We start from the raw sequence: 130598 nt of genomic DNA on the forward strand, positions 1-130598 counted from the left end.
AATAAATAAAATCTAAAAAAAAAAATACCTATACACACATATTCCTGGAAGTTTTATTCATAATAGCTCCAAACTGGAATCAGCCCAAATCTCCACCAATGGACAAATGAATGAACACACACTGGTACATCCACACGATGGAATAGTACTCAGCAATAAACAGGAAGAAACTATTGGCGAACACAACAACATGAATGAATCAGAGAAGCATCACACTGAGTTGAAAGAAGCCAGTCTCAGGGGCGCCTGGGTGGCTCAGTGGGTTAAGCATCTGCCTTTGGCTCAGGTCATGATCCCAGAGTCCTGGGATCAAGCCCAATATCGGGATCCCTGCTCTGTGGGGAGCCTGCTTCTCCCTCTCCCACTCCCCTGCTTGTGTGCTCTCTCTCTTTCTCTCTCTGTCAAATAAATAAATAAAATCTTTTTTAAAAACCTTCTAAAAAATGTGATGAGTTTAGTGTAGGCAGCTGGTTAGACATGAGCTAAAGGCAAGGACAGTGATCAATAAGCTACTCTTAGAAGTCCAAGGGCACAACATGTTGACCTTGTGACTTCCAAGACTCAGGGCTAAAGGACCAAGAGCCACAGGTGCAGAGCATACGCTTTCCTCTCCCACCACCGCCCCAGGGTGACCCCCAGACTCATTATAATGCATTTGCACTGTGGTTATAGCTCCCCTCCATCGGGAAAGCCTGCCACGACGTTCCATACAAACCTTGCAGGGTCAAAAACTCCCCCTCCCCACCTGTGGGAGGGGTCCCCCAAGTGACTGGCTGTAGCCTCCATTAGAGACTCACATAAAAGGGAAGGACCGCTGTAGCCTCAGGCCAATTACCACCCCTCTGGGCCTGGCACTCTTGCTCTCCCACCTTGAGAGTGCACTGTCCTTAATAAAGCTGTTTTCAGCTTTCACTAGGGCACTGATCTCTAATCCTTTATTAGGCCTGAGCTAAGGGCCGAGACACAGGCTTTTTGCGCTGACACTAGGTCTTCAAATAGGCACTAGAGATATATTATCACTCTATCACCTGGACCATCTCTTAGAGTTGTAAAAACACCAGCAGCCAGGGAACTAAAAGGATCACGGGACTACCATTAAAAAAAAAAAATGTTGAATTTGGATTACTATGGCCTGGTAATGGGAGCTAATTAAATTCCATTATGTGACAGCATAGTTCCTGAGATAGAGTAAGTATTGGATAAATTTGTGGAACAAATAAATGAGTGATTGAAGAAATGAACAAAAAGACTCACATATTTCAATATGAAACCTTCCTGCTTCAAGCATCATCAAGACTTTTGACGCAGAATGGAAGGATATTTGAGTATCACCTGAAGTTAAATACCATGTGCCAAGGGATAAAAATGTAAAAGCCATGGAAGCCACATTCCATGGCGCATTTACTTATTTCTTTTAGATTTATTTATTCATTGGAGAGAGAGCATGAGCAGGAGGGGCACGGGGAGAAGGAGAGAGAATCCCAAGCCAACCCCAATGCTGAGCACGAAGCCCGAAGTGGGGCTTGATCTCACTACCCTGAGACCATGACCTGAGCCAAAACCAAGAGTCAGACACCCAATTAACAGCGCCACCCGCGGGGGCCCTATTTTTTTTTTAAAGTTTATTTATTTAAGTCATCTCTACACCCAACACGGGGCTTGAACCCACAACCCCAAGATCAAGAGTCACATGGTCTACGGACTGAACCAGCCAGGTGCCCCTCTGGTGTTTCTATTTCACTGCAAATGTTAGCGATAGATGCTGACGTCATTCACCCTTGACACACTTGCCCAAACGGCTGCTGAAGACATGGTGGAAATCAAGGCTGGGGAGAAAGCAAGAGGCTCTGTCAGATGCCAGTTCACTCGAGAATTACAGACGTGGCTCTCAACGTAAAAGGGCAAATTGCCGATTGTGACAAAGCTGAATATTACTCACTGCAAACTGAGGAATCCACTGATCTTGGGAAGTGAGCTGATCTTCGGCTATTTATCACACCTGACCTAAAAAGTTTCATGAAGACATTGTGTTAGTCTGTGCCAAATTGGACAACCGAGAAAGAGATCCCGCCCCTCTCTTCCGTTTTCCCTTCCTGTGACTAATGCTTGCAGAGAACCACGTGTCAAGCAGCATTCCAGGCACAGGGGAAGAAAAGCAGGAGATAGAGATAAATGCTCTACAGAGAATTGAAACAGGGCAATGTGGCAGAGTGAACAGGGCCTCTGTAGGCGGAAACATTTCAGCAGCGCTCCAAGTGACAAGAAGGGACCAGTTCTGCAAACATCTGGGGAAAGAACTGTCCAAGCGCCGAGCAGCAGCTAGCACCGTGGTTCTCAAGAGGAACGGCCTTGCCTTCCAGGGGGCATTCTGAAAATCGGGGGAGGGGATGCCACAATGATTGGGGTACTCTGCTGGCATTTAGTGGGCAGACGCCAGAGATGGTGCACATCTGCAATGCTTAAGAATGTCCTGCGTCCTTTGTGACTTTCATAGACCCAATCAGACCCGTGTGTAGGTGGAAAGCTGTTAATAATTATCAGAGCTGAGAATTTAACTCTGCCTAACTCTTAAGACATTTTTTGCACAGTGCTTCTGTACAAAGAATTTTCCAAAGGGGTGCAAGTATCATGTAAAGAGAAAGTAGGTCCGATTTTGTTTCATTCCGAACCTCACCGAGAACTGTTCAACATTTCCAAAACCCACCCTCCCCATGACAAAGCAAATGTTTCAGAAAACACTGTACCTAATGGGAATGCTTCAGAGGAAATTGATGATGGACAAGACGGTTTTTTGTTGTTTTCTTTTTTTTAACTATTATTGATAAAGAAATTTTTTTTAACCTGGAGAAAGAAAAGAAGGGGGAAGCCAACAGTACTGTGGGGAAGGAAAAATTACCTCTGCCCTCTGGCATTCTTCTAGCTGGACTAAGAATCAAATTGACATGAGACAAATTGACGGGAGAAAATCAAATTTAATTTCGTGTGCACAGGGAATCCACACACCCATGAGATTCCAAAGACAGTCAGGCAACATGAGATCATCCTGAACTAAGGGGACGAGGAATGGGGCCTGAGACTTCAAAGGGAGGGGACGCAACTCAGGAAGAACGAAAAAGAGCAAAGGTTTGGTAAACAAATGTTTACCCTCCAGAAACGATGGGACAGAGAGGATTTTGAGCAAACAGGCCTTGCTGAATTCCTTCCTGTCCACCCCACCAAGTTCATAGTATAATGTAGGTGTCCAGGGTGATCGCTCCCTTCCAGGGGCAGGCCCCTAATCTAAATTCTTTTAAGCAGTTTTGGGGGAAAGGTCAAAGTTTCTTCTAGAATCCTCTGGGCCTTGATTGTTTTTAGCTCAGCATAATCTTCTGGCCAAAGGGACATGTCTTGGGGGCGGTATAACACAAAGGGACACCATCAAAAGGCAATCTCCCTTGGACCTCTGTTCCTAGGTCTCCCAGTCTCCTTTTCTAGAGATAACCTGATTAACAGCTTTTCGGAGAGCTCTCCCCAGGCATTATCTCATTTTTGTTTGAAAGAAAGGCAGAAAGAAAGGAAGAAAGAAAGAAAGAAAGAGAAAGAAAGAAAGAAAAGGAAGGAAAGAGGGGAAGGGAAGGAGAGAAGCTTCAATAATAAAAGCAGGGAAGGTTCAATAATGAAAATTCAGCAGAGTAAATTTAAAGATCAAATTGCTTTATCCAACGATTCCCAAACTGGCCAGCATCCCATCTGGCAAATAGTAAGGAGCTCCACTGAGCTGCCGAAAAGAAAACGGTTTTCGGGGCGCCTGGGTGGCTCAGTGGGTTAAGCCTCTGCCTTCGGCTCAGGTCATGATCCCAGGGTCTTGGGATCGAGCCCCACTTCAGGCTCTCTGCTCAGCGGGGAGCCTGCTTCCTCCTCTCTCTCTCTCTCTCTGCCTGCTGTGATCTCTGTCTGTCCGATAAATAAATAAATAATTTTTTTAAAAAAAGAAAAAGAAAAGTTTTCAAGGCAGAGGTGAGTAGGGTGGTATTATTAGCAAAGAACGCATTGTTTTAGGCAAGGCAGCCCTCCTAAGGGGAATGGAAGGGTCCATGGACGGCGGATTACTCCCTAATGCAGCTGACCAGAAAAATTCCAGGCTGTCTGGTTAAAGATCACATTTCTGGAAGAATCGGGGAAGCTGCAGTGAGATTAGGTCCCAGGTTCTGGTGGGGTTTAGCATAAGTGACTCCATTTTTAAGAGAAGGAAGGAACGAAGGGAAAGAGGGAAAGCACGAGGGAGTGAGGGGAAAAAGAAGATGACCCGCCACGTCCTAACCACTGATCACTCCATAGCACGTGCAGAGGCACCTAACTCTCTCGAACACACTTCTGTACCATCTGTCTTGGTGTCGACAGCTATTTACTCCTTTTGTAATTTGCAAAATTCCGTAAGGCTTAAGAATAAAAGACAAATTATGGGCGCCTGGGTGGCTCTGTGGGTTAAAGCCTCTGCCTTACTAGCTCAGGTCATGATCCCAGGGTCCTGGGATCAAGCCCCACGTCGGGCTCTCTGCTCTGCGGGGAGCCTGCTTCCTCCTCTCTCTCTCTCTCTACCTGCCTCTCTGCCTACTTGTGATTTCTCTCTCTCTGTCAAATAAAATATTAAAAAAAAGAATAAAAGACAAATTTAAAAAGCAGGAATCCACCAACATTGGTATAATTATAGCAAGATAAACTAAAACCTGAGGAACATCAGCAAGTCGAAGTAAGCCAATGCATTGTTTAAAAAAAATAAAGGAAATGAAAAGAAAAGCAAGCGCAAATTGGAGTGCCCCCCAACCCCAGGACCGCCAGCCAAAATTTAATGAGTTTCCACCTCTCCCAGGAATGTGACTTTTTTAACAATCTGGTAAGTCCTTATCAGCACTAGTAATGTAATCTGCATGATAAACACCCCACCATTCCCTTCCAGCCAAAAGCAGCTGTCCTAGCCTAAATCCTTTCTTTTCTTTTGCTAATAACTTTTTGCCACACACCACCCTCCTGCCCAGAACAACCTTCTCCTTCCACAGAATTCCTCCGATGAGCCTCTCTACTTGCCACAAGGAGTGCAGCCCTATTCCAGAATCGCCTAAAAGAGAAGTGCCTGATTGGCGCAGTCGGTTAAGCATCGTTGCCTTCAGCTCCGGTCACGATCCCTGATCCCCCCTTTGGGCTCTTGGCTCAGCGGGGAGCCTGTTTCTCCCTCTGCCCCTTCCCCTGCTGGTGCCCTCTCTCTCAAATAAGTCAATGTTTTTTTTAAAGAATCACTTAAGAGGGGCACCTGAGTGGCTCAGTGGGTTAAGCCTCTGCCTTCGGCTCAGGTCATGCTCCCAGGGTCCTGAAATCGAGCCCCGCATCGGGCTCTCTGCTCAGCGGGGAGCCTGTTTCCTCCTCCCTCTCTCTCTCTCTCTCTCTCTCTCCCACTGCTGGGAGCTGCTTATGCTGTCATGCATGTTCTCCCCCCGACCCCCCCAAAAAAAAGAAAAGAAAGAAAGCCAATTAGATCTTCAAGATTATTTGGTTGATTTTTTTTTAACAGTACAGTGGAGAAAAGATATCACTTAGAAGAGAAAGTGAAGAATGACAGTTGAATTTAAAACTATTAGCATCTCCTAAGGCGGGACCAGGGTGACAGGAGGCCTCATGCCTTCAGTCAGCCAGCCACCTTTCTCCTTCTGTTAAATTACTACTCAGCTTGTTTGTTTTATTAACTGCCTCCTTTTAAAATTTTTATTTTAAATAATCTCTACACCCAACATGGGGCTCGAACTTACAACCTCCCACCTCCCCGGATCGGGAGTTAGTGCTCTACCAACCAGGAAGTTACCCTCCACATATTTTTTTAATAAATTAATGTATTTTTTTAAAGATTTTATTTGTTTATTTGACAGAGAGAGAAAGACAGCAAGAGAGAAAGAACACGAGCAGGGGGAGTGGGAGAGGGAGAAGCAGGCTTCCTGCTGAGCAGGGAGCCCAATGTGGGGGCTTGATCCCAGGACCCCAAGGTCATGACCTGAGCCGAAGGCAGAGGCTTAACCATCTGAGCCACCCAGGCGCCCCTGCATCCTTTTCTTTTCTTTTTTTTTTTTTTTAAGATTTTATTTTATTTTATTTTATTTTTTTAGAGATTTTATTTACCTATTTGACAGAGAGAAATCACAAGTACATAGAGAAGCAGGCAGAGAGAGAGAGAGGGAAGCAGGCCCCCCGCCGAGCAGAGAGACCGATGCGGGACTCGATCCCAGGACCCAGAGATCATGACCTGAGCCGAAGGCAGCAGCTCAACCCACTGAGCCACCCTGCATCCTTTTCTTAAAGTAATCACACATTTATTTTTTTAAGATATTATTTATTTATTTGAGAGAGAGAGCCCGAGTGGGGGGCAGAGGGAGAGGGAGAAGCAGACTCCCCACTGAGCAGGGAGCCTGACATGGAACCTGATGCCAAGACTCTGGGATCACGACCTGAGCAGAAGGCAGACAGTTAACTGACTGAGCCACCCACGAGCCCCTCATACATTTATTTTTAACAGAGTACCCCAGTTTCACATCGTGTGCCTTTTTCAAAGTTGTGGGTCCTTAACCTGCTGTGTTTCTTCACCGACTTTCACCAAGTGTGCAAAAGAAGCAGTTAAACTTAGCCTGAGTCCCCAAGGCATCGTCTAAATACGGGACATGCTCAGGAAGTGATTTATGTTTAAGATCAATATACATGATATTCTCTATGGTTAGCAAATAAATGAGGCTCTCACTGAGAATAGGAACACACCTCATTCCGTTAGCGCCCTGCTACGAAAAGACAGAAGGCAAGAACTATACACTTCCCTGTTACGCATTTTAACTGTTGAACCTATAGGGAAACAAATATATACATTTTCACGTTAAATCACCAGCTCCTGATTTCTCCCGGCCCACAGCTGTGAAAAGTAAAAATGGTTCTTGCCTCTGGTTCACTGGAACAATCTTATTCATGCGGGACAGAAAAGAATAGCATTGCTAAGGAAAAGCATGTCCATACCCGGTCCCCAGGATGGGGGCAGTGAACTCTCTCACACAGGCTGCCTTGCAACAAAAGGAAAACAAGGGACTTGAGCCAATCTCCATACAATGGAATGGCTGCATCAACTCTTCCATTCTCAGGGCAAAAGGAGCTTTAGGACCAAGTGCTACCTGAAGGTCCTGTTATTGTTGGCCCCAGGTTCCAGTTCAAGGCCTCTTCAAGTCCACAGTCACAAGCCTCCTTTCTCCAACCTCTCTCAGCTGGGAAGTCCGCTGACAGCAGGACAGAAGTCACCAAGTATGAAAAGTCAGCATTCGGGCGCCTGGGTGGCTCAGTGGGTTAAAGCCTCTGCCTTCGGCTCAGGTCATGATCCCAGAGTCCTGGGATCGAGTCCCACATCAGGCTCTCTGCTCAGCAGGGAGCCTGCTTCCCCCCCTCTCTCTGCCTGGCTCTCTGCCTACTTGTGATCTCTGTCTGTCAAATAAATAAATAAAATCTTAAAAAAAAATAAAAGAAATTAAAAAAAAAAAAAAGAAAAGAAAAGTCAGCATTCTCCAATGTTTGAAAGCAGAGCAAGGCATCCGGAGTCAGAACCAGCCCTGTGAATCTGGGCCCTGGGACGCCTTCTAGAGAAGGTTCCTCTATCGTTCTGTGTGTTAGTCAGTTGGAGGAAATAACCAGATAAGCCTCAAAACAACCATGCGCCTGGGGGGTCTCGCCCTCACAGACTGCTCACGGTCCCTTTCCCTTGCACTGTTACTATCAAGGTGGTTTTTCAAAAACAGAGACAGGGAGACACTTGGAATTCTGTTTCACTTAACAAAATTCTTCTTGGACTCTGGCCAAATCACTCTCAGCCCTTCTTTGCCTCCATTGTCCCCTTAAGCTGAGAGGAGGGCCACTGAGAAGGTCCCTGCTTGAGTTACATTCTGCAGTCACAGGGCATGTGTAGCGCAGCCGCTGGTTGGTGTAAAATCAACCTAGATTTGAATCTCGACTGCCCCTTGCAGCTGTGACCTAGGGTCAGCCAAGCTCTCTTGTCTTGCCTTCCTCTTCTGCAAAACAGTATCTAATCAGAGCTACGGACAGAGTGCTGGAGGGGCCACGGGCCGGTTTGCCCCTCCCTTAACTGCACAGAAGAATCTACACTGGGGGTCTTTTCCAGAATAAGGGTTATGACCAGAGATCAATTTTATCTGAGTGACACATCTGTCTGGCAGGGCGCACATCTCAGCGCCAGACATCTGCTCTGCTTTTCATTGTTCCGGGAAGTGCATTCCTCTGTGAAGTCCCAAACCCCTCCCCACCTGTCCTTTAGTTCGGGATGACCCGGATACCTTGTTCTGCCTGCCTGTCTTTGAAATGTCCACTGTATGTGTGGATTCCCCGTGTGTATAAAATTCCATTTGATTTTCTCCTGTTCATCTGCCTCCTGTCAATCTGATTCTTCATCAGTCTAGAAGGCCCTGCAAGGGGGCCGGAAATTCTTGCTGGGGCTGATCTGTGTCACTGTTCATTTAATCCTCCCAACAACCCCTAGAAGAAGAAACTATAGATGAAGCAACTGAGGCACAGAGAGGGGTTGGAGTGACCTCCCCCAAGGTCACACAGCTGGTGAGCTGCCAAGATGCCAAGGCACGTTCCAGGGTCCAGACCACCTCCAGAGCCTCTCCAACCGAGGGCAGTAGCTGAGGTCATGCCCATTAAGGGCTCTCTTGAAGATTCAGTGAGCTCACGCACGGGAAGCCCAATGCTGGACAAGTGTGATAGGTGCCGCGGCGTGAGAGGTTTCTTTTCCCCTCCTGCCCTGCGCACTTGGCACGGCTGGGCCGCTTCGTGGGGCAGAACATAAGAGATCCGAGGGAGGAGAGCCCAGGCCAGGGGTGGAATGTGGAAGGAGAGAGGGTGGTAAACAAGAGAGGGGAGGCGGCGGGGGGGGCGGGGAGCGCGGAAGACGCGGGAAGCCAGAAGCAGAGCCTGCGGGGCTTGGAATTCTCCAGGGCACAGAGAACGCCGCCCGCCGCAGAGCCCAGGGGAAGGGCGCGGCCTCGGCCCCGGGGCGGCCTCCCCAGCCCCAGCCCCAACCCCGAGGCCCGCGCGCCGGCGAGCAGCCGGCTTCCCGATCCGGCCGCGGCCCGCCCCACGCCGGGCGGGGCCCCGAGCCGCGCGCCGCGCCGGGCCCGGCCGTCCGCCGGGAGCCCGCCGGGAGCCGCAGTCCCGAGCCACGCGGTCCCCCGGGGTCGGGGTGGGGAGGGGGGGTGCCGGGCCCTGGCGGCCGGGCCGCGATGGCGACGTGGCGGCGGGACGGCCGGCTGACGGGCGGCCAGCGGCTGCTGTGCGCGGGCGTGGCGGGGGCGCTCAGCCTCAGCCTCACCGCGCCGCTCGAGCTCGCCACGGTGCTGGCCCAGGTCGGCGCCGCGCGGGGCCAGGCCCGGGGGCCGTGGGCCGCGGGGCTCCGGGTGTGGCGCGCCGAGGGGCCCCGGGCCCTGTGGAAGGGGAACGCGGTGGCGTGCCTGCGCCTCTTCCCCTGCAGCGCCGTGCAGCTCGCCGCCTACCGCAAGTAAGAGCCGGGCGCGGCGCGGCGGGGCGGGCCCGGGAGGGGAGGGGGCGCCGCGGGGAGGGGGCGACACCGCCCTGCTTCCCGGGCTCGGCCTCGGGGTGGGGGGCGCCTCGCGGCGAGCCGCGGCCTCCTTCCGGATCGCGCGGGAGCCCCTCGGGGCAGTCGGGCCAGGACGCGGCACCTGCGCAGGCCCTGGGGTGCACTGCGGGGCCTCCCCGGGCCGCCAGGTGCCGTTTTGCGGAGCGCAGTCCCCGGCGCAGAGAGGCTCCCGGAGTTGGACCGGCGAGGAGGGGGAATGGGGCAAAAACAGATTGGGGGAGGGAAGGAATGAAGACCTGCCAGGAGGGACGGCTTCCTGCCCATTCCCACCCTCCACTAACTTGGAAATGTTGCCTCGGCTGGCTCAGGAGAGAGACCGTTCGGAAGGTTTGTGTGTGCAATTGTGCCTTCGAGAGGAAAGTGCTTGCCGGGAGGGGGCGGGGGGGGGCAACCCATGGCCACGAAAGGCCACAGATTTCAGCTCCCCTCCCACCAATGAAGCTTGGCCTTTAGGGCCCAACAGAGGTCCCCCAACTTACTGCCTCACCCCACCCTCTGCCCACTGGCCTCATTCTTTGCCCATTTTTCACCTTCTCCCAACAACAGCTGCTTCTTCCGAAACTATCTAAACATGCAAATGCAGATGAGTCTTCAAAGGTCCCTCAGAGCTCAGAGATATTTGCATTTTCACTAAAACAAGCCTAGAAGAATAAAATGGTACTGATGGAGCTTCAGGAAGAGAGGATGTTTCTGACTTGAGGGGAGGGTCCGCGTGTGCCTCCTTCCGTGGGCACAGTGCCAACTCTGAGGACTGGCCTTGGCTTTGAATTAGACAGACAGCTCACGGTCTTCACCACCTAGTTGAACCCTTGGAGGCTCAGTCAGGATTCTCACCATTGGTGCTGGAAGGCTCACCAGGCAGCTGACAAGCTGGATGGAATTTTCCTTCTCACTTGAGTCCTCTTGGCCAGCCCACATTTCACCTAGGCTGGGGAGGCGTTCCCTTCTCTGCCCCTGAGGAGGAAAGGTAGGGAGATCCTGAGGCATTTGTCTCCAGACTCTTCTTTCCTCCTCAGCAACAGCTGGCTTGATGTCTGTAAACAGTTCTCTCCACAAGATGGTATGGAAATCTGCCTTTGGAATGTAGGCCGAGGATTAGGAGACCCAACTTTACAGGCTGGTTTCAGTATTGTGGCTGGTCGGGTAATCCCCCGCCTGAGAGGAAGATCTTTTCCTCTGTCCGAGATTCTTCTTCTAGTCGGACGAAGAATTCAATGGACGTTGAGACAGGCTCCTGGGAGAAAATCAAACTTCATTTCCTCTGCGTGGGCAATACACACACACACACACACACACACACACACACACACACACACACACGAGTTTCCCAAGACAGGCAAAAGGAGGTATAGGTGTCCTTCTGAGCGAAGGAGGAGGAGGTAGGGGTCTGGGACTTCAAAGGGAAGGAATGCAAATCACAGCAGGATGAAAGAGAGCAAATGTTTGGTAAGGGTTGGCTGGGACACTGGGAAACAGGGAACAGAGAGGAATTTGAACCTTCTTTGCTAAACTCCTCCCTACCACCCCTAATTCTTGTCTTATTGATGGCCATCATTGTGTTCCTGGAGCAGGTCCTCTAAAGGCTTTTCAAGCTGTTGCGGGGGAGGTCAGAGTTTCTGCCGGAGTCTTGGGCCTTGATTGTTTTCTGCTCAAGATAATCTCCACCACACTATTGTTGCCCACCATGGGGAGGCCTGCCCTTGGCCCCGACACCGCCTAGTATATATACATCATTCGGTTTTGTTAACAGCCTAATTGAGATACCCTTGACCTATGAAAAATATATATATATATTTAAGGGGTAAAACTTGATGTTTTGATGTGCATACACATGGTGAAATGATCACAGCAATCAAGCTGATCAGCATAGCCATGACCGCTTAGTTACCCTTGGCTAGGTGTGTGCACATCATTGGATTTTGGTAAGGCCCATCGGGTGGGAAGTATCGTGCCCATTTTCCAGATACAGAATTGGGCTCAGACTGGCCCCACCATTCCTCCCTATAGGGCTGAGAGCCCCATAAGCCGACCTTCTGCCTCCAAATCCATAACTACTACACCCTGCTGCGTTTCTTTCTATGTTCATTTGGAACTAATACAGCCAGGCCTCCTTAAGTACCTGCTGGGACAAAAGGGGCATGTTCCCGGGGCCCCAGTGCCTGAGTGCTACAGAAATCCACGTTTCTGGGATGCCTGGCTGGCTCAATCAGTACAGCATACAGCTCTTTTTTTTTTTTAAGATTTTATTTATTTATTTGACAGAGAGAGATCACAAGTAGGCAGAGAGGCAGGCGGGGGGTGGGGGAAGCAGGCTCCCTGCTGAGCAGAGAGCCTGATGCGGGGATCGATCCCAGGACCCTGAGATCATGACCTGAGCCGAAGGCAGCGGCTTAACCCACTGAGCCACCCAGGTGCCCCGCAGCTCTTGATCTTGCGGTTGTGAGTTCTAGCCCCACATTAGGTATAGAGATTACTTAAAAATGAAATCTTTATTTTTTTAAAAAAAGATTTGATTCATTTATTTGAGAGAGGGAGAGAGAGAACACAAGTGGGGTGAGAGGCAGAGGGAGAAGCAGACTCCCCGCTGAGCAGGGAGCCCAATGCCATGCTCAATCCTGGGGCTCCGGGATCATGACCAGAGCTGAAAGGCAGACGCCCAACCAACTTGAGCCACCAAGGTGCCCCAGAAATGAAATCTTTTAAAGAAAACAGATTCACGCTTCTGATGAGTAGGAGAAGATGTGAGGACCTCACAGAGGAGAAAAACCACCTGGATTTGGTCTGGGGAGAATGCATAGGAGTTTGCTGGGCACAGATGGAGAGAAAGATAGAAAGATTATGAGCTAAGGCACAGAGGTGGGCAGGCATGCGGCAGGACTAGAACACAGGGTGTGTCTACAGCAGCACTGGGAAGTCCAGCCAGAAAAGCAGGTTGGAATGCGATCTCAGAGGGCCGGGTTAAGGACTTTGGACGTGGTTCAGTGTGGCCAATGTTAGCTGTGGGAGATTTTTGAGGAGGTGGTGGTGGTGGGGAGGTGATGATTAGAGCAACTCAACAGGAATTACCGTCACTTGGTGGCAGGGTACAATGACTAGAGAGAAGGAAGACCAGGGGTGGCTGGGCCAGTTAGGAACCTGTTGCAGTGGTCCATGTGGCAGCTGCGGGCACCTGACACAGACTGGTGGCTGGTGACTGGGAGAGGAAGAGAGAGTTCCCAGGTCTAAGTTTGCTAATAATGTTTCCTGTGAGATTGTTTTCCTCCTGGAAACTAAAAGGGAGTATTTCAGTGAATGGCAAGGCATAGAAAGCAAAGTGGTTGGCTAATCATGGTGCTAGCCTTCCTACACAGAGAAGATACCGTTAGTCCATCCTTATACTAACTCATCTCTACTCTTTCTTGGCTATGAGTTTGCAGAAACAGGTGGCTGAGGGTAATGGTATACAGCCTAGGATCGGGGGTTTGAATGAAGCGTAAACATGGAGAATGTTCAGGAAATGGAGGGATTAACTGACTTGTCCCCAAAGAGAATTAATGGCAGAGCTGGAACTGGAAACAGGTCTTCTAGCTTTTTAGTCCAGGGCTCTGCCGACCATTGTGATGCTGATACTTCTGCTCCCTTGGATTTATGATCAAAAGTCCACTGGGTAGAGTCTATTAGGAGCTGGGCCCTGGCAATAAATAGTGCGGAACACAGCGGCTGGCTGTCAGATCCATCGACCAGTGGATCTTCCTCCAGCTTTACTGGACAACTGCTTGTCGAGCTGTATAAACGTTGGTTGGTGTCCCTGCAGCTCTGGAATAGTTCGGAACCAGCCCCCCTTTCTTACTGTATAACCAGTCCAGGAGCTCATGTTCAGCATGGTGGCAGTTCTAACTCCAGATACCTGGGGTGGGGGTGGGGCGGGGTGTGTGTGATAGCCTGTGGCTGAAAGAAGGGGTTACTGCTGTTCACCAGCTGAGCCAGTCTTTCTGGGAAAAGCTTCTGTGCATGGCGGGTGGGGGGGGTGGCGGGGAAGAGCAGAAAGGGGAACGCTTCTGCCCCAGCCAATCAGACAAGAGCTGAAAGGGCGGGGGCGGGGCAGGATGACATCACTGATGGCCTATTAGGGTCACCTGCCTTGACTCTGCAGTTCCCAGGGGAAGGGTTGATGGTCCTTGTCTCTACCGGATGATAAGAGTCTGAGAAGAAAGGACTTGCTTTGGTTCTTTGGAATTTTGTCTATTTGATAGTAAGACCTGACTTTATAAACCAACCTGCTGTGAGACAGGGTTCCTATTCCTCGTCCATCAGGTTGTTCCGAGAACCCAGGGCTTAGTTCCTCTCCCATTGCCCCTCTCCACCAACTGCTTTCGCAGGACTGTAGAGCTCCGTTAGGACCTTTGCTGAGTGCGAGCACAGTTGTCTGGTGCATAGTGCATAGTAGAAGTTCGATAAATGAGTCTGGAAGTGGCCAAGTGGGATAGGGAAGAGGATGAGGCGATGAGAAGGAACGGTGTTTCTTTGGCATTTCAGGCTCCCACCGTCATCTGGATTGTTGCAACTGGCTGCAGACCATCCGGCCGGTCAAGCATGTCCATTTCCTCTGTCTCCCCTCCCCCTCCTCAGGCTCCCCTCCAACTCGACTGGCCCTGGGGGAGAGAAAAGGCAGGAACAAGGAAGTGAGCAGGCAGTGAGACAGGCCAATGACCCATTGGCGAAGGCCAGCTTGAGTGACCTGCATCTTTCAGAAGTAGCTGCTTAACTCATGACTGGTTTTTTTTTTTTTTTATGACTGTTTCAATTAGTGCAGTTAACAGTAGTCAGCAATAGTTTGACAAAATGAAGACTTTCCTAGAACTTGAAAGAGATGCTTTTATCTTTTTTTTTTTTTTAAGATTTTAGTTATTGGAGAGAGGGAGCGTGAACGGGCAGGGGCAGTGGCAGAGGGAGAGGGAGAAGCAGACTCCCTGCTGAGTGGGGAACCTGACACGGGGCTTGATCCAAGGACCCTGGGATCATGACCTGAGCTGAAGGCAGACGCTTAACTGAGCCGCCCAGGTACCCCCTGAAAGGGATGCTTGTGATCATTGAGTGTTTACTCAGGAGCAAAGGGTTGGTCCTAGGACTCCTCAAATGATTTTAGCTGAATACCCACGTGTCTTACTTATCACACAGAGGGCCCCGGCTTGCTGCCAGGCTGAAGGAACAGGACATGCGCCTCTTTATGGGAGACTTGAGAACCAGAGAACCGGGGATGGTCTGAAAAGATACAGCGGGCCTGGGTGGCTCAGTCTTTAAGTTTCTGTCTTTGGCTCAGATCATGAGCCCAGGGTCCTGGGATGGAGCTCCACATCCGGCTCCCTGCTCGGCGGGGAGTCTGCTTCTCCCTCTCCCTCTACCCTTCCTCCCCAACTTGTGTGTTCTCTCCCTCTCTCTCAAATAAATAAAATCTTGAAAAAGATATAATACTTTTTTTTAGCCTAGCCCTGTTCATTTTCCTTTTACTCAAACCCCCACTATTCCTCTCCCTCTCCCCGGTCCCATTCTCTAGTAGAAAATACTATTTTTCCTGGTTTCCAAGCCCTTCTTGGTTTTGTCCTCATCAGCAAGGAGTAAAATTCCTTTGCCTCCTGGGCAGGGAATGTGTACCATGTAAAAGTGCCCTTCGAACAATTTCTGCCGAGATTGGTCCTGACTGCTTCCAGAAAGAGGGACCGCAACAGTCTTCCTGGCTTGCGTTTGGAAAAGTCCACCCAAAGCCATTTTTGGCCACATTATAATGCTGTAAAGAAGCACAAGGAAGAGTGCCCATGTACCCACCATCCTGAAGTGACAGCATGAAAGACAGCATAAAAAATACTTCAAGTATCTTTTTTTTAAAAAAACAATTTTTTACAAGATTTTATTTATTTGACAGATAAGGATCATTAAGTAGGCAGAGAGGCAGGCAGAGAGAGAAGAGGAAGCAGGCTCCCTGCTAAGCAGAGAGCCCCATGCGGGGCTCGATCCCATGACCCTGGGATCATGACCCGAGCCAAAGGCAAAGGCTTTAACCCATTGAGCCACACAGGCGCCCCTCAAGTATCTTTTTTTTAATACAAAGAAATAAAAGGTTCCAGAGAAAGAAGTCCTGTTCATTCCGATTCCCTTACCCCCTCCACCTTCCCAGGGGCCTATTTAATACTTCTCTATTTTTTTTAAGATTTTATTTATTTATTTGAGAAAACACAAGAGCAGAGTGAGAGGCAGAAGGAGAAGCAGACTCCCCACTGAGCAGGGAACCCGCCGAGGGGCTCGATCCCAGGACCCTGGGACCATGATCTGAGTCAAAGGTAGACACTTCACCAACTGAGCCACCCAGGCGTCCCTGTTGACACTTTTTAAAATATGTAGCTATATCCATCCATGAATAATACAAGATATGCTTTTATGGGTGTGTTTCTTCATTTAAATAGATGGTTGTCATACACTGTAGGTCACCCTGCAGTGACTTTATGCTCAACTTTATGCTTTTAGGATTATCCGTATGAATACCTAGCCTCAAGCTCATTGCAGCTATAGTTGTACGATTGCTCTAATTTACCCATTCCCCTATGAGTGGACTTTTAGGTTGTTCGACGTTTCACACGAACACACTATGTTGTATTGTCTGCACGTGTGCGTGGGCAAGAGCTTCTCTAGGATGTGTACCTAGAAATGGAATGTCTGGGGTGAAAGGAGGTATTCTTTCAGTTGTGCTAGATAGTACAAAGGGGCTGGACCAATTGACATTTCTGCCAGCGGAGATGGGCACACTCCCATCTCCACGTGTCCTGCCCATCACTTGATGCCATCAGACTTTTTCATCTTTGCCAGTCTGCTGGGTGAGAAGTGGGATCTTGTTTGTACTGGTCATTTCCCAGGGAACTAGCAGGGGTGCCGCATCTTCCCTTATCCATATATTTTTTAAAGATTTTATTTATTTATTTGACAGTCAGAAATTACAAGTAGACAGAGAGGCAGTCAGAGAGAGGAGGAAGCAGGCTCCCTGCTGAGCAGAGAGCCCAATGTGGGGCTCTATCCCAAGACCCTGAGATCAGGACCTGAGCTGAAGGCAGAGGCTTTAACCCACTGAGCCACCCAGGTGCCCCAACCAGTCCATATTTTTAAAGATGTTATTTATTTATTTGAGAGAGAGAAAGAGCACAAGCAGGGGGAGGGGCAGAGCAAGGAGGAGAGGGAGAAGCAGAGTCCCTGCTGAGCAGGGACTCCTACGCAGGCTCAGTGGGACCCTGGGATCATGACCGGAACCGAAATCCAATGCTTAACTGACTGAGCCACCCAGGCATCCAAACCAAGATATTTTTTTTTAAACTCAATTATTGGGGCGGGGTTGGGGGGGTGCTGGGTGGCGCTCAGTTGGTTGAGCGTCTGCCTTCAGCTCAGGTCATGTTCCTAGAGTCCTGGGATCGAGCCCCACATTGGGCTCCCTACTCCATGGGGAGTCTCCTCCCTCTGACCTCTCCTGTCTCGTGCTCTCTCTCTCTCTCTCTCTCTCTCTCTATCAAATAAATAAATAAAATCTTAAAAGATAAAAATAAATAAACTCAATTTCTGGGAGGGAAGGGAGGGACATGACCCCCGGCTGGCTCAGTCGGTAGAGCATGAGACTCTTGGTCTCGGGTCGTGAGTTCAAGCCCCACGTTGGACATAGAGGTTTTAAAACAAACAAACAAAAAGAAACCTTAGTTACTGAGGATGCTCAAAGTCATCATTTCATGCAGTTTCATTTCTTTTAAATTCAATAGAACCAAAGGAGCACATTCTAGTTCAGTATTTACCAAGTACTCCTATTCATTTATACCCCACCGGCAAGCCAGGATTGACAGTTACACAGATAAAGGGGAAAATGCTCAAAATGAAGTGGGAAGAACTTAAGGTAGACATAAAGAACAAAGTCATCTCCTTATAGCTCACAAAATTCTATTAAGATAGTAGAATTGAATGTGCTATTCGTGAATCCTAATACATTGATATAGTAACTTTCACTTTGTAAAACATTTCCAAATGCTGGGAGATATTGTAAGAAGTGGTATAGAACACTCAGGCACAATCCAGAGCTGATTCTCTTGGGTTTTTCCTCCTTTTTTCTCCTAGGTTTGTCATACTCTTCACGGATGACCTGGGCCATATTTCCCAGTGGAGCTCCATCATGGCTGGGAGTCTTGCAGGCATGGTTTCCACCATTGTGACGTACCCTACAGACCTCATCAAAACCCGGCTGATTGTGCAGAACTTGCTGGAACCATCTTACAGAGGGATCCTCCATGCTTTTTCTACTGTTTATCAACAGGAAGGGTTCTTAGCCCTGTATCGAGGGGTTTCCCTTACTGTTCTAGGTAAGATGGAACTTTTCACCTTGTCCAAGGAAAGGTTGTGTTCTTTGGTATAGATGAATATTGTATACCTTTGTTTGTAACCAGTTAAATGCAGTTTTTCAAGGGCAAGGTCCTATGGATTCAATCCATGTGGAGCCAATTATCTTCATTCTATTCCTTAGCCACACACCCTCTACCCCGCTCCTAACTTTGGCCAGTCACATCCCAGGGAGGGGAGGAAGGGAGAGTGAAGGTGGCTCAGCCCAAACTGATAGGAAGATAATCCCACACACCCCATCTGACTGCGGGAAAGAGACTCAGCCTGCATACAGACATATGTGAGCACAACCAGGTAGCAAGCATACCTTCCGTGGTCTCTGGAACCTTTGCCAAGACCACATGTGCACGAGTCGCCGGAGTCCCCCAATTGCCAAACCCGGCAGACTCTCACCTGATATCGGACCTTTGTTGCAGCATCTAATGCGACTGACCACCCCTTCTCCTGGAAGCCTGACTTCCAGCTAGCTCCCCACGTGTCACTGTCATCTCGGGGCTCCTTGCTTGGCTTTCTTTTCACCCTCCATCCCCACCCCAGGTGGCCTCAGCTAAGCTCGTGGCTTAACCAAGCATCAGGATACTCTAAGGACTCCCGGCCTCTGTAACAACAGTGACTACCATTTACTGGTGCTCTCTTTGTGCCCCACACTGTGCTGAACGCCTGGCGTACAGTTTCTCACTGAAGCCTCAGCTTACAGACAAGGAAGTAGATGCTCAGGGATTGAGGACTGAGAGACTTGCCCGAGATCCCATAGGTAGGAAGCGGAAGAACCTAGCGATGTAACCCCAGAGCCCTCTGTCTTAACCACTGACTGCTACCAATTCCCAGTGGCAGGACGAGTACCTGCTATTGGACACCTTCACCTGCTGCTCCCGGGGCACATCCAGCTCGAGACTAAACCCGGCGTCCTCGTTAGGCTCACACCTGCTCCTCCTGGGTTCCCTAAAGAACGCGACCACCTGCCTTTCACCCAGTGGGCCAAGCCGGAAGAAACCTAGAACTGCTTCAGCTCCTCTTCTCTCTCCGCTGTGGCTTCCGGCTTCCGGCACCAAGTACTGTCAGTTTGACCTCTGCACTCTTCATCTGTCGCCCTCCTCCTTCCCCACCTCCCTCTGCCCTCGTCCTCATGCTTCCCACAGACACTTACAAGAGGTTTCTACAGGGTCCCAGTCCCAGGCACTGCTGCCAGGGCCTGATGACCTTCTGAAACCAAAGGCGGTCATTTCACCACCCTCATTCCTCCGTCCTCTGTTCCAGCCCTCCCTGACTCCTGAGATACAGGGAAAGGCCCAGATTCCTTATGACACACCATTTGATCCTTCACACCTGGCCCCGGTCGGCCCGGCCCCACTCACCTCCTACCGACCCTCCACCAGCACTCGTGCCCCAGCCATCCAGAAACACTTGCAATTTCCTGGAAACACCACTCCCTTTGCACCTGCTGTTCCCTCTGCCTGGACTGCCTGTCCGCTCTCCCAATGTCTGGTGAACTCCTGCTCAATCCTCAAGACCCAGTGGGCAATTTTTCTCTTCTGTGAAGTCCTTCCTGATGCTCTAGGTAAAATTAATCCCTCTGGTCCTTGTGTGCTTAAAGCACTTTGTACCACCACCGCACCCTGGCCAGTTAGCACACACATCAGCTGTCTGTCTCCTCCAGGAATCAGCCTATGCCTCTGTATTCCCAGCACCCAGCATAGGGCCGAGCACATCACATAAACTCCACAAATGTTTTCTGAATGAAGGAAAACAGGGGGGTGGGTACTTCATTTGCAAAGTGTTTATTAAATAGATAACTGCCTTTTCCTCAAGATAAAGTTAGCTGATGCTAGCCTCTCTTTTAAATCTTATTTCGACAGACAAATGAAGCTCCTCTGTAAACTTAAGATAGCTCCCAAAGTTTCTGGAAGTTTCTTGAAAACTGCACTACCTACTTGACATCTTTTCCTGGACCCTGATATGGCCACATCATACCCCAAAGCAAGGTCAAGTGCCCTCGCTCACCAGGACAGTCTCGCTTTCTAGTTTGCACAGGCTGTCTCCTCCTCAGCCAGAGGCCAGTTCCTCCTAGCCTTGGAAACCTGGTGAAGTGCCACCCCTGTTTCCTCTATGAGAGTGAGAGTGATCTCCCCCTGCCCAAGATTTTATTTTTTTTTTTTAATTTCTGACACTACACTCAGAAAAGTTACAAGAATCAAAAACACCCGTACACCCACCATCCGGATGCTCCAATCAACACATGGCTTTATCATGAACATGTTCATCCCTCTGGCCATTCATTGGTCCATCTTACATATTTCTGGATGACTTCCACGTAATTTGCCGACCTCAGTGCCCTCCACCCCTCCACCGGTCAACCTGTGTCTCCCAAACTAGAGTTCCATACTTGTTTGCAGTTCTTTGTAAAGTAAAATTTGCATACAGCAAAGTGTGCCAACCTTGAATGAACTGTTTGATGCATTTTGACAGATAACACACCCCCTATTGAAAGGGAGCACATTATTGTCACCGAAGAAAAGTTGCTTCGGGCAGTTCTGGCTGGAGTGCTTTTAATGAGCCGGAGCCAGTCCTGTTTACTTGCCTGGGATTCCCCACAGGCATTTGTGCTCTCAAGCCAGCGGCACTGGAGACAGCAGCAGCCTCTTCCTGGCCTTCTTTTTGCAGGTGCTCTGCCCTTCTCTGCTGGCTCCCTTCTGGTTTACATGAACCTGGAGAAACTCTGGAATGGACCCCGAGATCGGTTCTCACCCCTCCAGAACTTCGTCAATGTCTGCCTGGCCGCTGCCGTAACCCAGACGCTCTCCTTTCCTTTCGACACAGTGAAGAGAAAGATGCAGGTAGGGAGTTATTTGGGGGAACAGGGGACATCAGGTAGGAGGGATGCCTTGCTGTGCTTGGGGGCGGTAGCAGCTGCAAAGTACAGTGACCCTGGATGATGCCAGGTTTCCAGGGAGCTCGTGAAAGCTCACACAAATACGATGCAAACCACCCCCAACACACACACACACACACACACACACACACACTCCATTGGCATTTCTGCTTCTAAACCTGAGGCTGCTGGCTCGAGCCCAGGCGGCCTCCCTGTTCCCATACTCTGCTTTTTTTAGGTCTTTGATGAAGCCTCCAGATGAAGCTCACTTTTCTTTCCTCTCTTCCTTAAAGCTGCCTCAGTGAAAGAGACTCTAACTCTCTAACTTGTCTCTCTGCGGGCTCGGTTACCCCCGGCTTCTCCTTGCAGCTTTCTTGGCTAGATTTGGGCCTCCCCTTCCTCAGCACTGAACAGTCTGAAAGGGCTGATCCCAACCTATAAAGAAAAACTGCTTTCAGAACAATGAACACATCACAATGACCCCCCCCCAACTCTTCTGCCCTCTCCCCATCCATCTCACTTCATCTCTCCAGGTTGTATTTGGTCCAAACAAACGATGGTCACATTATTGTAATTATAATGTAGATGTAAGTTTAGCGCCTGCTTAGTGCACATCTATTCACAAAAACCATTATTCCCAATTTTTTAAGATTTTATTTACTTGAGAGAGAGAGAGAGATACCATGAGACAGCATGATGGGTGGGAAGGGGCAGAGGGAGAGGGAGAAGCAGGCTCCCCACTGAGCAGAGTCCCATGTGGGGCTCCATCCCAGGACCCTGGGATCATGACCTGAGCACCACAAAGGCAGGAGCTTAATGCACTGAGCAACCCAGGTGCCCCCATTATTCCTAATGTTAAAAGTAATGTGCTTACCCTTAAAATGGTCAGTTTTATGTTACGAATGTTTTACCACAATCACTTCGGGGCCTTTTGGCTAATATCAAGTGCAGTATGAATGTTTTACCACAATAAAAAGAAGTAATGCACATAGATTATAGATTATGGGACACACAGAAAGGTATAAAAAAGAAAATAATTGGGGCGTCTGGGTGGCTCAGTGAGTTAAGCCTCGGCCTTTGGCTTAGGTCATGATCTCAGGGTCCTGGGATCGAGCCCCGCATCGGGCTCTCTGCTCAGCGGGGAGCCTGCCTCCTACTCTCTGCCTGCCTCTCTGCCTACTTGTGATCTCTGTCTGTCAAGTAAATAAATTAAAAATCTTTTAAAAAATTACTTATAAACCCAACACCTATGCACAATGATTAATAGTTTCTCTGCATGCTTGTATGTGTGAACAGGTACACATGTATGTGCATGAATATGTGAGATACATGTCTATGGAAGGGTTTGTTGTTTTCAAATTGTGTTCCCACCGTATATAAATTAGTATCCTATTTATTTCCATTATTGCCCCAGGCTATCAAGTATTGAGAATACCTTTTTAGATTTTCACGTAATAGTCCACAGTATGGATGTCCCATGGGTATTTTTTTTAAAAAAAACAATGATTTCTTCTCACAAAGTGCTGCTGCCTTGAATTTTAACACGGGGGTGTTGGCAGGGCCGTGCCCCATTTGAAGTCTGTAGGGGAGGTTGCTTCATTGTTTCTGCCAGCTTCTAGCTGCCCTAAGCATTCCTCGGTTTGTGGCTGCGTAACATCCATCTCTGCCTCCACTGTGCCGTAAATAACAATTTTTCAGTTTTTAAATATTTAGGCTATTTCTAATTCATCAGTATGATAACATAGCAGTGAAAACCCTTGTATATTTTTTTTCACATCTGTGATGGCACCCTTCAGCTCTATTCCTACAAATGGACTTAGAGGTCACAAGATAAAAAGAGTTCTGGGACACCTGGATGACTCAGTCACTTAAGCATCTTTTTTTTTTTTTTAAGATTTTATTTATTTATTTGAGAGAGAGTGTGTGTGAGAGAGCACAAGAGCGGGGAAGGTCACAGGGAGAAGCAGCCCATTGCGGGGCTCAATCTGGGACTGCAGGATCATGACCTGAGCCAAAGGCAGCCCCTTAACCGACTGAGCCATCCAGGCTCCCCGAAGCATCTGACTCTTGATCCCAGCTCAGGTCTTCATCTCAGGGTATGAGTTCGCCCTGCATGGAGCCCACTTAAAATAAATTTTAAAAAAGATAAATATAATTCTGAGGCTCTCAATGAACTGTGCACCCCAGAAAGGCTGTAAGTTTACACTTGCACCATCTGTGAGGGAGTGATTCATCTCCTCAGCAATCATCAGCAATTGATTAATATCACTTTTCAATTTTTTTTAACCACAACATTCTACTATAAACTGGAGTAAGATACCCTAGAAGTGAGTATTTGGGAGTAAACTTGATCATCTCTTCCCTGGTATGGAAACCTTCTTGAAATAGATACTCATAGCTTCAACAACAAGCTTTAAAATAAATGCAAAGTCATGATGGTTATAAAAAAAATCCTGGGGCATCTGGGTGGCTCAGTCATTAAGCATCTGCCTTCAGCTCAGGTCATAATCCCAGGGTCCTGGGATCGAGCCCCGAATTGGGCTCCCTGCTTGGCAGGGAGCCTGCTTCTCCCTCTCCCACTCCCCCTACTTCTGTTCCCTCTCTCACTGTGTCCCTCTCTGTCAAATAAATAAATAAAATCTTTTTTAAAAAATCCCAAAGAGCTAATTACATGGTTTTCATAAAATATGATCAGCATCCAGTTATGAATAACATCATAAATATCATCCAAAGGGTGATATGAAGTGAATTCTTAGGGTGGTGGCCAAGTGTAATTTTACAGGCATTAATAAATATAATAATACCTTGTCCACCCTACTTTAAAAAAAAAAAAAAGTAACTCAGGTGCCTGGGTGGCTCAGTCGGTTAAGTGGCTGCCTTCAGCTCAGGTCATGATCCCAGGGTCCTGGGATCAAGTCCCAAATCAGGCTCCCTGCTCAACGGAGAGCCTGCTTTTCCCTCTCCCTCTGCCTGCCGCTCTGCCTACTTGTGATCTCTCTCTGTCAAATAAATAAATAAGATCTTTTAAAAAATAAAAAATAAAAGGAACTCATTAGATAGAACCACAGGCTGCATTTTCAATGAGAACATGCAGTGCTTCCTCTGGCCATTAGATGTCGCTGCAGTAAATGGAGCGCTCCGGGTATTAGCCCTGCCGCCAGTGATCTCTGTCCAGCTAACAAGCTCCTAATCCCTTCTCCAAATACACCTTCAGTTGGAGGACGAGTAGCCTGGAAACAACAAAATAACCCAAATTCTGCTGTGGGGTTTTTTCCCTGCAAAGCCACGATGCAGCTTCTCCTAGAGAGCTTCAGTAGCAGTCTCCCCATAACGCAAGGTTTAACAGCAGAATTTATAACGAGGGAACTGTGTAGGGCAGCCAAGCTGCTCCGAACTGAGCACACTTTATGGTAATATTTGCATTCCCCTGGCTTTCCTCCTTGCACTGCCCTTCAGGAAGCAAACCAGCGTCGGATGTCTGTTAGATAACCAGCTGGACAGGGAATTTTTCCCAGCTCTCGCACCAACTGGCCACTTTGTCTGAATGTCTCATTCTCCTAATATGCTTTTGTCCAGACACACACACACACACACACACACACACACACACACACACAATCAATCTGCCCGTTTAGTGCTGCATCAGGTTGGAACTCTCTTGAACATTAACGACAATAATCAGAAGTCTTCCTGAACCAGCTGAGCCCTTCCTTCACCATGCTTCCACTCATTTTATTCCTTTCTCTTTTTCTTGCACTGGCTCCTGACTGGCATGCTAGAGAATGGGGAGGTAAATAAATTATGTATGTGCGTGTTTTGAGGCAACAGTTTTGGGTGGGAAATGGGGGATAGGTCAGCCCTGCACAAACGGAATAAGGTGCCCCTCCCCCAACCCGGTGTGCTTTTCATCCTGCCTGAAAATCGCCTTCACTGCACTTCGGGGCCTCGTGGCTCAAGCTCTTTTGGGTATGACCTGACCTGTTCATACTCATTATCTCCCAGCCTGGCCCGGAGCCTGGGCCTGAAATGGCTGGCAGCACTTACTGTATTCAGAGAAAAGTGGGAAAGGTAAAACGTTGATGGAGCTTAATTGGTCTGATTAATCTGCGGGCCCTGACTAAGGACCAGGGCGTCCTGAGCAAAGGGTTCTCTAGACAGGCATACGTGGAAGAGCGAGGGAGAAAAGCGGCCCTGAAACTCCAGGGAGCAGCCGAGAACATGGGAGCCTTGGAGCCCCCGGTGGGCCCTCAGATGATCGATCGTGTGGGAGGCACGAGGCACAAGCCTGGTCCCCTCTCCCCACCCCCCGCAACTCTGTCCCTCTCCCCTACAGCCCATGTTAGGTGTCTCCGTTTCATCAAATATAAAACCAAGTGTCCTCCTGTTGCTCGCTACCCCAGGGGACTTTGACCCCATCAAGGCTCACAAGGCGAGCAGGATTAGGCCAGGTCAGCATTGCAACTGAAAGTACATAAACTGAAGGACAAAGGTAGTATCCAAGTGGCACAGCTGACCGAGCAGAACACACACGGTCCCCGAGCGAAGAGAGGCCCCAGCCCTGTTCAAACAGAGATGCTGAACCTGCCCGAGATGCTTAACACCTCGGGCTGCCCGCACCAAACTGGGCGCCCTCCTGGTTTCTCACGGTCAAGTCCCTGTCCTCAGCCCCAACCCACGCCTCTCAAGACCGGCTGCACAGTGCCGTTTTGGCGAGCGCCTCCACGCTGTCAACTCTGACTTAATGTGTGTCAAACTGAACTCTTCTTCCCCCAAAACTTGCTGCCCAGCGTTTGCCTTTTCAGTGCCATCACCCCAGCACCGAGTCACACAGGCTGGAAGTGCAGAAGTTGTCTTTGACTCTTTGTCTTGCCCCTCCCGCAGGTATCCTCGAGCCCAATTGGTTCCTGGTGCCTAGTCCTCCCACACTGGTCTTTCTTTTTGGCTTTGTCCCTGCCCTAATCTAGGACCTTGTCAACTCCTCTCATTGTTCTCCAGGTTTAATTCTAAAAATGACCATAAGCATGGAGCGCTAAAGAAATACGTCCATTTATCTTATTATCACCTTACTGACACCTTAAAACAGCCCTATAAGGCAGGTACCATTTATATCAGGCCCATTTTGCAGATGAGAAAACAGAGGCACTGAAAAGGTGTGTAGCCTGCCCAAGTCCACCTGCCCCGTAACTGAGCCGAGATTTAAGACCAGGTAGCTTGTCTCCAAGGCCGGCACTCACTTCAGTCCCTCCAGCCCCGGCCCGTGGCTCCCGCCAGACCAGGTCTCTTAAGATCTTCCTGTGTTCTGTCCTTCCTTATTGCCCCAAGAGAGTAAAAGCTGAGGCCGAGCCCCTTGGCCTCTCATGTGGCCCTTTACCCACTTTGCCACCCTCATTGCACAGGGGTCCTGTATTAGGAGTTGCAAAGTCAAATGCCAACAAGAACTTGGCAGTAACATGAAGAAAAAATGAAAAAAAAAAAAAAAGGGCGGGGAAATCCACATGACACGCACTCACCCACCAAAGACAGATTTCAAAGGCGTTCTCAGTCATCACAGGCTTTCAGCTTGCAAAGCATTCTGGAGAGCTAACTTGTTCTGTGCTGGCAAAATGTGATTAGCATCTAAATACCGATGGGGGGGGGGGATAAAGCCGGCCAGTGGAGGCCAAGACCAGCGCCTCTTCTTCAAGGGTTTTTATGCCGTTTTGAAACGTGGACCCAGTTTTTCTAGGGAGATGAAAATCCCAATTTTTCTGTAAAATCTCCCAATTTCTCAAGTGTTGGCAAATACAAATTGTCGAATCGCACGTGGGCTAACTAAAACACACCTTTTTATAAACTCTTCTCTATTCAAGCCTCCAGTTCCGCCAAAGGGATCTTGGTCCCCTCCCCCCAGCGCCCTAAAGAATAAACGAGTGTATTTCACATTCCTGTCACCTCCGCCTGGAGCATCTGTCTTCATCTTAAAGGCTCCCCTGAGATTTGCTTCAGTGGTGCCTGGCTCTTCTGGCAGAGGGTAGTGCGTATCTGTTGGTTTTGTTTGGTAAATGAATCGGCTTTTTCCCCACCTCCAAACAACTTTCCTGTCTTGATGGATGAAGGCAGGTGTCTTGCCCTTGCAGAACCACAGTGGGGGCATTCCAGGAGGAGGGGACTGGGGGGCTGGAGAAGCCCAGTTAACTCACAGTGTGCTCTAACAACTGTAGATGCTTGGTTTTCACAGCCCCACCCCCACCCCGCCCAGGGTATAGTTATTTTGTTCCAAGAGTTTTGTGGGTGAGTAATCCCTCTTAAATTATGCCTGTTCGTCTACAAGTGCCCTCTGAGCCAGCCGGCCGAATTTCCTTAGCCTTTCCCCATGTGCCCCACCTTCTCCCTTGTCCACACCATTGTCTCACCCTGTCAGCGCCGCCCGCTTCTGAACACCTGTAGCTCACTCACACTGTGGTTCTCTTCTGGCTCATGTCCCATGCTTCCTTCTGTCACAGTCCTCGGTGCCATGATTCCCTCGACGCTGCAAGCTCTTCGCCTTTGGGAAGCGTGGCTTACCCCTTTGTGTATCCCCGCAGCACGCTGGCTCTGGCTCGGGGAGCAGGCACTTGATACTCATTAAAAAATGAATGAAGTTCAAGGCTGCTTAGGAGAGCTCACTGTCTCTGAGCACAGAATTGAACCTTAGCTGCCTCCGGTCGAGCTCCAAGTCAGGTGCTCGTTCCTAGCCATGCTGGAGGTGAGAAGAGCTTTCCCCTTCCCCAGCCCGCTGCCCTAGGTAAACCTCTCATCCTCGCTCTGACACCGCGCTATCTTCAGTCACCTACCTTAGCAGTCAGGCTCTGCGTCCCGCAGCCCAAACAGCTGTGCGCATTTCAACATGGGCAGATAGGCGCAAAGGACAAAGGAAAACCATTCTGACCCCGTTCTGATGTCCAGCCCCTCTTCACGGCAACTTCCCGCTGCCTTGTACGGTGCCTGGAAGTGCACGACACAGCACAGCCTCGTAGGACTTGTATTTGTTTGTTTGTTGATTTCAGCAAAGGGGACCCGAGGTAAATGAATGGGGTCTAAATCTGTGCTCTCTTGCAATGGGGATGCTTTCGTCACGAGTAAGGGTGGGGACAAAATTTGTCTGGTGGAGGGAATGAAAGGAAAGCCTTCCTTTGGATTGAGAAATTATAAGGACCTCAGAGTAACTACCATTTACTCGTCATTTAATATGCGCAAGGCAGTTTATGATCCCATTTGATCCTCTGTTGACCCTGTGGAATAAGTGCCGGTATGATTCCTATCTTCTAGATGAGGAAATGAGGCACAGAGAGTGTTAGTTACTTGCCCAGCAGCCCCACAGCCAGCAAGCAGTAGAGCTGGGATTGAACACCTGTCTCTCCTTCCTCCAGCCCATGCTTTACCCTCCAGGAAGGAAGACCAGAGGCTTGCTCCTAGATGCTAGGTAATCTGTTCATTCCTTGCCCTGGGCACAGGAGTAGAGGACTAGAGAGAAGGAGACCTGACTTTGGCAATTGGGAGCTCACAGGCTCAGTGCAAGAGTGGTTGGGGAAAAAAAAAAAACAACAACAGTGATGTGCAAGCTCAGAAATAGACAGGCAAGAGCCTGGCTTTGGTCAGGAAATGGTTAACTCAAGTTGAGGGGGGGCAGTCTTCAGAAAACCAGAGCTGTCCAGGGCCCACTTTTAGTCCCTGGCAACCTGACAATGGAAGGCTTGAAGCCAGCAGATGGGAATTTGGAGCGTGGATCATTCCGCAGCATGGCCTTCTGGCTGGCCACAAAGTGACCATGGCCATTGGGAGGCAGTGGCTCTCCGAGCCCCTGAGGGTGCAGGCACAAAGTCCTGGGAGGGGGGAGTAAATTACCATCACACCTCCTAGGAAGTGCTAACAGGTTTCAGGTTTTCTGCTTAGCTCAACATTTCTTGGTTGACATAGCATCTATTCTCAGAAGGGACAGAGCTCCATTTCCCCAGCCAAGCTGCCTCACCTGGCCCCAAGTACGAACACTGGCGTTCTAACCCCTCGGGGGCGCGGGAGAGGATGGGGACGTTACCTCTGCCTCGTTCGTTGCCTTGTCAACTCCTTGCTGTCTCCTTGCTTAATTTGGGGTCTGGCCCCTCTGGGCACTACCCTCTGTCTCAATCAGGTAGTTGGCGGGTGGGACATCCCTTAGGCGAGGCGGCTCTGTCTGAGCATTTTTGTTCGGCTGTGGGGAAAGGAGACCTCTCCCCCTTGTTTTTCCCAAAAGGTGGAGAGCGCCCTAAATACTTGAGGGACGGCAGTTGTTGATCATGGAAACAAGACTGTCCCCAGAGCACCGGCGAGGAGGGAGGCGTCTGCCTAACAACACTCTTGTAAAATTACTCTGCCCTTCTCTCCTGACCTGAGCTGGCTTACTCCTTTCACAAGATCTAGTCTGGGAAGCAGAGTGGCCTCCCCGGGCTAAGCAGGCTTCTCCGAGCTCCAGCGAAACAGTAAGAGCAGCCGTAATGGGAGATGACCCCCCCCATCCCCTCCCCGCAGTGGTTGGGAGGGAGGAGGTAGGGGAAGGGAAAGGAGGGTCCCACAAAAGGCCTCCTGTCAGCCAGGAGAGATGGCAGCTCCTGCTGAGGTGACCCCCCCCCACCCCCCCGCCAAGCTGGCCTCAAGCCAGCTCAGAAACACAGGCAGCCCCAGTCGGCCCCTCCTTTCCCCCATGGAGCTGTTGCCTCTTTGGTTCTGACAGCTGGGCTCCTCTGAAAGCTCCAGCGGGCAGACCGGCTCAGCGGTCAAGGGCGTGGGCTGCAGATGTTGGCCCTGGCCCTCCTCCTCCCCGCCCCTCCGCCACGACCCCAGGTGAGCTGCCTGGCCTCTCAGGGCCTCATCCTCCTCGTCTGAAAACCATGGGGACAAGCGTCGCACCTGACTCATACACGGGAGAGAGCGCCAGAGTGGGTTCACGCAGATACAGAGCTGAGCACATGACCCACACTTGATAAGGCCGAGGTGCTAGCTTTATTGTTGCCGAAGCATCTCTTCAGAATCTGATGAGCACCATAAAAGCCAGCCCAGGTGTGCTTCTGTCTCTCCGATTGCTGGAAACACACAAAGGGGCTAGCCAGCCTCACAAAACCTCAAAGGACCCTCGAACTCTCTAGATGGAGCTGAGGATAGCAGGAGAGGTCATTACTCATCCGTGCGGCACGCTGGGCAGGCAGGCATTTACCTGGAGGCCCCATGTGCAAGCGCCGCGCAGAGCTCTGTGTTCCCAGCCTCCTGAAAACGCTCTTGCAGTCTCTTCCCTCAGCCATCAACTGCTTCCCCCTCCACCAGGGTGACACTAGTGAGCTCTTTGGGGCCACTACTGCTGCCATGACCTCAGCCTGGGTAGCTCCACTCGCCTCCCAGCCCTTCCTCCAGTCTGGCCCAGCTGCGCCCCACCTCCCACCCCCCCACCCGGCACACGCACACCCCACCTGGCTCTCTCTCCCCGCTCACCCCAAGCATAGCTCTAACCTGCTTACCTCCCCACGTTACTGCTACCAGGGTCTTTCTGGGCAGTGAGTTGGTCCTCTGGTCTGCTGAGAGGGGAGGCACATGCGGCCGCGGGAGTGGAGTAGCCGGCTGACAGGTGGCCCATGCTGGGGACCGTCACCCACACCCGCCTGTGCAGACACCCCCACCACGGAGCCAGGGGCGCTTCCCAGCTATGCAAGGACAACTCCTGGGGGTCTGGCTCTGCCAAGATAAACTTGGGCCACGTTGGTTCCCAGGACAGAAACGTCCTTTTACGGGGCGCCTGGGGGGCTCAGTTGGTTACCAGTCTGCCTTTGGCTCAGGTCATGATCTCAGGGTCTTGGGATCGAGTCCCACGACAAGCTCTCTGCTCAGCAGGGAGTCTGCTTCTCCCTCTGCCTGCTGTTCCCCCAACTTGTGCTCTCTCTCTGACAAAATCAAAGGAAGGAAGGTCCTTTTACTGCAATATGATTGGCCTGTTGTTGTTTGATTATTGGGGATGGGCCAAAAGACTAAAGCTTCCCGCACAACTGCCTTCAGCATATACACCATCAGACAGTGTGGGACGTGGACAGCTTGGTCCTCAGGCTGTGTCTGACACGTCCATGGAGGATAAAAGTTGTTTCCAATAACAAACAAGAGGTTCTGGGAGCGCCTGTTTGCTCCAGCTGGAAGACCCCCCCCTTTTCTTTCTTCTTGCCTCGCCTTTTAAACGCTCTTTTTTAAACCAAGACTTGATTTTTTGACCAGTTTTAGGTTCAGAGCAAAATTGAGAGAAAGGTACGGAGATTTTCCACACACACCCTGCCCCACCACATACATAGTCTCCCCATTATCAACACCCCGCCCAAGCATAGGGTTACGTCTGTCACAACTGATGAGTGCACACCAACACATCGTCATCCCCCCAAGCCCACGCTTTACCTGGGGGCTCACTCAGGGGTCAGACACTCTGCGTTTGGACAAATGTATAATGATGTATACCCACCATTCTAGTGTACAGAGAATTTCTCTGCCTACTCATTGACCGCCCCCAAGCCCCTTAAAGCACTAATCTTTTTGTTGTCTCCATAGTTTTGCCTTTTCCAGAATATTATATAGTTGGAATCATATGGTATTATATAGACTTTTTTCTGTTTGTTTAAGTAGACTCTACCCCAGTGTGAGACTCGAACTCCCTGTGTGGGACTCGAACTCAAGATCCTGAGATCAAGAGTCGCATCCACTCCCAACCAAGGTAGCCAGGCGCCCCCTAAGTATCCAGACTTTCCAGATGTGCTTCTTCTACATAGGAAGATGCATTTAAGGTTCCTCCATGTCTTCTCATGGCTCAATGCCTTATTTCTTTTTCATGCTAAATAATATTTCATTGTCAGGATGTGGCTTATGTCTGCATTCCCATACTGACAAAGGACCTCTTGTTGCTTCCAAGCATTAGCAATTATGAACGAAGCTTCTTTAAAAGTCCATGTGCAGGCTTTTGTGTGGACTTAAGTTTTCAACTCCTTTAGGCAAATCCCAAGATCGGACTTAGTGCGGCCACTAAGCAATGTGTAAGGATATGTTCAGTTTTATACGAAACCACCAAACTGTCTTCCAAAGTGGCTGTAGCATTTGGCATTGCCACCAGGGGTGAATGAAAGTTCCGATTGATCCACATGTCAGCAGTGCTCGGCGGCGTCAGCGTCCTGGATTTTGGCCATTCTAATAGGTGTGTAGTAGTATCTCATCGCTCCTTTAACTTGTGTCTCTGTGATGACAGAGTATAAGGAGCATCTTTTCCTATGCTCATTTACCACCCGTAGATCTTCTCTGGTGAGGTGTCCAGGCCTTAGGCCCATTTTTTAATCGGGTTGTTTGTTTTCTTATTGTTGAGTTTTAAGAGGTCCTTGTATATTTCAGATAATGGTCCTTAATCAGATGCGTCTTCTGCAGATATGTTCTCCCAGTTTGTGGCTCGTCTTCACATTTTCTTTTAAAATTAAATTATTCTACCTTCTGCATAGGTCACATGGGCATATGGTAAAAAATCCATAAGGTGCGAAGAGTGTACGTTGGAAAGGAAGGTTTCCCAGACCTTTGTCCCCTGGCCTCTCAGTTCTCTGCAGACAGCACTTCCCAGTATCTTGGCTGAATCTTTCCAAAGATGGCCTATGCAAAGACAGACATACACACGCATGCACATTCGTGTTCTGTTTTTAGATCATCAGCGACATAGATTCTTCCAGGCCATTTTTTTTCACCTCCCAATGTATCTTGGAGATGGCACCGTATCAGTCAGCTGGCGATGCCACGTATTTTTAAATGGTGACACAGTGTTCCACGGTACCATGAGCTCTTTCTTTAACCAGCCCCCTCCCCTGTTGGTGGACATTCAGATTAATTCCAGTTTTCTGCCATTACTAACAGTGCCACAACATAAATCCTTATAACACACACATTGTTTCCCACATGAACAAATGTTTCTGTAGAATAAATTCCTAGAATATGATTGCTTTGGTCAAAGGGCATATGAGTTTTACGTCTTGAGAAACACCGTCACCTTATGTCAGGGCTCATGGGAACAACAAAAAACCTAAAATCCTTCCTCTTTCAGAAGGCCTCTTCGGACTTTCTCAGAGAAATAATCAAGTTCTTTGTTTTGAAATATTTACCTTTCATTTTCATGCACTGCAGATCTGTTTCCTCTTCCCTTCAATATCTATTAAGCACATGCTGAGTACCAGGCGTGTTGGTGGGCTTTAGGATAAAGCCACAAACATGACAGACCCGATCATCGCCCTCCAGAGATTTCTGGTCCTGGAGGCAGGGTTGGGGGAATACACGTGGCAGAAATAGTTATGCACTAAATCATGATAAACTGTGTCACGTGCCATGATGGGGAAGCACAGGGGGGCCAAAAGTGCTTATCAGACTCCTGACTTAGTCTCGGGGGGACTCTGAGAAGCTGTCCCTGAGGAAGGGGTATGTATTCTCTTTTTTTAAATACTTTATTTATCTGAGAGAGAGAGCACAAGAGGAGCAAGGAGGGGCAGAAGGAGAGGGAGAAGCAGACTTTCCGCTGAGCAGGGAGCCTGATGTGGGACTCGATCCCAGGACCCCAGGATCATGACCTGAGCCAAAGGCAGATGCTTAACCAACTGAGCCACCCAGGCATCCAGCAGTGCGCATTCTGATCACTAAGAGAGACTTAGGCAGGCAGAGGAAGGGCCAGGCTGGAAGTCCTAGAGGCAGGAAGGACCTTGGAGGACCAGCAACATGGATCAGAGGTGCAAGAAAGGCCTTCAGGGCATCTGGTTCCACTCTTCTCACTTGACATGTGAGAAAACCAAGGTTCAAAGAACTTCGGGAGCTGAGCAAGGTCATGCAGAGAGGGGCAGAGCCAGACCGAAGAGCTGGCTTCTCTGGATCTTTCCAGACGGTGCCATGGCTGCATGCTCATCCTGGACTAGATCGGCGGGGAGGTCAGTTGCTCGGGCTTGTGTGGAGGGAAGATGTAAGCTCAGGTCCTTGTGACCAGCAGCCTGACATGTTTTGTTTCCCTTTACTAGTAAGATACAGTTTGGGCAAGTCTCATGTGCCCGTCTAGTGGGTTGGTTTGGTCTTCGACACCCTCATCTCTTCTCCAAGTTCAGATAGTCAATAACAGTGACATTCATCATGATGGTCGCTTTTGTAGCACTTGCTGTACGTCGAATGCTGTTCCAGGCACTTTACATGTATTTCATTTAATCTGGACAACAATAAGGTCAATATTCTGATTATCCCCATTTCACAGATGAGGAAACTGGGGCTCAGAATGATCAAGGTGTGGGCTCCAGGTCACAGCGCTGGCGAGCAGCCCGTGTGCTGTCTGTGTTAGCAGTGGGCTGATGGAGCCAGGTGTGCACACCAGAAAGCACAGGCTCTGGGGCTGGGTCCCCATCATTGATGGTTTCGAAAAGCTTCCCGTTTGAAAAGCCTCATAGGCAGCTGAGGGTTGAGAAGCTCCGATCATTAGCATTCCTTCTTCCTGTGGGGGTAGCTTCATCTGGGCAGCAATCACAGAATACCATACACCAGTGGCTTGAACAACACACTGCTCACGGTTCTGGAGGCTGGGGAAGTCCAAGATAAAGGTGCCAGCGGACTGCGTGTCTGGTGAAAACCCCTTTCCTGGCCTGCGGACAGCCACCTTCTTGTCGTGGCTTCACACGGTGGGGGTGAGAGGGATCATTCCTCTGGTGTCTCCCCTCATAAGGGCACCAACCCCATTCATGAAGCCTCCATCCTAATAATACCCCATAATGAATGTTGGGGGCCCGTAAACATTGTCCATAGCGGGGGACAGCCAGGAATCCGTGCTTGCCTTTATAGTCATTTAGTCTGACACCAACAGAGGCATTTATTCAAAAATACCATGAGTTCAGAGCACCTGGCTGGCTCAGTCGGTGAAGTGCGTGACTCTTGATCTCAGGATTGTGGGTTCAAGCCCCACATTGGGTGTAGGGACTGCTTAGAACATTTTTTTTCTATCTTTTAAAAAAGTACCAGGAGTTCTGATCTTAGCCTAGAGAATTCATTCAGGGTCCATGCTGTGGTAGCCACATTCAGTGCTGATTGTCGTCGGCAAGTGTGTCAAGGGCTAAGAGTATTCTCAGTCCCGGGCAACAGAAGACAGTGGAGCTCAGTGGAATAGAGCTTGATTCTGAGTCTGAGAGACCCAAGTTCAAGTTGATGCTTTGCTCATGTTCTGTGATTTTGGGAGAGTCATCCTTTCACAGACTCCATTTTGTCATCTATAAAATAGGGCTGTGAGGATCCTACTACCTATTTCACGAGGCTTTTGTGAGGATATGAGATGGTAGGTGTCACGTGCTCAGTATAATGCCTGACCCTGAGCTCTCGGGAAACATTACTCATTTTTTTGCTTCATTACCATCTATGTGGCTTATTTGAGCCTGATCACAAGTAAACAGCTGTATTTGGGAAAAGCTACTGGTGACACTGAGGGGAATTTGATTTGACGTTTGACAAGTGCCTAATATGTGAGATGAAGGGTGTTAGACCCTGAAGAGGTAGGACAGAAGGAAGGCCTAGTGCCTGATCCCACAGGCCAGTGGGCCACCAGCCCAGATTTGTACTCATATAACTCACACTAGGTCGACTGTACCAGAGCAGAGGTCCAAACAAATAGCAAAGAGAGCACAAGACAGGGAAAGAACCTCGACTCAAACAAAGAAGCTACAAAATAATTAACAAGGCAATGAAGGAAATGGGAACACTGATCAGATACAGGATATTAAGGCATTGTAATTTTTTAGGTGCAGTAATGGTGTGATTATATATATTTATATATTAGAGGAGAAGCCATTATATTTTAGAGAAACACAATTAAATATCCACAGATGAACTGAAATGATGTCTCATGGGGTAGAGATGAAAAGAGATTGGCCATGAGTTGCTGATTGTTGAAGCTGGGTGAGGGAACTTGGTGTTCATTTCACCCTTTCTGTATACATTTGAAATGTTCTACAATAAAAAGCTGTTTGTTTGTTTTTTAAGTAAACTCTAGGCCCAGTGTGGGGCTTAAACTCCGGTTTCTGAAATCAACAGTCACATGCTCCACTGACGGAGCCAGCCAGGCGCCCCTACAATGAAGTTTTTTTTTTTTTAAATGAAAGGTAAGGGGGGCATGGGGATGGCTCAGTTGGCTGAGTGTCTGACTCTTGATTTCGGCTCAGGCCATAATCTCAGGGTCGTGAGATTGAGCCCCATGTCTGGCTCCACACTGGGCATGGAGCCTGCTTGGGATTCCTTCTCTCCCTCTCTCTCCGCCCCCTGACCCTGCTTGCGCATGCACAAGCTTTCTCTCTCTCTCTCTCTCTCTCTCTCTCTCTGTCTCTGTCTGTCTCTCTCTATATATATATATATAAAACTATTAAAAATTTTAAAAATTAAAGATTTTCTCTCTTCTCCCTCTATCCCTCCCCACCTCTCAAAAAGAGAGTCGGGGAGCACCTGGCTGGCTCAGTCAGGGGAGCGTGCAACTCTTGATCTCGGGGTTGTGAGTTCAAGCCCCATGCTGGGTGTAGAGTTTACTTAAATAAATAAGTAAACAAACAAACATTAAAAAATCATTTTTAAAAAAGAGAGAGAGAGAGAGAAGGAGGGCAAAAGAGAGGAAGAAGCAGCAGGGAAACAGGTAGTTCCAATCAAAATCCAAAAGAGTTTCAAGATGAGGTGGCAACTGACCCGACCCTGGGTAACTAGGATTTTGCACAGCTGAAAAAGTCGTTCAGGAGATAACAAGTGTGATTGGATATAGGTCTCCTGGGGTGAGGGGAGATGTTAGTTGTGGTTCTCTAGAAAACCAGAGCCCATAGCATATGTATATATGTAGAAAGAGAAAGAGATTTCTCTTAAGGAATTGCCACACACAACTGTGCACAGTTCAAGTCCAGAAGCTGACTACTGGCAGAGTTCCCTCTTCCTGGGGGGACCCCAGTCTTTTTTCTCTTTAGGCCCTCAACGAATTAGGTGAGGCCCACCCATGTTATGAAAGGTAATTTGCTTAAACTCTAGTGACTTTTTTTTAAAGGTTTTATGTACTTATTTGACACAGAGAGAGAGACACAGCGAGAGAGGGAACACAAGCAGGGGAAGTGGGAGAGCGAGAAGCAGGCTTCCCACCAGGCAAGGAGCCCTACGTGGTGCTCAATCCCAGGACCCCAGGATCATGACCTGAGCCGAAGGCAGATGCTTAATGACTGAGCCAGCCAGGCGCCCCTAAACTCTAGTGACTTAAATGTTAACTCATCTGACCAACAGACACATGAAAAGATGCTCCTTTTCACTTATCATCAGGGAAATGCAAATTAAAACTATAATGAGGGGCGCCTGGCTGGCTCAGTGGGTAGAGCATGCAACTCTTAATCTGACGGTTGTAAGTTTGAGCCTCACATTGGGGATAAAGATAACTTAAAAATAGAATCTTAAAAAAAAAAAACTACAATGTGGGACGCCTGGGTGGCTCAGTCGTTTAAGCCTCTGCCTTCGGCTCAGGTCATGATCCTGGGGTCCTGGGATCGAGCCCCGCATCGGGCTCTCTGCTCAGCGGGGAGCCTGCTTCCCCTCTTCCTCTGCCCGCTGCTCCAACTGCTTGTGCTCTCTCTCCATCTCTCTAATAAATAAAATCTTTTTAAAAATAAAAAAAAAAAAGGGGCACCTGGGTGGCTCAGTGGGTTAAGTCGCTGCCTTCAGCTCGGGTCATGATCTCAGGGTCCTGGGATCGAGTCCCGCATCAGGCTCTCTGCTCAGCAGGGAGCCTGCTTCCCTCTCTCTCTCTGCCTGCCTCTCTGTCTACTTGTGATCTCTCTGTGTCAAATAAATAAATAAAATCTTTTAAAAATAAATAAATAAATAAATAAAAATTTTTTGATTAGAAAAATTTTTAAAAACTACAATGAGATATCACCTCACGACTTTCAGAATGGCTAAAATCAACAACACAGGAAACAACAGGTGTTGGCAAGGACGTGGAGAAAGGGAAGCCTCCTGCACTGTGGGTGGGAATGCAAGCTGAGGCAGCCACTGTGGAAGACAGTATGGAGGTGCCTCAAAAAGCTAAAAATAGAATTACTCTACAATCCAGCAATTGCATTACTGAGTATTTACCCTAAAAATACAAAACACTAATTCAAAGGAATACATGCACACCTGTGTTTATTGCAGCATAATTTACAGTAGCCAAACTACAAAAGCTGCCCAAGTGTCCACTGATGAATGAGTGGATAAAGAAGAGGTGGTATAGATTTACAGTGGAATATTATTCCACCATCAAAAAGAATGAACTTGGGGGGCACCTGAGTGGCTCAGTGGGTTAAAGCCTCTGCCTTCAGCTCAGGTCAGGATCCCAGGGTCCTGAGATCGAGCCCCGCATCGGGCTCTCTGCTCAGCGGGGAGCCTTCTTCTCCCTCTCTCTCTCTCTCTCTGCCTGCCTCTCTGCCTACTTGTGATCTCTGTCTGTCAAATAAATAAATAAATAAAATCTTTTTAAAAATGAACTCTTGCCATTTGCAATAACGTGGATGGAGCTAGAGAGTATGATGCTAAGCAAAATAACTCAAAGAAAGACAAATACCATATGATTTCACTCATACATGGAACTTAAGTAAGAAAACAAACAAGCAAAGAGAAAAAAGAGAGTCAAAGCAAGAAACAGCATCTTAATTCTAGGGAACAATCTGATGGTTGCCAGAGGGGAGGAGGGGGGAGGAGGAGGAGGGGGGCGGGAGGGGGCACAGGTGATGGGGATGAAGGAGGGAACTTGGGATGAGCACTGAGTAATGCAGAGAAGTGTTGAATCACTATATTGTACACCTGAGACTAATATTACACTGTATGTTAACTATACTGGAATTAAAATAAGAACTTAAAGTGAAAAAAAATATTAAAAATGTTAATCTCATCTTTAAAATACCTTTACAGCAACAGCTAGACTGGTGCTTGACCAAATATCTGGGTACCACAGTCTAGCCAACTTGACACATGAAACAAACCATCACGGGCCGATAGTGGAAAATAATACTGGGAAGACCGATGGGCACCAAACTAGAGAGAGTTTTCAATTTGCTTAGGTTTTCTCTTTGGAAAACTTTTCTTAGAAAACTGGGAGTTGGTAAAGGTTTCTTAGCAAAGCCGTGACAGCAACTGGTGAGTTTGGAACAGCAGCCGGCTGCTGTTTGGAGGGTGGGCTGGAGAGGGCAGAGAGTGGAGGTGTGCGGATGGGTAAGGTAATCGTGTCAATTTCTTTGAAGAGGTTTGCAGGGACAGGTTGTGTAGGGCTTATAACCTTACAGTGGTGTGCTCGAGCCAGCTCCTGTGGACCTAGGAGAGCTGATTGTTAAGTTGCAGGCAATCCAGGAGCTGGCGGGCCTCACAGATGCTAGCTTGAAATCAACCATGTGGCAGCACTGACATCACTGAAATTGGCAAATGCGACCACTCCGGGCTTTTTTCTCCCCAGAGAATCAGTTGTTAAATATTTACCACTACATTACCATCACAGCTTACAGGTAACAGTAAGAAAGGTAGATTTTATTCTAAGTGTTCTATAAAGCCATTAAAGTATTTTAAGCAGATGAGTAAAAAGATCTGATTTTTTTTTTTAACTTCTCCGGCAACTCTTTAAAAAAGAGAATGGACTATAAAGCGGCCAGGTGAGGAGTCTCAAACCCTCTCTGTCCCAAGGAGACCAAAAGGGAGCTGAATAATGGTCCATGTTGACAATGATGGTGGCTTGGCAGTGAAGGTAGAGTGAAGCAAAAACATCTGGAAGATGGCTGAGGTCCTAAGGCTGAACATAACTGGCCCTTGATTCATCACAAGTTGATTATAATTGCTCTGTTAACTCATGTCATTTGCTTACTGTCTTTTTGTTCTAGTTGTGGGGCGTAGACACAGCATTACAAAATGATTACCTTGACCCATAACTCAAGGTTTTTTGTAGTTTTACTGGAAACTAGCAGAAGGTAAATCAATCATATGATCTCATAACAGAATAAGAAAGTTTATTTCCTGCATGAATATAATCTCTTTTCAATATGTCAGTCTTACAGTAGCAGGAGGAACTTCAAGTCTTATGATTAGACAGATTCTTTCTAAGGGGAAAGGAAGCTTTTAACATCTGTTTGGCAATGGTTCTTCATCGGCAAGGTAAGAAGGAAAAGAAGCCAGGTTTCAATAGTGTCCAGGTAAACATTTTAAAGTAAGACATTCACCAAAGACCCCTGGCCATTTTGTCTCCTGAAACTCCAGGTTGGGAGACTCAGCTTGTCCATTTCATGTTTTATTTTTCATACTCTGATATGTACTTTACTGTTACTATACCCCAAAGGGAAGGGCTAACCCAGAGGTTCACCCTTCACCTTGACATAGGACTGTATATGATTGAAGCATAGAATGTTGATCCTTCAACAGGGCGCCTGGCTGCCTCAGTCGGTAGAGCCGTGTGATCTTGATCTCAGGGTTGGGAGTTCAAGCCCCACATTGTGTGTAGAGATGACATAAAAATAAAATCTTTAGGGGTGACTGGGATGCCTTTAGGGGTGCCAGGATGCCTTCCTTTCGGCTCAGGTCATCATCTCAGGGTCCTGGGACGGGGGCTCCCTGCTCAGCGGGGAGTCTGCTTCTCCCTCTGCCCCTTCCCGCTTGTACGCTTTCTCTCTCCCTCTCTCAAATAAAATCTAAAAAGTAAATAAATAAAATCTTTCAAAAAGAAGAATGTTGATCCTTCGAGCTGGATTAAATGATGAAAGATACAACGATCTTTCATATAAAATGAAGAACTGTGGAACTTTATTAATTTGCCTGGCACTAAAATTATTATAACAACCCAAGGTTCAGTAAGAAAAGGAATGATATAAACGGCAGAAGGCATTATCCTCCCCATTTTTGAAATGAGGACATGGAAGTTCAGAGAAGTTAAGGAACTTGCTTTCCATCACAGAGCTAGTGAGTGGAAGAGATGAGGTTGGTTCAAATCCAGGTCTGTGTTATGGTAAAACCCATGCACATGACCTTGTGCTCCACACAGGCTTTCACAAATTGCTCAGCTAGATGAGAACATAGGACCTGGAAAGTCTCTCTACTCCGCTGCCCGTCATTAATCTGGTTTCAGTCACATATAATAAAATGGAATATCCTCCCAAGACTTCATAAGCTAGGCTTCACTAATTTAAATTAGCCTCCCCCCAGACACATACATACATGTTGGAATTACTGACATTTTTCTGTATTGTTTATCAGATGCCCTTATGGTGAGGGTTCACAGGAGAGGCTAGAGTCTGACAAGGAAGAGGACGACTGTCCTTTTGCCAGCAACAGGTGGCAGGATGGGGTGTCCTGCGAGGACACAAGCTAGGTAGGTGTCAGGTGCGGCATATATTGTCATTTTATGTCTTTGAACCTAGAGGCCAAGGTCAGGGAGTCACTGGGATGCAGGGTCCCGGAGGGCAGAGCACCTGGCTTTTGTCCCTCTTGGTCACTCTTCCTCTAAAGATCTTGAGTTTCTATCTGTAAATAAAGTCACTGGATTGGAATATCTTTTTTAAAGGATTTTTTAATAAAGATTTTATTTTTTTAACAGAGAGATCACAAGTAGGCAGAGAGGCAGGCAGAGAGTGGGGGGCGGTGGGGGAAGCAGGCTCTCTGCCGAGCAGAGAGCCCAATGTGGAGCTCGATCCCAGGACCCTGAGATCATGACCTGAGCTGAAGGTAGAGGCTTAACCCAATGAGCCACCCAGGCGCCCCAAGGATTTTATTTTTAAGTAACCTCTACCCCCAGCACGGGACTCGAGAACACAGAAAGGGGATGGATAGGAGAAGTACAGTATTTAGAAGATCAAATTGGTTGCTGTACTTGACGACTGATTGGCTAGGGCAGTAAGAGTGAGCGAATGAAGGAATCGCGGGTTCCTGGCGGGTTCCTGGCTTGGGGCAGCAGGTTGAACGATGTTGCCATTTACCGAGCTAAATTCAGAAGAGGGGCGCGTGGGTGGCTCGGTCCATTAAGTGTCTGACTCTTGATCTCGGCTCAGGGATTGATCTCACAAACTTGAGTTCAAGTCCCACATTGTGCTCCAGGCTGGGTGTGGAGCAAGCTGTATTGCTAGCTAGAAATACAGAAGAAAAAATCAAGAGTCTTGTGCTCCACCAACTGAGCCAGTCGGCTGCACCCATTGGACCGGAATATCTTAAGGTCCCTCTCAGATCTGAGTCTGTGGTTGGGGATTCAGGGTTGTCGGGGCCTGGAGTCATGAGACCCAGGACCAGAATGAGAGCAAGAAAGGGCCAGGCTTCATAGAGACAACAAAAATCTATAGTCCACAAGGCCTGACCTTCCCGGTAGTGCATTTCAGTGATTAACATTGAGTTTTCGTGCTACTTCTCTGGTTGCGATGTGTTCATACATTCTACAGAGTTTCATGGATGCTGGAAAGAAGAAAAGCTGAGTAAGACATGGTCCCAGCTACCAGGGATCACAGTGATTAACATTGAGTTTCATGCTACTTCTCTGGTTGCGATGTGTTCATACATTCTACAGAGTTTTATGAATGCTGGAAAGAAGAAAAGCTGAGTAAGACATGGTCCCAGCTACCAGGGATCACAGTCTCCTGAGGGAAAGAACATGAAACAACTAATCAGATGAAACAGAATAAAATGTGTTATTGCCGAGCCAGATGACCTTGATCGAATCACTTAGCCGGTCCCCCAGCCTCAGTCTCCTCACCTGGACCAGGCATACAAGCAGTCAATAAACATCTAAGTATACGAGAAGCAGTAGCAACATTATTGTGGCTATCCTGTACTCAGATGCCATCACTTCTTGGTCAGATAGAACTATATACACACTGTTGTTGCAAAGAGAGAAGAAATCATGCAAAGTTTGATCCTCATTTTCTGAAAAGAGTCTATACCATATCATATAGGTTTTGACCCAGTTTTTATAATTCATGCACAGCATTATGTCAGAATGCTTTTAAAATTCCAGACCACTCCTGTACTGAGCATTTCAGGCGTTTATTCAGCAAACCATTCGCTGAGCAGATCCGGAAGTGAATAAGACCAGTCCTTACAGAGCGCACAGCCCCCTGGGAGAAATAGACATGTGAGTCAGGTCTGGTTACATTACAGTGAAAAAGGGGCCTCCTGCAAAGGGCTGTCCATATTCACTGTCTCCAGTCTTTCTCTTCTCATCTCCCTTGAATCATTTCAGTCAGACTTTTGCCCCCACCATTCAACAGAAACTTCTCTTCCTAAGAGAAGCTGTGACCTCCCTGTCTCTAAATGTAATGGTCGGGACTCAGTTCTCATCTTCCTTGGCCATCAGGAGCTCACCACTTCCTGTGACACACTCACTGCCCAGCACTTGGCTTCTTGGCCAGTCCTCCTCTTTGCCTTGACTTCTAAATGTTGGGGTATCCTTGGGCTCGAGCCCTAAGTGATCTCATCTAGTCTCCTGGGTTTCAATATCATCTCAGTGTTAAGGATTGTCAAATTAGATCCCCAGCCCTAACCCTCTCTCCTGGGCTGCAGACTTGCATAGCCAACTTCCCATTGCCATTGAGATGTCAAAGGGGTGTCACACACTTGAACTCCTGATGTCTCCTCCACCCACCCTCCAAAAAACCCCCTACTTCTCCTATGGTTTTTCCCATTTGGTTAGCAGCACTTCCGTCCACCCAGTTGCTCAGGCCAGAAACGTTAGAGTCATTGACCCCCACGACTAGCGTCCCAGTCCAAGCTACCATGCTTTCTTGCCTCACTTCCTCCTCATAATCTCCTAACCAGTCTCCCTCAGTCCTTCTACCCTTTCCTCCAGCCTTCAGTCTTCTTCACACAGCAGCCAGAGTGGTCCTCTTAAAACGTAAACTAGGCTCCTTCACTCTTTTATTGAGAACCCAGCAGCATCTCCCATTCTCACTCAGTAATTCAAGTCAAAATACAGCGGCCTACCAGCCTTACAGGGTCCCGTCATGCGTGGTCTACTTTCCTGATGCCTTGTCCGGTCACTCTCTCTTTTGTTCATCCCATTCCCACCATACTGGCCTCCTTATTGTCTAACAGCCCAGGCCTGCTTCTGTCCCAGGGCCTTACAGGTAACAGCACCATTCACTTTCTTCAGATCTTCACTCAAAGGCCATCTTCTTGGTGAGTCTTCAGGGACCACCCTACTAAAAACTTCAGCACCCGCCAGGCTGTGTCTTGGCCCTGCCTTGATTTTCTTCAGACCAGTCACTGCCTTTTAGTATTTGGTATAAGTATTTATTTCTTTTGCCTGTCCCTTCCCCACAACTAGAATTTCAGCTCTGTGGGAACAAGGGCTTTTTGTCTGTTTGGTTCACTGCTGTATCCTCAGGGCCTGGCATATACTAGGTACTCAGTAAACATTTGCATGAATGAAAAGTCTTCAGAGGGGATAATGGGAGGTAACAGAAGTAGAGAAATATTGCTATGGAGTGCAGGGGGTGAACAGTGCTTTCAGTGCTAGGAAAATTGTCATTTAGGGCCTTGTGTATCATTCTAAGGATCTTGGATTTCATTCTATAGGTGGTAGAAAGTCTGTGAAGGAGTCAGTGGTCCGCGCTGAAATGTTGGAGATGCATTCTAAATGCACTGGGAAGGACAGGAGTGGGTCACGGAGACTGTTGCAGTGACCCGCGCTTGAGGTGGTGGTAGCCTGAACCAAGAGAGAAGCAGTTGAGAACACAGAAAGGGGATGGATCAGAGAAGTGCAGTGTTTAGATCAAATTGGTTGCTGTACTTGATGACTGATTGGCTAGGGCAGTAAGAGTGAGCGAATGAAGGAATCCCGGGTTCCTGGCTTGGGGCAGCAGGTTGAACGATGGTGCCATTTACCGAGCTAAATTCAGAAGAGGGGTGCGTGGGTGGCTCGGTCCATTAAGTGTCTGACTCTTGATCTCGGCTCAGGGATTGATCTCACAGACGTGAGTTCAAGTCCCACATCGTGCTCCAGGCTGGGTGTGGAGCAAGCTGTATTGCTAGCTAGAAATACAGAAGAAAGAATAAATTTGATATGGTCAAGGTGAAAGGCAACACTCAGTTCTAGGTGTGTCAAGTTTTGAGAACCTGTGTGCTCTCTGGGTGGAGATACTTGGTAGGCACCTGGATGCTTGATTCTGGAGCTCAGGCTGGAAGGTCAGGGTCAAAGAGAAAGATTTAGAAGTCATCTACCTGTAGATGGTGTTTAGAATTTCCTAGAGAAGTTGTATAAATTGAGGAGGGCAAAAAGTCGCTGGTTATCAGTGCCAAACACTGCCCCCAAAAATCCATTAAGAAAAATATCCCCTCCAAAAAAACCCCATCTACTGGATTTGCCAGGTAGGAGGCCCTGAGTTAATATATTTCATTTATTCAAATATTTCTTGAATATCCACTACCTGTTGAGGATACTGAAGATAACAGTAGTGAGCCAAACAGGCAAAAAAAATGCTCTCTCCCACAGAGCTACAGTTCTAGTTGGGAGGAGTAGACAAATAAGAAAAGAAATAAGTGAATTATACCAAGTCATAAAAGGCCATGAGTGCTCTGAAAATAAAAGAAATTTTTAAAAATTTTAAAAAAGAAAGTTGGGGATCCAAGGCAGGCCTGGCCAGAGTCAGCAAGCAAAGTAACGGACACAGACCCAGACTGGGATGGGGAGAGCAGTGATGGGGAGAGAGGAAGTGGCGTCAGCCCGAGTCCAGTCAGGTTCCAGCCTCTTTCAGTAAGTGCAAGCGAAAAGGGAAGCGGGTGTCCACTAACAGATAAGTGGATAAACACACAGTGGTACATCCACACAATGGAATAGTACTCGGCAACAAACAAGAAGAAACTATTGACGAACACAATAACATGATGAATCTTGGAAGCATCACGCCAAGTGAAAGAAGCCAGTCTTGGGGCCACCTGGGTGGCTCAGTTGTTAAGCCTCTGCCTTCGGCTCAGGTCATGGTCCCAGGGTCCTGGGATCGAGCCCCACATCGGGCTCCCTGCTCAAGGAGGAGCCTGCTTCTCCCTCTCCCTCTGCCCCTGCTTGTGTTTCCTCTCTCACTATCTCTCTCTCTCTCTCTGTCAAATAAATAAATAAGTCTTAGAAAGAAAAAAAGAAAGAAGCTAGTCTCAGGTGCCCGGCTGGCTCAGTTGGGAGAGTGTGCAACTCTTGATCTCAGGCTTGACCCCATGGGGTGTAGAGATTACTTAAATAAATAAAACTTGTAAAAAATATTTTCAGAAGCCAGTCTCAAAAGGTTTTGTGCTGTTGGCTTTCATCTGTATGACATTCTCAAAAGGCAAAACTGTAGGGACAGAGAGAAGGCCAGTGGCTGCCCAGGGCTGGGAATGGAGAACACCTGGGCTGCAAAGGGGCAGCTCATGAGAATGGTGGTGGCAGAAGGAGCGGATTTGTGTCCTGATTGTGGTGGTGGTCAGACAAATGAATACATCTGTCAAAACTCCTAGTTCTTGACCTCGAAACCTGTTAATTTTACTGTATATTAATGTGGGAATAAGAGGCTGGACTATATCTGAAGGGCAAAGTCAAGATCAACACAAGAAGTTGTTTTGAAGATGCAAGAAGGACTTGAGTTTATTCATTTGCTAAAGAGGAAAGTCAGGTCTCTTGGGAAGGGTGCCCAGGAGGAGTTCAAAGGTATGAGATCCAGGGCACTGGTTGGAAGAAAAGATGTTTATGTGAAGAAGCAAAAGTGGAGGCCCTGTACAGTCTGTTTTCTCTATGAACCAGGAGAACAGGTGATGTACCTAGAATTGAGGACCAGATGCAGGGTGCCAGGCGTCAAGGGCTGTGGGAAGGTTTGGCACCGCCGCCTTGAGGAACAGCAAGGATGCTTTGAAGACTCGGTTCACAGTACAAAGGCCCAGCAGAGGCTGGCAACCTCGAAGCTTTGGTGGTACCGATCTGCCCCTTTGCAGATTCATCTTCAGTGGCTTGGGGCAGAGAAGGGATGTGTGGGTGTGAGGGGCTGAAGGACAAGGAGCACAAAAACCTGGGCAGGGATTAGAAAAGGAAGCCACTGAAGCCAGCAGGGAACTGTGGCCTCGGGGAGACAGGAGGGGGAAAGTGCCCAGGGCCTTAATGATCTAACAGTGATAGGAACCAGTGTGGGGGAGTGCCGGTGGGTAAGGACACTGTGGTGCCAGGGGTTCAGAAGTTTAGCATTTCAGAGGTGGGCATGGAGGACTAGTAACTAGGTAAGGGGCTATGTTGCTATTTAGCATACTTTATTTTTTTTTAAGATTTTATTTTATTTATTTGAGAGAGGGAACATGCACAAGGAGGGGGAAGGGCAGAGGGAGAGGAAGAAGCAGGCTCCCTGCTGAGCCGGGAGCCTGATGCGGGGCTCGATTTCAGGACCCGGGGGATCATGACCTGAGCCGAAGGCAGACGCTTAATGACTGAGCCACCCAGGCGCCCCTATTTAGCATACTTTCTATGTAATAGTAATAGCAATGCTAGCTCATACCTACTGACCCCTACCATGTGCCTGACACGGCTGATTGCTTTACATGCATATCTCATTAATTCTCACAGCAGCCCCAGGATGCAAGTACTGTGAGTAAGGAAACTGAGGCTCAGGAGGGTTAGGTAAGTGCCCAGGGTCCCATGGTGCATACATGAAGCAGCCAGAGCTAAACTCTGACTTATCTGACTCTAGAGGTTTTGCTTTCCGGACTGTTAGACTACACTGCCTCTCCCACATGCAAGAAGGTGTTGCTGTTGTTGCTGTTTCTTTAAGTAATTGCTACACCCAACCTGGGGCTCGAACTCACGACCCCGAGATTAAGATTCTGACTGAGCCAGCCAGGCGCCCCTCCCACGTGGAAAGTTCTGATTCCACTTCCCTAGAATGCTGTGCTAGTCTCAAGCAGACGTTTCAGAAACAAACCAAAGTATATGGGAGGCTTTGTGTGACCCTGACGCCATTCCTCAAAGCCAGCTCTGAGGGGGCTGCCCCCCTCCCCCTGGGCAACAGATGTCAGTTTTATATAGAGATGGTCTACTGAAAAGTGCTTTCATCTGATCCCAAAACTGGTTTCTACCAAAGGACAAAAATGTTCCTTTCAGAGCTGGAGCGTGTTGATGATTGGTCAGGATAGTTATGTGAGTCATGATGAAGTCCGTGAAGTGGCCGAAGTTGTGGGTGGCCAAAGAGGCGTAAAAGTAAGGGTCACTGAGGTTGAGGTCCAGAAACTGGGTGTGGGATGGGTTGTCTTATAGATGCCCGTTCCCTAAGTCGTCGGTGGCTCTGGAAGAGGGGGAGCCACCAGGCGGTGAGGTCTCAGATGAACAGAGAAGACTTTCAGGAGGTCAAGAGATGAGAGCAGCGACAAGGAGTGTGGTCAGGGATGGGAGCCCCGGCCGGGACCTTGGGGCATGACAGGGAAGTAATTGGGGTCTGGGGACAGTAAGAGGGAGCTAGAAGAAGGCTGCCATCACTCTGCTCATCACCCTGTGACATCCGGGATGTGGGAAAATGAGCAGCCCGTGCGTGACAGCTTCATGGAAGGGCCATCAGCTAAGACAAGGAGACCAGGGGAGGGACTTAACCTTAACCTTAAAAAAGGTTAAGGGCACAGGAGAACGTTTATCATGTCCAGAGGGCATAGGTGGGGAAGCGACAGTCCTAAATGGGTGCTTCCTTCCAAGCAAAATAAGCCCCCAATTGGGTGATCCCCAAATAGGGTGACACCCCCATTGTCCTGACTTGGCTGTGCATTACTCTTCATTGTGAGCCCATTGAGCAAGGGCCCTGTGGCAGCCATTCTTGGCGGGCATCTCTGCTGGATGCATAGCAACCAGCGCCCAGGCTTGAGACCTGGGCTTCCCCGACTAGAACATTTCTTTCCTGGTGATGCAATCACCACATCCCCGTCTGTATTTCCTGCCAGGCTCAGAGTCCACACCTTCCCCACCATGGAGGAGTAGATGTGCGTTTCTCAGGAGCAGCGGACTGCTTCCGGCAGATAGTCAAAGCCCAGGGGGTCCTGGCGCTCTGGAATGGACTGACGGCCAACTTGCTGAAGGTGAGAGGGGCCATCAGTCCCTTGCTTCCCTGCCTCTTCCACTTCTAGCCCTTTCCCCTGCCACTCCCCTGCAGGCTGCCTGGGGACACCCCCCGCCCCCTTCGCCATCTAGCACTGACAGTCGCACAAGACCCGTGAGCACAGGCTGGTGGCCACCCCTGAGAGAGAGGGACCCCTGTGCAGTGGTGGGGCACCAGACACCCCATCCCAGAGGAGCTGAGTATTTAGTGTAGCGGCTCCTGACATGGGGGTTCGTGGACCTCTAAGGGGAACATAATCTCCCAGCCTAACATTGTATGCAAAAAACATGTAGGTATGGGCATGTGTGCATCTCTCTGGGGGAGGATGCATAGTTTTCATCATATTCCCAAGGAATTTCATGCCCCTCCCCAAAAAAGGTTAAGAACCCTGGGCTAATCTTGCACAAATGTCAGCTTGTCCTCGGCATATTAATCCGGGCCATGCTTCCGCAGTGCATTCCCTTTAACCGCTACTGTTCCTCTTCCCTGACCCAAACCGTGCCAGCCTTCATTCTGCCGTCTTCCCCGATTCCAAAAAGAATGATGTTGTATTGTTCCCAGCCTTTACCTCAGTTTACCCCAGTCCAGGTTGACTGCAGATATACTGACCTTATTTAAGATTTTAACATGATCTTCATTTCTTTTTAAACAGATAGTTCCGTATTTTGGAGTTATGTTTGGCACCTTTGAGTTCTGCAAGAGGATCTGTCTTTACCAAAATGGTTACATTGTGTCTCCTCTGAGTTATAAATTAACCCCTGGGGTGGATCAGAGTTTGAAGCCCCAGGAATTGCGGGAATTTAAAAAGTTCTTCAAAACCGGACAGCTTAAGTCTAAAAAACCAACTCTCTAAAACTGACCGGAACAATAAGTGCACTGACCGAAGGCGTGTTACAATCATAAAAACCTCATAACTGTGCGTGCGCAGAGTAACCAGAGGAAACTCCCGTCTGCCACTCTTGGAAATGGGAAGATTTCACCACATACCAGCTCCAAGCTCCAAACGCACGTCCTGGTGCCATGGGAAAGCTTCCCAGCACAACCACTGCATGGTGGCACTCCACCAGATAGCTCCACAAAACCCAGCATTAGCAAAACGTGCAATTTACACTCTGTAAACAGGCAACTTACACAACACCAAAGAAAGGCAATGGCCATGATCTCCAAGTGAAACGTCGTTGAAGCGACTGAGCAAATAGCACATCAGGAGCTCAGCCACACAGTCGCAGCTTGCACTGACCCACACTGGCCTCGCACTGCTCCATTCCACCCAAGTCTTCCCAGCACACTTGTTCTGAAACTCCTAATGTTTGCTGACTTCTGAGTGTGCACACTATAGTGTAAATTATGCCTTATTGGAAACTAAATTAAAGGGGCACCTGGGTGATGCAGTCAGTTAAGCAGCAGCCCTCAGCTCAGGTCATGATCTCAGGGTCCTGGGATGGAGCCCCGCGTAGGAGCAGGGAGCCTGCTTCTCCCTCTCCCTCTGTGTGTGCTCTCCCTCTCTCAAATAAATAAATAAATCTTTTTTTTAAAAAAGAAACTAAATTAAAACAAGTCCTCACTCTCTCGCGGTGGAACCATCCTTCTTTCTTTAAATCTGAAGATGCTGTAAATTTGAGATGCTTTAAACCTGAAGCATCTCAAGCTTACAAATTTCAGGAATCTTTTCAAGGCAGTTGTTACTGTGACCACTTAATTAATGACCCCAAAAGACCTCCTTCCAATTGAAGTCATGTACAGTTGACGTGGCCTGAATTCTCTGCCTTTCTAACTTGCTTTGCAAGCCTACCCTGAAAATAAATTATTTAGTCAACTTAAGTTATTCTCACAAGATGTCCCAGTTGCCTAGAAAAGGATCAAATAGAACATCTGACATGCATATCCAAAAGAGAAATGGAACTGAACAAAAACACTTCAGGCTGATCATCTCTACTCTTTTAAAAAATCGAATTTTGGATTGTTCCACCTTGAGAACTCCTGTCAAATTTACACAACCTCACTTTCAAATAGTGCCTACCTATGCATTAAAACACAGTAATAGTAAATCATTAATTTACACACACACACACACACACACACACACAGGTTTTCAGGATGCTCCACGTATTTTTCCCTGTTAAATTTGTTTTCCAAAGAAAAAGGTTGTTTGGTCATTTGTTACTAAGGTGAGTTCTAGCAAAGGAATAGCAGTTAATACACACAGGAAGGTCTCATCTGTAGCCCAAGCTGTTACAGTGGGGAGGGTGGCAAATTCTTTACCCACCGCTAATAGTCCTGTTTATGAACTCTTCATCTTCCTTGAGGTGAACAATGTTTTTTGAAGTTCTGAAATCTGTAGATATATATATAGATATATATATATTTTTTTAAACTAGATCTAAACTCCTAGCCTCAGGTTACTTACATCATGTTAATATCTCTGTGTATTCTTCCACCCATGTTATGAGATGGCTAGCCACACTCTTGCTACTGTAACACACAGAAATGTTTTCTGAGCTATAGTTTTGGCTTTTTCAATAAAGTTAAGTGAGGAAAAGGAATGCCTCATTTTTCTTTTTTTTTCCTTTTTTTTAAAGGTTTTATTTATTTATTCAATAGACAGAGATCACGGATAGGCAGAGGCAGGCAGAGAGAGAGAGAAAGGTAAGCAGGCTCCCTGCTGAGCAGAGAGCCCAATGCAGGCTCGATCCCAAAACCCTGGGATCATTACCTGAGCCAAAGGCAGAGGCTTAACGCACTGAGCCACCCAGGTACCCCTCATTTTTCTAATTTTAGGACAGCTCTTAAAACTCTGGGGTTTTGGGGGGTAAAGGGGGCTCCTGGCTGGCTCAGTTGGAAGAGTGTGCAACTCTTAATCTTAGGGTCATGAGTTTGAGGCCCATGTTGGGTGTAGAGATGACATAAATAAATAAATAAATAAATCGCTTTTAAAAAACCTCTAGTCTTGTTCCAAAAATAAACTTCCAGCTTATTTTCATTTTCTCAGGGGGTGTGAAGGGAGCCTTCTGCTTTTCTGCTTTTGTGGCTGACAGTGTACACCAAGCTGGACTAAGTACTTGAGGAGGAGGATTAAGAAGTGTGATGCAGGGACACCTGGGTGGCTCAGTGGGTTAAAGCCTCTGCCTTCAGCTCAGGTCTTGATCCCAGGGTCCTGGGATCGAGCCCCACATCAGGCTCTCTCTCTGCTCGGGAGGGAGCCTGCTTCCCTTCCTCTCTCTCTGCCTACTTCTCTGCCTACCTGTGATCTCTGTCTGTCAAATAAATAAATAAAATCTTAAAAAAAAAAAAGAAGTGTGATGCAACATTACCCAGGAGAAGCGCAGTCTTAATGACAGAACATCCCTACATATAAGAAATGAGTCTGATTACAAAGCAAATACAAGCAAAGACACGATAATGCAGTAGCAACTGTCTATAACACTAACAAGGGGCTCCCTACCGAATCAGTGATTACAGGGATCATCAAAGGGGCGCCTGGGTGGCCCAGTCGGTTGAGCGTCCAACTCTTGATCTCAGGTCAGGTCTTAATCTCAGGGTCGTGGGTTCAAGCCCCACGCTGGGATCCACAATGGGTGTGGAGCCTACTTAAAATATAAAGAAAAAAAAAGAAAGGAATCATCATAAGCGAAAAGAGCTAGTGATGAGTCTTGAGCTAAGTTTTAAATGAAAAGAAGGGATATGAGTTCCTTGCCCTCGTAGAGCTTATATTCTAGAAGGATGACAGTTAATAAGGTAACCTGCGAGTCAGGTAATTATAAATTGTAATGTTATGAGAGAAACAAACAGGGCAGTTTATCAGAGGATTATGTGGGAGTGAGGGAAATATTTTAAGTCAGGGAGTCAGGGAAAGCTGCTCTGAGAGGTGACATCAGAGATGACACCTGAAAGATGACAATGAGCCAACTGTGCAAAGAGCTGGGGAGAAGAGCATTCCAGCAGAGGGAACAGACCGTGCAAAAGGGCTATGGGTAGTGGGAAAAGACTGGTAGTGTGGCGCGCGAGGGAGAGTGTGTGTGAGATGAGGCTGCACAGAGGGCCAGATCATATGTGGCTATCGAGACCATAATAAGAAGTTAGATTTGGGGGCACCTGGGTGACTCAGTGGGTTAAGCATCTGCCTTTGGCTCAGGTCATGATCCCGTGGTCCTGGGATAGAGCTCTGCATTGGACTCTCTGCTCAGTGGGGAGCCTGCTTCTCCCTCTCCCGCTGTCCCTCTCCCCACCACTCATGCTCCCTCTCATTATCTCTTATGCGCACGCTCTCTCTTTCTCTCTCTCAAATAAATAAATAAATAAATAAAATCATTTTTGTTTTCCAAAAAAGTTAGACCTTATTCTAAATGCAGTCAGGAGGCATTGAAGGTTTTTGTTTTTTTTTTTTTTTTTTTTGGCATTGAAGGTTTTTATGTACAAAAGCAATATAATCTGATTTTCACTTTAAAAATATCCCTCTGGTTGCTGTGTGGATAATAGATCAGAAGGAAGAAAGGCTGTGAATGGGAAGACCAGGTAGAAGAGACTTACAAAGTCCAAGTAAGAAATGATGCCTTCAGGGTCCCTGGGTGGCTCAATCGGTTAAGCATCTGCCTTTGGCTCAGGTCACAATCTCAGGGTCCTGAGATCAATTCCTGCACCAGGCTCCCTGCTCAGGAAGGAGCCTGCTTCTCTCTCTGCCTCTGCCCCTCCCCACAATTTGTATATTTGTATTCTCACTTGCTCTCTGCTCTCTCTCTCTCTCTCTCTCAAATAAATAATCTTTTTTTTTTCAAATAAATAATCTTAAGGGAAAAAAAAAACCTGGATGTGAGCAAGACTGTTCCAGAAGCTGAAGTAATAACAAGAGACTAGATATAAGAAGATTGGCCAACAGACGATAAGCATTGTTTTCTCCTCAGTGACCTCACAGCAAACACCAGCCTTCCATACCACAAATGCAAGCCAGGTCAAAAAACCAACAGTGCTTTTTCTGGGTACCTCTTAGACACTCAAATCCTGCTTAAATGGTCTCTGGTCTAGTTACCAGATTACAGGTAGGGTCCTCGCCTGGGACTGAGAACTGGCTTACTGCCCTACTTAAGCAAGGTTGGAGTGATTTGTCCATTAAAACTCAGAATAGGTCAGGCACCTCGGTGGCTCAGTGGGTTAAAGCCTCTGCCTTCAGCTCAGGTCATGATCCCAGGGTCCTGGGATCGGGGCCACATCGGCTCTCTGCTCAATGGGGGGCCTGCTTCCTCCTCTCTCTCTGCCTGCATCTCTGCCTACTTGTGATCTGTCAAATAAATAAATAAAAATCTTAAAAAAAAAAAACTCAGAGTAGGTCAACCTAAGTTAGTATTTTTCTTCATACTATTTTAATCTTTTATTTATTTTTTTTAAGTGCGCTCTATGCCCATTGTGGGTTCTTGAACTCCCAAACCAGAAATCAAGAATCACATGCTCTTCAGACTGAGTCAGCCAGGTGCCTCAGTGTTTATTTAGTGTTAATAAAAATCTAACGTGTACGGAACACTCACTATGTACCAGACTGTTTATGCATACATTATCTCATTTAATTGTTCCTAAAAGGCAGGCAGGGACAAGGGGGCCCGCCCCAAAAGGAAACCACCTTTCCAAGGATTTTACACCACCCTGGAAGGAGCCTGCTACCCTTTCCCACGTGATAGGCAGGTGACAAAAACCTGATTGGGTGACAGATGCATGAGAGTTAATCAGATTAAAACAGCCCATCTGCAAGCCCCCCCCACTCCCCCCACACCCTGCAAAAAAAAAACCCAGACTTAGAAACTCTGGTAGCAATCCTCTCGGGTCCCCTTCCTCTTCGGGAGCTTTGTACTCTATCACTCAATAAACTTGGCTTTGCTGCCCACCACTCTTCATCTGTTCTACCTCTTCATTCTTCCAAGTGGCGTGAGCAAGAACTGTAGGCACCAAAGGAAACGAAATCCTGGAACACTTGGAATCATAGGTACTATTATCACTACCATTTTACACTGGAAGAAATGACGTTTGGAGGGTTTAAGCAATTTACCCAAGGCCTGACAGCAAGTGGTAGAGCCAGGATTTGAACTCCCGCAGTGTGTCTCCAGAGCCCACCCTCTTGACCACTGGGCTAAATTACCTCTCTCTTCCTATTTGGCCCCAGATTCCCAAATTCAGATGCTCAAAGCCATTCAAATTTATAGAGATACAAAGAATACATAAGAGGCACAGATTGCTTCATAAGAATAAGAATAAGATACACAGAATCTTAGAATTGGAAGGGTACAGAACTCTTCCCAGTCAATGCAATTATCTCCTCTACAGTGTCCCTAACGAGTGGTCCTTCTGCCTCAGCTCTTAACATCTCCAGCAATGAGAAGTTCCCCCACATCATAAAGCAACCCATTCCACCTTTAAGTAGCCCGTATTTTAGAAAGTCATTTCTTGTTCAGCTGAAGTCTACCTTCATGATACCAGCAGGTGCTGACTATTCATATAGAATGTCTAATTGTCTTCTGGCAACCCTTCAATTATGAACACAGTTGTTTGTTTGTTTTTTTAGTTTATTTAAGTATTTAAGTAATCTCTACACCCAACTTGGGGCTCAAACTCACGATGCCAAGATCAAGAGTTGCATGCTTCTCCCACTGAGCCAGCCTTGTGCCCCACGAACACAGTTATGATGTCCCTCCTTGACCCAAAGCTCTTTCCCAGTATCTCTCATTCAAATATTCAGCCATTTCTCATACAACACGATTTACAGGCACTTCAACTTTCCTCATGCCTCCTTTGAATATGTTCTAGTTTGTTGATGTCCTGTGAAACACGGCATCCAGAAGTGAGCATAAATCTCTCTGGGCTGACCAGCAGAGGCCTTGATCTGCTCACCACCATCCTCTTGGCCCAACTCAAGACTCATCAGCAATTTCTGGCATTGCCAACTCACGGACAAGGAAGACCCCCAGTTATTTATCATACACGCTACCATTAAGCTCTAAAGCCTCATCCTTAACTGTCCTGCAATAAATAAAACATTAGAACCCTTTATTGTGGTCCATCCCATTTTATAAGCCTGGGTTTATTCTAGACTTTAGCCCTTCTGACTCAGTTCCTAGAGGTTTGTGATAGTCTTTGGTCTTTGTCCTTGGAAGTCCAGCCCTCCTGTCATCTACATATGTACTTTTAAAATCTGAGCTCTTCACAGAATAATGTGTAAGGACACTTACATTTACCTCTCCTTTTGTAGTTTCTTATTTGAATTTTTCTAAATTGTACAGGTTTGAATTTTATCTTTGGAATCTCTTGCCCTCTTCAGCTATCTTTCTCTTTTTGTATTTGGCCAGGCCATCTATTTATCTTTTCTACAATCTTTTTGAAGTCTACCCTCTCCCCCCCGCCCCCACACACACACTAGTTAACCTCTCTGGCCATGCCCAGCATTCTACTTAACAGACCTACACAGCATGATCAGTTTCCCCAAGATTCTTGTCACTTTCACTTTGCTAACCAGATCTTCCTTATTTATTGTCAGGATTAAGCCCAGTTTAGCAATTGACCTCACTGATCCTTTAGTCTTCTGAGAACTGTAATTATCACCAAGAGAGTTATGAATGTATCCAATGTGTTGCTATCAGAATAATGAGACTTACAGCAAGGATTCAGATGGTCTATGCTTCTGATCACCATCTCTAGCCTATGTGACTGTGTTATGAAGTATTATTCACAGCTGTTATCTAACCAGGCAGTTCCTTGTATACTTCCATGACCACAATCACTTTCATTTCTCCCTTTCATTTTCACTGAATGCTTGTCCCCCTCCAGTCAAAGAATAACTGATTATACCTTCTTGGTATATTGTTACTACCCTGCTGTCCTCCATGGTATCTCCCGGAACCAGGTTTCCCCTTCCTTTTCCAGACAGAAGTCCTACTCTACCAAGTTTGCATGACACCCATAAAATTGAGTTTTCTTGCTTGTATTAACATTTTACATTCACTTTATTACCTATATTCTGGGTGTGTTGGTACATAGATAACTGAGGCCCAAGTATCATTTCTGACCTTCTTCCTAGTTTTTTCTTGAGAATTACTAGGCCCTACCTTAGCTTTAGTCCCTCTTTCTTAATTATATCTGCAGTCTAAAAAGCTTCAGAAACGTAATAGTTACTAACACAGAGCCCCCACTAATGCTTCACTGGAGGAATTCGCTTTCAATGAATTGACCAGCCATATATCACCACCAACATCATCATTATTATCATTAATATTAATCTCTATTTTTCCTGGACTCTTGCTCCTGGTTTCTTCTTCTTTTTTTTTTCTCCTTTTCAATTTTTTTTAACTTTCAGATTTAAAAATTTTGCATACACACACAAAGTATAAAGAATTCCTAGGGGTGCCTGGGTGGCTCAGTCAGTTAAGAGGCTGCCTTTAGTCATGATCCTGGAGTCCTGGGATCGAGCCCCACAGTGGGCTCCCTGCTCAGCTGGGAGTATGCTTCTCCCTCTCCCTCTGCCTCTGCTGCTCCCTCTCTCTCTGTCAAATAAAACCTTTTTTTTTTTTTTTAAAGGAATTTCTATATTTCCTTCACTCAGCTTCTCCAAATGTTACCATCCTACACAACCGTTGTAACTAAGACCAGTATTGGTGGACTACCAGTAACTAATCTACAGATACTCAAATTTCAGCAATAGTACCATCAATGTCCTTTTTCTGGTCCAGGATCCAATCCAGGATCATACGTTGTATTAAGATGTCATTCTCGGATGCCTGAGTGGCTCAGTTGGTTAGGCTGCTACCTTCTGCTCAGGTCATGATCCTGGGGTCCTGGGATCGAGTCCCGCATCGGGCTCCTTGCTTAGCTGGGAGCCTGCTTCCTCCTTTCTCTCTGCCTGCCTCTCTCCCTGCTTGTGTGTACTCTCTCTCTCCGACAAATAAATAAAAATCTTTAAAAAAAAAAGATGTCATTCTCCTTAGTCTCCTTTAATTTGTGACAGTTCCTCAGTCCTTCTTTGTCTTTTATGACCTTGACACTTTTAAAAACATCTGTCTGACTCCTTGAAACATACCTGATCATAAACAACTAAGAAAGCTCCTGCCCATGGTGGATTTAGCAAAATAGCAAAAGCATGGCATGAAGTTGCTTTGAAATGACCATCTTGTATTTCATCTTTAATAAAACTACACTTAGGCACCCAAAGACTGAGAAGGGACAAATTCTATGTAATTATTTGATCATCTTTTTCCAGTGAGATAGAAATCTGACACAACAGTATATGTGAAAGTGCTTGAGACAGCAAAAGATTTTTGGAATAGAAAGTAGTAGGGACATCATGCTCAAAGGGAGTAGCAGATGTGGCCAGTGAAAGACATATAAAGGGGTACCTAAGTGACAGGCAAGGGGTATCATAGAGTAATTAACATTTCAATAAAAATTCATTAACCAGAATGTCAAAAGTTCAAACTGCAAAGGTTTTCAATTCTACTTTGAAATGCATTCTACAAACCACCTCCGTCTAAATAAAATGCTCTGCAGATTTTAATTTTTGTTGTTAATTCTCTCACCAGCAAAGGCAAGGGGAGGGACTATCACTTTCGGAGAATATACATCACTGAAACTCTCCAGCAAAGTCATTTCTGTATCCAGCTGCATCACCGTTATAATCAACTAATGAGAAATGGAGCAGCTTCCCATGAACATCAGGTAAGGGTTTTACCCAGGATCAACAAAGCTGGATTCCAAACTGCTCTTCTCTGAACCCTCTCCGTGTGTGCTCATCACTTCAGACTGCTGGAGTTCCTAGGAAGACTTCCAAATTGCAAAGTATAACTAAATGAAGGACCTCACGATCCTGGAGGAACCCTAGAATTGGGGCCTTCAATAGTTAGATCTGCAGAAGGTGGGAGAGGGCAAGAAAGGAAGGTGCAGGATGCGCCTCCTGTCTGTGTCTTCACTGTGCTGGGCAACCTCGGGTTGGGCGGCAGTTGCAACTTGCAATGGTATCATCATTTTTATAAATATTATTGTTACTACTTAGACATATGATATGTGATTATACTCTCTGCTTCTGTTCCGAACCTAAGAGAGTGCACTCGAGCCATCAAGTAGGTGTTTAAGGACTTGTCTGGCAAATGCTTACCCACCGCAGGGATTAAGGGGCTCAGTAAGCACTTGTCCATTGACACAAAGCCTGTCAATCAAATTCTATTGATTCCTCTAAAAGCTCTGGAGTTCAGGAATCTACTCAATCCAAGAGCACTTTACTTTCCGTCCAAGGAGCTAAATGCCAACCTAGTTCACATAGCATCTTAACCTTCCCAGTACAACCTCTTTATTTGACTTCTGGCTAAAATAATGTCCCCACCCCCAGCAGAGTCCTTTGGACTCTCCTCTGCCAACTCCGGGGAAGATCTTTGTTAAATCGTTTTTGCAAACCAAGAGTCTGAGGCACGCTGATAGTGCCCCAACCCTGCTATTCCCCCTCAGTTTCCCCTGGTTTCCCCAGGGCAGCTCCAGAGCAGTGCCAGGTCTGGGGTGAAAAGAATGAGGCTCCCGCCCTAGCACAAAACTTAAGGGGCACCAAAGAGCCCAGTAGTCACAACAAATGATTTTTAGTGCACCATTTTTGAAAAGTCAAAAGTAAGGCCAAAATTCATGAAGAACAAATTATCACCATTCAAAATAAAGACAGAATCGCAACCCGCACTTGCAGGACCCTGCCTCACATGCCTCACCCTAATCCCAACCCTGGGGCTCCATTTCAATTTTATTTACAGAAACCGGCGACCAGCCGTCGTTTGCCCACAGTATTTTTTTTTTTAACATTGCATTAACTTATTATTTTAGTTACCGAGATTTTTTTTTTTTTTTTTGCGTCCCCTTCAATACTGCAGAGGTTTCTCTGCAGGCACACCCGTGACCTCACCCGCCCTCCCCACTCGAAGGCCCCTCCCAGAGTCCAGCGGCCGAAGCCCAGGTATAGCCCGGTGCCGCTGGGTCCTCAGGCCGGGGCAGGTGCCTGGGGCGAGCCGCGCCGCGCGGGAGGGCGGCCCCGGGGCCCGACTCCGCGGCTCCGCCCCCCGCGTGCCGAGCCACTCAGCCACCCCGCGGGCCCGCGCGCCGGGGCTCGGTGCCCGCCCAGGCCCGCCCCCGACGCCGGCCGCCGGGGCGCCGGCTCGCCCTATATAAATCGGCCATTTGTTTCGCTCCGCCCCAGAGTCCCGGAGTCCCAGCCGGTTCCTACCGCGGTCCCGCAGTCGCCCGTCTCATTCCTCTCAACATGACAGATGCCGCTGTGTCCTTCGCCAAGGACTTCCTGGCGGGTGGAGTGGCCGCGGCCATCTCCAAGACGGCGGTAGCGCCCATCGAGCGGGTCAAGCTGCTGCTGCAGGTACCTCCGGGGATGGGGGGGGGGGGTCGAACCAGGAAGTGGGGGAGGGGGCGCGCAGAAAGCCTGGCCCCGGGGCCGGAGGGGAGGGGGTTAATTCTTCAGTCCCGTCGGGGGAAGCGGCCCGATGCGGGCAGGGGTGGCCGCAGAGGTAGACCAAAGGGCCAGCTCGGGGGAGGTGCTTTGGTGACCTGAAGTTCTGGAGCTAGGAAGGGGTCGGGGCGGAGGGAGGCGAGACGGGCCTGGGCCTTGGCATCCCGGGGGGTGGGGAGGTAGCGGCGAGCTCGGAGTGGGCAGCCCGGCAGCGGCCGCCTCCCGGGGGCCTGGAGGTCAAGGGCGAAGCCTGGAAGCCGGCACTGGAGGGAGGGACACCTGGCCGTGCCGAAGGCCTCAAGGTCGCGGCAAGGAGATAACATAACAGCACGGCGGAGGCCATGCGGCACGTCGGGGGGCCGCGCCGCCGGCGGACGCGCTCTCACCTCGCTGGGCCGGAAGCCGGCGCCGGGAAGCGCGTGTGCCCGCTGCGTCCGCCCCCGCGCAGCCGCCGCCGCGTCCCGGCCGCCTAGCGGCGCGCTCCCCCGCTCCGGCCCTAGAGGGCGCCCCCGGACGGGCGCAGGACTGGGGGCCTGTGGGTCACCTCTGGGAGAGGAGCAGGGGCGGAATGGAACCCCGAGGCGGAGGCCACGGTCACCTCGGTGACCGCGCCCTAGGCGGGACAGGCCCAGATGCCTCTGAACCTGGGTCTGAGGTAATGACCTTTCTCCCAGGTCTAAAGGTCACGGGTCCGACCCAGGGTGCCCCCCCACCCAAAGGGGTGGAGGCTTCCTGCCTTCTAAGGTTGCAGAGCACTCCTTCCACGGGGACTGGCCTCCAAGGGTCGGGAGGGTCCATCCTGTATGATCTAGAAGACTGGCTGTGGGGAGTAGTTAACCTGAAAGCCCAGCTAGTGATACGGAGGATAACATTTCTGTTTCTGTCTTCCTTCTCCGTGGTTGTAACTCTCCCTGTCGGCCCTCCTCTTGTCTATCAGGTGCAGCATGCCAGCAAGCAAATCACTGCGGATAAGCAATACAAGGGCATTATAGACTGCGTGGTTCGTATCCCCAAGGAGCAGGGAGTCCTGTCCTTCTGGCGTGGTAACCTGGCCAATGTCATCAGATACTTCCCCACACAGGCTCTCAACTTTGCCTTCAAAGATAAATACAAGCAGATCTTCCTGGGTGGCGTGGACAAGAGAACCCAGTTTTGGCGCTACTTTGCCGGGAATCTGGCATCGGGTGGTGCAGCTGGGGCCACGTCCTTGTGCTTTGTGTATCCTCTTGATTTTGCCCGTACCCGCCTAGCAGCCGATGTGGGCAAAGCCGGAGCTGAAAGGGAATTCAAAGGCCTCGGTGACTGCCTGGTTAAGATCTACAAATCTGATGGCATTAGGGGCCTGTACCAAGGCTTCAATGTGTCTGTGCAGGGTATTATCATCTACCGAGCCGCCTACTTCGGTATCTATGACACCGCCAAGGGTAAGTTTGCTCTCTCTACTTTGAAGCTGTGTTCCTTTCATCGGAAAGGTGGTTAATGCCAGCCGGATTTTCCAGAGCCAGAGATTTACTGTAATTGCTAGAGGAAGCCGTGGTCATCCAGGGCAAACTCTGCGCAGGGATGAGATGTTGGGGGGAAAGGGGGAGGCGGGGGTGTAGGAAACAACAGACCCCTAAAACTCTGCTTTCTAGTAAAAGCGTCTCTTCCCTGTTCTCAGGAATGCTTCCAGATCCCAAGAATACTCACATCTTCATCAGCTGGATGATAGCACAGTCTGTCACAGCGGTTGCCGGGTTGACTTCCTATCCATTTGACACTGTTCGCCGCCGAATGATGATGCAGTCTGGGCGCAAAGGGAGTAAGTTCCGTTGGAGCAAATGATAAAAAGACACGCAGGCTGGGGACAAGCTGGGGCCACAAGCTAGCGGTGCCTGCCTTTAAAAATGAAGTCTGTTCCTGATGGTGGGATGGGCTTGATGGTGTTTGCCTTTGAGCGGGCCCTTTGGATGCCTGTGAATGAGGGTGCTTAAATGGTGTTAGAGCTTAAGGCCAAGGGGTCGTCTACATAGCCCTGTTCTCTACTCACGGCATCAGTAGTTCAGTATCCTCCAGACGAATGTGTCAATGTCGAGTTTCCTGGAACTGCCATTGGCACTCTTGGAGGCGGGGCTCTGGTTTGATCCGTAAGTCTGGGAAGGACTCTCATCAGCCTTTGGTCACCGACTCCGTGTCTTTATTCTTTGCAGCTGACATCATGTACACAGGCACAGTGGATTGCTGGAGGAAGATCGCACGCGATGAAGGCGCCAAAGCGTTTTTCAAGGGGGCGTGGTCCAATGTTCTCCGCGGCATGGGTGGTGCTTTCGTGCTCGTCTTGTATGATGAAATCAAGAAGTTCACATAAGTTATTTCCAAGCCTTCTCCCCCTCCCCCCCGCCCCGGAACAGGCATGTTGTATGATAGAACATATCCTAAGCATTCTTGACAGACTGTTGGCTGTCTCTTTATTGATGGCAACTTTCACTGGTTAAACGGGAAGCAATAATACCTGAGCAGTTTTCTCTTAAAGCCATTTCCACGATGATGGGACTCAATTATATTTTTTATTTCAGTCACTCCTGATAAATTTGAAGAAATAAAAAAATATCTGAAATACGTTTTTGTCCTTGACTTGATTTGCGTACGTGGTGAGGGCTACATTTGAGTAGATGTTTGTTACATGTCCTTTAAACACTGCAGTAGCTCCTGAGAGGGAAAGCTTTCTTTCTAAACCAGTCTCTAGCCCTTCACTTCTCAGACAATACCTTGGTCCTATGACCCAACGATATTCCCAATATAACAGCGGAATTCAGGCCCAGTGTATCCAGAACCACAGGTCTGTTGACTGGGGATGGTCCTAACTGAATGAGCTTTCTCCTAAAAGGACCATGTACCCACCTTTCCTGGTCCTGTGCTTACTAATCAAGAAATATAAACAATTGTCCACTTTAAAATGGTAATTGTATGAATCTCATCTAATTTAAACAGGAGAAACCCTTCAAATGCAAGGTAATAAGTGATTTTTCACCCAGTTGCCTTCTGTCCTCCATCTTGACCCAGCCCAAGCCGTTTTATCTAATCCCATTCAAAGCAGGATTAGGGCCGGCCAGGTACACGGGGCTGAGATGGCAGTGCGGGTCACAATTATGGGAGGGAGTAGAACAACTGCCACCTCAACACTGATTTCAAAAAAAAGGAAATGTGGCATCTGCTGCCTTCTGTCAAACATGCTAATAATAAGCCAGGTCCTTGGAGGACACTTGTTTCTTTTGGATAAGCCCTTAAGCAGGATCCACATGAGAAATGGTTAAGGGGTGCCTGGGTGGCTCAGTCATTTAAGTGTCTGCCTTCAGCTTCGGTCATGTCATGATCCTGGAGTCCAGGGATAAGGGCCCACATCCAGCTACCTGCTCAACAGGGAGTCTGCTGCTCCCTCTGCCCTTCCCCCTGCACCCCTGCTCATGCTCACTCGCGTGCTCTCTCTCAAATAAATAAAATCTTTAAAAAAAAATTGTTTCTGTAGCTCCTGGCTAGGCCTCAGAAATTCAGTGGATTTTGCCTGCAACCCAAGATTTGCATGAAGAATAAAGTGCCATGGCTGTCATATGGCAACCCTGAAAGTAGAAAGTGATGGGTGACCCATGCACGTGGGCAAAACCCATTCCTGAGCAACAGCTCACGGCCAGGGACTGCATGGGGCGGGGTGTAGTGCCTGGTGGACCTTAGAGGTGCTTGTGGCATGCCCCGTGGCCAAGCACCAGGATCTCAGCATGGCTTGGTTCAGAATACTCCACAATGTATACCTCTATCAAAGCCTCAAGTCGTACATCTGAAATCTACACCATTTTTATATGTTAAAGATACCTCAAAGTTCTTTTGGGTTTTGTTTTGTTTTTGTAAAAAGAGTGAGTTTATTAGAGCACACAGCAGGGGGAGAGCACAGAGGGAGAGGCAGAAGCACACTTGGCTGCCGAGTAGGGAGCCCAATGCGGGACTCGATCCCAGAACCCCGAGATCATGACCTGAGCTGAAGGCAGATGTTTAAATGACTGAGCCGTCCAGGTGCCCCAATATCTCAAAGTTTTTGGAGAGCTGAAAACTCTGTTTTCATATATCCATATGAAAAATTCATATATTTAATAATTCATATATTCATACATATATTCAGAGAAGCCAGGCTCGTGCTGTTTGGTTGGGCAGTTAGGCAAGTTACTTGATTGCCCGAAGCCTTGGTTTTTTTCACCTATAAAATGAGGATAATAATGCCTGCCTCAGAAGGTTGTTGCAGGGGCACCTGGCTGGCTCAGTTGATCGAGCATGTGACTCTTGATCTCCGAGCTCTGAGTTCAAGCCCAACCTTGGGTGCAGAGAGCTTACAGATGTGCATACATACATACACACACTAAAATAAAAAACTAAAGAGAGAGAAGTACTTCAATTTGGATCCTGGCTCTTGTTTACTTAGCTGTATGACCTTGGGCAAGTCCCTTAGTCTCCCAAGTCTCAGTCTCCTCATTCATAAAATGGGCATATAACAGCGCTAACCCTATCTCCTAGGGGTGTTGTGAGTGAGGATCAAGTAACATGAAGTATCGGAATGAGCATGACATCTGGCATCTAGGAAGTAAGCACTCCAATGTGAATTTTTCATAATTACACTCCATTTTGTTCAATGCAGATTTGCCTAAGCAGAGCACTACTTAAGAATGAAATCAGCCAGGGCGCCTGGGTGGCTCAGGGGGTAAAGCCTCTGCCTTCAGCTCAGGTCATGATCTCGGGGGCCTGCGATGCAGGCCCACACTGGGCCCGCATCGGGCTCACTGCTCAGCAGGGAGCCTGCTTCCTCCACTCTCTCTGCATACTTGTGATCTCTGTCTGTCAAATAAATAAAATAAAATCTTTTTAAAAAATGAATTCAGCCAACAGACACACAAAAAGATGCTCGACATCACTCATCATCAGGGATATGCAAATTAAAACCGCAATGAGCTATCACCTCACATCTGTTAGAATGGCTAGCATCAAAAAGACAAGAGGATGGGGCGCCTGGGTGGCTCAGAGGGTTAAGCCTCTGCCTTGGGGTCGGGTCATGGTCTCGGGGTCCTGGGATTGAGCCCCTCGTTGGGCTTTCTGCTCAGCAGGGAGCCTGTTTCCCCCCTTCTCTCTCTGCCTGCCTCTCTGCCTACTTGTGATCTTTCTCTCTCTGGGTCAAATAAATGAATGGAATCTTTAAAAAAAAAAAAAAAGACAAGAGAAAACAAGCATTGGTGAGGACGTGGAGAAAAGGGAAGCCTCGTATGCTGTTGGTAGGAATGTAATGGTGCAGCCCTGTTGGAAGTTTCTCAAAAACTTCAAAACGGAAATACCAGTAGGATCCAGTAATTCCACTGCTGGCCATTTACCCAAAGAACAGGAAAACAGCAATTCAAAAACATATATGCCCTCCTACTCGTTGCAGCATTATGTACAATAGTCAAGATATGGAAGTAACGGAAGGGCCCGCTGATAGATGAATGGATAAAGATGTAGTGTGTACCTGTAATGGAATAGTACTCAGCCATAAAAAAAGAATGAGATCTTGCTATTTGCGACAACACGGATGGACCCGGAGGGTACTATGCTAAAATGAGAGAAGTCAAAGAAAGCCAAATACCATATGATTTCATTTGCATGTAGAATGTGAAAAACAAAACCAAACAGGCCAACGGACACACACACACACACACACACACACACACACACACACAGTCAAATACAGAGAACTGGTGGTTGCCAGAGGGGAGTCAGGTGTGGGGATGGGCAAAATAGGCTAAAAGAATTAGGATAGACTAACTTCTGGTTATAAAATAAATAAGTCATTCCCTATGAAACACATAGGGAATAAAGTTAATAATATCATAATGTTACAATATAATATCCAGTCTGGTGACAGAATGGACCCATTATAGCTTGCAGAATTCATATAAAATAAACTTCAGCTTAGGTCTTTTGCAGCTATGGATTTGATCCTGGAAGGGGAAAAGGGGCTCTCCGCTTAGGGTCGCGAACGACAATACAAAGGAACCCCAACCCCCTTTATGGCTATTACGATAGATATGTATGTACTCACTGATCCGGTAGCTATTAAAATAAACCTGGGACCGGGCATTAATGACCCGAAAGCAAGAAGTGGTGTGTGGTACAATTGGGTGGCTGACAAGGATGAGGGGTTTTTGTTGTTGTTCTTTCTATTCTTGTTATTCAGTGATTTTTGAAATTTAATTTAAAGACAAAGTGGTTTTAATCTCTCCAAGCTGTGCAGGATAGTGCTATAGAATTCATTATGTCCATTATGCTCATGCGAACATGGATGGTACACAATCTTAGCAACACCCTAATTTATGCCGTTGTTTTGTCACTATCCAGTGCATAACAGAATCCGTGAAGCCTGATTTCAGGTGAGAGTACAGGTCAGCTCGCGCACAGCCTCGCTTTCCATTCCCGGGGCCTCTTCACTCAGTCACCGGAGGCGGTGTGCAGCGGGCGCTCTGGACCGCGGGAGAAAGAAACCAAGGGTGTCTCCCCACAGGGGCAGTTTTCGTGGATGGTAAGTCATTTAAGCCATTATTTTTGTATTAAAAGAGATGCAGATATGTTAGCGAGTCTCTTGCACAAATTGAATGCGCTTTAAAAACATAAGCTGTGACAAGAGTTCTTGCGTACCAAGGACCCGGGGCTGGCACTGTCCCCAGACCCCCGGGGGAACCTATTCATCCACCTCTGTCATTATAGAGACTTCGGTAGAAATTTTTTTAAAAGTACTGCTGTACCGGGTAACAGATTTTCAAGTGTCAGTATTACTGGGATGAATTTCATTTCTCCTGCGAAGTTCGCGCGTATAGTATTTCTCATTTGCGGGTTGTTTTTTTTTTTTTTTTTAAGATTTTTAACACCATTAACATCTGTACACGGTAATCAAAACCAAATAGTGAAGGAGAGCTACAAGACCAAAAGCAAATCTGTCTTCCCTCTCCTGCCCTCCGTGCCCCTCCTCAAAAGTAACCATTATGAACAGCTTCTGGTAAATCTCTCCCCACCAAAATTGACACATGTGGTTAATAGCGGCTTATTTGCTTTTATCGGAATCATATTCTGACTGCTTGGCTTCAAAATGGCATGATTCTTTCAGACTAGCGTCAGACAGTGGGGGTCTACCAGGACTCACAGATGCTGTCGGAGCCAGAGGCGTCGGGGAAGGGGTAGCTTCTGGACTCGAAGCAAGGATTGATTTCTAAGGGTGACCCTTTATTATTGAAAACCCCAAACCAGTACTTTCCTTTCGGGTTTTACTTTTTTAGCTGTGGTTGCTGAGCAACCTGGGGGCAAGATGTGTCTCACATCAGAGCTTTGGTTTGTCCTGTAAAGTCCCCCTCCAGTTTTTGATGTCCTCGGGCTCCATCATTTTCACATAAAGCCAAATCAGTGAAAAGACTATGATTAGGTGATTTAATCCTTCCAGAGAACATTTTAAATATCGAACACAGTTGTAAGTAAATAGTGCCTGACTCAGACTGTGTGGGTAGGTTGGCGTTGGCAAGTGAAATTACAAATGTAAAGATTTACATTAATTTTGGGACCAAGAAGCTGAGCAACAAAATAACAGCTCAGAGTTTGGGTCAAAGGTGAGCTGATTTACCTCCAGATGATTAATATCTGTCTTTTCAAAGCCTGATCTTATTATGTATAATGTGCACTTCGGTATGCGGGTGGAGATTTATTTGAACAACAAATACTGGGATGTGGCGATTTCTGGGCACAAAAAAAAATGCCTTGTGTTCCACTTAAAATGTTTGGAGGAGCTTTCCCATCATTTCAGCCATTATTTGCTTGATGTGCAGGTGAACAAGTTCAGATGCATGGTGCTCTTCTTAGCCAAAGGCTTAACAGAGCCTTTGGTATCCTGGCAACAAATATAAACAATGTTCAAGTGACAGATTGAATGGTTGTTTTTACTGGACCCTCTTCAGAGACAAAAACTGAGTTAAATTAAAAGAGTCTATGAATCCATGCCTTTTCCACGACTGTCAATGAGGGGGACAGGGGAAGAGAGGTCTGTTTTTGATGGTGAACATTCATTCTGGGATTTCATTTCCTTGGGCAACTTCTGCAAGGCAGGCAGGAAATGGAGCACTCTTCGAGATTTAAGAGAACGTGCCAAAAATGATCGCGGGACCCCTTTCACCGACTCGAACGTTTTCACTCCCAAATTGAAGATGGTTGTGGCTGGAAAGCCATAACCAGAGAGCAAAGTCTGTATTTTGCTGTTGACAGGTGGATTCCGCAGGGCCTCGTGTTGGGGAGCGAAAAGGGAAAGCCTACCATCAAAAGGATATTCCAGTGCCCTGCTCGGCCGGGAGCGGAGCCATCTCCTGGACAGGTGGCTGGCCAAGCTAATAACTTCTGGGCTTCAGAGCCACCCTTCCCCCAGAAGGCACCAGGGCAACATGTTGATTTGGTTGTGTGGTCTCGTGGAATGTTCAAAAGTAAGATACGCTTGTGTTGTTGTTTTTTTTTTTAAAGAAGTTTCCAAAATTATATAAGCTAATGTCCCCACAAAACAAGTACTGACTCCTGCTGGTGGAAGGAATTCCCAGTCAGCCCTGTAAGGTGGGGCAGAGGCCTTACCCAAGTCTGGGACTTCCTTACCACCCAATCAACCCTGCTGTTCCCCATTTTCCCACTCGGGACTCACTTGTGGGTCTCTTGAGCTAGAGGTCTCGTTTTCAAACACCCAACTTTCTCGCGTGACAACTCTCTAACTCAACTACTTTGCACCTCAGTTTCCCCAGCTGGCATAGTGGGTACCCCTAGTCCCTACCTCATAGGAATAGATTAAAAGGGTTAATATGTGTAAAGGGCTTAGAACAATACTTTACATTCTTTTCATTTTATTCCTGGGTTCCATCCCTGCCCTCCAGATTTTCTAAAATAGTCTCAAGAAAATGCCACACGTGCTATAAAAAGGGAATGGCACACACACACATGCAGAGAAAATCATAAAGAAAAAAAAGGACACTTCTGAACTGGACCGAATAGGAACATTGCTTATAGGAAAATTCTGAGCTCTAACTCAGAGCACTCGTTTCACAACAATGATTATAAAACACAGCAAAGGTAAAAGAAAAATTCCCTCCTGCCTCACACCCAGACCCCACTCACTGCTGGCCCACTGGGCATGGTGTGACCATAAGAGCTGCCTTTGCTTGTATAGTATTTCGCGGAATCCATGGGGTCCCAGCCTGATTTCCCAACCCTATGACTTCACTCCCCAGGGAAAAAAGGCACAGAAAAGAGGAAACATACCAAGGTCTTTGAAAGCAAGAGGCCTCTTTCCACTTTTGCCATTAAGCTCGCTGCTCAGGAGTGCTTTTATTATAAAACTTGAGACTTGAGATGGATTTATTCTAGAAGGGAAGGTCACGGGGTAAAGGCAGGTGTGTGAGCCACTAAACAAAAGCATGTCATTTGCCAATTAGGAGAGAAAGCTGAAAGTCAGCCAACCGACATCGTCTTTCCATTTCAGCCCCATGTTTCTCTGTATCTTGGGTCATCATGTGTTAGTGCTTTGGTCTGTCCACCAGGAAGATTGGAAAACAACTTTCCTTGTTGTGGCCCTTGTCAGAATCTCTAGAGCCAGACAGATTGGATGAAGTGAAGCCTGTTTCTTGCGATTAAAATAGTTGATACAACCAGGTACTGGGGAGTTTTCAGAAACTACAGAATCAGGGTAGGCTCATGGCTGTGTTAACCTCTTCTGGGCCCGATGTCATGCTAAGCACTTCACAAGGACATGGATTAACTCTCCCGATCCTCTCAGGCCTGAGAGATAGGAATTCTAATTAATTCCATTTCACAGCTGACAAAACTGAGGCTGGCAGAAGCAAGATAATAATGCATGTACTCTGAGCTGTCTCACTTGCCGGGGGTTTCGAAGAGCATGACAAGGTGAACCTGTCCAACTTTTTATTGCGGATCATGAAACATATTAAAATACGAAAGCCCGCTAGTTTCAATAGCAAAAGACAGAATCCACATGACAAATATTGAAGAGAAATTTTAATAAACAAAGCATGGTTTACAGAATCCATTTTTAGAGGACAGGTTGTTTTCTCTCCTTATTTTTATTGTTTTTTTAAGATTTTATTTATTTTTTTGAGAGAGAGAGTGCATGAATGTGGGGAGAAGAGCAGAGGGAGAAGAAGAAGCAGGCTCCCCACTAAGCAGGGAGCCTAATGTGGGGCTTGATCCCAGGATCCTGAGATCCTGACCTGAGCCAAAGGCAGATGTTTAACCAACTGAGCCACCCAGGCACCCCTATTTTTCTTTTTAGCCAATTTAAGAATTATTGCTGTAAAAAATCACGAGAACCTAAAGCTCTTGAGTTAAATTTTATTTTATTCAAGTTTCCTTAACTTTTCCAGGACAGACCTTCCCTCTAAATGAAGGCTCTTGGCAGAGAATGCAGAGCTCCTGTAAGGTTGCATGCCTGGAGGCTGGCATATGGGGCCCTAGGATAGGCTTAGCCCAAACCGAATACCACAAGCACATGGCCAGATGGTGTTGGGCTCCCTTTCGCCTCTCACCAGGGTTGGGTCTCAGAAAAATGCAGAGACCTGACTGGGCCTTGGTCTGTTTTACCTACCTGGAGAGATATTGCTACTACTCTTTTCGGCGCATGCTCTGCAGTCCCAAACCAAACCACTTGTCATTTTCTAGTCACTCTGCCCATCTACTTTCAGGTTTCCAGACTTTGTTATATTCTTACTATCCCGCCCCCCTGCCTCTTGGCCAGGACACAGTCCTTCAAGACTCAGCTGAAATCACATGTCGTCCTCTCCGGGGCTTCCTTCCCCAGACTCCACCGCCCAGGCTCTCGACCATCTTCTTTGAACTGCTAAAGTAGTCTATTTCTATCAGCTCCATGAGCACGGTGATTTTTGTCTGTTTCATTCATGGTTGTATCTCCTGTGCCTAGAACAGTGCCTGGCATGTAGTAGGTATTCAAGAAATAAGAATTGAGCGATTGAATTACAATGTTTATTTCATGCTTTGGTAGCCACGTGCTTCCTTGTCTGTTTCCATTTGGGGTTCTGTCCTGCTCCTCTTTATGTTCCTAACACTGAGCACAGAACCTAAGTCAAAGCGAATGTCCACTGGAGAGAGAAATGAGTGAACGAAGGAAGGAGGGAAGGAAGGAATGACACGTGGAATTTGTTCCTTTGCTTATCCATCAGCTTGGTTGAATTTGGGCTGGATCCAGCCTCTTGCTACCTGGGGACAATTCTGTACTGAATCATGCAGGGCCTTCCAGACTTGATCTGTTGTTCGACTAGCCCCTGGGCTTACAGGGAGGATCTGGATACAGCAGGAGTTTGGAAATACTGTCCTACTGTTACATTGTCCATGCTAGAGACCTAGTCCAAAGCAGTTGCTCTTACTATCCAGCGAGCACACGCTGCCCATTCGATCACAAGCCCCTGACACAGAGCCCTTCGTATGGAAAATACTCGATGGGTATCTGATTGCGATGGTGACAATGCTGAACACTGATTGTCACACAAGATGACTCAGGCCACTCCAGGGGAGAAGAACAGGCATGTTATTGGGGCACCTGAGGACGCTGCCATTAGAGCTGTACCAACTGCACACCCACGTGACCTATTAGGGCTGATTAGACCAGACATACTTCTGCGCCTGGGCCTGATGTTCCCAGCTTCTAAGACAGCGCGGTCATTGAAAGCGGTTAGAACCCTAGACTGACCTGCTCTGCAAGCAAGTGAGTTTGTTCTTTCCCTCCATCTCTGTCTCTGTGTCTCCGTCTCCCCCCCCTCCCCGAGGTGGATGGGAAGCCCTTAGGGTGACCAGGGTCTTGGTCTATTGCTGCTCCCCCATTGTCATGTCTTGAGTGTTTTATGATGGGCCAGGCGCTCTGCTCTACTAATTGTGTATGAATTCTCTCATTCAATGCTTTCGGCAGCTTTATGATGTGAGTGCTAGGATAACCATTTCTCAGATGAGAAAACTGAGGCAGCTGGCAAGTCACGTAGAGCCCCTGCGGCTGAAAGCAGGGGCCCCGCCAGTCAGAGAGGGCCGGGGAGCAGCGCAGGATAGTGCGGTGCCTGGGAAATGACCAGGGAGAGCTGAGGGAGGGGACCACTTCAGTCTGGGAGCCATCGGCCTGTTTGGGGACTGACCCAACGTCGGCCGCGAGGAGAGGCCCTCGGTATAGTGCTTTATCAAGAGCGTGACTCTGCCTCTTTCCAGCGGCGAGACCGTGGGCAAGCCCCTAAGCTCTCCGCGCCTCAGCTTGCTCAGCTGTGGAATGGGGGCAAGAACAGCACCGTAGTGCGGACGGAATAAGTGAGTCAGTATCTGCGAGGCGCGCGGAGCAGAGCACGGCCCAGGATGCGCGCCCCAGCGGGGAAGGCCGGCCGGCTCTCGCCGCACACAGGCCAGCCTCCTCCGTGGGGAGGCCGGCTTTTTCCAGGGAAGCTTTGCAGGGGGCGCTCTCGGCGTGCTGGCTGCGCGGTAGTGTCCGCCGCTGTCGACGGGGTAATGGCAGAGAGAAACGCCCCCACCTGCCACGGGAGGAACTGAGGGCGAGTGCCTGGCCGAAGGGAAGGCTGATCGCGCCCTGGGGGGACAACACCGCTGTCGTGGGCCTCGCGGCGACTGAAAGCCGCTGGCAGTGCCAGGCTGGATGAGAGAGGCGGGCCGAGGAAGCCCGCGGCGCAGTCCCCGCCACCAACTGCGGGCTGACCGCCAGGCTCCCGGCGCCTCCTCGCGGCTGCCTGCAGAGGGCGCGCCCCTGCGCCCCTGCGCGCCGCCGCCGGCCGGCTCCGAGGGCGGTGCCCTCCGCGCGGGCTGCTCCCCGCCCATATTGCGCCCGCCCACCTCTCCCAAGAATTCCCCTCTGCCGGCTGCGGCCGAACGCTTCCGGCCGAGAACCTCCGACCTGTCGTCTACACTTAAGTAATTTGGAACTTGGGTGTGTGCTGGCTGGTCCCCCCAGTGTGCGGATGCACGGGGCCGACCTGGGCGGCTCAACAGGCGCATAGCAGGTGTCTCTCCCTCCATCACACACAGCCCCAGACACCCTGGGAGCGAGGGCCCCGCAAACACTTGACTTGCCTTTATGAGGTCTCATGGTAGTGGTTCCAGAAGGAGAGCCCCGGGGGTGGCAGAAGAGGCTCCTGGCGGGATGCCTGCACGGCCTCAGTTGTCGCCTTGAACCTTCACTAGCCGGGCGGGACTGGGAAGCAAGGCCTCGCTGTGGAGGGTACCCGTCGGCGGGAGAGCCCGAACGTTGCAGTACAGAGACCTGTGCTGGGCACGCAGGGCGCGGGTCTAGACAAGCTGCTGGCCCTCGTGGGAGGCAACGTGGAAAAACGGAAAGGAGAGATTTCAAGTCGGAAAATCCTCCCCCCGCCACACACACACACTAGTTGTTTTACCTCGAGCACACCATGTCACTTTTCTGAGTCTGTTTCCCCACCGGCATCTCTGAGGGGGTCTAGAGTGGGGGTGGGGCGCGGCGAGGTGCTCAAAGGATACCGGAGCCAGGTCTGTACCGTTAGCATTTTCACGAGGAGAATACATTCATCTACCAAGTAATTCAAATTGTATTTTATTATAGTTGTTTTTATTTTTTTAAGATTTTATTTTTTAAAAGTAATCTCCACACCCCAACGTGGGGCTCCAGCTCACAACCCTGAGATCAAGAGTCGCACGCTCTAGAGACTGAGCCGGCCAGGTGCCCCAAATGACATTTTATAGCTGAGAAGTAAAATGGCAGCGGTAGCGTTTTGCAACAATCAAGCAATCAAATATTAATAAAGCTCTTTGTGCGTTCAGAGAGGCTCCACAAAAGGTTTGATTTTTTCCGTTTGCTAAAATACACAGTAGCTGCTTGCTAACTGCTTCTTGAAGGAGGAAGAAAGTGCGTTCTAGGTGACAATGAGAACAGTGGGCTTTGGCTGGTGGAGGCCAGGCTCACCCCATGCCTTGAGGATCGGACTGGATTTCAGTAAAGAGGCATAGGGCAGGGCATCTAGACAGAGGCAGGAAGGTCGTGCCAGAGGCCGCGGACCTCTGCTTTAGCTCACTATCATGTCCCACACCTAGCACCGTCCTCGGCACATAGTAGGTCCTCAGAAAGCGTTTGTGGAAGGAACCGACAAATGAGCAAATGAATCTGGCCAAGTGGAAACCAGAGTTTCCCATACACCGAGTCAGGACAAGTGGACAAACAGAAACCAGAAGGACACAGCGGCTTTCGAGAACGTTCTATCCCCGGCTGGACTGGAAGCTCTAAGAAGTGGGGACAGAGCCATGGCCTGCGTGTTCCTCCCTATATCCTCAGCACCAAGAACGGGAACCAGCACACAGAAAGAGCTCTACAAATATTCAGTGAAGCGAGTGGCCGAATGTGGCCATTTGCGGAAAGGTGTAGACCGTGGAGTAAGAGAGCCGTGAGTGTGAGGGCCGGCTCTGCCTGCGATTGCACGGGTGACCTCTGACAAGTCGCCTAACGTCTCGGAGTCTCATTTTCCCCTCTGATGGTAAGCCCCATTTCACAGCGTTGTCCTGAAGTTTCAGTGACAAAACGTGCATCAGTGCCTGCTGCCACCTGCAGGGACAGTTGGGAGCCCTCACCGCCACACCGCTTCAGAGGGAGCAGATGCGGGTTTCCGGGTGCTGGCAATAGGGGAGACAGAGAGAAAGGGCTGAGGGGGAAAGGAAGATCGAGGGGCCTTGTTATTTCCAAAAGGAGACCACAGGGTACATGCGTGCAAACTAAGTGGGGAGATAGGGATGAGCTCGGGAAGAGACAGAGACCTACCAAGTGGGCTTTACCGCTGAAGAACAGGGCACCGAGTGCTGGCTGGAGCCCATAGGCGACGAGCAGAAGAACCCAGAAGACTCCCAGGGGTTTCTGCCATGCCTGGTCAAGGAAAGCCACAGTGGCCGATTCCCAGACACTGCCACGTTTTCGGGCTGTGGTATTTTCGCAGGAATTTTAGAGACGCACGTGTATTTTCTTTTCTTCTCCCAAAATGTCAGAAAAGCACAGTCCACAAGGGGGCAGATGTTATCTCTGGGAGTCCAGTCACCGTAGAAACGCGGGGTATGAAAAGGCCAGCTTCCCTTGTCAGATTCTCCGGCGCCTAAATGAGCCAGCGGAGGCAGGATCCTTGGTGGTAGTCCCCTCCCCTGCCCTCATTAGCAGAGGTGTGCGAGTCATGATGTGGCCACGAGGGTGAGTGCTGGGAAGCCGCAGGCCCTGACTGATGCCAGGGGACATTGCTTCGTGCTCAGACTTGGCACGGCTCCCTGCTTCTGGTCTAGCTCCTGGCTGCCTTGCCGTTTGTGTCTCCCTCGCAGGGCCAGGGAGATGCGAAGGGCCTTATGGCCCACAGGCCTCGAGGGGCGAGCAGAACTCCTGCAGACAGATCAATCTGGCCCGTGCCCACTCCACACAGGGCCCAGGACTGGGTGTTGGGAGGTGGAAATCCAGGAGAAAGCACAAGGAGCTAATGGAAGCAGGGAGGCAAACCCACACCGATTCAGAGAGTGGATCTGGGGTCAGCTCCCAGCTCTATCACTTCTTAACTGTATGTCTTAGGACAAGCTACTCAACCTCAGTTTTCTCATCTGGAAAATGGGGACAGTACTAACAGCCACCACCTCATAGGGTTTCAGTGGGACAACGTATCAGTGAGCCATTGCCTGGGCAAATGATACTTAATAAATGGTGGCCGTCATCCTTGTTACTGTTCGTAGCATCAGTAAAGCAATCTGGTACCTACTGGATACAGAAAAAACCTGGAAGACACAGTGACAAGGTAGTAGGTGGTGGGTTTTACCCTGAGTCGTGGAAGGTGAGGAGGCAGGAGTTGTGAGCATGGAATGGAGAGGGCATCCAGATAGAGGGGGAGGGGGTGAGGTCTTCAAGGTTGACAGGTGGCCTTGAATGAAGGGCCCACTTGGTCTGCATTGGCAAGGGTGGGGCTGCCTCATAGGGGCCCAGTGGCTGCCAGGCTGGGGAGGCTGCTTGGCTCCCCATTTCAGTATTAAGAAGCTGAGGACGTGATGTGGAAAAAAAAAGGGGGGGGTCTCAGGTGATTAGTAGAGAAGTCTCTTGGTTTCCAGCCTCGCCATTTTAGAAGAGGAAGGCAAATCCAAGAGAGCAAGTGCATTAGAGTTCTCAATAGGAGGTAGAGATAAATCAGTGATAGAAAGGTAGAAAGATAGTTTTTTTTTTAAGATTTTATTTATTAGAGAGAGCGTGAGTGCATGACAGAGAGAGAGAGAGAGAGCACAGGGGCAGAGGGAGAAGGAGAAGCAAACCCCCTGCTGAGCAGAGAGCCCAATGCAGGACTCTATCCCAGGACCCCAAGATCATGACCTGAGCCACAGCCAGATGCATAACCCACTGAGCCACCCAGGCGCCGCTAGAAGAGATAGTTATTATAGGAACTGGCTCGTGAGATCAGGAAGGCCAAGAAGTCACAAGAACAGCCACCTGTAAGCTGGAGACTCAGGAAAATTCTGGTGTAACTCCGAGTCCAAAGGCCTGAGAACCATGTGGCCGATGGCATGAGTCCTGGTCCAAGTCCAAAACCCCAAGAACTGAAGCACCAATGTCTGAGGGCAGTAGAAGATGGATGTCCCAGCTCAAGCAAAAGAAAAGGAGGGGCGGAGAGGGCAAATGTGCCTTTCCTCCAGCCCACACTGGTGAGGCCAATGGTGTCTCAGTCTCCCAATTCAAACGCTAATCTCTTCCAGAGACACCCTCACAGACACACCCAGAAATCACCTTTTACCAGCTAGCTGAGCCTCCCTTAACCTACTTGGCACGTAGAACTCACCAGTTCTGCAAGCCGCAGAAGAGAAGAGCCCCAGTGTTTTCTCTGCAGGTGCAGACCCGGCAGGAATAAACTGGGAGCACAGAATGAAGCCGTCGGACGCGTATCTAGAATTCCTCCACCGTGACCCAGCGGGACCTAGAAGTCAGCTTCCACCCACAAACGCCTTACTTTCAGCTGTCAAATGTTCATCCCCAGACAGCGCCCTTCCCCCGCCCCACCCCCAGGGCGGTAAAGGAGGGGTGCGGGGGAGAGGGGAGAAGGAGGTTCCTGACATCTTGAGTCCCAGGGCCTGGTCTAAGGCTTTCATTTCCATACGGATTTTACAAGCTTAATTTAACTTTCCCTGTTAGCAGATCTTTCTAGGGCCTTGACTCGGGCTGCCCACATGGTAGGCACCCAGCAAACCCTGGGTCCCACGGGCCCTTGGGGGGCGGGGAGGCCTCAGCCTGAAGAGCCCCAAACAAGAGATACTATATTTAGCCTGAAGATACCATAAGTGATTTTTTTGGCAGCACTTTTCCTTGCCCGAATAAAGTCGGATTAGGTGAAGATTAAAATTAAATTTATGAGAGAAAGCAGCCCGGAGTGGTTAAGCGCAGCCATGATGGGCTCGTACCCACACGGACTGATTTCCGACCGGTCCCCACTACTTTCTAGCTGGTTCTGCAGGGCTGAGCTTCTTCAGCGTAGAAGGCACGCGGCTGGAAGCCTTTCCTTGGGAGCATGTCCGGGAGGATTGCTTGCAAGACAGAATGCGTGCACAGGGCTGAGCCCCGCCCAGAGACCCCCGGAAACCTTCCGGAAAGGTCATGCTTTTTTGCACCTACTTCCCAGCAGGTGGGATGCGCTTCGCAGAGAGCAAGCCTGAAGGTAGCCTGGGGGCGTGGGGTGAGGTGCAGAAGGAAATTCAGGGCAGGAATCCAAAGGGCGGTCGAAAAACCACACGTCACCAGAAGACTGCCTTGTCCCCTTGCCCCCACCCAATAGCCGACCCTTGTTCTCCAGCTAGGGCTAGACCCTCCGCAGATTCTTGTGGCATCCCGCCGGAGGCATTGGCCCCTGGCCCGCTAGCCAGAGCCGATGGGGAAACACTTCTCTGAGCCAGGGCCAGGGCCAGGCTGGGGACAGAGGCGTGTCTGCTGTCACCCACAGAGTCACTTTTGTCCATGAAGGGCGGATGACGTGGTCAGAGCCTGTGGAAGGACAAACTCCCTTCTGCCTTGGGCAGGGCTCCATCTGCCTCTGCGTTCTTGCCAGATTATCGGTCTCCTTGTGTGACATGTTTGGAAAAACAACTAGCAAACGGGTGTCTTTTTTCAGCCAGGATGTAGTAAGAAGACCTCTTGGAAATAACCCCCATGGCAAAAGCCTGAAGTGTGTCCCAAGTCAGGAAGGCCAATTGGTCAATTCCATCTATACGTCCTGGTTCCTTCATTGTTGTCAACAACCCTGGCACTTTATTTTTTTAAAGATTTTATTTATTTGACAGAGAGAGACACACAGAGAAAGGGAACACAAGCAGGGGGAGTGGGAGAGGGAGAAGCAGGCTCCCACTGAGCAGGGAGCCTGATGTGGGGCTCCATCCCAGGACCCTGGGATCATGACCTGAACCGAAGGCAGAGGCTTAATGACTGAGCCACCCAGGCGCCCCAACCCTGGCACTTTACTTTTTTTTAAGTTTTATTTATTTATGACATCTCTACACCCAGCATGGGGTTAGAACCCACTATCCTGAGATCAAGAGTCGCAGACTCTTCCGACTGAGCCAGCTGGGTGCCCCTGACTTATAGTCTGCATAGGTAACATGTGCCTCTGATAGCAAATTTACCGGCCCAAGGGGTTGGTGGTGACTGCTCAGTCTCTCTCCCACTGATGTTGTCCTCCTCAGATGGATCTATGCATTTTTACTCCTATTTGTGGTCCCTGTGCTCAGCAGAGCACCAAACAAGTATCCCTTTAAAAAAAGTTCGGTGCTTGAAGGTTTTTGCTGCAAAATATGTTGTCCTTGGGGCTCCTGGGTGGCTCAGTGGCTTAAGCCTCTGCCTTCAGCTCAGGTCATGATCCCAGGGTCCTGGGATGGAGTCCTGCATCGGGCTCCCTACTCAGCAAGGAGCCCGCTTCCCCTCCCTGTCCCCCCCCCACAGTCTCTCTGCTGCCTCTCTGCCTACTTGTGATCTCTGTCTAATAAATAAATAAAATCTAAAATAAAACAAAACAAAAACAAAAACATGTTGCCCTCATCCCAGCCCTGGGCGCAGGCACTGTCCCCATTACTATTTCCACGGGAACAGCAGTGCGTTACCTGTCCAGGCTTGCTATTCTGGCTGTACTTGCTCGGGACTGAGACTTACGAGGCCACTACGGCCTTGCTCACTGTAAACAACTTGTCATCTACCCCAGTGTACTCCTCTTCTTCCCATTTCTGCTCGGTGACAAGCCAAAGCTTAGCTGGGGCCGCTTTTCAGTGGTTGTTTTTGCCTGAGGCTGAGTTACAAGGATTTTGATGCCGTGTTCATCTTTGGGGAGACTCTCAGCACACTCAGCTCAGAATCTAGGCTCGGAAAATAAACTGCAGGAGTATCCAAACCCCAGAGGTACACCTCGGCCCCCACCAGAGCTGACTTTTCCAGAAGCATCTGAGCATCCAATGTCCTCATTTTCTTTCTCCCTCTCTCTGTCTTTGATGTGACTGGAGAACAAGCTGGACCCATGTACCTCATCCATATAAAAGGGCCTACAGAAGAAAGGAAAACGGGAAAGGGAAAGGTCACTCCCTGTCCTGCTCTGTGCTCCCAAGGATGATAAGCCCAGGGAGGCAGCAGGACAGAAGAGTAAAGAGAACGGGAGTCTGGGGTCACACTGCCTGGGCTGGAGTTACTCTGCCATTTATCAGCTGTGTGACCTGAAGCAAGTTATTTAACCTCTCTGTGCCTCAGTTTCTTCAACGATCAAATGGGGATGATTACTGGACCTACTTTAAAGGGTGGTTATGAGAATTAATGAATTAACAGATCGCAAAGCATTTGAAACAGTGCCTGGCCTATGGTCAATGCTATATACGAGCTTATATTTTTTATTTTTTTTTTAAGATTTTATTTATTTATTTGACACAAGAGAGAGATCACAAGTAGGCAGAGAGGCGGGGGCGGGGGCGGTGATCAGGCTCCCCGCTGAGCAGAGAGCCCCACCTGGGGCTCAATCCCAGGATCACGTGATCCCAGAGATCACGACCAAAGCCGAAGGCAGAGGCTTAACCCACTGAGCCACCCAGACGCCCCCTGTACACGTGCTTTAGAAATAAAAACGAAAATGTTCCTGTTAGTGGTTCCTGTGTTAGATCCAGTTCCCCTAGTCCCTGCCTGTAAGTTTCAAGGCTGCCCCTGATGGATCTGGGGCTCATTGGTGCATGGGAAAAAGCTGAACGTTCTGGGGTGTTTGGTGCATCTCTGACACAGAGGGAAGCCTGGAGAATAGCCTCTATTTAGACAAGAAGTCTGTATAAAGACGGGACTGTGCTAGCTAAAGTCCTATGACACTGGCCTTTGCCTGGGGCTGCCCTTGGGACCCGACTCCATCACTAGGGGGCTGAGAAGAGCCCTCCTGGGAACTTCCCCAGCCAGGGCCTTCCAGGAGCTGGGCTAAGCATTTAGCCTCCCCAAAGGCGCTTGTGCTGCCATGGCAACGGGCCTCTGCCCTGCAGGGCTGTGGAGCGAGACACCAGCGGGGAATCCAGGTCCAGGGCTTGGTGGGCATCGGAGTTCATTCTGCCCGATTGGCAGGCTGGGCTCCAGACAACAGAGGTGCCTTGTGCTTTTCAAAGGGCTGGGTCTCCTGTTTCTGTTTTATGCCGACCCAAGCAGTGAGCTTTCCAAGTGCCCTAGCCCCTGAAAGCCTTCCAGAGTCCGCTCTGCAGGGGCTCCTAGAAAGTTCCATGGGAGGAGCCAGGGACTGTCATCTAGGAGAACTTCAGTCACCCTTGGAGACTCACTCAGGTTTTGACATCCCTCTGTAATGGGAACCCTCATGGCCCTGACCACATGACCCTGTGTTCAGGCAGGGCCGAGCCCACCTGTGCCAGGACAGCAGGGTTTCGAACGGCATACTGCCTGGTTCCCAGGTATCACCTAAACAAAGTTTAGTGCAGTTCTGCAGAAAGGTGAGGGCAAGGAGCTTATCCTTACCAAGCAATACACATCCAGACTTATTCAGTGAGCCTTTGTTGAGTGCCTGCTAGGAACCAGGCCCTGTGCCAAGTACTGAGGGGAGCGGAAGAGGATACAGAAATGAATTAAGTGTGGGTTTTGTTTTTGGTATTTTTAATATTTTATTTATTTATTTGCCAGAGAGAGAGAGACCGAGCACAAGCAGGGGAAGCAGCAAGTAGAGGGAGAAGCCCACTCTGGGACTTGATCCCAGGACCCTGGGACCATGACCTGAGCTGAAGGCAGACGCTTAACGGACCTGATCTGAGCCACGCAGGCGCCCTTAAGTGTCGTTCTTGTCCTTAAGGACTTTGTTCTCTACCAGAGAGGGCAGCTATATGGATACATGTAGTTAACTAACTATAACATGAGACCAAACTCATTCACTGATCTGACATTTGCTGAATACATATTCTGGGCAGGGCACAGCAGAGAACAAGAGAGAAAAAGTCATACCTTAAGGAGTGTGTAGCGCAATGGGGGAGGCAAAGAAGCAAAAGGACAAGATTAATATAGTGTGATGAGGGTCTATAGGTGGATCTTTGGGAGGAAAAAACATGGCTGTCTGACCAGCACTTGGGGAATCTGGGAAAGCTTCCAGGAGGAAGTTTCATCTAAATCAAGACCCACAGCTGCTACTTGGCATGGCTGCAGTGTGAATGGCGCCCCCCTGGGGCCCCTGGAGTTGGACATCATTTGTGGCAGCCCAGGCTGAGGAACAAATAAGAGCCGAGAGTACTTGGCAGGTGTGGCAAACGGGCGGTGGCTCGCAATGGCTAGAGCACAAGGACCAGCTGGTGACTGTGGATGGAGGGAGTGTGGGAGTAGGAGGCTTGTCATTTTTTTAGAAGACTTTATTTCGAGAGCATGCACACACGAGAGCAGGGGAGGGGCAGGGGCAGAGGGCGAGAGAGAATCTCAAGCAGACTCCACTCTAAGTGCAGAGCTCAAAATGGGGCTCAATCCCAGGACCCTGAGATCACGATCTGAGATCAAAATCTAGAGTGTCAGACATTCAACCAGCCGAACCACCCAAGCCGCCCTGGAAACTCGTCATTTTGCAGCTATCATTGTAAGGGCTGGATCAGACTATGCATGCTAAGCCCAGTGGAGGTTTCATACATTCATACATTCATTTCATTAGCAGGGGTAGGAGAGGGCAGAGGGAGAGAGAGAACTTTAAGAAGGTCCTATGACCAGCGCAGAGCCACACGCGGGCTTCATCTCACCACCCTGAGATCAGGATCTGAGCCGAAATCTCGAGTCCCATGCTTAACTGACTGAGCCCCCGAGGCGCCCCCCAGTGGAGACTTTAATGAGAAGCAGGATATTTGATGGTCTTAAAAAGTGTCTCCCCACAGACTGTTTATTATATGCAAGGGAGGAAAAAAAGTAGCTATAGGGTGGAGACTTCCCATGCCACCTTGAACTGGTGATCAAAATTAGCATCACCAAGGAGAGACAGATCTAGGCTAAGCGCCCCTGGATCGGACACCCTATTACCTACACCGTGTGCCAGCAGAGATTGCCAGCAGCAATCTGATCATGAGGAAACCCCAGGCAAGCACAGCATGAGGTGCATTCTGCCGAGAAATTTTGGCAGGAAAGAAAAACGCGAATATTTAAATTGGCAGGAGGGGGAAGTGATCTGTCCAAAAACAGCAAGGTCAGAAGAGACCCAAAGATGCCGTGGGGTGTTCCAGATCAACACAAGCTGAACAGAAAGAACAACTCCAGGCAACACCTGATCCTGAGCAGCTCCTATACTGGAAGGGAAGAAATGTTCTAAAGGGCATCAGTGGGTCACCTGACAAAGCTGCAATACGGACAGTAGATTAAAGTATTGTGACAGTAGGGCCGCCTGGCTGGCTCAGCCAGTTACTCGTCTGACTTTGGGTTCTGGCGCAGGTCATGATCTCAGGGTTGTGAGATCAAGAGCTCCGTGCTCAGCGGGGAGTCTGCTTCTCCCCTCCCCCTCCTTCCCCTTTCCTCTCCCTCCCCTTCCGCCTCTCCCCTCCAAGCATTCTCTTTCCCTCTTTTTTTTTTTCTAAAGATTTTATTTATTTTAAGAGAGAGGGACAGGGGGAATAGGGGAAGGAGAGGCAGGCACCACCACTGAGCAGAGAGCCCGATGCGGGGCTCGATCCCAGGACCCTGAGATCATGACCTGAGCCTAAGGCAGACATTTAGCGACTGAGCCACCCAGGCACTCCTCTCTCTCCCTCTCCTAAAAAAAAAAAAAAAAAAAAAAAAAAAAGCATTGTAACACTGTTGCACATATGAAACTGAAAGCCAAACCATGGTTAATGGAAGACTATGTCTCTCCGCTTAGGGAATTCACTGCTTAGGAAATTCACCTACATGGAAGCGGAGGAGTAAAGAATCGTCATGTATACAACCCACCCTGGCATGGTTCAGAAAAAGTGCGCATGTGCGAGTATAAAGTGGTATACAGGATGTAGACATACAACATGAGTACATGCACATGTGTATGTATGATGTATATACAGAACGTGTACATGTGGGCATGTGGAGAGAGAACCAAATGATAAAGGCAATGGCATAATGTTAACAATAGGCTTATCTGCGTAGAGGCTCTACAGGTGCTCCTTGGGCTATTTTTGTTTTTCCGATGGTTTCTAAATTGGAAATTCTTTCTAAGTAAAAGTTTAACAAATGATGTCCAGGTGTCAGGTACAAAGGAACGGTGGCTAGGGGAGCGCTGAGAGGTAAAAACAGCAGCCAGATCTTTGTTTTCGCAGCTGTACTGAGCTATATTTCACAGATTATACTGTGTAAGTTTAAGATGTACAACGTGATGGTTCGCCCCATTTATATATTGTGAAATGATGACATCAGAGTGCAACTTGCTAGTTACATTTCCTGGTAAATTTCCTAGTAACTTTCTAGTATCTCATATAGTCTGATGAACTATTAATGCCACGCTGCATGCTAGATCTGTAGAACTTACTCATAACTGCAAGTTTGTACCCTCTGACAGACCTGTCCTCCCTTAGCAGCGGCCAGATCTTGAAGAGACTTGCAAATTATGATTGGAATCTGGACTTTAATCCTGAGGACAATGAGGTCTACACAACCAGTATCTGTCGGACAAAAAAGACCTTGCACCGCTATGTTGACTCATGTTTTGTTTTGTACTTTGTAGCTTTGGGCAGTTTACAGATTTGGAAGCCTCATCACCTCCCCCGGGCGGGTGTTACAGGGCTGTAGGGTTGAGAGAGGTAAAAGGTGAATTCCCAAAGAGTTCAGGGAAAGGGGCTGGTCTCAGAGGAAGAGCCACCACCCCTTTACAGCCCCACCCCCAACTCCCTCTCCCTAACTTCCGCCTCCCTTCCGGAAGGAAGCCTGGACCACCTCCTGGGAGATGGTAGCACTCTCCTCCAGGCAAGTCTTAGATGGCACCACCCCGGAGGGAAGTTTCCACCCAGTCAGTGCAGGAGCTGGCGGTTCTGACCTTCCCTTTCCCAAGGCAATGCCTTCCTCCTCGCGCACTTTCTTCACGATGGTTCCTTCAGCCCAGCCCTTCCCTGGAAGCCACTTTTCTCCAATCCTGGGAATGGCCCTAGCCCTGCGGACCTGCACCTTACCCTACTCTGGGCCTTCCCCTGCCTTCCTCATTGGTGTCAAAACTTACTTTTCATTTCACATGCCTTCCTTTCTGCCCAGGAAAATTTGATGCCAGTAAGAAAAGTCAGAGAAGCTGGGTTCTGCCCCAGAGTAAGCTAGCTAATATGTCAGCCGGGTCCCCAGAACTTACCGAAATAAGGGGCACTTTGGGCACCTACGAGTTGGAGAGAAATGTGTGTTGGGGCCCTCCTCTCCACTGCTTTGGGCATATCAGTGGGGGCTGCTTTAGGGACCAGGCTGGGGATGGTGTGGGTGTTGGATCAGGGATGACAGGAGGGTTGGAGGCAAAAAAGCACATCAAAAGGTTGTCACCGCGCTTGGAGAAGTTGGTGACCTGATCTAAATTCTTGGCAGAGCATGCAAGGTCAGCTGGATGAGGCCCAAGTGTGCGGGAGAGAACAGGCTTGACTTGCTGGCCAAGGGAAGTTGGGGGGACGTGGGGTGAGGGAGTGGCCAGGTTTCCCAGTTGGCCACGGAGGTGAGTGGCAGCGCAATTTCTTGAGAAAGGGGTCATGGGGCAGGACCAACTGTGGGTTCGAAGGAGAAGACGAGAAGCACAGGGTATGGAAATTGCAGTTGCTTGTGGGACATCCAAGTGACACGTGGAGTGAGGGCAAAGTCTGGTCTGGAAACACAGTTTTAATATTTTCACACACACACACACACACACACCAGAACTTCCAACCTGCTACACTCTGAGGGTCCTTCAGCTCAGGACGTGTTGAGAGAAGGGGTGTCGGTTGGGTGGCATGTGGGGGCTTGTCAGGGAGTGGACCGCTGGTACATCTGTCCCCTGGGACCCCTCCCACTTCTGAGGGTACTGAACCCTTACTGTCTGCTTCCTCACCTTGGTGGTCACTTCCCATCCTCCGTCATATGGGGAGGGGGGCCCCAGCCTTCCAGCTGCAGGGGATGCTGTCAGGCTTGAGGCCAGGAGCAGCCAATCCCCCATCAGCACCTGGGCCAGCAGCCCGGGAGGGGAGGTGCAGGGTGGGGCGGCACACAGGGAGGGCTGAGGGGTGAAGGTGACTTTCCGTTTAGGTTGGAAGGAAAACAGTTGGCATCCAGACTTCCTGATTACTGAACAGCTAACTGGTAAATTTTGGTGTGTGCCTGGGGATGGGGTGGGGCAGGGACTGGGGAGTTGGCCCTTCTCCCGCTCCCCAAGTGTTAGCAATAATAGAGGACACTCCTTGGACAAGATTCCAAAACGAGTACTTGGACTCTGGGCTCCACACTGTGATTCTGTTTCACCAGGAAGAAGTCTTGACTGTCTGCCAGGCCTGTTCTCAGTGATGCATTGGGTCACTGAGGGCTGGTCTTTGTATGAAGTGCGGGCTGGGGCGGGGCTGGGGACCCGGGCCCTTGGAGAGCCGCCCGCCAAGGTGCGCTCACAGAACGCTCGGTCATGCCCTGGCATCTGAGCCGTGCAGCCCAGCATGCCCCGACCGCCTCTGAGCAGACCTACTAGATTGCCTGCTGGTGACCTGGAGAGCAGAGACAAGGGCATGCGGCCTGGAAGGAAACGGGGCTGGTCTGTGACCCACACGCAGAGGATGGCCCAGAATGCCGGGCAGATTTCCCACCAGACAGAGTCAGATTCTGAATCAGCAAGAGGCCCAACGGAAGACCCAAAGTCACAGCCACCCTCTCCTGCTGAAAAAGGAAATGGGCCCAAAATATAGACTCCAAGAACATACATCGGACCACCCTCCGGGGTAGATTTCAGGGCTCTGGCTAACATCCTAGAGGCAGGAGGGAAGGGTTTGCCTCACCCCGCAACTTACTTACAGTCTCCAGGGTCACCAGCCTTTCTGGAAAGCTTTCAATGGGAAATTATAGCCCAGGAGTGGAGCCAAGTGGACAAGGGCTGAGCCCGAGCTCTCTCCTGCCCTCATCCCCTCATCCTCCCTCTCCCCTTAGTCTTGAGTGTTTGCCGGATGTGCCTTCCAGAGTCACCGCCAGTGTCCCTGGCTCTCTTCCACCTCCGCTTCTTTTTTTTTTCTTCAGGCAGAAAGAGGCCACACATGGAGCCATGGAGAAGCTCTGGTGTCACTCTGTCCCCAGGGCCCTCATTCAAGGTGGCAACTAGGGTGAGCTCTGGCATCTGGGAACTCCTCATCCACAGCCGTGGGCTGGGAGGTCCTGGATCAATGGCAAAGGGGTGTGGGGGTGGGGGTGAAGGTCATTCAGGACCTGGGAAGATAGGCCCAAGAGTGTGCTCCGTTGAGAGCCACATGCTACACTGTCACAAACGTGAGCTGGCTGTTGCAAGTTACACTGAAATAAGTTCTATTAAAAATTAGGTAAGTGGGGCGCCTGGGTAGCTCAGTGGGTTAAAGCCTCTGCCTTCGGCTCAGGTCATGATCTCAGGATCCTGGGATCGAGCCCCACATCAGGCTCTCTGTTCTGCAGGGAGCCTGCTTCCTCCTCTCTCTCCCCCTGCCTCTCTGCCTGTTTGTGATCTCTGTCTGTCAAATAAATAAATAAAATCTTTAAAATGATAAAAAATAAAAATAAAAATTAGGTAAGAAATACCCCCAAACTCATCACTTCCCCATCATTTTACTCTGTCTTCCAGCGATCTGTGCCCTTAGGTGATTATGTCCCACATTCCTGTGGCTGAATTACTGGATTACACGCTGAGTGCTTATGACTGAGAGATCACTCGATACTCTTAATCAGGCTTTGCTTTATTCTTTTTGTTGATTTTCTAGACCTAAGAAAGTGAGGGGGGATATGTTAGCAATGCGGCTTAAACCCAGCTGTGTGCCCTGTCCGTAGCTATCTACACTGTGAATAAGAGCAAATGATGAGGCAGTGACCTTCCGGGGTCGGAAAAACATGATTGCATTCAAGAAAGAAGTCACTCACATCTTCGAGGAATGCATGAAGTTCGGACACGTGTCTTTGCTGTTCCACATGTAAATGAAAAGCTCAACTCACGTTCATGGCAGAACTACATTCGTTTAGCTATGGCAGCCACGAGTTGGTTACAGATACAAGAGTCTGGCAAAAATCCACAAAAGCATCTGGTGAGAATGGGTTAGCTACTGATAAGCAATTAATATTAAAACTATCAATTAGGGGCGCCTGGGTGGCTCAGTGGATTAAGCCGCTGCCTTCGGCTCAGGTCATGATCTCAGGGTCCTGGGATCGAGTCCCACATCGGGCTCTCTGCTCAGGAGGGAGCCTGCTTCCCTCTCTCTCTCTCTCTCTGCCAGCCTCTCTACCTACCTGTGATCTCTCTCTGTCAAATAAATAAATAAAATCTTTATATAAAAAAAAAAAAAAAAAAAAAAGAAAGAAAGAAAGAAAATTTAAAAAAAAAAAATAAAATAAAAAAAATAAAACTATCAATTAATACCAACAATGTAATAATAATAATGTGTTGATAATAAACTCATTGAATATATTTATTAGGTTATTAATTATTAATACTTTATTAATAATATTGTATGCGTCTTATTATTATGTGTAATTTGTGGGGCATACATACTTTATACTGGTAAACTTTAGAATGTATGTACGCTTCCCTGCAGAGAGCTGATCGTTAAACATTTACCAACACTCCACTGGTTAAGCCCAAGGTTCGGAACTATTCTGACACCAGAAACACAAGTTTCAAAGGTCTGGGAGGTTCTCCAACCCTAACCAATCTGGTAGAGGATGGACACATGACTAAAAAATCGTGTGTGTGTGTGTGTGTGTGTGTGTGTGTGTGTGTTTAAAGCCTGCAAATAGAAACCTTTTTTGGATCTCACAAGGCTATCAGGTCTACGAACGTAGGTAGGGACTTTGCCCTTCCTGTTCACAGTGATGGCCTGGGCACCCGCCCAGTGCCTGGCTTGGAGAAGGTGCTCAGTCACGTCTTCTTGGAAAAAAAAAAAAAAAGAGAATCTGGGGCACCTGACTGGCTCAGGCCATAGAGTGTGTGACTCTTGAGCTCAGGGTTGTGAGTTCGAGCCCCACACTGGGTGTAGAGATTACTTAAAAAAAAAAATCTTAAAAAAAAAAATGAATGGTTCTTCTGTACCAACTCACTTTGATCTAACTTCCTCACAGTATTACCCAGAAATGGCCCTGACTGGAAACCTAGGCCTGTAGTCCTTAGCCTAGAAATTCCCCTCTCCACAGGTTCCTTGCTTCACTGTCAGTCCTGCCCCGAAAGGACTCCAGCTCTCGAATGTCACGTAGGCGCCTGACAGGAAGGTCCACTGCTTTGCTTTCTAGACCCTGGCTCTGCAGCAGGTGCCTCCACCATCTGACAAGCCACTTTGGTCTAGCTATCAACTGTACCAGTATGGACAGAATGAAAGGAAATTAGGGCAGGGAGGGCGAGTAGGGGCAATGAGGGAAGTCCACAAAAGCACATCCCAGATGGGAAGCCATTTGGCTCAGGGAAAAGACAAACATAGACCAGTCTCTGGCCTTAGAAACCTATGGAAATTTCTATCTAGTTCTACTCACCACTTAGTGGCTGTGAGACCTTTCTCTAGTCACTTTACCTCTCTGATCCTCAGTCGGCTAATGTAGAAAATGATCTTGAGGGGATACTCTAGATCTCCTTCACCAGCTTTGCTGGCTTTGGGGGCTGCTACTGGTACCTACCCCTGCAATCTGGCGCGGTGGGGGCAATTCCAGTGCACCAGAAGATAGCATCGCTTGACACTGGGGAGAGGTATGTTTTTCAGAAAAGAACTCCTCTGTGAGAGGAAGCAAAAGAGCGCAGAAAACATTCCAGTTGCTGAGGCAGACTGAAAAATATAACATTATAACATCCAAAAGGCTTGGATAAATTCATGGCTGACAGTTTACTCAAGGGCATTTGGGTCTTTGCATCCCATTATGTCCTTGTCCAAGTCAGAGGAATATGCCACTCTTGTGTTCTCATGTCCTTCAAATGCTCCGGCTGAAGTCTCTGCAGCCGCACAGGCATGCCCATACCTTCTCCCCACATCCTGAAACCACCACCCAAAGGCAGGCAAGGTGATCAGCAAAATGACGCCAGAGGCTTCCGGAAAGCAGACAGGAAGTTTCTTCTCGGCTCCGCCCCCCTCTTGCCACTTCCTGTCCCCAGCAGCAGTGTGAGCTCAACTCCCAGGGAGTGTGAGGGTAAGGCTGGCATTTTTCCCTCTTGCCACCACACAGCAGGTAGGAGTGGGGCCTTCCCCAGTGGTGTTTTCCTCCTGCTTCTCTTCTGTTCAGAATGCCTCCAACTGCCTGCTCATTTGAGTCCAAATTCACAGCCTGACCTTCAAAGAAATGTTGCCAGGAGTTGACACTTGCTGTGTGCCAGGCATGGAATCCAAGCGTAGTCATACCGCCTGAATCTGGTAGCTAGTCTAGGTTAGCCTCTCTGCTGTTTGTCAAATGAATGCATGAAGAAGTCCTCAGGATAACCCTGAAGGGCAGGTTCTTTAAATCCCTGTTGTACCATTTAGGAGCCTGAGACATAGGGAGTTAAGTAACTTGCCCAAGGTCATGGTTAATAAGAGTCAGAGTCAGGATTCAAACCCAGGTCTATCTGACTCTGAATCCCTGAGATGATTTGCAACTGCGGTTCTTCAAACCTCTCCCTGACCCCACTCCCTCCCCCAGGAGGGTTCTGCCTAGCAGACACAGCCCTGTAATATTTTTGGTTCCAGTTATTCCCATGGAAGCGGCTGCAGCCCTTCGGACAGGGGACACCTGTGCCAGTCGCCCAGTCGACAGGCTCCGCCCACCACAAATGGTTTGTCTTATCCAGAGGACTGGCTGGATAATAAGGCGCTGCCCCTGGGAACTTCCTGAACCTTCCCAGGACAGGCGCACCATTGGCCAGTCCCAACCCCTGGTACATCAGGGGAAGAGGCACTTCCTAGAAGCTCTGGTGGTAGAAGGATTTCCCTCCAGGCCACTGCTCCGCAGCGGGAACCAGGTCGGGGATCTGGGAAGGGGGCCCGCCTTCCATTGGGAGGGCCACCTCCAGAAGCTGGGCTAGCTCATCTTCCTGTTCTTTTTTTTTTTTTTTTAAAGATTTTATTTATTTACTTGAGAGGCAGAGATCACAAGTAGGCAGAGATCACAAGTAGGCAGAGAGGCAGGCAGAGAGAGAGGAGGAGGCAGGCTCCCTGCTGAGCAGAGAGCCCAATGCGGGGCTCGATCCCAGGATCCTGGGATCATGACCTGAGTCGAAGGCAGAGGCTTTAACCCACTGAGCCACCCAGGTGCCCCCTTCCTGTTCTTTAGAAGCCAGTTCGCCAGGCTTACCGGGTGTCACTTGGCTCTGACAGTTCTGTAACGGGTAGGTCTCTAGACCTCGCAGCGCCTTGGTTTCTTTCCCTGTAAAATGGGGATAAAAAAAAAGATTCCTGCCCTATTTTAAGACTCGAGAAAAAGCTTCAACTGGAGGGGGGAAATGTATGGGTAAATTCAAGATGCCAAGGCCCCCCGTGGACACTCAAGAAATTCTTGGTGCCTGGCCGGAGTGATTAGAGATCATTTGGTGATATTAATCAACTTTTTTCTTGTCACAGCACACACAGAAAATATCTGGCAAGCACACTGGGATAGAAAGGAAGAGGTTTCTATGGACCAGAACTGCCCCAGGCTCGGCCCAGCTAGCCCCCAAGGCCAAGGGTGCAGACAGCACTGCATTCTTGGAGTCCTTGGGCAGCATCTGAGCTCTTCGTGATGCTATAGACAAAAGTGTTGGCCAAAAGTAGTGGTGAGCCTTGCTGACAGTCTCTTTCCCCTCCTTCCTGTTGGTCAGCCAGCAGAGGGCTGGGGTGGGAGGCCCTGCTTGCCCAGACACACGTGGGAGTGGTCACTGAGCAACTTGGGCAAGGCTCTTCCCTGCCTGGCTGTGGCCACAGTGTGGCGTGCTTGCTCTCGCTCCTTCCCTAATGCAGGAAGGTGAGGCCATCACAGCCAGCTACAGACCTCGGGGCAGACAAAATCAGGAGAGGGGGGCATCTGCCTTCTGTCTCCTCCCAAGCTTCCTGTTCTCTTTTCTCCTTCTGCTACCCCCTCGTGCCTCATTGACTTATCCATCCCCAAAGCCCTTAATAAGTAGTGACCAATGGCCAAACCCCGTGCCCGGTTCTGGGACTATGGGATGCAACTGTTGGCTTCAAGGCACTCAGTCCGGTGGAAAGAAAGACCTGGAAAGAAAGGCAGTGAAGAAGGTGCCCTAAGTCTAATGGATGTCTGTAAAGAAGAGGGGAAAGTTTGAGGGCTGGAGACAGACTCAGAGTGCCTGAAGTTTGCGAGGACACTTACAGCATAGACGGGGTTGAGGGCGGGCAAGTTGGGGGGGAAAGAGGAACCAGGGAGTAAGGAGGCAGCTTTCCAGAAAGAAAGACATGCACAAAGGACAAAGGAGGCATTGAGACATGGGAGAACGAAGCATGTTCAAAGCACTCCAAGTTGTCCAGTTGTGCGAGAATAAAAAGCCAGGCAGGCGGTAGCCGGATCAGAGAGGTTGTGCCGAAAACAGCGCCAGTTTCCGGCTCGAGTCACTGGGTACACGGTGGTCCCATTCACTGAGACTGGAACACAGCAAGGACGAGGACGGGGCAGGGGCGGAGGCGAGCGCTATCACGGAGCTGGCTCTGTGTCAAAGGAGGTTTTTGTTGAAGATAGTTGTTCAGATTTCCATGCTGAAGGGAAGGGGGGGTGGGGAGGTCAAAGCTTCGGGAAAGAGAGAGGAAATGAGTGATGGAGCAAGGCCCGAGGGGATGTGAGGGGGACTGGACCCCAGCACACCAGATTGGGGAGGAGCGTCTCAGCCTTGGGCAGAAGGGGGGCGTGGGGGCAGGAGAAGAGAGTGTGGCAGGTCGGGTTTGTTGAGAAGCCAATTCTTTTTATTTACGATTTCATTTTTTTTTTTTTTTTTAATTTAAGAGAGGGAGAGAGAGAGAGAGAACAGGCAGGGGCAGTTACAGAGGGAGAGGGAGAAGCAGGCTCCCTAGAAAGCAGGGAGCCTGACACGGGGCTGAATCCCAGGACCCTGAGATCCTGACCTGAGCTGAAGGCAGACACTTAGCCGATGAGCCACCCAGGCTCATTGGCCCCGAGAAGCCAATTCTGGGATCAAGATCAATAGGTTTACTAGGGAGTGCTCTTGGGACCACTTCTATCACCCATGAAAGGGAAGGAATGGGAACAGGATGGGAGGAAGGAGATGCTGGGCTGCAACCTGGGTTCCACAAAGCCTCAGGCAGCCCCATGGGAAGCTCTGAAGCTAGGAGTTGGGACTGGGTCGGGGGCTGGGCCTTTATACCTCCCATCAGTCCTTCATGGAGAACAGGCTTCCCTGGGAAGGGGGCCTGCCCTCGGGCAGAGAAGCTTTCTTCAGCTGAGACAATCCCCAAAGGGGTGTGAAGGCTGAGCGCCCTGAGCCACAGGCACCACAGAATCCTTTGGGCCTCGAGGGGGTCCCGGAAGCACATCCAGTGCCCATGACAGAGAGGAAGGGGGCGCTGTTGCATTTGAGTTGAATCTGTGGGCCAGCAGGTGACACTGTAGAGGAGCTGATCGGGGACTAGGGACAGGATTGCCAAGTGGTGTTGGGGTCTTAGTTAAAACTAGAGGACGAATCATTTAGGCAGGCCCAAATAGTTTTCAGATTTCAAGGACCCTCATCCTTGACCACGTGGCTCCATCCTCTCTCCCTCGGGTTGGTTTGTACCAGGAAACGTGTATATTATTGAGAGAACTGGGTTCCTAAATTCCCAAACTTTTTACCTCAACTACTTCCTTTTTTAAAAAAATATTTTATGTTTATCTGAGATAGAGTAAGAGAGAGAGAGGGAGAGCACAAGCAGGGGAAGCGGCAGACAGAGGGAGAAGCAGGCTCCCTGCTGAGCAGGGAGCCCGATGCAGGACTCAATCCCAGGATCCTAGGATCATGACCTGAGCCAAAGGCAGACACTTTAACTGACTGAGCCACCCAGGAGCCCCTACCTCAACTACTTCCTTTCTTAAAAAGGGTTATTTATTGTTTATGTCTTAATCTACACCCAACATGCCGCTCGAACGGATAGTCCCCGAGATCAAAACTCAAATGCCCTTCTCACTGAACCAGCCTACCTACACTACTTCCTAAACACAGATCCCAGAATTTTGGTAGCTAATCATTATTTTTGTTATGACAATCATTACTTACATTAATGCCAACGATCTAGCTAATAGGCAAATAAAACTATGTGAATATTGCAGGTTACAAAAAACCACTCAGAAAACCATTTCTGAGAGAACAATGAATAAACACTCATCTCCGAGCAGATAAATGAAAATTACAGGTGTCAGCATTAAACCTAATTAGGAGACAAATATGATATGTAGAAAATGACAAAGGAAAACTAATTAGAGAGCTACAAAGGAAAACCCACAGCGGTGGTATGGTGCTGACCCGACATGGAACCAAGGGCTCATCGGGTACTAGCGTGACAAAAGAGAAGTATGCCACCTAATTACATGGGCTTTCTAAATGCACACAGGAATGACACAGATGACCATTCAGAAACAGTGCCGGGCTCTTCTGAGAAGAAAGGGTCCCTGCATGGGGGGGGGGGCAGAACGAGAGCCCCCTTGGCTTACAGCGAGGGTCAGGCCGCCAACTGTGTCGCACTCAGGAAGACAGCTTGCCACCCCTGAGCAGCTCTGAGTGAGTTGCAACCACTTTCCGAACCGGCTACAGCCGGTTCCTAGGTTCCTAGGACAAAATGCAATCATTTGTCCTATGGTTCCTAGGACAAAATGCAATCACTAATTCACAAACAAAGTCAGCCTTGGTGATGGGGCCTCACCCTATATCCCCACACAGGTTTGCCGCCGAGCATGCATTTTAACAAAGTCTTTGTTGCTCCTGTGATGAGTGACTCTTTTGCGGAAATGTTAGGACACAGAGAGTGGCAGCCTGGGAGGGGAGCTGTTTAGGAGGGATCACATCGGTGTGCCCTAAAATCATTCTAGATACAAGGGGAGTCAGTCCTGCTGCCAAAAGCCTGGCCTTAGGGGAGAGATGGGGCTACCTAGAGCTTCTAGGGGCAGATCCCTCCTAGCAGACACCATCTTCTAGCTCTTGCCGCCAGCCTGCAAGACCACTAGGTGTGAATTCTGGGAGCGCCAACTGTTGTTCTCCATCCCACACCCCTCATCTCCAACACACACACACATACACCACAAACGCACGCACATGTGCACACACCCCACAGGTGATCTTCTGAATCTCCAATGATAGTACCTAACATATCATGTTCCAGACCACCTAGTAGAGGTTTTGCCTTGTCTTTTTCTCTTGAGAACCCTAAAAAGTAGGCACTGCTGTTATCCCCACTTTATAGATGAGGACATTGATACAAAGAAATAAAGTGATTGGCCCAAGGTCACAGGGAAGCTGAAGGTAAGGTTGTGCATTTCCTGTAGACTATTATGTCTCCCATGATTTGAGTAGATCCTCACCTTTCTTTCTTTCCTTTTCTTTCTTTCTTCTTAAGATTTTTTTTTTATTTGAGAAAGAGAATGATCAGGAGAGAGAGGCAGAGGGAGAGGGAGAAACAGACTCCCTGCTGAGCAAGGAGCTCAATGTGGGATTCGATCCCAGGACCCTGGGATCATGACCTGAGCCAAAGGCAGACACTTGAACCAACTGAGCCACCCAGGCACAACTCTCTCTCTCTCTCTTTTAAGATTTTATTTAGGGGTACCTAGGTGGCTCAGTGGGTTAAAGCCTCTGCCTTCAGCTCAGGTCATGGTCTCAGGGTCCTGGGATTGAGCCCCACATCGGGCTCTCTACTCAGCGGGAAGCCTGCTTCCCCTTCTCTCTCTGCCTGCCTCTCTGCCTACTTGTGATCTCTCTCTGTCAAAATAAATAAATAAACTTTTTCTTTAAAAAAGATTGTATTTACTTATTCGAGAGAGAGAGAGAGAGAGAGAGCATGAGCAGCAGGGAGAGGGAGAAGGAGGCTCCCCACTGAGCAGAGAGCCTGATGTGGGACTCGATCCCAGGACTCTGGGATCATGACCTGAGCCGAAGGCAGACCCTTAACCTACCAAGCCACCCAGGTGACCATAGCCATTCTTTCTTCAAGGGCCCTCTGGTGAAAGTGAATCCCCTTCACAGAAAAATGTCCATCTCTTGCATGCAGCCAAAATGTATTTCATTTCAAGGAGTGCGGGGACTCTCTGATGCTCAACCTGAACCGCATATTTATTATGCATGTTTATTATGCAGTTTAAGAACCTCTGCTGTAGGCTAGTCCACTCCCAGGAAGAACCTTGGCCCAGACGCAACTTGGCTCATTGCGCCTCTCACTTCCTCTGGGAAAGCTGCTGTCCACGGCTTGGGGGCTACCCTCACAGCTGAGGTTCAGAATGCGGAGGCTTTGTAACCCTGCATCGTGACCTCCCATCCCCACCCCCTACCTCCGCGCAACGAACCATGCCTGTGCCAGCTCCCGCTGCACAGGGAGTGAAATTTCTGGTGGGCTTGCCCAGTCCCAGCCCAGAGAAGAGAAGAAAGCTCTGAGCTGTTCCACTAAGAGACCGGGGCACTGGGCTCCGACCACGGAAGCAGAGAGGGGGGGAAATCGAGCTCCTGGGCAGAGCTGATGAAAACGGGTGCGGCCAAGGGTGCCCCAGGCCCTACCACAGGTCAGAAGTGGAAATGAACTCAAGAAAGGATACAAGGGGAACCAGAGGGAACCTCACTGTGAGGGCCTCTAGCGTGGAGGCTGCAGTTTGGCTTCTCCTCCCGGAAGGGCAGTGGATTTGAGCCATTCCAGAACCCGGAGAGCTGGCTCTGTGGCAGAGATGCGCGTGAGTCCCCTTTGAGCTCAGGACAGGTGGGGATGACCCCATCTGTGGCCATTCACTGAAGCAACGGGTAGTATTTGACATTTGTTTCGTTACCTGGCACTTACCAGACACCTGGCACCCATGCTAAGTGCTTGACAAATACGGACCTTCTTAGTGCTCCTAATGCCTGGTGAGAGGGACTACTGGGGTCTCTGCTCAACAGATGGGGAGCCTGAAGCCCAAAGGGGGTCACGCAACTTGCCTGAAGTTCTACCGTGAGTAAGTGGCAGGGCGGGATTCAAACTCCCGCAGTCCACACTCTGCCCCACTGTGCTCTGCAGAGAGCGTGATCAGGGACTGAGTCAGGGACTGGCACGGGAGCCGTAAGCAGCCTAGACGCTGTCTCTGCGGTAGAGGGACTGACGCTTAGCGGGTGACAGATGATCACGGCCCGGCCTGCCAGAATGCATTCCCCCATCGGGGTAGGGGGGGCTATGGCCGTGCTCCAGAGCGGGCAGGAGGGGCCCAGGCTCCAAGGAAGCAGCTGGCACGTTGCAGGGACTCCTTTCTCAGGCCCAGGACAGAAGCAGATAGCAGAGGGAAGAGCGTTCCGGGCAGGGGAATGGCAAATGTGAAGGCCTCAGGCAGGAATGGGCCTGGCATGAGAAACCGTGAGAACTGGGCAGGAGACCACAGTGGCTGGAGGGGAGTGAGCAGAGGGGGATTGCAGTAGGAGTTGGGGATCAGAATGAATGAACAAGTCGTGGAGGTTGTGCGTGGTGCCTACGATCAGGGGAACCAAACTGGTTCCCCAGCTTGGAAGCCCTCCAAATCCCTGCTGGGACTCACTGGGGGAGGGTGGGGAGGCCCCACAGGAAAGTCTATTAATAACTCACTCTCTCCAGAGCTCCATTCCAAAGGCATGACTGGACTCCCTCCTCCACCCCGACCCCCAGCTACCAGGGAGGACAGGCAGGGGCGTCCAGGAAGCTCATCCTTCCTCTCAGGCTGAGACTGGGGCTGAGCTGGCAGGAGCAGGCTGAGTTAAGAACTGACCTTTCGGGGTGCCTGGCTGGCTCAGTCAGTAGAGCATGAGGCTTTTTTTTTTTTTTAGGATTTTATTTCTTTATTTGACAGAAAGAGTAGGCAGAGAGGCAGGCAGAGGGAGAGGGGGAAGCAGGCTCCCCACTGAGCAGAGAGCCCAAAACGGGGACATGGGGCTCGATCCCAGGACCCTGAGATCATGACCTGAGCCAAAGGCAGAGGCTTATTAACCCATTGAGCCAACCAGGTGACCCAGAACATGAAACTCTTTACAAAAAAAAAAAAAAGACTTGACCTTTAGAGTTTACACAATATTCTTTTACCTCGAGAGTACAAGAGAGTACTACACTTACGTCCTTTCAGAGACTGCAATGGAGGCCACGGCCATGATGGCTTGGGGCCACCTGTTCCCTCTGGTCCTTCTGAGAGAAAAAAACCCTTTGACAGTGAGGGTCTTTCGACAGCAAACTCTCTTTCAGAGTTCTACCTTCCCACCTCCCTCCCTCTCTCTGGCTCTACCATCAGAGGCAAACAGAGTGAGTGGCCTTGCCCTCCTGGTGGGATGTCTGTGTCTGAGTCCCAGAGTCAAACCCTCTATTGTCTAGAAGATGATTTGTAGTTCTCTAGAGATTTTGGACATGAGCTTTATACTTTCCTGTATTAGAAATATCTTCACCCACTCTGTGGTTTGCTATTACACTCTCTTAATAGTGTTTTGTCTTTTTTTTTTAATGAATGGAAGCTCTTAATTTTAATGTAGCCAAATGCATACCTCTTTTATGCTTAGTGCTTTTTGTGTTTTGATGGAAAGGTCTTTCATTTCCCAAAGATAATGAAAATATTTTGCATTATTGTTTTCTAAACTTTTTACAAGTTTTGTTTGTTTGGATTAAAGATTTTATTGACAGAGAGACAGCATACACACAAGCAGGGGGAGCAGTGGAGGGAGAGGGAGAAGCAGGCTCCCTGCTGAGCAGGAAGCCCGAAGCGGGGCTCGATCCCAGGACCCTGGAATCATGATCTGAGCCGAAGGGAGACGCTGAACCGACTGAGCCACCCAGGCACCCCAAGAATTTAAATTACCTTGTCAAGTCCCCCCCACCCCACCCGTCCCAAACACACACACACACACACACACACACACACACACACACACAGGTATACATAGGAATATAACACATATATATGTATTATACATATATATGTTATATATGTATAATACATATAAATACATAGGTATTTTTATGCTATTATAATGACTTAATATTCATTTCTTTTAAGTTTCCAAATGCTTGTTGCTTATATAGACAAATACAATTATTTTCCATATTAAGCACATGTCCACCAACTTAATTTAAATTCATTTATCAATTCAAATGCTTATCCTTCAATTCTTTTGGATATTCTTTGTACACAGTTGTGTTTTCTACAAATGATGACAGCATTATTTCTTCCTTTCTAGATCTTTGACCTTTTTGTTTCTTTTTCTTCTTTTATTGCACTGGCTAGGATTTCCAATACAATAGTAACAGAGGGAATCCTTGCCTCATTTCCAATTTCAGGAGGCAAGTTTTAAGTATGACACTTGCCATATAATTTTTGTAGATACCTTTGATCATAATTAAGAATATTTCTTCTATTCCTGGTCCCTTATTCCCATATGCATCCTTACAATAAATCCCAATTATTTAGGATAACTTTGAGTATCTGTTCCTAATATCCAAAAAAAACTAACTAAAACAATGATCATGTTGTCACTTCCTTTAAAATACTTATACCTCTCAATTTTCTTATTTTATTCAGTAAGGTAGAACTTCCAGCATAATACTGAATAGTAGCAATGATGGCAGACATCCTCGTCTCATTCCGACATTAATGTAAATGCCTCTAGAATGTCATCTAAATTCTACTTGTTAGTATCTTATTTAACACTTTGGAAAATCGAGGGGCACCGAGGTGGCTCAATTGGTTAAGCATACGCCTTCGGCTTGGGTGGTGGCTCCAGGGTCCTGGGATGGAGCCTCACCCGTGTTGGGCTCTCTGCTCAGCGGGGAGCCTGCTTCTCCCTCTGCTGCTCCCCCTGCTTGTGTGGGTGCTCGTTCTCTCTGTCAAATAAGTAAATAAAAGCTTAAAAAAAAAGAACTTTAGAACATCTATATTCAAGATTTTTATATGTGTATTTTTAGGTGAGATTGGTCCAAACATTTATTTTTCCCACTATCATTGTCAGGTTTAGTATCAGTTATCCTATTTTCATATAAAGAATTGGGGAAAATGATCTCTTCTACTCTCTAAAACAGTTTAAGAACTATCTGTTCATTAAAGGTCTGCTAGGGGACACCTGGGTGGCTCAGTTGGTTAAGCCACTGCCTTCGGGTCTGGTCATGATCCCAGAGTCCTGGGATCGAGTTCCACATCGGGCTCGTTGCTCAGTGGGGAGCCTGCTTCTCTCTCTGCCTCTGCCTGCTGCTCTGCCTGCTTGTGCGCTCTCTCTGACAAATACATAAATAAAATCTTAAAAAAATAATAAAGTTCTGCTAGAACTCAATGACACAGTCTCATTACCCAGAGATCACCGCTGTTAGTCTCTCATTGCCTATCTTTCCAGATCTTTCCCCTCCCCATGTATATGTGTGTACACGTATGAACAAATATATAATAAACCAATTTTCCAATTTTTCACTCCATATTCTGTTCTGAAAACTGCTTTTTTTGGCCAATAATCTTCACCATTTTAATAAATTTTCATCTCATCTAATACCATATATTTATATTTTCCCAAATGATCCCAAAATGACCCTTACAGCTGGTTTATCCAAAGCATAACCCAATCCAGAACAAGACCTTAATTGCATCTGATTGTTTTGAAAAAGAAAGTTTTTCTAACAATTTTATCTGCCTTAAAATGGAAATGGCTGCTTTGGGAGGTGGTGAAGACTAGAGATTCTCAAGCAAAGGCTGGACCCGTATGAGTCTGGGGGCTGCCAGGGGGGTTCCTGCATGATGGAGGTTAGAGCACACAATTCTTAAGGTGTTTTTCCAAAGTTGAGTGATGAGACACTAGGGCTGATTTTCCACAAATCGTCTTATTGCATCACCTTTGCACTGGCTCCTATCCCCTCCTGTCTACTCGGGTACATTACTCCAGTGAATATCTCTCCTGCATGATTGATTTTTACTTCCCTCTTGTCTTTTTCCTCATCAGCATTCGAATATGCTGTTACTTCGTCTATCTTGAAAATACCTACTGTCAGTCTTGCCACTCCACATACTACACTTTGTTTTCCTTTTACAGAAAAACTAAAAAAAAAAAAAAAGGAAAAAGAAATGTCATCTGTATTCACAGCCTCTCCTCCCGTTCTCTCTTGAACTCACTCCTGTCTGGCTTTTTTGCTCATGCCACTCTACCGAACTGCTCTTGTCAAGGTCACCAAGGACCTCCACTGAATGCAATACTCATTTCCAAGTCCTCGTCTTATTTACATGTGCTGGCCACTTCGCCTGTTCTGCTCTGCTGTGTGATACAGACGATTACAGATCCCGGGTGTCCTTCCCCTCTGACTTCCGGGCGGGTTTGGCCAATGGGCATTACTGGCTGAAGACTGGAGAGCAGGAGGAGGGGAGAAGCGAGGGTGCTCCCCTTCCTTTCCCTCTGTGAGCAGTGTCATCTCTAACACCCACTGCATCTCTTCCGTGGCCCCCCCGTAGGCCCTCCCTCTGTGGACCAAGCTCCCGTGGGGCCAGCCTTCCTGCTTCTGCTGGGTGGTTCCTGACTGTGGACTTGAGTAACACCAACTTCTGCTTTCACCCCCTGTGGAGGGGAAGCAGCGAGAAGCCCTCAAGGGGAACAGCTTCCCGCTGCTGCCCTGTCTCTTGGTTAGTTCACCATCCCCTCCTTCGCTTGTCAGCGCTTCCTGAGAGGAATAGCTCTCACCTGAGTAACCGCTTCCTTGGGTTTGGTTCTTTCTGTTTACAATTCTGAACGTGGCTTCTGTGCTCCAACTGGCCCCTGGCTGACAGAAAACACCCATTTCTCTTAGCTTTCAGGATAGTTCCCTCTGTTTCCCTTCAGCCTTACTGGCCATTTCTATCCGGTCTTCTTTGCTGGTGTCTTCTCATCTCTTGACCATTAAACGTTGGGAGGCCCCCGGGTTCAGTCCTGCACCGTGCTCTTTGCCATTCACGCTTAGTCTTTGGGACTCTCATCCTGGCTTGTGGCTTTGAATGACATCTACAGAAACCTCCCGAATTTCTATCTCTAGCTAGACCTCCCCAGTTGAGTTCCAGACCACATAGCCAACTGCCTGCTGGACATCGCCACTTAGATAGCCGGTAGGCATTTCAAACATAACATGTCTGTCCTAACCGTGTTTGGCTTCCCCCCACCCAAATGCTGTTCCTCCCCATCTCGGTAAATAGCACTTCAATTCACCCAGTTACTCTAGTCACAGGTCAAGAAACTGTCCTTGATTTCCCTCTTCCCCTCACTTCCCATGTCCGGTCCATCAGCTCGTCCTGATTTACAAAACCGCCCAAACACACCTCCCTTCACTTTCTCCAACTCCGCCTTTCCTGCCCTGGTCCGGCCGCTCTCAACGCTCGCCCGGGCTATGACTGTCATCTGATTGGTCTCCCTGCTTCCATTCTGGCCTCCCGATGACAAGCCATTTTCTGTGTGGCAGCTAGAATCATTTCAAAGCATAGAGGATATTACTCTTCTGCCTGAAAGTCTCCAATAATTTCCCCACTGTGCCTTTAAGGGTCCAAACTCCCTGTTTGGGCCTGCAAGGCCATTCACAGCCTGGCTCTAGTTCATTCCTTTGGCTTTACCTCTTGCTTACTCGTTCTCTCACTTAGCACAATCCAGTCCCACTGGCCTTCTTTCTGTTCCTCCAACGTGCTCAGCTTATCCCTCCACGGGGCCTTCATATTCCCTGTTGCCTTCGTCCGGGTTGCTTCCCCCTCCCATCCTTACCTGGCTGCCTCCTCCTCATCCTTCAGGTCTGGGAGGCTGGAGGGCCGCTCCTCAGGGTCCTCCCCTGCCCACCCGCCATTCTCTGGCACGTCTCGCTATTTTAACTGATCCATTTCGGGTTCACTTGCTTGGCTGGGATCCCTGCCCCAGAACATGAGCTGCTCTGTTCTCCACTCTGTCCCCAGCTCCTCGTGCTCCGTATCTAGGAGCACGTATCTAGGAGTTGACTGAGGAAGGGACCGGAGTAGACCTGAGCAGGAAGCGAGCTACGTCTGCCTCCGGAACTGGAAGGAGAGAAGGTTGGGAACGGATGCGACTAAGGGTGCCCTATGTCCTCAGTGCTTTGGGAAGAAAAAATGTCTGCCGAGAGAGAAAGGGATTGCAGGCAGAGAGGTTGAGGGGAAAGCGGTCAAGGCTCTAAATTGTTCCAGGGGGACCCAGGAAGGTCACTGACCCAGACAGGCCGAAGTGCTGGCCAGCTGTGGCGGGACCCCGTCCCATACTGAAACCAGAGATCCATGATGTCAGACTCCACCCACTCACAAGCTCGGGACACTCCTCTATCTGGGGAAGAGGTCAGAGGAAGCAGATTGTGCGGCTGCTGCTAAACTGGGAGTTCGCAGGGCAGATATTATAATATTAAAAGGAGGGAAGATTGATCTAGTCTTGTTTCCAACAAAGCACGGTTGCTGTAACAGAGATCAAGCCCAGGGTATTGATCAGAATGTGTGATAATGAGGAATCATAGGCAGTGGCTTAGAATATTTGGGCAGAAGACCATTACCATATACATTTCTGTAAATTTTTTTCTAATTTTTTTAAAAGATTTTTATTTTTATTTGTCGGAGAGAGAGAGATGTAGACAGAGGGAGAAGCAGGCTCCCTGCTGAGCAAGGAGCCTGATGTGGGACTTGATCCCAGGTCCCTGGGATTGTGACCTGGGCCGAAGGCAGACACTTAATCAACTAAGCCACCCAGGCATCCCATAAATTATTGTAAATTTTTTTTTTAAAAGAACTGTAGGCCTGACCTCTGCACACGGGACTCTAATCGCTGTCACAAGGATGATGCGGCATTGCCTCTCACCCACTTCCCAGACCTGCTAATTCCAGACCGGCTGACCTAGAGCCCTCTGAGCCAAGAGACAATAATGCATCCCCTGGACGCTGCCACAAATACATATTATCAGTCTTTCTTGTGTCCTTTCCCAAAAGGTCCAGCAGCTATTGAACAAAGCCCCTGTCAGCTAGAGAAGGAGAGCCAGAACGCCACCCCGAGACCAGTCAGACCGGGAGCTCAGAGCAGGGGGTCAGGAGATAAATGGAATTTCTGCCTGAGTTCGCATCAGAATCCATCTCGGGGAGTTTGCAGATCCACTCGGAGATTATTTTCCTTGTTTAAAGGGAAGTGAGTTTCAGGGCATCTGGCTAGCTCAGTCGGTAGAGCGTGTGACTCTGAGTCTTGAGGTTGTGAGTTTGAGCTCCATGCTGGGTGTAGAGATTACTTAAAAAATAAATCAAAATTAAAACAATTTTTTAAAAAAGAGGTAAGGTTTACAATAGTACCAGAAAAAGACCAAGTACTTAGGTATAAATTTAAACAAAATACCTGCCCGATCTGTACAAGAAAAACTACAAAACGCTGATGAAAGAAATCAAAGATTAAATAAAGAAAGAGATAACTGTGTTCATGGGTTAGAAAATGCACTATTATTAAGATGTCAATTCTCCCCAACTTGATCTTTAGTTTGTACACAATTCCAATAAAAAGTCCAGCAAGAATTTCAGAGATCCCAGCAAGCTGATTCTAAAATGTATATGGAAAGGCAAAGGAACTAGAATAACCAAAGTAATTCTTATAAAGAGCAAAGTTGGACAAGTCATCCTACCCAATTTCAAGACTCCCTACAAAGCTATACTGATCGAGTCAAGATAGTGTGGCATTAGCACAAGCATAGAGAACAGACAAAAGAAATAGTCCAAAAATACAGTCAGCTGATGGGGCGCCCGGGTGGCTCAGTCGATTAAGCGTCTGCCTTTCGCTCAGGTCATGATCCCAGGGTCCTGGGATCGAGCCCTGCATTGGGCTCCCTGCTCAGCAGAGAGCCTGCTTCTCCTCTCTCTCTGCCTGCCGCTCTTACTTGTGTTCTCTCTGTCAAATAAATAAATAAAATCTTTTAAAAATACACAGTCAATTGACTTTTGACAAAGGTACAAAGGCAACTGAATGGAGAAAGGAGTCTTTTCAGCAGATGGTGCTGGAAAAACTGGATGTCCATGCAAATTTTTAAAAATGAACCTCTACACATGCATCACACCATACACAAAAATTATTCCAAAATGGGGGCACCTGGCTGGCTCAGTTGGTTGAGTGTCCAACTTTTGATTTTTTGGCTCAGATCATGGTCTCAGGGTCATGAGCTTGAGTCCCACATCAGGCTCTGTGCTCAGTGGGGAGTCTGCTTGAGATTCTCTCCCTCTCCTGGCTCTCTCTCTCTAAAATAAAAATAAATCATTAAAAAAATTAATTCAAAATAGATCACAGACCTAAATGTAAAATATAAAACTTACAGAAGAAAATCTGCATGATCCTGGGCCATGAAAGCTACTACACTATTAAGAGAATAAAAAGACAACCCCCCCTAGGAGATGTTACAAATCCCATGTCTGATAAAAGATACATATCCAGGCTATACAAAGAGCTCTTAAAACCCAACAATAAAAACAAACAAACACAGGGGCGCCTGGGTGGCTCAGTGGGTTAAGCCTCTGCCTTCGGCTCAGGTCATGATCCCAGGGGCCTGGGATCGAGTCCCGCATTGGGCTCTCTGCTCAGCAGGGAGCCTGCTTCTCCTCATCTCTCTCTCTGTCTGTCTCTCTGCCTAATTGTGATCTTTCTCTCTGTCAAATAAATAAATAAAATCTTTAAAAAACAAAACAAAACAAAAAAACAAACACAGTTTAAAAATGGGCAAAAGATCTGAACAGATGCTTCTTCAAAGAAGACATATGGATGAAAAATCAGCTAATAAAAATATGTTCGTGACGCCTGGGTGGCTCAGTTGGTTAAGCGTCTGCCTTAGGCTCAGGTCATGATCCCAGCATCCTGGGATCGAATCCCACATTGGGCTCCTTGCTCGGCAGGGAGCCTGCTTCTCCCTCTGCTTCTGCCTGCCACTCTGCCTGTAAACAAGCCTCTGCTCGCTCGCTCTCTCTCTCTGACAAATAAATAAAAATCTTCAAAAAAATATGTTCATGACAATAACAAATCAAATAATCCAATTAAAATGACCAGACCTCTCTCTAAAGGGACTATACAAATGGCCTAGAATCATATGAAAAGTTACTCAACATCAATAATTGTGGGGTGCCTGGGTGGCTCAGTGGGTTAAAGCCTCTGCCTTTGGCTCGGGTCATGGTCCCAGGGTCCTGGGATCGAGCCCCGCATCAGGCTCTCTGCTCAGCAGGGAACCTGCTTCTCCCTCTGCCTCTGCCCCTCCCTCCCACTTGTCTCTAATATATCTAATATATTTATTATTTTATTTATTTATAAATAAATTTATTTATAAATTTATATATTATATATAAATATATAAATATAATTTATAATATTAAAAAATAATATTTATTTATAAATAAAAGCTTTCTTAAAAATTACTCATAGAACCATATGAATCAGAAGTCCCACTTCTGGGTATTTATCCAAAGATTTGAAAGCAGGGTTGCAAAGACATCATCTATCATTAGGGAGATGCAAAGTCGAAAGCACAAGATACCACTGAGAAACTGTCATGAATCAGAGGAGACTAGAGAGACACAGCAGCTAAATGCAGCATGTGATTGTGAATGGGGTCCTCAGCCAGAAAGAGGACAGTGAAACAGCTGGTGAAATCCAGATAAAGCGTGTGGCTTTTAGACCACCATATCAATGTTAACTTATTAGTTTTGAGTACTGTGCTATGGTTTCGTATGTATTAGTCTGCCTGGGCTGCTACAACCAAATACCATAGACCAAGTGGCAAAACAACAGACATTGATTTCTCACAGTTCTGGAGACTGGAAGTCCAAGGTCCAGGTGCCAGCCAATTCAGTTCCCGGTGGAGCTCTTTTTCTGGCTTGCAGACGGCCACCTTCTTGCTGTGTCTTCATGTGGTAGAGAGAGCTCTCTGGTCTCTTCTTCTAAGGGCAATAATCCCATCATGAGGGTCCCATCTCATGCCATCATCTAAACCTAATTAACTTCCCAAAGGCCCATCTCCAGATCCCACTGCACTGGGGATTAGGGCTTCAACACAGGAATTTTGGAGAGGACACAATTCAGCCCACAGCATTATATAAGATGTTAATACTAGGGAATCTGAGTGAAGAGTATATAGAAACTTTCTGAACGATCTCTGGAACTTTTCTGTACATCTAAAATGATTCAAAGACTTTAAGTTAAAAAACTCAAGGTCAGGAGCACCTGGCTGGCTCAGTTGGTAGAGTGTGTGACCCTTGATCTCAGGATTGTGAGTTCAAGCCCCACGTTGGACATAGAGCCTACTTTTTTTAAATAAAGAAAAAGCAAACTCAAAGTCAGAAGGGTTGAAGGTGAGAGGACTTCAGAGCCCCAACCACAGGATCTAGCAGGGTCGGAAAGAAGACGGGTAGTGACAGTATGGCAGTACAGGGAGAAAACAGGAGGATGGAGGTTCTATGAAGTGTAGAAGCAGGTTTAGTTCACTGTAAGTGATGTTTTTTGTTTTCCTGGAGGAATATCAGATACTAAAAGCTCAAGTGTAATAGACTGTGTTTTGTTAAAACTGAACAAAACAATGGAGTAGTCAGGGATATCTGGGTAGCTCGGTCGATGAAGCATCTGCCTTCGGCTCAGGTCCCAGGGTCCTGGGATTGAGCCCCCCAGGGAGCCTGCTTCTCCCTCTGCCTGCCGCTCCCCCTGCTTGTGCTCTCTCTCTTACAAATAAATAAATAAAATCATTTTAAAAATCTTAAAAACAAACAAGCAGAGTAGTCAGAGAGGTAAAGCAGCAGCAGAGTAAAACATCAAGGAAATCAAAAAGGGAAGTTTTTTCCTTAAGGAAAGGAGGTGACCCACAGTGCTAAGGATTCCAGAAGGGTGGAGACAAGCTAGTTTTTAAAAAGCTTTTCAATTTCTCTTACATGGTAGAATTACACCTCCAAATGTCAGTAATTATTACAGTGGAAACATTTTACATTTTACTATTTTATTACAGTTGATAGTACAAACACAAAATAAAACAGAGTAAGACTCTCCGAAATTCCAATACGGCTCTTAGTACTAACATTAAAACACTGTATTTGCTGCTAAAATACTACAAGAAAATAAAGAGACTAGAGATAGCACAGTGTATCACTTTTGTAAGTAGATCAATATGAAAGCAGCCAACACTAAAGAGCACATGTTTATTTGGTACTAATGACATCATGATTTGCAGTCTTAAAGATGAAGCAAAGTGTGCAATTTGAACCAGCTGTTAAAATGGTTTAGGATTAGTATCTAAGGACAAATATTTCAGAAAATATGTGGAAAGGTGACAACACATTGCTACAGGGAAGTCCTCTATGTGTCTTTACAGCGCCTTTTACTTGGTTTCTCAAAATGAAATTGCTATCTGTTCTCCATAATAGATTTTTTTTTTAAATCCCATAGGAGAAGCAATTCAGCCTAGTTCTATAGTCAGATTTTTGGCTTTATCACTTCCTGGCTACGGGATCTTAGGAAACTTACACTCTCAGAGTCTTCAATTCTCGTCTGTGAGATGAGAATGGGAACAGACCGATCTCAAAGGACTGTCATCTTGTTGTTTTGTTTTTTTTTTTTTAAGATTTATTTATTTGACAGGCAGAGATCACAAGTAGGCAGAAAGGTGGGCAGAGAGAGAGGAAGGGAAGCAGGCTCCCTGCTGAGCAGAGAGCCCGATGTGGGGCTCAATCCCAGGACCCTGGGATCATGACCTGAGCCGAAGGCAGAGGCTTTAACACACTGAGCCACCCAGGCGCCCCTGTCATCTTGTTTTGACTAGGTCATACCCACGAAGTGCCTTCCATGGCACGTAACACAGAGCGAGCAGCCATTAAAGAGTATCGTCATCATCTGTAAACTCCTGCAGTTTTTTCTATGAGGACTGATAAAATAACCATCCTTCACATCTAAAAACAGAAAGAACAGGTTTAGTGGAAGTGAGAGCATGAGAGTGGCCATGTGAGGAGGCTGTGATCACAGAGCAGAAGTTTGGATCTCTAGAATCTTGGATCTCAGACGTGGTGGACATGGCTGCCAGGCTACGGTCATGGGAGTTTATGGCTACAGAGGCGTGAAGGTGAAGGTCACTGTTTGGAGGTGAGGTCAAGGAACTGCGAGGAGATTATGGTTGGCCATCTACATGCTGTCCAAGTATCTTTCAGAACGAGGACAGGAAATGAGGTGGACAGGAAGACTCGGTTGCAAAGACCTCACTGGATGCAGGCGAACTCGGGAAGATGGCAACACAGCCCCACCTGGCTTTCCCCGGCCCGCTGCCGCTCCTCTTTCTCCCAGTTCTTGCTAGCTCGCATCTACCCCCTACTCCAAGCTACTCTGCATTCCAAATAAGGAAGGCAGGGGAAAAAGCAAGGAGAAATGTCCTATTATTTCCCAGCAGCGCCTTACACACGTCTTGGGCGACTGCTGAGCAATCCGGCCCAACAGCTTATGACACAGGTGAACAGATAAAAACACGTATATAACGCTCCATATTGTTATCACTGAAACAGAGAGACAGAACTAGAGAGAGCATGAGCTGGGTGGGGAGGGGCAGCCTCCCCACTGAGCAGGGAGCTCGATGCGGGGCTCCGTCCATCCTCACGAGCGTGACTGAGCCGAAGGCAGAGGCTTAACCAACGGAGTCACCCCAGTGCCCCTAAATATTTAAAAAGACAACACTCCTCTACAAATAGCAAATATGAAATACGAGCTGGCCAACAGCTACTTTTGTTTTGTCTCAGTATCAGCTCTTACTCTAGGTCTCCCTCCCGTACCCACATATGGAAGCAGGCGTCTCCCTAGCTGCCTGACGGGATGGTGGTCACCTTGGGTTGCTTACTGAGACCCCATTTTCATTTAGACCTGGGCTACCCTACTCGCCCCTGCCCCCAATCTGGCTGTTCCTTCTTTAAGTACAAAGGCCAGTAAGGAATAATGCATCTACAGCTTTACCATTTGAAGTAAAGGAAGAAAGACTATACTTTCAGGATCATTTCTTGGTTTGTTACCAAGGAAGTTTCTCTGAATGCGAAGCTAAAGGAAGCTTTATGGACATTCTGGCTTTCCACAGATTCCTTTCTGACAGGAGAGAGGTTCAAACCATAGTCAATTCCTGCTCGTCTAAGAATAGTCACTTAAAAGAATCATAATTGCTGTAACTTTAAATATAATCCACGCCACTTTCTCTGTGATACATCATAGTACTTTTTAAAAAAAAATCTATAAACATTTTATTAGCTTTGAAGAGGGACTAAGAAGAGCTACTTTCAAAACAAGAGACACTCAAGCCCTGGTGTGTTCAGACTTTCCACACAGCTGAAGAAGTTTACATCAAATGCACAAAAAATAGTACAGAAGACCTATATACAGAAAGATTTAGAAAACCCATCTCTAGAAAGCAGGTCACATGGATTCAAAGCCCTCACCGAAAGTAGGAAGAATCAATGGGAAGTAATGGAAAGCCTTCCACTGGGGCTAAAAGGTGACCACAAGGCTGTGGAGTCAAGAAACAGTTCTTTTTCCTCCTTGTCTAAATGCCTGCTTCCGGTCTGGGCTGAGAGGAAGGTCCTGATCACTTGAACTGGTTGTCAATCAAGGTCCCCTTCATCTTTGCTTTCTTGGCTTCCAGTTCAGCCTGGAAAAGGAAGAAAAGCATATGCCCTGAGTGATGCCATGACATTCTTATTTTCCTTCCTTCTCCTAACTGCCCAGACACTATCCTTTTGTGTTCATTTAGTACAGAAACTAGAACAGTGGTTGGCAAATCCACATATCTCTAGCAACTGCTTTCCAACCTTTCTGGTATTATGCTGCACATAGAAAACGATGGCGTCTGTGTGGTAAAAGGCTACGGTCAAAGGCGATCAGCGCAGGGCTCCTACAGCCCCAGGCCCTTCAAAGGGCTGAGGGAATCAATACCATGATATACCAGTATCCCATTCCTGGCAGAATAAGACAAGAAACACTGTTCTGGAACAGTGTTACTTCATGTTATATAGTTCGTGAACTGCTGGTTGTTGATTCATGCAAGATATATATAAAAATCAAGAGTTAGCACCTAGAACCTTGCACAGTAATTTGCCAGCGTCATAACAAAAACAAATCATTTAGCATGAGCACTTGAGGCAAATGCATTTTTATGGCATTTTATAAATTATAAATCTGTTCTTGACAAAATGGAGATTTATAAAAAAGAAGCAAGCCCCGGCCCTTCCCCTCGGCAAATGGGATAGGCATGGCTCTAGACCACGATGGCAGGGCAATGCCGTGCCCAAGACCCACCACCTGTCACCCTGTCACCGAAGGAAGCTCTCCGGTCATCAGACTGCACCGCCACAGCCTCCGATGAGGCACGAAGACAGTGATGGCCAATCTTAAAGAACTAGCAAAAGTACATTGTTATCAAGAAGACCCACCTTACCGGCGCCATCAAATTCAAGTGTGCACGCGCCATGAGTCTGTGACTCACACAGAAAGTAAGGACGGCCCCGGGGCTTTAGGGAGCCCCAAGGCCCCCATCCCAGTGAAGCCAATGTAGCACAGCTGTACGCCCTCCCCACCTAGGTGCACATCCACAAACCCCGGGCAGCAGGTTCAAGTACCGGCCCAGTCAGGACTGGCCAGTGAGTACTCTAACTTGGGGCCTGGAGCCCATGGTCACTAGACAGAGTACACCGACCGTGATGGGCCAGGGTGAGACAGCTGGCCACCAGCTACCCGGCGCCCCGCACCCGGCACACAGACTTCCTGCAGGATCTCCCCGACTGCTGGAGGGTCTCTCAGACCGAGAAACCCTCGCCGCCCAGGCCACTCACCAGCTCCTGCAGTCGCCGTTTGCTCATGCCCTTGCGCTCCAGCTGCTTTTCGATCACTTTGGCATTCTGTGCGTACGAGTCGGCAACTTCTCTCTGCGGGAGGAAGAGCGGCAGCCGGTACCAGTGAGTCCCAGAGACCTTAAGGAGCAATTCCTGCTCCTCGGATCTCAGAATTGTTTCTGAAATGGACTCTGTTCCCTTTAAACTCGTCAGCTGTACAATAATCCAGGACAGCTCAGGTTTCGGCCGAAACCATTTGAAAAACAACAGATAACATCTCTCTGTAAACCTCATTATACTAAAGGACCATAAAGGTAATTGATCCTACTACTACAGAGAGCCTCACAAGCCACTCGAGCCAGACTGACGGGACCTCAAACTGCAGAGTCCGATAGGTTTTTAGGAATGAAGAGGGATGAGAGATGAGGGATTTGCCCCCTGAAAGCATCTCAAAATCAGTATGAAAATGCCACTGATCCAGTCCAACTGCCTGGTTCTCATTTTACAGATGCCCTAGGGATCCAGAAAGACAGGAACGGGACTGGGGTCCTCTAGTTTCTTACTAACACAGTAAGGCCTGGAAGCAACATTTCTCATTATTCCGCTACTCGAATGGGCTGATTCTAGAGTCCCAGTTCCTTCCGGGCCCACCCCCCAATCCAGTTCCCTTGGGAGCAGAAGCACTCACAGCCTCAATCTCCTCTTCCTCTTCATCAATGGTAGACACCGTAACGGAGCTGAACTTGCCCATGTCTTTGGTCCGTTTGGTCATCATCACCTGGAGTCACAGGAGGAGGAATCAGTCTCGTTCACTGCAAGAGGCTCTGTGAGCTGCACATCGCGCACGTGTGTCCATGCACATGCCTGACTGCAGGGTGAGGACGGAGAGGCTGGCCTATCTAAAAGTGCCAGTAGATTTTTTTTTTCTATTTGGATTCTATTTTTCTAATATTTGCCATCAAGGCCTTTTAACTTTCACTTTAACTGTCCACACTGAAAAAGGAAGAGATTTCAAAGGAAATCAATGTGAATCAAAACCATACAATTTCTAACTTTACTCCTGGGACAGCCGTAGGAAAGAACAGAACACATAATAGATGTTACATTAACATCTGCTCACCCATAAAAATGGCATCCTCTTAATAAAGCATGCGTCCAAAAAGAGCACTTTCTCATTATACTCATTGAAAGATGGAGGGCGATCTGGAGATTCGCAGCTATATGAACCAGTCAGTCTCCTTCAGTGATTACCTTCTTAGGAGGCTCTTGCTTCTGAGTGTAGATATTCGTTTTACCAAAACCTTGGCCGAACTTGACTACTGCGCCATCCACAATGAAGGTCACGGGGGCATTCTTGGGCTGGGACTGATAGAAGAGGGGCAGTCCACACCTGCAAACAGCAGAGTCAGTCTCTGGGAAGCTCAGAATCCAAATCCCCAAAACGCCGATTCACAAAGCGCGCTCAGACACTGAGAATAGTTTCATTCGTGGCATAAACTGAGGATTCGCTCCTTCCGGTGTTTCCCGGAACTGCTGCCCAAGAATCACTGAGGAATCACTTTACCGAGTAAGAATTTGTTACAGCTGCTGCTCAGACTCCCAGCTCCTTCCAAAGATCTTCATTCAGCAAATCTGGAAGCTGAGGCCTGGGAATCTATCACTTTCCTCAGCATCCCAGGTAATTCTCAGCATTGGACAAGTTTGGGAAATGCTGGCGCCCGCTGCTGTTTGCTTTCCCGTTAAAGCCACTGCCACTCTGGGGCGCCTGGCTGGCTCAGCTGGGAGAGCATGTGACTCCGGACGAGGCTGTGAGTTTGAGCCCCATGTTGGATGGAAAAATTACTTAATAAATAAAAATTTTAAAATACAAGTTTCTTAAAAATATATATATATAATATATATATATATATAAATAATACCTGCTGGGGCTCCTGGATGGTACAACCAACTCTTGGTTTCAGCTCAGGTCATAATCTCAGGGTCGTGGGATCAGGCCCCACACCAGGCTCCGCACTCAGCGAGGAGTCCACTTGGGTTCCCCTCTCTCTCTTTCTCACTCTCTAATAGATATATATTTAGGAAAAAAAAAACTGCTGCCATTCTTCCCAGAAGTCTGGGTACCTAGCATGGGGGGTTTGTCTAGTTTTGTTTGGGTTTTTATAGTGTCGAGAAGGGGTGTAAAGCTCCCCGGCAGTGGCCGGCCAACTGCTCTAGGGAGTAATCATCAAACTTTCTTGGGTCAGTCAGTTTTGTTCTACTTTTTCAGCTACATGAAGTACTCAAAAGACATGATAAACTGGTGGGGGGCTGCCTGGCTGGCTCAGTTGGTGGAGTGTGACTCCTGACCTTGGGGTTGTGAGTTTGAGACCCACGTTGGGTACAGACGTTACTTAAAAATCAGATCTTTAAAAAAAAAAAAAAGACACAAACTGAAGTTGACAACTCTAGTGTGGCTGGGAACTAAATTGCCTTCTTAGCCATTTCCGTGCCTTGATTCTCCTTGCCAGAGTCTTCTGAGAGCCAAGGTGTAGCTGTTGTGCCATCAACCAGATGGAACATACTGTAGTTTAGTATTCTCACTGTTAACGGCCAAAAGCTGGACATGTAGATATAGCTTTACAGAACAGTCTCTAACGCTCTTGTGGGTCTATGGGCCCACCAGTAGGCTTTATAAGTAAGTCTGGATTACGTTACATTATGTTCCATTGACCATACGAGCCAGCGATTCCACTCCAGAGAAAACACGTGTCCCCACCAAGGTTTATACAGAATGTTCGTAACGGCTTTATGCAGGACAGTCAAAACCATCAGCAACTCAAATGCCATCGTACAGGGGGAGAGGGACAATGGAGCCATGGACACTACTCACCAGGGCTCAATCCCAGGACCCTGAGACCATGAACTGAGCCAAAGGCACAGGCTTAACCCACTGAGCCACCCAGGTACGCCTGTAGGTAACATTTTTAGAAAAGGCAAAACTGTAGCTACAGAAGGCAGCTCAGCGGCTGCCAGTGGGGGAACACAGAGAAGAGGACTGACTGCAAAGGGCACAGGAGGCCGGGAATGGCCCGCATCAGGGCAGGGTGGTGTTTGCGGACTATACATTTCTGTCACAAGTTCTCAGACTGTATGCTTAACACGGGCAAATCTGGGGAGCACCTGGCTGGCTGTCAGGAGAGCAGGCGAAAGTCGGTCTTGGGGTGGTGAGTTCAAGCCCCACAGTAGGCAGAGAGATTAGTTAAGGAAAAAAAAAAAAAAAAGGACAGGGGCGCCTGGGTGGCTCAAGCTAAGTGTCTGCCTTCAGCTCAGGTCATGATCCCAGGGTCCTGGGATCGAGCCCTATTTGGGCTCCCTGCTTAGCGGGAAGCCTGATTCTCCCTCTCCCATTCCCCCTGCTTGTGTTCTTTCTCTCGCTGTCTCTCTCTACGTCAAATAAAATCTTTTTTTAAAAAAAGGCAAATTTTATCATATATAATTTATATCTCTATTTAGAAAAAATGATACAATGTTAAAAAAAATTTCTGTGACCAGCTGGTCAGAGATGTGACTTCTGAGAAGCATATTGGTATTTGTGTAGTTGAAGTTCAAAGGCAGTTGGGATTACAAGGATAAAGATAACAGAGAATGGTATCCACATAATTCTTTCCTGAACACACTACCGCCTTTGCTTTTGCGTGATTGGGAGAATCCCACGCTGTTAGACACGTACTTTGCACACTTCTTCCTGTATTGTCGCTCAATGCCTTCGGGCCTGTGCAGGAAACGGAAGTAAAAAAAAAAAAAAAGGTATGAACAAATGAGCAGCAGGAGCTATAGTCACAGTAGCAGGCAGGGTCACGGTGGTAACAATAACAACAACAACAATACCAGCACCCACATGTACGCAGTGCTCAAGAACGTATGTTATGAAGCCATTTAAGCCTTACAGCAACCCAAGTTCCTATTACCATTCCTATTTTCCACACGAAGGCACAAACCTAAGCACATGATTTGCCCCAGTCAGAGTCCAGAAGCAGAATAGGCTACATTCAAGCCCAGGCCACCAAGCTCAAGAGCCCACAAGAGCGCCTTAGGTAAGCAACTCTGCCACCCACCCAAGATGCTTAACACAAACCTGGGACTCATCCTTGACTCCTCTTTCTCTTATTGCCCACACCCAGTCCATGAGCAAATCCTATGGATTTTCTCTCCAAAAAAAGATCTTGAACCTGTCTGCTTTGCTCCACCTTCCGGCCACCATCTCTTCCTTGGCCGACTGTCCTAGCTTCCAGACTGGTCTCCTCACTTCCTTGCCCCCATTTTTTAAAAGGCCATATGCAAACATGGCATATGTAAGAATAGAAAGAAAAGTAAATATCCTCCCCACCCACCCTTCACCCACCCAGTTCTCTTCCCCAGCGGCAAATATTGCTTCTGGTTTCTTCTGTTCCTCCCAGAGATAGTTGACGATTCAAGCAAGGAATCCTTACTGACATAGAAAGAAAATATATTTTATTTCTTTCCCTTTTTAGACAAACGCAGCATACCTTACACTTCTTTGTTCTTCATTTGTTTGCCTAAAAAAATGTGTCCTGGTTAGAAAATTCATAGGGGACCCTTCCTTACCAATTGACAAAGAGCTGCCTCATTCTTCATAAGGGCTGCACTGTATTCCTTTGTGTGGATAAACCGAAAAGTCTTTTACCTGTTGGATAAATTCCTAGAAGAGTATCCGCTTTAAATTCTGAGAAATACTGCCAAATTACTCTCTAGGGAAGTTGAACCAATCTACGTTCCTACCATCAATGTGAAATTTGTGTTTCTCTCCAGTCTCACCAACAGGATGTGATTAAATTGCACGACTATCAATCTGACACATGAAAACTGTGTTCTCATAATTTGCATTTCTTTTTTTAAAGAGTGAAAAGTGAGGCATCTTTTTGTGTATTTTATAGGCATTTGTGTTTTCTCTTTTTGGGTGAACTGTCAGTTCATATCTTTTGCCTACTGAGTTATCTTCTTATTTTCTAGACTTGCAAATGTTGACGGGCCTTATAAATATTTCTTCCCCAGTTTGACTGGGGGAAATTTCAGATCTGGGGGCAGTCAAATCGAAAGCAAGTGCGCGCATGTGTGTGGTATTCGGTTAGGCCTTCCCTGTTCTAAATTCATACCTAACATACAAACTTTAACTACTATTCTAGAATCTGCTTCCGCTACTGTTACACTCCAAATCATTCTTTAAACAGAGGCAAGAGTGGCTTCCTAAGACACCTAGAATAAAATCCAGCCTCCTTACCATGGCCTCCTAGGCACCAGCTGAGCACAAAACGGGGCCCTTCTCCTTTCACAGATGCCCTCCCTCCCTCACCATGAACCAGCCACAACAGACCTCGCTTCTTTGAACAAACAAGTGCTTTCCCACCTCGGACCTTTCACACACACACTTCTTTCTCCCCAGAATGCTCTTCTCACTGCTTTCCCATTCTCATTTTTGGGGTCTCAGCCACTTTTTCAAAGAAGTTTTCATGATATTCTCTGCATGAGCCCTTGTTTCATTCACAGGACCTCCCAGAATCATAGTAACTTTATTTTTCTGTCATTCCACTGGACTGTAGGGCCCATGTGATCAAAGATTAATGGAGACCATGCCTGTCTGACCACTCTATCGCCAGAACCGAGCAAAGTACTGGAAACGAAACAGACATGCAATAAAACACTGGTTGAAAGAATTCTTTTAAGAATTTGGTTTAGTGGGGCGCCTGGGTGGCTCAGTGGGTTAAAGCCTCTGCCTTTGGCTCAGGTCACGATCCCAGGGTCCTGGGATCGAGTCCCGCATCAGGCTCTCTGCTCAGCGGGGAGCCTGCTTCCCTCTCTTTCTCCGCTTGCCTCTCTGCCTACTTGTGATCTCTGTGTGTCAAATAAATAAATACAATCTTTTAAAAAAAGAATTTGGTTTAGTGAGGAAAATTACAATCATGGAGGTAAGTTCTTAAATGGAGAAATGTATACCATGTAATGGGAATGTAAAGGTGGGAGCACCAAGTCTGTCTGAGGCAGTCATGGAAGGCTTCATGAGGAGGTGGCTGAAAGTCAATGGTCCTGATAGCAAGCAGTATTTCAAGCAGTGGGAATATTATGTGCAAAGCCAAAAAGCACAGCATATTCAGGGAATTATAAATCGTCTAATGTTAGTAGGATTTTAAAAAATCAAGAGTACTACTGGTCTGACAGAAAAAGATTTGTAAGATTATCCTATGAATGACCATATGGCAACAAATGAGATAATCGAGATGAAATGGGCAAACTCCTAGAACAATAGAATAAGGTAAACTACCAAAACTCACTGGAAAAGAAACAGAAAATCTAAATAGACTATCCACGTAAAGAAATTTAGTTAGTAATCAAAACACTTTGCACAAAGAAAAGCCTGGGATGAGTGGCTTCACTGGTGAATTCTACTAAAAGTTCAAAGAATTAATACCAAAGTTTCACAAACTTTTCAAAAAAGGAGGAAATACCTTCCAGCTCTTCATATGAAGCCAGGATTACCCTGATACCAAAACCAGACAAAGGTACAACAACAACAACAAACTAGAGATCAATATTGCTTACAAACACACAGGCAGAACTCTTTAAAAAACAAAAAAATACTAGCAAACTGAATCCAGGAGCATAGAAAAAAGATCATATAACATGACCAAGAAGAATTTATTCCAGGACTACAAGACTGGTACAACATAAAAAAAATTAATCAAAGCCAAGACACCATAGTAATAGAACAAAAGAGGGGAAAAAATGATCATCTGAATATCTCAACAGACACAAAAGAAAAGCAGCTGACAAAATTCAAAACCCTTATTAATATACTAGGCATAGAAGGGAACTTTCTGCACCTGATAAAGGGTATCTATGAAAAACCCACAGTTACTAACAGTTACATAAACTAATATCATACTTAATGGTGAAAGACAGAAAGCTTTTCTCCTAGGATCAGGAACAAGACTAGGATACTCACTCTCAACACTTCTATTCAACATTGTAGGAAAAGTTCTAGCCAGGGCAACTGGCAAGAAAAAGAAATAAAAAGCATCCAGATTGGAAAGGAAAAAGTAAAACCATCTCTATCTGTAGATGACATGATCTTACATACAGAAACCCTAAAGAACACACAAACATACAATGAGAGCTAATAAACAAGTTTAGAAAGACTGCAGGTTACATGATCAACATATAAAAACTAATGGAGGGCGCCTGGGTGGCTCAGTGGGTTAAGCGGCTGCCTTCAGCTCAGGTCATGATCTCAGGGTCCTGGGATCGAGTCCCGCATCAGGCTCTCTGCTCAGCGAGGAGCCTGCTTCCTCCTCTCTCTCTCTCTGCCTGCCTCTATGCCTACTTGTGATCTCTCTCTGTCAAATAAATAAATAAAATCTTTAAAAAAAAAAACTAATGGAGTCCTATATACTAAAAATGAACAATAAAAAATAAAGATAAGAAAACAATTCCAGTTATAATAGCATCAAAAAGAATAAAATACTGGGTGTCTCAGTCATCAAGTGGCTGTCTTCAGCTCAGGTCATGATCCCAAGGTCCTAGGATCGAGCCCCCCATTGGGCTCCTTGCTCACCAAGGGAGCCTGCTTCTCCTTCTCCCTCTCCCCCTGCTTGTGTTCCCTCCCTCTCTGTGTCTTTGTCAAATAAGTAATAAAATCTTAAAAAGAATAAAATACTTAGGAAAATTTTAACAAAATAAGTGCAAGGCTTGTGCACTGAAAACTATAAAACATTGCTGAAAGAAATTAAAGAACACCTAAGTAAATGGAATGGCATTCCATGTTCGTGGACTGAAGACTTAACATTAAGATGGTAATACTCCCTAAATGAATCTACAGTTTCAAAACAATCCCTATCAAAATCCGAGCTGGCTTTTTGCATAAATTGACAAGCTGATCCTAAAATTCATATGGAATTACAAGGAATCTAGAATAGCCAAAACAATCCTGAAAAAGAACAAAGTTGGAGGACTCACATTTTCTGATTTCAAAACCACAAAAGCCACAATAATCAAGACAGGGTAGTACTGGCATAAAGACAGACAGATCAACGGAATGGAACAGAGTCCCAATAAACCCATACATATATTGCTAACTGATTTTTGATTTAAGGGTACCAAGACCATTCGAAGGAGAAAGAACAGACTTTCCATAACTGGTACCAGGACAACTGGATATCCACATGTACAAGGATGAATTTATTACATACTTATCTCACGCCATCTAAAAAAATTAACTCAAAAAAAATTTTAACTCAAAATGGATGAAAGGCTTAAACCCAAGAATTAAACTATAAAACTCTTAGAAGAAAATGTAGACATAAACTTTCAAGACCTTGAATTAGGCAATGGTTTCTTAGCTAAGACTCCATAAGCAAAGAAAAAAATAAGCAAAGCACAAGCAAAGAAAAAAATAAGCTGGACTTGATTAAATTAAAAACTTTTATGCTTCTAAAAGTATCACCAAAAAGAGTGAAAAGGCAATCCACAGAATGGGAGAAAATGTTTGCAAATCATGTATCTGTTAGGGGGTTAGCATCTGTAATATATGAATTCCTATGACCCAACAATTAAAAAGACAAATATACCAATTAAAAAATGGGCAAAGAATTTGAATAGACATTTCTCCAAAGAAGATACACAAATGACTACAAGGTACATGACATGTATGACCCAGCTATTCTTAAGTATACACCCATGAGAACCAAAAACATGTTCACACAAAATCCTGTACACATGTACACACGTTTACAACATTACCCATAATAGTAAAAAAAAATTTTTTTAAAAAGGAAACAGTCCAAATGCCCATCAACTGATGAACAGATAAACAATATGCGGTATGTCCTTACAATGGAATGTCATTCAGCCGCAAGAAAGAATAAAGTACTGAGTCATTCTACATCATGGATGTACCTGGAAAACATGCTAAATGAAGAACGGTAGACACCAAAAGCTACAATATTTATGCTTCCCTTTTTTTTTAAATATTTTATTTATTCATTTGACAGACAGAGATCACAAGTAGGCAGAGAGGCAGGTGGATTGGGGGGGAATCAGGCTCCCTGCTGAGCAGAGAGCCCAATGTGGAGCTCAATCCCAGGACCCTGGGATCATGACCTGAGCAGAAGGCAGAGGCTTTAACCCACTGAGCCACCCAGGCGCCCCTTTATGGTTCCCTTTTAATGAGGTACCTAGAATAGGCAAACCCACAGGGAGAGAAAGTAGATTAATGGTTGCCAGGGGCTGGGGGAGAAGGAAGTGGGGAATGACCATTATTAGGTATAAGGTTTGTTTTAGGCGGGAGATGAAAATGCTCTGGAATTGATGATGGTTGCACAACCGTGTGAATATACTAAAACCACTGGATTGCACCCCGTAAAATGGTGAGTTTTATGCTCTATGACTTCCCCCTCATCTCCGAGGGTGGAGGTGAGGCATTAGGACTTTTCAGAAACTCCCCTGGATGGTGCTAACACAGCCAAGAGGCGCTTCACAGAGGTGCATATGAAGAAGAATAAAACTGCAGAGGAGTAATTACGCGCATCTTACAAGGCCAAAGTGCTTTCCAAAGTCATTGTAACTATTTATGGTCCTCCTGGTACTGCAGAGACTCCTAGCAGCTCTTTGACAACACATGGGTATTGTTTTCCCAGTTGAGGGATAAGGAAACTGGGGCCCAAAAAGATTAAGCGAGTTGCTTCAAGTCTCACGGTGGTGCTGCTACACCATCTTTAACAGCCCGCCTCTTCTCTTATGTCAAACGTGCCATGATTCACCAGCATCATGTGACTAGGGCCCTAGCCATAGTTTCGGTTCCATGTAACTTACACTTCCATATAACTTCCTACTGGGACTCTAAATTCAACCTCAGCCTGAAGGGAGAGCTCCACCATACAACGGACTTCTAGAATTCTGGAGTCAGCCCATCTCTCATAAGCCTGAGCTTTGAAAACACAGAATTTTAAGTAAAGGGGACTGTGTATTTCTTGGTGAGAAATTTTCAAATACCAGTGCCAAAGAGGATTTTGTCAAGTTTGCAACAATTCATCTACTCTGACCATGTGCCAACAATCAGGCAAGGTGTACTAAGGGTTTTGGAAGTACAAGGCAGGATTCTTGCTCTCAAAAAGTTCATGGAAGTGAGACAAGATACTGAACTGGCATAAGGAAGTGATTAACATGAACTAGGTAGCTGCGCTAATTGACTCTGGTCTAGGATTATGTGAGGGAGGGAAGGCTAAAAACAAAACATTTTTCCTGGTTGTGGCAGTCTCTAAGATGGCCCCCAATAATCCTTGCGCCCTGGTATTGACACCCAGTGTAGTCTCCTCCCAAACTAAATGGGGCTGACCTGGGACGCCTGGGTGGCTCAGTGGGTTAAAGCCTCTGCCTTCAGCTCTGTCATGATCCCAGGGTCCTGGGATCGAGCCCTGAATTGGGCTCTCTGCTCAGTGGGGAGCCTGCTTCCTCCTCTCGCTCTCTCTCTCTGCCTGCCTCTCTGCCTACTTGTGATCTCTGTCTGTCAAATAAATAAATAAATTTTTTTAAAAAAATAAATACAAAATAAAAAATCAAGGGGCACATATTTTTTATTATAAAAAAATAAATACAAAATAAAAAGTCAGCTGGTAGAGCATGCAACCCTTGATTTCAGGGTCACGAGTTCAAGCCCCATGTTGGGTGTAGAGCCTACTTTAAAAAAGAAAAAGAAAAGAAAAAAAAATCAAGGAGTACCAGGAGACAAGAATAAAAAGGCAGGCCAAGCACAGAGAGGCTTCAGACTTCGATTTTACCCCGCTAACCACGATTTGTAAAATCGCACTCCACCAGGACCCCTAAATGAAACTGGATAGGGGAAGGGTAGGAGTCCTTAATGGATTGGGCTTGACTCTTCCCCAGTCACAGCAGCTTCCTGCGTATTCATACTTCTGGACAAGCATGCCACTTGAAGAAAGGATTCACTGTCTAAAAATGTCTGAAAAGCACTGTTGTAAGTGATGGAGAGTCACTAAAAGACTGGAAGCAGGAGACTTCTGTAATGTGCGTTTGAGACCACTCAGGCAGTAGACAACAGACTGGAGGAGAACAAAATGAGAGGCAAAAAGACCAGGTAAGAGGCTACTTCAACAGCCCAAGCCAGCGATGGCAGGTACTGGAAGATGGCCTGGCAGCAGGGCTAAAGGGGAGACACCCACAAGACAGACTGGAAGGGGAGTCAACAGGCCATGGTGAGTGACTGGTGTGTGCAGGGGATGGTGAGGCTGGGGATGGATGAGCCAAAGGGAGGACTGGCTCACGGACTCTGGCATGGACTACTGCATGAATGGGGGTGTCATCGTAGAAGGGGGAGGAGAAGGAAGGAACTGTGTGTGGCTGATATTTAGAGACCTGTCTGCAGTGGCTCGACACAATGGTTTGTTCTCCTATAAAAGACATCCAGAAGAGGGGCGCCAGGGCGGCTCAGTAGGTGAAGCGTCTGACTCTTGATTTCGGCTCAGGTCATGATCTCAGGGTCATGAGATCCAACCCCGCATAGGGCTCCAACCTGGGCATGAAGCCTGCTTGGGACTCTATCTCACTCTCTGCCCCTGCCCCCCAATTCTCTCCCCCATCTTAAAAAAAGAAAAGAAAAGGTGGTTCATGGCAGTGACTGGGACCCAAGGATGGTGATGGCAAAGCTCTGCAATTCTTGTGGCCTCTCCGTCCTGGTCCCAGGATGGCTGCTGGTGCTCCAGTTATCATGCCCATTGTCCCCAAAAGCAGGAAGAAATAAGAATAGAAGAGTGAAAAGCCCTTTCCTTGGAAGCCTCATGCAACAGCTTCTACTTCTGTCCCTTTTACTTGGCAAAAGTGAAGTCACATTCAGAATCTTAGGGGTCATTTGGGGCAGGGGTGGGGTGGGCGCTGTAATGTATGCCATAACTTTTCAGACACCCACATACAGGCAGGTGTAGAAGAAGAGTGTTGTGGCAGTGCCAGGTCAGCCCACCTGCAGTATCTCCTTACTAGAGAAATAATGAGTTTGGCCTTGGTCATGTTCAATCTGAGACAGAACATCAGGTGAAGAAGGAGAGGAGGCAGTTAGTTACACAGTTCTGGGTACGGGAGAGAAACGCAGGCAGATCTAGATTTTGTGAGTCATCAGCACATAATGTAACTGATGCCGTGAGAGGTTGTGAGGACATCCAAGGAGAGTATAAAGAGAGAGAAGTAAGATCCAGGTCAAAGCCCGGGGGAATACCAACATTTAAGGGGCAGGCGGCCAAAGAATCCAGAATATTGAGAAAGCCAAAGAAGTAGGAGAATCCCCAGAGCAGCTTCACAGAAGTCAAGGAAGGAGAGCATCAAGGGAGGCAGGTCCCTTGGGGGGGTCAACAGAGAGACAGAAAAGTACTGGATCTGCAAACACTGGGACTGCTGGATGGGAACGGGGGGCCCAGGGAACAACAGTGTTCAAAAGAGAGGAACTTTAGAATGAAAACTTGGAGGTGGACTGTGATGGGCTCCGGGGCATGGGTACTCTTTTTTTTTTTTTTTTAGGCTCCAGGAGCGCCTGGGTGGCTCAGTGGGTTAAAGCCTCTGCCTTCAGCTCGGGTCATGATCCCAGGGTCCTGGGATCGAGCCCCGCATCGGGCTCTCTGCTCCACGGGGAGCCTGCTTCCACCTCTCTCTCTGCCTGTCTCTCTGCGTACTTGTGATCTCTGTCTGTCAAATAAATAAATAAAATCTTTTTAAAAAATTTAAAAACTTAAAAAATTAAAAATTAAAAACAAATAAATAAAGTAGGCTCCAAACATGGAGCCCAACATGGGGCTCGAACTCACAGCCCTGACACCAAGACCTGAGTCAAGATCAGTGGTGGGATGCTCAATCGAGGAGCACCCCCCCAACACACCCCTGGGCTCCCGGGCACATGGGGAGTGGGCAGACTGCATGTGTTCAGCAACTGGTGCTGGCACACACCCCTGGCTAAGGAGGGAAATGCACCCCCCCCCAGCCAGGAGGGGAGCACACTAGAGTGGGCCACTGGACAGACTGCTCATGATTAGATCAGGGACAACAACCGGGAGGGGAGTTTACCCTGCCTTGTTGGTAAACTCTGAGAACTCTCTGGCCCGACACAGTCACCTGGCCAGAGACCACGAGCCTGGGCAATACAGCCCTAGGGTGAAGTCCCAAAGCTGGCTCGCTTCCAGGACCAGGCTGGTTGGATTCCGGGGTTTCTATTTCAGACTAAGGCCACTCCGTTTTCTGGCCTAGAGGTGAGGGCGCCTGCCTTTTAGTGCCATGGGGGCCTCTGGCCTGCTGTGTTGTTAGATCAGTTTTTGTATTAACTGAGTAATACACAGCCGTTCGATATATATTGAAATACTATTACACATTAGTATATGTAACTATGATACATATATAATAAACACATAAATCTTAGTGATCTTAACGATACTCAGTTGGAGAGTTTTTCTTTTTTTAAAAGATTTTACTTACTTATTTATTTATTTATTTCAGAGAGGGAGAGAGAGTGCACGTGAGCTCAAGCAGGGGGAGCAGCAGAGGGAAAGGGAGAAGCAGACTCCCTGCTAAGCAGGGATCCGTATGCGAGGCTTGATCCCAGAACCCCAGGATCATGATCTGGGCTGAAAGCAGACGCTTAATGGACTGAGTCACCCAGGCACCCCTCAGTTGGTAATTTTCAACATCCGAAAACTGAACAAGGGTTAATGGAGGGAGAAAAAGACAACGGATTAGCTTCAGATAAGGCATCTTGTCAACCGTCCTATTCATCATAATGGGGTATTCTCCCCGTGCTTCCCAAAGGGCATTCCTTTGTAAATTTCATCAATTTTTATAATCTGGTTGTATTACTGGCCTCGAGTTGTATCTTGTGTATGACCAATTTCCTCTTCAGCTGCACAACTCTAGAAGCCTGTGCTCTAGAAGCACAGTGGTGCTCGAGGTCTCATTTGCTACTGAATGTCACCTAGCGGTACTTCTTTTCATTAGTGTGGGCTGACAAGAGTTTGGTTTCTTAAATTAACATAGCAAGATGTCAGCCTGTTGCTTTCTCCAGCTCAGCCCTAGAATGCAAGCTCCATACAGGCAGGGTACTTTGCTTGTTTACTGGTTGTACTGGTTGGATGGTATCCATTAAAAAGTCACATCCTTCCAGGAATCTCGGTATGTGACCTTATTTGGAAAGAGGGTCGTTGCAGATATAATTAGTTACAATGAGGTCATGTAGATGAGTAGAATGTGCTCTTAATCCGATGTGACTGATGTCCCTATAAAAAGAAGAGAAGAAAAACAGAGACCGAGACACAGGGAGAAGGCCATGTAACGATACAGAGACTGAAGTGTTGCATCTGCCAGCCAAGAAACGCCAAGGACTGCCGGCAACCACCAGAAGCTGGGAAGGGCCAAGGAAGGATCCTCCCCAAAAACCTTCAGAGAGACCACGGGTGGCTCTGCCAACAGCCTCATTTCAGACTTCTACTCTCCAGAAATGTGAGACAGTTTCTGTTGCTTTAAGCCACCCAGCTGTTGGTACGGTTACGGCAGCCCTAGCAAATAAATCCACTGGCATCTCAAAGGCTTCTGGACAGGACCCCGGCACAGAGCAGAAGCTGAGGAAATGAAATGTATGTGAAGGAACGTCTGGACTTTTTAATCCCCTGCAACTGACCTCTCTGTGGCCTCAGGCACCTGCTGAAGGCCACCCTCCCCAGACATACACACTTCCTGACACTCTCTCCTCCCGTTTCCCACGTGGCCAGGTTCCAACTGTTTTGTCTGCTTTTGAAATGTCAGTGTTCCCCAGGATGGTACTTTCAGTCCTCTCTCCTCTTGCTCCACACGCCATATAACGTTAGCCCTTCCCAGGTTTCAATTATCTCGGCCAAGGACTCCCAAATCTCAAATAGATCCAACCATGTCACTCCCCTGCTTAAAAGAGAGAGATGGCTCAGGGCACCTGGGCGGCTCAGTCGTTAGGGGTCTGCCTTCGGCTCAGGTCATGATCCCAGGGTCCTGGGATCGAGCCCCACACTGGACTCCCTGCTCAGCAAGAAGCCTCCTTCTCCCTCTCCCACTCCCCCTACTTGTATTCCCTCTCTCGCTGTGTCTCTCTATGTCAAATAATAAAATCTTAAAAAAAGAGAGAGAGAGAGATGGCTCTTGCCAACAGGTAAGGTCCAAACTTGCCTACTTCAGCAATTCACTCTGGGCCCACCTCAGGATGCATGAAGCCCTTCCTGTAAAGTCACTGGACTACAGTCACCAAGGACCGTTCGAAGTTCCCAAGCATACCGTAAGTGCTCCTTTCAATGCTTCCATATTCCCTCCACCTGGGATGCTCTTCAGCCCCCTCATCAACTTTGAAATCCTAGTTCAAGGCCAAAGACAAATGCCATCATCGTTTGGTGCCTTTCACCACCATTCAGAATGACCCACTCCCATCTGCTTTCCCATAGCTTTTGGCTTACCACCCCGGCATTGCACTTTTTACACAGAAGGTAGCCAGGCCTCCGCACTGAGCAGCAGACTCTTCAGTGGTAAGGGCAGTACCTCGTTCAACTCCATAGAGCCAGTTCCCTGCTCGGGGCCCGGCACACGGCATGCTAAGACATCAGAGATCGAATGAGCTCATTCTACTTGCAAAAAAACCAAATTACAGCTATCGAATGGCAACAGAATCACATCTCGGCAGCATTTCAAAGAAGCACAGCGAAGGTACTGCCACATTAACAGACGTTAGAGAGCTAACACAAATGTCGAAGTGTTGGACCCCTAAGAACAACCTGTTTAGCACTAGCTGGGGTACTGATTCCTCAGAAACAGACCGAAACACAAGGAAATCCAAGCATCAGCCTCTTACCTCCGAAGATACATGGTCTCCTCGTCCTCCGTGTTACAAAACTTGTGGGCGTGTTTGGCAGCATCAATCACGCGGGAGCGATCCCGGGGCCTCATGGGCAATTTCTCTAACTGACAGTCTAAAGAAATGGAATAAGATTCCGTCACTAGAGCTACTGAAAACTACCCTGGGGCAATCACAAGTGTTCAGTGGGGGCCCTTAGCACTGTAATGTTTTACTATAATTACTAATGCTTATGGAAGCCTATTATTTAATTTCCCAACTGAAAAGGACTTGGTGTCAGAAGGTCTGGAGCCCCGTTACCACCTTAGTGATCTTTGGCAAATTACTTCCTTTTGTTTTGTTTTGTTTTGACTCCTCACTGGAAGGATAAATAGATGACAGTATCTCAAAAGTCCTTCCCAGCACGTCAAGTTTGCTATGTTTCTATAATCATGGTACACTTGGTTTGTGTTCTAATGCGTGAGAATCAGAAGAGACAATCAAGCATCTGGAACAGCCTATGACAAAGGCATTGGGAAAAGTGATTAAGTGCTTAGAAAAAAAGAGAGAGGGTCAGTGCTATGCTACATGTGACAGGCAAATGACCCAAACCAGCTGGAGGAGTGTCAATCTGAAAACATACAGGAAATAAACAAGGTGCAAAAAAAAGCAAATGGAAATTGACATAATGCAAATGAGGTACCTAAAGGGTCACAGAGAAGTCAAGTGATCACAGTGATCACTTGAGAGACCCACCAGACATCCAGTGGAGACAGGGAACAGGTAGCTGGAGTTTGAGGGGAAGTGTAAGTTAAAGATGAACATTTGGGAGGAATCAGCATGTAAATGGCATTTAAAGCGTGGGAATGGTTGGGGTCGCTTAGAAGGGAGTGAGTACAAATTGTGAACGGGTGAGAGGACTGAGCCCTAGGGCCTTGCAATGCCTAAACATCAGAGTCATAAAAGGAGCTAGACCTTGAGGAGGGGCAAAATCAAGGTAGGAGGAAAAATCCGGAGACTATGGAGTCTTGGAAGCAAATGACAAAAAGTGTTTTAAGAAGGATGGAATCATCATCTCTGTCAAATGACACAGATGAGAACTAAAATGAGCACCAGCCATTGAGCACTGGCACCACTAACAGGTTCAGTTACTGACCTTGACAAATATGGTTTAGATGGTGAGATGGGAAGAGAAGTCTGCCTGAAGTGCGGTCAACATGGAATGGGAAGTGAGGATGCAGCGACAGGCAATATAAGCAACTCTTTCCAGAAGTTTTGCTATAAAAGCAGCAAAGAAATGGGGTTACAGCTGGAAGAGAACGTAGGATCGAGGGAACGCTTTAACCTCGTTGAAGGTAAAAGCTGTGACAGCCTCCTAGCATGCAGGAGAAAGGTTATAAAGTTTCTAGAAGCGGCGTGGGAGGAAAGGGAGATAAACAATTTTTTCTGAAGGAGGAATTTGGTTTTGAGAGAAGCCCGGATACACAGAAGGTTAAACAGAAAAGCTGCCCCGGAGTAGGGTAGGGAGGCATCAGCATGGAGCAGGAAAGCCCACCAATCTTCAAAGAGACGCGCCTCCCAGATCCCAGCCAGAGAAAACCCGCCCTAGAGAACCCGAAGTTTCGCTTCTTGCAGACGCCCTCCGGTTCCCGATTACTTACCCAGCACCAGGACCATCTGGCCACACAAACAGTAGTAGACGTGGAGGGGCTTCTCGCCGTCGTCATACTCCTCCCGATCCCGGGTGTCGGAGCAAACCACTGACCGAGACACAACTTTCGGCATCGTTCACAGGAGCAGCGCGGAAACTCTACGCCAAAAAAATAAGGGTCGCGCAGAAATGAGGTCACAGACTGGCGCCAAGCCTTTTCCCAGCCTCAACGCTGGTCACGTGTCAGTAGCTGGCCTGTGGACTTCCGGGCCGTTCCATTTGACCCGGATGCGCGGGGGCGTCCTGAGCTCTCAGAACCTCCTTTGCTTTGGCCTGAGTTAGCTAGGAGTGCTTTACTTGGGACACCCTTAATACCGTTTAAATTATTCATATATATTTCTGTACACGTATGTATATGCAGTTACATAAAACCAGATATAAAAAAGAACTACGTTTACATATTATAGGGATAATACAAGTTTTAGGTGTTCCTCTAAATAGGATTTTGATTTTAATGGCTATACTCAGGTGAGTACCTAATGAAGTAGAGGTATCTTTTTTAACTTTAGATATAATTCATATGACATTAAATTCACCCTTAAAAATGTATAATGCAGGGCGCCTGGGTGGCTCAGTGGGTTAAGCCGCTGCCTTCGGCTCAGGTCATGATCTCAGGGTCCTGGGATCGAGGCCCGCATCGGGCTCTCTGCTCAGCAGGGAGCCTGCTTCCCTCTCTCTCTCTCTCTCTCTGCCTGCCTCTCTATCTACTTGTGATCTCTCTCTGTCAAATAAATAAATAAAATCTTTAAAAAAAAAAATGTATAATGCAAAACAAATGTGTAATTCGGTGGTTTTTAATATATTCACAGAGTTGTGCAACCATCACACTAATTCCAGAACATTTTCATCTTCCCCAAAAGAAATCTCATATAACTAGCAGTCACTCTC

General features: G+C 47.9%; 3 protein-coding genes across 3 annotated transcripts; 2 read left to right on the plus strand and 1 right to left on the minus strand.

The window, feature by feature from the left end:
- Positions 1 to 8864: 8864 nt before the first annotated feature.
- On the plus strand, positions 8865 to 50472 carry SLC25A43 (solute carrier family 25 member 43). The gene is made up of 5 exons (XM_032330247.1): positions 8865 to 9565; positions 17783 to 18024; positions 20723 to 20895; positions 48876 to 49010; positions 49683 to 50472. Exons 1-5 carry the CDS (start codon positions 9291 to 9293, stop codon positions 49881 to 49883), a joined length of 1026 nt encoding a protein of 341 aa, XP_032186138.1. The 5' UTR covers positions 8865 to 9290; the 3' UTR covers positions 49884 to 50472.
- Positions 50473 to 60187: 9715 nt separating this feature from the next.
- Positions 60188 to 62917, plus strand: SLC25A5 (solute carrier family 25 member 5). The gene is made up of 4 exons (XM_032330248.1): positions 60188 to 60401; positions 61429 to 61915; positions 62152 to 62292; positions 62681 to 62917. The coding sequence occupies exons 1-4, from the start codon at positions 60291 to 60293 to the stop codon at positions 62836 to 62838; spliced, it is 897 nt and encodes a 298-aa protein (XP_032186139.1). The 5' UTR covers positions 60188 to 60290; the 3' UTR covers positions 62839 to 62917.
- Positions 62918 to 110510: 47593 nt separating this feature from the next.
- On the minus strand, positions 110511 to 129868 carry CXHXorf56 (chromosome X CXorf56 homolog). The gene is made up of 7 exons (XM_032330096.1): positions 129661 to 129868; positions 128018 to 128135; positions 115823 to 115864; positions 113365 to 113503; positions 112802 to 112891; positions 112114 to 112206; positions 110511 to 110933 (listed from the first exon to the last, which is right to left on the minus strand). Exons 1-7 carry the CDS (start codon positions 129782 to 129784, stop codon positions 110871 to 110873), a joined length of 669 nt encoding a protein of 222 aa, XP_032185987.1. The 5' UTR covers positions 129785 to 129868; the 3' UTR covers positions 110511 to 110870.
- Between the last annotated feature and the right edge of the window lie 730 nt (positions 129869 to 130598).

The sequence above is a fragment of the Mustela erminea genome, chromosome X (genome assembly GCF_009829155.1).
Source record: "Mustela erminea isolate mMusErm1 chromosome X, mMusErm1.Pri, whole genome shotgun sequence".
Taxonomy (NCBI): domain Eukaryota; kingdom Metazoa; phylum Chordata; class Mammalia; order Carnivora; family Mustelidae; genus Mustela; species Mustela erminea.

Excerpts from the sequence above, each read along its gene's own strand:
- SLC25A43 (XM_032330247.1), top strand. The coding sequence starts at position 9,291 with ATGGCGACGTGGCGGCGGGACGGCCGGCTGACGGGCGGCCAGCGGCTG. Across the intron at positions 9,566-17,782 it reads CAGCTCGCCGCCTACCGCAA|GTTTGTCATACTCTTCACGG; the intron begins GTAAGAGCCGGG and ends TTTTTCTCCTAG. Across the intron at positions 49,011-49,682 it reads TGACGGCCAACTTGCTGAAG|ATAGTTCCGTATTTTGGAGT; the intron begins GTGAGAGGGGCC and ends CTTTTTAAACAG.
- SLC25A5 (XM_032330248.1), top strand. The coding sequence starts at position 60,291 with ATGACAGATGCCGCTGTGTCCTTCGCCAAGGACTTCCTGGCGGGTGGA. Across the intron at positions 60,402-61,428 it reads GGGTCAAGCTGCTGCTGCAG|GTGCAGCATGCCAGCAAGCA; the intron begins GTACCTCCGGGG and ends CTTGTCTATCAG. Across the intron at positions 62,293-62,680 it reads GCAGTCTGGGCGCAAAGGGA|CTGACATCATGTACACAGGC; the intron begins GTAAGTTCCGTT and ends TATTCTTTGCAG.
- CXHXorf56 (XM_032330096.1), bottom strand. The coding sequence starts at position 129,784 with ATGCCGAAAGTTGTGTCTCGGTCAGTGGTTTGCTCCGACACCCGGGAT. Across the intron at positions 128,136-129,660 it reads CCAGATGGTCCTGGTGCTGG|ACTGTCAGTTAGAGAAATTG; the intron begins GTAAGTAATCGG and ends CCATTTCTTTAG. Across the intron at positions 110,934-112,113 it reads AACGGCGACTGCAGGAGCTG|GCTGAACTGGAAGCCAAGAA; the intron begins GTGAGTGGCCTG and ends TTCCTTTTCCAG.